At 39.3% G+C, this 144,179-nt stretch overlaps 1 protein-coding gene across 3 annotated transcripts; it reads left to right on the top strand.

The window, feature by feature from the left end:
- Window positions 1–39,690: 39,690 nt before the first annotated feature.
- PTPN2 (protein tyrosine phosphatase non-receptor type 2) lies at window positions 39,691–143,901 on the top strand. 3 transcript variants are annotated; one of them, XM_037805569.1, is made up of 11 exons: window positions 39,692–39,853; window positions 72,881–72,971; window positions 95,986–96,086; window positions 98,647–98,745; window positions 102,063–102,200; window positions 109,796–110,005; window positions 111,714–111,866; window positions 126,840–127,021; window positions 136,533–136,634; window positions 137,449–137,529; window positions 143,528–143,901. In XM_037805569.1, the coding sequence occupies exons 1-10, from the start codon at window positions 39,785–39,787 to the stop codon at window positions 137,486–137,488; spliced, it is 1,185 nt and encodes a 394-aa protein (XP_037661497.1). In that variant the 5' UTR covers window positions 39,692–39,784; the 3' UTR covers window positions 137,489–137,529; window positions 143,528–143,901. The 3 variants fall into 3 exon arrangements, with proteins under 3 accessions (XP_037661496.1, XP_037661497.1, XP_037661498.1); XM_037805570.1 differs by lacking the exon at window positions 137,449–137,529 and having other exon boundaries at window positions 39,696–39,853; window positions 143,528–143,872; XM_037805568.1 differs by lacking the exons at window positions 137,449–137,529; window positions 143,528–143,901 and having other exon boundaries at window positions 39,691–39,853; window positions 136,533–137,418.
- The last annotated feature ends 278 nt before the right edge of the window (window positions 143,902–144,179 follow it).

The raw sequence follows: 144,179 nt of genomic DNA, 5'->3' as shown, positions 1-144,179 counted from the left end.
TTTTATTCCCAGTATAACTAGTTTTTTAAGATCTTTCATGTGTGTTTTATTCTGCTGATCATTATTATCCCAACTGGGGTATACATTGGGGAACTTTTTTTTAAATTTAGTTTTCTTGAGATACATTCACACACCATGCAATCATCCATGGTGCACAATCAACTGTTCACAGCACCATCACACAGTTGTGCATTCATCACCACAATACATTCCTGAACATTTTCCTTACACCAGAAAGAATCAGAATGAGAATAAAAAACAAAAATAAAAAAAGAACATCCAAATCATCCCCCCATCCCACCCTACCCTTCATCCAGTTTCTGTCCCCATTTTTCCATTCATCTATCCATACACTGGCAAAGGGAGTGTGATCCACAAGGTTTTCACAATCACACTGTTACCCCCTGTAATCTACATTGCCATTCAATTGTCTCTAAGAGTCAAGGCCACTGGGTTGGAGCTACATTGGGGAACATTTGCTCTGCTGCCATTACCCCTTGTCTGGGCAGGTGCTGCCTCTCCCATTCTCTCATAGCTGCCCTCCTTACCCATAAAGAGGATATTCAGTAAGGACATAAGTTCAGACCAGGTGTATAAACTGGGGCTTAAGAATTGATCTAATTGTTTGGCTAGCCCCCCCTGAGTCCTCCATTAATGATTTCATTTCCCTTTTGAAATTTCTTACTTCTGTACTTGTTAATGGGACATTTACATAACCAATTTTTCCTGGTCCAATAGATACTTCTCTGAGGGGTTACAAAAACTCTGTGGGTTTATATACTCTCACCCTTCTTTCCTTAGGAGCCTTCAGAAATGGAAACTTCTGGATTTTTTTTACACTGTTCCAATACTTTTCTTAACTGTTGGTGGGTTGTATCCAGTGGAGCAGTTGGTTCCGACTGGCTTTCTGGTTGCCCAGAGGGTGTGGACTGGTTCCATTGAACTTTTAGTGTTCAACAGTTCATGCCACAGTGGGGGAGGGGAATCATAAGGTGGGGGAATACTTAACAAAGGATCCCAGGTTTTAGTTTCTAAAGATTCAGTCTCTAGGTCTGGGGTTTTAACTTTTATGGGATAAAAACTGATCTTCTTTCCCTGTAGCCAGCACATTGCATAGTCAGATTCCTCCCTGGAAAAAGGTTTATTTTTATTAATATAACACATGAGGTTGGCACAGAGCCAATCCTCATCTGCCCTGTATTTTGGCCAGAATACATTGGGTGGCAAAATGCTTTCTCTTGTCCAAACATAACAATGTTTGTTTGTTTGTTTATCCTTTCCCTTGGTCCAATCACTTTCAGCCTAATGTTTCAACATCCTCCTCAATGGACTATTCAGAGGAATGTTCCCAGGGGACCCAATAGGTACCCCCTTCTCTTTTTCCCAGGCTGGCCAACTGCTTCTGTTCCTCATTCTGAGTCTTGTTTGGGCATCTTTCCCCCAAGATCAGCCTCAGACTCATCAGAATGTCCCAACCACCAAGGCAATACTTAATACTCCTTTTTATTTTTTTCTTACCTTGGTCTATGCACGGAGTTACCGGGTCACTGTGAGGCGTGTTTTTTCCTTCCCTTTTCTTGTCCACAATTGGCAGACCTAAGCATCTGATCATGGGTGTCACCAGCAGTCAGAGGCAGGTCCCCAACAATGGAGTCTGAGACTTTTCAAATGGTGGGGCTCACCTTCCCTTTTTCCATCCCAGGGGTCCTCCTCAATGTTTTGGATCCCAGACAAGCCCCCATGTTGTTGGAAAGAACGCTATATCTAAAACAGAATAAACATTCACATGATTGTGGAGGAGAAAAGAATTTATTCATGATCTTGCAAGAATGGGCACACAACCAAAAATGTGGCAGGTGCACCAAACAATGGAACACAGCAATATTTATGCCCTAAGCCTAACATGCAGGTCCCTCCCCTGTTTCTCCATTGTCTGGGTACTCCAGAGGTTGCAGCCTATTCAAGAGAGCTAACTAGCCTGCCATTGGGATTTTAAATTGTACAGCCTATCCTAGAGAGCTAACTATTTAAATTTTCCACCAAGAGTTTCTGCCTTTGATTTTACCTCACATTTCTTTACATTCCAGTGACCCCAGTTAGTGCTTGTTTTCACCTATAGAAGGAGCTGGCACCAACTCTAGGCTTGTGTCAGGGGCCCTTTCCTTCCCTGTAACCATGGAGCCAGTTTGAGCCAGTCTTGTTTGGTTTCCATTTTCCCCATTCCAGGTTGCCTTTATATGAAAGCTAAACTTAACCCTTTCTTACATATTGAAGTTAATTTGGTATCAAATCAAATATTGTCATTATAGATATAGTATATTAATTTTAGCCCCATGGTAACCATCAAGACAATATATGAAAAATATAAACAGAAATAAATGAGATGGGACTCTAAATGTTACAATACAAAAATCAAATAAATGTGACAGAAGGCATTAACAGAAGAATTGGGGGACAAAAAGGATATAATACTTACAAAGACCAAATATCAAAATTACAGAAGAAAGCCATGCATTATCAGTAATTACTTTAAATGTAAATGGATTAAATTCTTTAGTCCAAAAGCAAAGGTTGGCAGAAATGGTTTAAAAAGCATGAGTCAACTATATGATGTTTACAGGAGACTTGCCTTAAATTCAAAGACACAAATATGTTGAAAGTGAAAGGATGGAAAAACTATACCTTGCAAATAGTAACCAAAAGAGAACTGGGGTAGCTATACCTATAATAGATAAAATAGAATTTAAGTAAATAAAAATGCTATAAGGAACAAGGAAGGTCACTATATCCTGATAAAGGGGTCAATTTAACAAGAAGACAAAATAACTATAAATTTATATGCACCTAATGGCAGAGCCCCAAACTCTATGAAGCAAATATTGACTGGTTTGAAGGAAGAAATAGTGGGTCTATGTTAATAGTAGGAGACTTTAAAACACCACTTTCAATAATGGATAGATCATCCAGACAGATCAAAAATGAAATAGAAGATTTGAACAATACTCTAAACCAGATAGACCTAACAGATATATCTAGAACATTTCACCCAACAGCAACAGAATATGTATTCTTCCCTAGTGCACATGGATTATTCTCCAGAATAGACCATAGGTAACAAAACAAGTCTCAATAAATTGGAAAATATTGAATTCTATTTTCTCTGACATAATGGAATGAAGCTGAAAATCAATAAGAGAGAAAACTGGAAAATTAACATATATTTGGAAAGTAAGTAACACTCTCTTAAAGAACCAATGGGACACATAAAGAATCACAAGGGAAATTAGAAAATATCCTAAGGCAAATGAAAATTAAAATACAACACACCAAACTTAAGGGATGCAGTAAAGGCAGTGCTGAGAGGGAAAATTATAGTTCTAACTGCTTGCATTAAAAAAGAGCAAAGATCTCAAATAAGAGACCTAATGTGAAAACTGGAGGGTCTAGCAAACTAAATTTAACATGAGCAGAAGGAAAGAAATAACAAAGATTGGAGCACAATTTAATGAAATAGAGAATTAAAAAAACAGTAGAAAGAATCAACAAAACCAAAAGTTGCTTCTTTGAAAATATCAATAAAATTGGCAAACTTTTAGCTAGACTGACAAAGTAAAAAGGAGAGAAGATGCAAATAACTAAAAATCATAAATGAAAGGGGGACATTACTACTGGCCTTACAGAAATAATAAGGATTATAGCAGGGTACTATGAACAACTGTATGCCGACAAATTAGATAACTTAAATGAAACAGTCAAATTTCTAGAAACATACAAACTACCTACACCAACTCAAGAATAACATCCTACTTGAAGGTGAAAGACTGAGAGCTTTCCCTCTAAGATCAGGAACAAGAAAAGGATGCCTGCTGTCACCATTGCTACCTAACATTGTACTGGAAGTTCTTGCCAGAGCACTTAGACAAGAAAAAGAAATGGAAGACATACAAATGGGAAAAGAAGTAAAACTTTCCCTATTTTTAGATGACATGCTTCTATATACAGAAAATCCTGAAAAACCCACAATGCAGCTCCTAGAAATGAATTCATCAAAGTGGTGTGGTATAAGATCAACATGCAAAAAACCAGTAGTGTTTCTATACACTACTAATGAACAATCAGAAGAAGAAATCAAGAAAAAAAATCATTTACAATGGCAACTAAAAGAATCAAATATCTAGGAATAAATCTAACCAAGGATGTAAAGAATTTGTACACAGAAAGTACAAAATATTGCTGGAAAAACTCAAAGTAGACCTAAATAAATGGAAGGACATTTTAGTTCATGGATTGGAAGGCTAAATATTTGTTAAGATGTCAATTCCACCCAGAGCTATTTACAGATTCAATAAAATCCCAATAAAAATGCCAACAAACTTTTTGCAGAAATGGAAAAGCCAATCATCAAATTTATATGGAGGGGCAAGGGGCCCCAAACAGCCAAAGCCATCTTGAAAAAGAAGAATGAAGTTGGAGCACTCATATTTCCTGATCTTAAAACTTATTACAAAGCCACGGTAATCAAAATAGCATGGTACTGGCACAAGGAGAGACATAAAGACCAATGGAATTGACTTGAGAGCTCAGAAATGGACCCTTACACTTATGGTCAACTGATTTTTTACAATGGGACAAAGACCACTCAATTTGGAAAGAATACTCTCTTCATCAAATGGTGCTGGGAAACCTGGATCTCCATTTGCAAAGGAACAAAGGTGGACCCCTACTTTGCACCATATACAAAAATTAACTCAAAATAGATCAAAGACCTAACTATTAGAACCAGGACTATAAAGCTGCTAGAAGAATACATAGGGAAGCATCTTCAGCATCTTGTGTCAGGCAGTGGTTTCTTAGCCTTTACACCCAAAGCACAAGCAACAAATGAAAAAATAGGTAAACTGGACCTCATCAAAATTTAAAAGTTTGCATCTCCAAGAACTTTATCATGAAAGTAAAATGACATTCTACAAAAAAGAGAAAATATTTGGAAGCCACCTATCCAAATATTCAGTATAAAAAGTATTCAGAATAAAAAGAAAACCTGCAAATAAACAACAAAAAAGACAAACAACCCAATTTAAAAATGAGCAAAATACTTGAATAGGCATTTCTCCAAAGAAGAATACAAATGGCCAAAAAGAACATGAAAAGATGTTAAAAAATCATTAACCATTAGGGAAATGCAAATCAAAACCACAATGGGATATCATTTCACACCCACTAGAATGACTACTATTAAAAAAATGAAAAATAATACATATTGGAGAGGGTGTGGAGAAATAGGAACACTTGCTCATTTTTGTTGTGTTGTAAAATGGTGCAGCCACTGTTGAAAACAGTTTTACAATGCCTCAGAAAGTTAAATATATAATTACCCTATAACCATATCCTGGCAATCCCACTTTCAAAGAATTGGATGCAGAGATTTGAGCAGATATTTATGTTCACACTGATTTTCATTGTGGTATTATTCACAATTTCCGAAAGTTGGGAGCAACTTAGGTGTGCATCAACAGATGAATGGATCAGCAAAATGTGATATACGTGGTATATAATACAGTGGAATATTACTGAGTCATGAAAAGTAATGGAGTTCTGCTACATACAACAACATGGATGAACCTTGATGACATCAAGTTGAGTGAAATAAGGCAGACACAAAATGACAAATATTGTATGATCTCACTGATATCAAATAACCAGAATAAGCAAACTCATAGAGTCAGAAACTAGAATACAGGTTGCTGGGCACCAGGGTGGGCATAGGGAGTAGGAGTTAATTCTTACTTGGTACAGAATTTCTTTTAGGGTGATGGAAAAGTTTTGGTAATGGATGATGGTGCTGCCAACACAACATAATGCATGAAATTAAAACCACTCAATTATATATTTGAATGTGGTTAAAAGGAGAAATTTTAGGTTGCATATATGGTACTAGAATAAACATTTAAAAAAACTGCAAAGGACTACACAATACAAAAAGTGAATCCTAATGTAAATCATGGACTATAGATAACAATACAATTATAATATTGTTCCATCAATTTTAATAAAGCTTACACTAATGCAAAGTGTTAATAATAGATACTCCATTTACTCATAGAATATGGATACTCTATGTTTTCTGCATGATTTTTCTGTAAACCTACAACTTCTCTAATAAAAAAATGAAATAAAAAAAAATAGAGTGATCCTAGGGGTGTAAATCTCCCTGGCAACATAGGATATGACTCCCGGGGATGAATCTGGACCCGGCATCGTGGGATTGAGAACATCTTCTTGACCAAAAGGTGGCTGTGAAATGAGACAAAATAAAGCTTCAGTGGAGTCGAGAGGTCACACTTTTTTTGCTTTTAACGTGTTGGAATAGCTAGAAGTGAATACCTGAAACTACCAAACTCCAAACCAGTAGCCTTGACTCTTGAAGATGACTGTGTAACAGTGTAGCTTACAAGGGGTGACAGTGTGATTGTGAAAACCTTGTGGATCGCACTCCCTTTATCCAGTGTATGAATGGATGAGTAGAAAAATGGGGACAAAAACTCAATGAAAAATAGGGTGGAATGGGGGGGGTGATTTGGGTGTTCTTGTATTTTATTTTTTATTCTTATTCTGATTCTTTCTGGTATGAGGAAAATGTTCAAAAATAAATTGGGGTGATAAATGCACAGCTCTATGATGGTACGGTGAACAGGTGATTGTACACCATGGATGATTGTATGGATGATATGTGAATATATCTCGATACAGCTGAATTTTAAAAAATAGAGTCATGTTGATGGTCTGTCCTTCAATATGATGTACTTTGTGATGTACTTCACCTCCGTGGTCTTCCTCTCCAAAACCCATAACCCCAGGCTAATCATGAGACAAACCATCACAAAATCCCAATAGAGGGCCCGTCCACAAAATACCCGACCGTACTCCTCAAAACTGTCATCAAAAACAAGGAAAGTCTGAGAACATGCCACAGCCAAGAGGAGCCTAAAGGGACACGGTGACTGAACGTAATGCTGTGTCCACAATGGGATCCTGGGACAGAAAAAAAGGACATTAGGTAAAAACTAAGGAAATCTGAACAAAATGTGACAATGGACTTCATGATATCAATGTATCAATACTGGGTCTTTGGTTGTGATGAATACACCATACAAATGTAAGATGTTAATCATAGGGGAAACTGGGCATGAGGTTTACAGGAGTTTTCTGTACTATCCTTTTTTTTGCAAATCTGAAACTATTCTAAAACAGTAAATTTATTTTTTAAAATTCCTTTTACCTTAGTATGGAGAGCATTTCACTACTTCTTTGTTTCACTGTCTCCTGAAGACTATGCACTTGCTGCCCACTTTTCCTACCCAAAAGAGTTTTGGTGCTGGCTGTTCAGATAGATTTCCCCCCCTTCACTCCATCTGCTTAGGTGTCTGTATGAGTTTCAGTTCTGACTCAGTTACTTGTTTGCCTTTTCTGGGTCACAGCTGCATCTGCTGGAGAATGAAGTAAGTGGACACATATTCCATCATTCTAAAGATTCATGATTTTCTTGAATTTGTGTTCTATCATTTTTCTGTTGCTACATTAATTGGTAGTTTCTTCTCATTTCTTGTGCATTTGATTTTCATGTCATTAATGACTTAAGGGATAGAGATAGCTTTTCATTTCTCTCAGAAACCACAAAGCATGATAGAATGCTGCCAATAAGCAGTCTATCAATAACAATATAGTCATGCATATGTAAATATGATGGTATTGATCCATTGCTGCACAGTTAGATTTATTTGTGCCACTTCTCTGCAAGTGCCTAGGGATTTGCTCTGTTCCAGACATAGTCTTGCCCCTTCTCTCACTTTTGATAGGGAACTGTAACTAAGGACGTGAGCTGTGGACAACTGGCCTTTTGGAATATTAAACCAAAAAAATTTGATTGAGCAAGGTGTTTGATCAACCATTCATACCCAAATGCTTGATGGATATTAAACCAAACACATGGACGTTATTAATTATGATTTAAAATAGCCTTCCTGTTTTCTGGGCTTTGTGATATTTCTCCAGGTGCCTCACTTGGGGTCTCAATTACTTTTTGAGCTACTTTCACTAAGACAATAAAGTTTACATTTCCTGGATACCATGTAAGAATTTTTTTTTAAAATTCACTTCTAGAGATGTAAATAGCTTATTAATGCTATTTTCCATTTTGCTGAACTTCATTCCTTTGAATGATGCATTGACTTCTGAAAACAGGTCATTAAAAGAAAATATATATTGCTCATGGTTGTGTCCATATTAAATTTCTTTTTCTTGGCTGTTAAAATGTAGAATTTCATTTGCTTGTTTAGCTACTATTTTGATTCTAAAGGTTTCTTCTTAAATGGCAATTGATGGTGCAAATGCACCCTTTTTCTCCTTTCCTAATCAATGCTATCTTCTTGGAAAATAAACTCATTATGCATCAAGTACCTTTCAAGTGTGATTGGGGCAAAATTGCTTGAGCAGTTTCTTGGGGTGAGCTTCCTTGACAATACTGAGACCACAGAAGCCAACAGGGAGAGTTTTTCTGCCAAATGTAGAGTGGAAAGTCAACAAAAAACCACCCACATTTATGTGCACACTCTCTCCTTTATCAGCATCCTCTGTTGTACTAGATACAGAGAACTGAAATGATGTGGCTTAGTCCCTGGGATGGCAATTCATAGAGCCCAAACAACCCCTCTCTCATAGTGGCCCCTGAGTATGATGCTGCTGAGACCACAGAAGGGAAAGTGTACTTCTTTTTATGGCCTGTGGTTCACTTTTGCTTTACAGGGCCCTAATTTGTTCGTTTTGTTTGACTTTTCATTTCTTTGCTGTTTTGCACTTTCAGAGCACAGCCTGTGTTTTGGCAGTGAAACTTTTCTTTATGATTCTTGTTAACATTTAGTTTGGCACAAGGCTTACAAATGTGCATGGAGGACCCAACACCTCTTACATTGTGAGGGAGTTTCAGCGATCTCAAGAGCTTTTACTAAAAGCCACTGAATTTATAAAATGATGATCATTTAATTTAACATTTCACAAAATCATAGTTCTTATACCTTTCTCTACATTTGTAACGTGTGTTTGAATTTCCAAAACCAAAGAGTTATTTCAAATTTATCTAAATCTAATAAAAATTTTTATGAGCAATATACCAAACCAAAGGCTATTAATTAATTCTCAACAGAGTTGTATTGGAAACACCATTGGTTAGGTTCAGGCCGTCTATCCACGCACAAAATGACATGTTGAAATCAGTAAAATCAACCTTTCCTGTAGTTTATATGATGCCTAATAGTGGTTGTGACTGGTGGACTCCATTTCTTAAGTGCAACTTTGAGTTCTGGCTATCAGAGAGATAATACAAATCATAAAAATAGTCGTGTGATAGAGTTTTCTTAAACAAAGAGAGGTTATAATTTCTGAGCAGAAGTGAAAAAACACCTTTTTGTTATTGTTACACACTTGGCATGCTATGAAAAACAGGAGTTGAGAACTCCATTATAAGCAAGAAAGAAATGATAAAATTTCTGAAAGTATTGGACTAGGAAAGAGAAAGAAACAGAGGATTTTTGCATCAGAAATGACCTCACAACATTGTCACAATTTCTGGCAGGTTCAAAAGAGTGGAAGAAGGAAACTGTGACATTGCTAATGGGTTTAGTGTATTAGTCTATGTGGAGCTATCAAAATAAAAATTAAAAGAGGAAGGTAAAGTTTATGGTATAGCTTATGCAGCTTTAAAACATGACGGAAAATATTTTTGGGGCTGGGGGTGAGCCATATGATTTTCTTGTGTAATTTTTTTTCTCATCACAGTGAGAAATGAAAGCTTTTCGACAATCAAATAAAACATTCCTTAGTTCATGTCACCTTCAGACAACATCACACCTCCCTGTCTCAAACTTCAGTGAAATTACTCTAAAAGGTGTGACTCTTACTCCAAAATAAAAGTTTTAAAAGTTAGGCACTGTAACTTCCTTTATCCAGGGTATGGATGGATGAGTAGAAAAATGGGGACAAAAACTAATTGAAAAATGGTGTGGGATGGGGGGGGGGGATTGATATGATTTGGATTTTTCTTTTTTTACTTTTTAAAATTCTTATTTGTATTCTTTTTGGAGTAATTAAAATGTTCAAAAATTGTGGTGATGAATTCACATCTATATGATTGTACTGTGAACAATTGATTGTATACCATGGATGACTGTATGGTATGTGAATATATCTCAATAAAACTGAATTAAAAAAAAAAGTTAGGCACCATAGAAATTCATTTCCATTTTTAGCCTTTCTTTCTTCTTTTTATCTTAGACTATCAAAGTCTAATCATAGTCTTATATAATTAACAATTTATTTTTTTTAATGAGAACATTTGGTATATGTTTATAAATTATAGTTAAAGTAGTAGAGTAGAAATGTGTGACCTTGGAGAAATTACTTATCCTCTCTGAGCTTCAGTTTTTTTCACCTGTCAATTTAGTATAATTCCCACAACAGTGTGTTGTGGCAAGGATTCAATAAAATCACATATGTTAAGTGTTAAGGATAGTGCTTGTCACACAGCAAAGACTTCTTAAATGCTACTTATTTTTTACTGTAAACAATTATTAATGACAAATATTCACATAAAGTTCACCTAAAAGTGTATTTGGGTATATATGTACATAACTATATATTATTTACCAGAGAATAACATTCCTGAGTGATTGTTGAATTGGTAATTTCTTTCACTAATTTTTTTTCTTTAACTCATTAAAAAAATAAATAATAGACATCCACCAGTAAGAAAATCAATACTTTCCCTATCAACATTGGCCAGTTAAAAAATATAATGGAAGTCTTCCTATTCACATAGCAACAAAAATATAAATTATTTAAGAATAATGTTAATAGACATATCTATCTTAAATGTTGTGTGGATCAAATTATGATGGTTTATCTGCAATGCTTAAAACAGTGCCCGATAAAGTAAGAGTTCAATAAAGATTAGGTGTCAATATTAAGAGCTCTAAAACTTTACTGCAGTGTTGTACTGTACATAATAATTTGAATAAATGGAAGGGAGCACCAAATTTCCCTATGGAAAGCTTTAGTGTTGTTCTGGTGGTTTGGAGCTGCATGTACCTCAGAAAAACATGCTCTTAAACTCAGTGATCTGGAAGATTGATGCTGGTAACTTGGTAGAATTATTGGAGATGGAGAGAAGTTTTGTTGATGATGGAGTCAGGATTTATATTGTAGACATATCTGCTAGGACTTGCAGATGTAAGGAGTGAAGAAAAGAAAAGAATCAAAGAACTTTAAGACATTCCGAAGTCTGATTTCAGTTGGATGTCAATGGACATGAAAATCCTGATGGTAAAAACAAGAAAAATCTGGACAAAAATAATAATCATACTTTTCTAACAGGCAAGTGAACAGTGGTGGAAGTAAGCCTTAAGGACTGGAATTTAGAGAGAAATGAGCCTTGCATAGGTGATAAGAGAGTTGCACCAGCTTTTGTCTCTAGTGTCAGGCACCTAGTGGGAATATAGACAGAGAAACAAGCTGGCCATAGACGGAGGACTTGAAGAGAGAAGTTGGCTAAGCCTTTGATGACAGCATGTGCTGGCACAATTGATTTCAATCTGGAAGAGCCCCAAAAACACAAATATAAAATGCTTGGCTTAATAATCCCCACCCTGTCTCCCAAATTTTCAAATAAAGGATAGTGGATGAGGGGCCGCCAAGCAGAAAGTAATCATATAGTCTAAGGCATTGCTCAAGTCACTTGGATTCTGGGACCCTATTGGAAGTGAATCCAGAGGTGAACCAGAATACCTGAAATTGTAGTCCAGACTGTGACAGGATCAAAAATGTGGCTGCTGCATAGGAAAATAGGGGTAGGCTAATAGCATATGAATCAGTCCACATGAAGTTGTGGCCCAATACTCCCTCAACCCAACTATATGAGAATTATGAATAATCAGCCCTCCACCCTAAACGTCAGACAAAGGGAAGGACTTACATTCTTTGGGAAATAAACAAAACACACACACATACACACACATTTCACATGAGTCTCTACTGTTATTTTATGCACTGTGTAAAGAATGTAGTAAAAATTTGATACATGTGTGCCAGTTTGGATGTATTATGTTCCCCGAAACTCCATAATCTTTGATACAATCTTGTGTGGGCAAATGTATTAGTATTGATTAAGTTGGAACCCTTGGATTAGGTTGTTTCCATGGAGATGTGACCCACCCAACTGTAGGTGATAACTCTGATTAGATCATTTCCATGGAGGTGTGGCCCCATGCATTCAGCATGGGTATTGATTAGCTTACTAGAGCTCTATATAAGAGCTCAGACAGAAGGAGCTTGAGGCTTCAGCCAAGAGAGAGCAACTGAGAGACATTTTGAAGAGGAGCTGCAGCTAAGAGAGGGCAAAACTCCCCAAGAGCAACATTTTGGAGAATGCCATTTTGAAACACAACCTGGGAGCAAGGAGATGCCAGCCATGTGCCTTCTCAGCTAACAGAGGTTTCCCAGATGCCAATGGCATTTCTCTGGTGAAGGTAACCTATTATTGATGCTTTACCTTGGACACTTAATGGCCTTAAGACTGTAACTTTCTAACCAAATAAACCGCCTTTTATAAAAGCCAATCCATTTCTGGTACTTTGCTTAATGGCAGCATTAGCAAACCAGAACAATATGTGAGAAAGAATGGAAATGTGACCGACAATCCATAAAAAACAGTCAATTGAAGCAGATCCACAGAGCTAGTTAATGTAATTAGTAACAAGAACTTCTTAAAAACTATTATAAATATGTTAAAGGATTCACAGAAAAAATATATACATATGAAAAGATGAATGTTTCAGAAGAGAAAAGGAAACTTTGTAAAAAACATGGAAATTCTGGAACTGAAAGATATAATGTAGAGAGAAGGATTGTGGAAAGACGGTGGAATAGGAAGTTCTGAGAATCAGTCCCTCCACCATCACAACCATTGAACTGGTAGGAACTGTCTGAATTAACTGTGTTTTAACTCTGAAGTCTGGTGGGACACTTGCAGCATACAGGAAAGAGCTGAGTGAAGATGCAGGTATATTTCAGTAAATATCAGTGAATTTCACCTTCCAGGTAGCAACTACCATGCTGTACCCCCCAACTATAGGGAGGCCCATGGGGGACACAGCCCAAGTTCCCAGTGGAACTCATGGGTGAGGACTTTGGTCTTCCAAAAAACAGACAAACAAACAAACAAACAAACAAACAAAACAGAGATGTGTAGTCTGACTACTGTTGGGTCACTGCTTTTAATCTGTTTTTTTATCACAGTGGGGGGCAGAAATTTTTCCAACCCCATAGGCAGAATGGCAGAGAAGGAAAAAAAAAAGTATCATTTCCTCCTCTCTTTCCTTTCCTCCTTGTGGAAGCAAAAATAGCTTGAAATTGTCACAAATTGACAGCTCAAGTCTTCAACAAGTAAAACCACCAATCCCAGAGGAGTAGGAGAGCTCGATTTCCAGAGTTACAACAACTTAATACTCAAAATGTCCAGATCTCAACAAAAATTGCAAAATACACAAAGAAACAGGAAAATATGGTCCATTCTCAGAAAAAAAAAAGAGAATTTGACAGAGACCATCCCTGCAGAAGCTTATGCATTGGAACTAGTAGTCAAACAGTTAAGTCAACTGTCTTAAATGTAGTCAATGAGCTAAAAAAAAAGAAAGCCATGGACAAAGAACTAAAGGAAATCAGGAAATCATTGAACAAAATAAAGAGTGTTCTAATTTTCTAATGCTGCTGGATTGCAAAACACTAGAAATGGATTGGCTTTTATACAGGGGCTTATTTGGTTACACAGTTACAGTCTCTTTTTTTAATTTTTTTAATTGAGATTGTTCAGATACCATACAACTATCCAAAGATCCAAAGTGTACAATCAATTGCCCATGGTACCACCATATAGCTGTGCACCCATCAACAATTATTTTTTTTTCAATTTTTAGAACATTTTCACTACTCCAGAGAAGAAATAACGACAAAAAAAGGAAACTCAGATCCTCCCTTACCCCAACCACCCCCCCTCCATTATTGATTCATAGTTTCAGTATAGTACATTTGTTACTGTTGATGAAAGAATGTTAAAATACTACTAACTGTAGTATATAGTTTGCAATAGGTATATATTTTTTTCCTATATGCCTCTCTATTATTAATTTCTAGTTATAGTGACATACATCTGTTCTAGTTTATGAGAGAGATTTCTGATATTTGTATAGTTAATCACGGACATTGTCCACCACAAGATTCACTGTTTTATACATTCCCATCTTTTAACCTTCAACTTTCCTTCTGGTGACACGTGTGACTCTGAGCTTACACTTTCCACCACCCTCACACACTTTTCAGCACTGTTAGTTATTCTCATAACATGCTACCATCACCCCTGTCCATTTCCAAACATTTAAGTTCACCCTAGTTGAACATTCTGCTCATAAAGCAACCGCTCCACATTCTTTAGCCTCATTTCTATATCCTGGTAACTTATATTTCATGCCTATGAGTTTGCATATTATAATTAGTTCATATCAGTGAGACCCTGCACTATTTGCCTTTATATGTCTGTCTTATTTCACTCAATATAGTGCCCTCAAATTTTCTTCATCAACCCATTTCTTTTAAGATGGTTTTGTTCACACACCATACATTCTGTCCTAAGTAACAATCATTGGTTCCCCATATAGTCACGTATTTATGTATTGAGCACCATTGCCACTCTCTATATAAGGACATCTCCATTTCTTCCACAAAGATGGAGAAAGAGTCAAAGAAGGCAGAGAGGCAAAAGAAAAAGAAAAGAGAGAGAAAAACAAACAAATTAAAAAAAAAACACAAAACTTGATAGCTAGAAAGTGACAAAAGGAAAGATAGCATTAACCTAAAGTAGAATAAAGAGTCAGACAACATCACTAATGCCAGGAGTCCCATACCCTTCCCCTATTCCCCACCCCTCCATATGCATTTAGCTTTGGTATATTGCCGTTGTTACATTAAAGGAAGTGTAATACAATGTTTCTGTTAATTCTGGCCTCTAGTTTGCCTTGATTGTATTTTCTCCCCAATCCCACCCTATTTTTAACACCTTGCAATGTTGACATTCATTTGTTCTACCTCATGCAAAAACATATTTTTACCTTTTATTACAATCATTGAGCACCTAGGTTTCCCTGATTTACACAGCCTCCGTCTTTATCATTTGTCTTTTGTTCTGGTGTCCCACATGATCCCAGCCTTCCTCTTTCAACCATATTCACAGTCATCTTTGTTCAGTGCACTTACATTGGTGTGCTACTATCTCCCAAAATTGTTTTCCAAACCTCTCACTCCTGTCTTTTCCTTGCTGTTGGTAGTGCTTCCTTTAGTGTTTCCTGTAGAGCAGGGATCTTGTTCACAAACTCTGTCATTGTCTGTTGTCAGAGAATGTTTTAAGCTCTCCCTCATATCTGAAGGATAGTTTTGCTGGATATAGGATTCTTGGTTGGTGCTTTTGCTCTTTCAGTGCCTTAAATATATCACCCACTTCCTTCTTGCCTCCATGGTTTCTATTGAGAAATCCACACATAGTCTTATCAAGCTTCCTTTGTATGTGATAAATCGCTTTTCTCTTGCTGCATTCAGGATTCTCTCTTTATCTTTGACATTTGTTAATCTGATTATTAAGTGCCTTGGTGTAGACCTATTCAGATCTATTCTGTTTGGGGCATGCTGTGCTTCTTGGATCCGTAATTTTATGTCTTTCATAAGAGATGGGAAATTTTCATTGATTATTTCCTCTATTATTGCTTCTGCCCCTTTTCCCTTCTCTTCTTCTTCTGGGACACCAGTGACATGTAAATTCTTGCTTTTCATTTTGTCCTTAAGTTCCCAGAGACATTGCACGTATTTTTCCATTCTTTTCTCTATCTGTTCTTTTGTGTGTAGGCTTTCAGGTGCCTTGTTCTCCAGTTGCTGAGTGTTTTCTTCTGCCTCTTGAGATCTGCTGTTGTATATTCCATTGTGTCTTTCATCTCTTGTGTTATGCCTTTCATTTCCATAGATTCTGCCAGTTAGTTTTTCAAACTTTCAATTTCTACCTTATGTACATCCTGTGTTTTCATTGGACAGTTCAGCTCTTTCACCATATCTTTCCTAAACTTTTTGAATTGACTTATTATTAGTTGTTTAAGTTCCTGTATCTCAGTTGAAGTGTAAGTTTGTTCCTTTGACTGGGCCATAACTTCATTTTTCTTGGTGTAGTTGTAGCTTTCTTTTGTCTAGGCATGGTTTCCTTGGTTACCCTAATCAAGTTTTCCCAGACCAAAATGGGCTCAGGTCCCAGAAGGAAGAAATATTCAGTATCCGGTTTCCCTGAGGGAGTGTCTTAGAAAATTGGTATACCCTGTGATGCCTCAGGTCACTGTGCTTTTCTGTCCAGCAGGTGGCACCTGTTAGCCTGTAATTCTTGACTGGTGTAAGGAGGTGTGTCTGTTTTCCCCCAGGCTCTGCGGTCTGATTCTGAATGGAAGATGGATAGTAGAGCTGGGCCCCACCCCTTTCCTCTTAGAGAAGATAAACCCCCTAGGGGCAGGTCATTAGCATTTCAGTGGTCTCTCTCTGCCTGTGTTATCTCCACCCTTGTCTGGGTTGGAGCACTGGGAACTGAAAATGGCTGAGGCTTTCTCCACTGAGCCAAAAAAGGAACAGAAATTCCCCTTCAGAGCTAGTCCATGGCGACTCTCTGGCTCTCCAAGGTCAGTCATCACCTAAAGCCTCTGTCTGCTTGTTGGGGATTTGTAGCTTGTAGTGAGCAGTTCACACTCGCTAATTAAACCCCATTTGGGAGCTCAGTTGAGGTATATTCACTTGCTGGGAGAGATTTTCTCTCTGGCACCATGAGGCTTTGCAGCTTGGGCTGTGGAGGAAGGGGTCTTCCAACTTGGATCTGCAGTTTTTACTTACAGATTTTATGCTATGTTCTTGGGCATTCCTCCCAATTCAGGTTGGTATATGATGAGCGGACAGTCACATTTGCCCCCTCACAGTTATTCTGGATTATTTACTAGCTGTTCCTGGTTATTTTTAGTTGTTCCAGGGGGACTACTTAGCTTCCACTCCTCTCTATGCTGCCATCTTAGATCCACAGTTACAGTCTTAAGGCCATAAAATGCCCAAGGTAACACATCAACAATTGGGTACCTTCACTGGAGGATGGCCAATGGTGTCCGGAAACCCTCTGTTAGCTGGGAAGGCATGTGGCTGGCATTTGCTCCAAATTCTTGTTTCAAAATTGCTTTCTCCCAGGATGTTCCTCTCTAGGCTGCAGCTCCTCTTCAAAATGTCACTCTCACTTACTCTTGGGGTGTTTATCCTCTCAGCTTCTCCAGAGCAAGAGTCTGGCCATCTTCAAACTGTCTTTCATCTTTACCTCCTCTCTCAGCTCCTGGGAGTTCTTCAGAGTGTCCCTCTTGGCTATAGCAAGCTTGCTTCTTCTGTCTGAGCTTATATAGAGCTCCAGTAAACGAATCAAGGCCCATGCTGAATGGGTGGGGCCACACCTCCATGGAAATTATCCAATGAAAGCTCTTGCCCACAGTTGAGTGATCACATCTCCACAGAAACATCCTATCAAAAGTCTCCAACCCAATCGACACCAATACATTTCCTACCCACACAAGACTGCATCAAAGATAATGGCATTGTGGGGGACATAACACATCCAAACCAGCACAAAAAGATAGAAATTATAAACCAAAATTATGGGCCTAAAAAGTACAATAATTGAAATGAAAACTCACCAGAGGGTTTCTTTGGCAGATTTGCACAGGTGGAAGAAAGGATAAGTGAATTTCAAAATAAGACTATTGAAATTATCCAGTATGAGGAGCACAAAGAATAAAGGATGAAGAAAATTGAACAGAGCCTGAGGGACATGTAGGACACCATCAAGCATACCAACAGAAGGACAAGAGAGAGAAAGAGGCAGAGAGAATATTAGAAGAAATAGTGGTCAAAAATTCCAAAATCTGATGAAAGACATGAATACATTCAATGGAACTAATCACACTCACAATACTGTGGTACTCCTTACCACCTTCCATTACTCAAACTTTCCCATATCCCCAAACAGAAACCCTAAGCCCATTATGCATTAACTCCCCATTCTGCCTGTCCCACCTACCCCTGGTAACCAGTATTCTAATTTCTGTCTCTATGAGCTTGCATAATCTCTTATATTTTCTTTTTAGTTATCATGGGGCTTAAATTTAACATCCTTAATCTATAAGTATCTTGTTTGCTTTTATACCAACTTAAATTCTAGTATATACAAACTATGTACCTATACTCCTCCATCCCCCCACCTTTATGTAGTTCTTATACAAATAGCATGTTTATACATTATGAGTCCCAAGCCATTGATTTATCATTACATTTTATGCATTTGCCTTTTACATCCTGCATGAAGTAAAAAGTTGAGTTACAAACCAAAAATACAATAGTACATGCATTTATATTTACCCATGTTGTTACCTTAGGAGCTCTTTATTACTTCATGTGGCCCTGATCTATTATCTAGTGTCCCTACTTTTCAACCTGCAGAACTCCCTTTAGCATTTTTTGTAGGGCAGATATAGTGGTGATGAATTCCCTCAGCTTTTGTTTACATGAGAATGTCTTAATATCATCTTCATTTTTGAAAGACAGTTTTGCTAGATAACAGGTTCTTGGTTGGCAGTGTTTTGCTTTAAGCCCTTTAAATATGCCATCCCACTTCTTTCTTGCCTCCATGGTTTCCCAGGGAAATCAGCACTTAATCTTATTGAGACTCCCTTGTATATGACATGTTGCTTCTCTCTTGTAGCTTTCTGAATGCTCTCTTCATCTCTGGCATTCAGCAATTGATTACAATATGTAGCGGTGTGATTTATTTGGGTTTATCTTGCTTGGGGGTCATTGAGTATCCTAGATGTGAATATACATGGTTCTCATTATATTTGGGAGTTCTCAGCCATTATTTCCTTGAATATTCTCTCTGCCCCTTTCTTCTCCTTCTGTACTTTCAAAATGCATATATTGGTATGTTTGATGGTGTCCCTCAGATTCCTCAGGCACTGTTCACTTTTCCTCATTCTTTCTTCCTCTGACCCTAAAAGACTGGATGATTTCAATAGTCTTGTCTTCAAGTTCACTGTTTCTTTCTTCTGCCAGATCCAATCTGCTATTGAATCCCTCTAGGGAATTTTTAGTTTCTGTGATCGTGCTCTTCAGCTTTGGGTCCTTGTCATAATTTCCACCTCTCTACTGATACTTTTGTTGTGTTCATCAATCATTTCCTTCATTTTCTTTAATTCCATGCCTTTCTTTAGCTTTTTAAAAACATATTTATGACAATTTTTAAAAAAGTCTTTTTCTGGTGTTTTGCAGGTCTGGTCCTCATCATTGATGGTTTCTAAGGCTTTAATCTTCTTTGCCTGGCCCATTGCTTCCTGTTTCCTTATATATTTTGTTACCTTTTGTTGAAACCTAGACATTTTGATATGTTAATGTATTGTTGCCAGAATATAGACTCTGAGATGTCAGTTTCTTAAGCTTGTATCCAGATAGCATTATGACAGAGCTTTCCTTGATTGCTAAGGGCTAACAAAGAAGAGGAGGAGGAGGAGGAGGAGGAGGAAGAAGAAGAAGAGTGATGATGAAGAAGAGGGGGAGGAAATAAAGAAGACGGGAAAAAAACACCTTTCCTAGTCTTTGCAGATTGACCTGTGCAAATGCTCTCCTTCAGGGATTATCTATGCAATGAGTATAGAGAATAACTCCAGGCCTAAGTGTGGGGGCTTCCCTGATCCTTTCTGTGCATACGTCTTTTCTTGAGAATATGTGTGTAACCTTAGGAATTTTCCCATTTACATAGTCCTGAATGTCCCCTCTTCCTTAGGAACCCATTTTCTCATGGTCCTGGGAACTGCACTATATGTCCTACAACCAGCAATTCCCTGCCCCAGGAACCATGACTTGAATTCTTTCCCATAGCATTCTGTAGGAGAGTTCTGTGAGCCACCTTCTAAATGCAGGGTAAGTTCTTGATGGCTGGTCCTTCATGCCACCACCAGAACAGATTGGGTCAGACAACATTAACTCAGTCTGTCTGCTCCCTCTGGGACTAGAATCAGGGATCTGCACAGGGAACATGGGCCAATGAAGGGTGGGGAAGGGGCCAGCCAGGGTGTCATGAGATCCAACTGTTCTTGATTGAGAACACCCCCTATTACTGAAGTCCTTTGTTTTCTAAGCTTCTGTGGAGGGGGGGAGGGGGGGCGCAATGGAGCCCTGAAACATCTCATTCCAATATCTTGAAAGGTATAGTGCATCAGTTTCTCTTTTTAATGTATGTAATTTAGTATGAGTAATACATATTCCTATTTTAAAAAATCAATAGCAAAAAAGTGTGCATAATAGAAAAAAAGTCTCTGTTTCAGTTTGCTAATGCTGCCATTATGCAAAACATCAGAAATGGATTTGCTTTTATAAAGGGGATTTATTTGGTTACAAAGCTACAGTCTGAAGGCCATGAAAATGTCCAAACTGAGGTATCAACACAAGTGTACCTTCACCAAAGGAAGACCAATGGCATCCGGAAATCCTCTGTTAGCTGGGAAGGCACATGGCTGGCATCTGCTGATCCCGGGTTATATTCAGCTTCTCTCTTAGCTCCTGTTCATTCTTCAAAATGTTGCTCTTGGGGCATTTTGTCCTCTCTTAGTTTCTCCGGAGCAACCTCTGGACTAGCTAAGTCTGCTTTCAATGGCCGTCTCCAAAATGTCTCTTTCAGTTGCTCTCCAAAATGTCAGTCACAGCTGCTCTGAGGTCCCTTTGTTTGTGAGCTCTTTTATAGGACTCCAGTGATTAAAGCAAGACCCACCTAAATGGGCAGGGTCCATATCTCCTTGGAATTATCCAATCAAACATTTCACTCACAGTTGACTGAGTCACATCTCCTTGGAAACACTCAATCAAAGGATTCCAACCTATGTCTGTTCCCACAAGATTGCATTAAAGAACATGGCATTTTGGGGAACATAATACATCCAAACCAGCACATATTTCAAAATACTCAGATGTAACTGACTTCTAGGTTGGTTAATGTCAGCAATGGCTTTGGTTCTTTTTTTCTCCAGCCGCCAGCCTCAGAAGACAAGCACATGTGTTCCAATTTGCACTCCTTGGAGTCCCAAGATGGCCTTAGCATGTCTAGGTATTAAATCCAGGCATGACAATGCCCATGGAAGAAGGGAGCATCTCTTCAGGACACCTTCGTATGAGTGAAGAATGCTTTTCCAGGAGCCCTCCCGGCAGGCCCCCCTTCATTTCTCCACTGGACAAAATAGGGTCCTATGCCCTACTGGAAAGTGGGTGGGATTACTATGATCGGTTTGGATAAATAGAATTTAACTTTGGGCAGAAGGTATATAATTTAAATAAAATCAAGCTTCTGTTATGATGAAAGAAAGGGGAGATGAGTATTGGACTGGAAACCAATACACTTTGCTACAAAAGATAGACGCACTTTCAATTTTTGTGAATACTGCCAATTGCCAAGGAAGGCCTTTCTAATCATGACATCATAGGCACAAAGAAAGAAATGGATATACTGGGTTTATTCAATTTTAAAACATCAGTGCAACATAAGCCAACATTTAATTTATCTAATATTAAATATCAGCTTGTAAGAATATATTTGCAACATATGTACACATAATGTATGAATAATCAAATATATTCAAACTAAAACATCTAGATACTATTTTCAGCCAGCAGAATAATGCCAAGTAAAAAGGTTGATAACATCTATTTCAGGGAAATAGACACTTCGTTTCACTGTTGATGAAGAAAGTATAATTTGGAATTGTTTTTAAAAGGACAGTTTGGTGGTAATGTCAAAATTTCAAATGTACACATCGATCCAGAAATTCCTTCTGGGGACCAACTCTGCAGAAATACTTGCACAAAAATGCAAAGGTATTTGTACAGTTATGATGTTGCTGTGTTATTTGTAATATTAAAACAATCTAAATGTTTATCACTGGGAAAGTGCTTTATATGATATATCTGTATTATGTATATATATTTTAAAAAACAAAGTAGGTGTATATTTACTGACATGGAAAGATATCTATGTTATATACTAGGATAAAAAAATAAGTTCTAGAACAATACGTATGAATTTTTTTTGATTTAAAAAATCCTAGTGTCTATGTTTGCATATGCCTAGAAAATGGTGAGAAGACATACCTCAGGGACAGACAACATTAGCTCATCTCTGTGACATGGGACTGGGTGGAAGAGAGTGAATGGGGGGGCTTCACATTTTTACTTTTTATACTTTTTTTAGTGTTTTAGGTTTTAAATGATCAGGTATTATTTCCCCAATTTTAATAAGAATAAGGGAATAAATTGTGAAACTTATGTGTGTCAAAAAACAAAATTTAAGTCAGACACAAACCAGGAAGATATTTAAACCATGAAGATAGACAATGGGTTAATTTGAAAATCTCTTACAAATCAATTAAAAAAAAAAGTTGACCACAGCAATTGAAAATGAGTAAAGGTCATAAACACAAAAGACATACACACACACACAAACACTTATAAGAGTGTCTATAAACATTTGGGATAATGTTCAATCAATGAAATAAAATTAACAGTGAGGTATTTTTCAACCTAACTATTGGCATGGACAAATCAGAATTACAGCAGTTAGAGGGTAGACTGATGGGGGCATTGTCATACATTGCTGTCGCAAGTATAAATTGGTTGCACCTTTCTGAAGGCAATATGCAACATACATGAAAATGTCCATTTAGTCCAGCAACTCCACTTCTTAGAATTCATCTCTAGAAAAATTCGTGAATGTACTCAGAGATTTAGCTACAAGGATGTTTATTCATGGTCACTACACTTCAAGTTCTTGAGAAAGAGTTATCTGACTGGGTCTAGCTGAGCCTGTGGGTTGCTCTCCCTGGGGTGAGGTGTCAGCCTTGCCCTCAGCAGCCAGGCCAAGGGATAGGGTTATGTGGGACTTCTTCTTTGGCTCCACCTCTCACTGGGCTTCCTGCTGCTACTAGTTCCCAGGGGACCTCATTATCCCTTTGCATCCCCTTATACCTGCCCAAAGCTCTGTATTTAGTCCCTGCTCAAGTTCTCTTCAAAACCCCAGCCCAGGGTGCCTTCTGTTTCATGCTGGGGTGCCAAATGATAGAGGCTGACTAGCTGGAAATGAATGGGTACTTCAACCCAACCATAGTAGAGCATCTTCTATGCTTGGCAACCATCCAATCCTTTGGTTATTATAATGTAATATGAACAAGAATGTTACTATCAGTGAAGGTCTCTCTTGGCCACTAAACTCTTTTCTTTGCCCAAGCATAAATTCTTCTCTCCTTTGGCTAAGCAGTGTGTTCCTAGAAATGACAGAGCTAGAAAGGAACTTAGAGGTCATCTAGAAAAAGTCTATTTTATATGCCACAGATGTTGCAAGTGAGGATCACAGATATAAAGGGATTAGTCAAAAGTTTCCCAATTTGTTAGTCTCTTGACAAATCTTGACTTCTAGCTTAGATATCTTTTATAGATGTCTTTCTGTGGGCAGGGAATCTGCATTCCCACAAAATGCCAATATTCTTCATTCTTCCTTATTGCATGGGACAAAACCCACAACTTCCTGTATTTTCATATTCCTGACCATACTTCATGTAGGTCTAAGGAGACAATCAAGCTCAATCACTTGAACTGTATTCGAATTTAAAATTTTTTGTTAAAATTTCAAATCTCTATGACCAAATAAAGTATGTCTAAATGTGTATACCTCAAATCAATCAAATGTTGATTAGGCAAAAGAATAATTTATTATTCGAAATTAATATTAGTGAACAGTGGCATTCCTGGCTGGCAAGCCGTCTCTTTAAGTGCAACGTGACTTTGCAGTTCTCCTGGCGGGAGGCCGGTGACGTCACAGCAGTGTTTAACTGGGGAATTAAGCAGCTCAGCAGTGCGGGAATCACTTCCGTGATATCATCTGTGTTCTGCTGCCAGTAAATGCTCTGAAAATACTCTGCTCCGGAAAAGCTGTGTCTGAATGAGAAAAGTCAGTTTTCCAAACTAATTCTCACCAACTCCTGCCCCCAACAACGTGGCCATGTGAGCCAGAGGGCAACACAACAAGCAGTCTTTGTTGGCAAGGGGCATCCTGAGGATGAAGGGTAAAAGGACGGTCTGTTTGTAATGCTCTTCAAACACAGAAATAAAATGGATATGATTAATATGCAGTCCCAAACCGTATGAATCTGGATATTTCTGGTTTCTTTCTCTCTCTTTCTTAGTTCTTTCTTTCCTGCGTCCCTCCCTCCCTTCTTTCTGCTTTTCTGTCTTTCTTGGAAGAAAATCAGAAGGGCAGAATTGCTTACATAAAGTTTTCATTTTAGAACCGATACTAATGCCTAAAGAACACAGGATGGTTAAGACTTAAAATGTCACCAAGCTTAAAAGCTGTATAAGAAGAAACAAGTATCATTCACTCTCAGAAATGTAAGGAAAATTTCTTACCAGCCTGTAAAAGATCAAAAATCAGTTTTTAAAAATTCCAATGACCCCACAAACAATCCTTTAAACCACATATTTTAATCTTATAATTAAACCATTACTTTTGCTTTGAAAGATTCTAGCTAAGCCCTGACACTAACATTTGTTACAGTGTTGATGCAAGAAAATCTAATGTTTTCACCGGGCCTGCCAAAACAGATAGTAATGACTTTTTTTTGCCCAACAGTTCCAGGAAATATGTAATGACATTTTCAAGCAAAGAATTCAGAATCCGAGTTTGTGAAAAATGCTATATTGATGCTCCCTATAACATTTTTGTTATTGAGTATAGGGTAAAGAATCTAATAGTCCATTAAGGAAATTATAACTTAAAGAGCATTATTAAAAAATAAGCATTAAAAGTTATTTTTAGTTGTGAGACCTGTATGTATGATCACATACTTCCCCCTCTTTACTTTATAAGCTATTACTGTACAATTGCCAACAATCTGACTGAACAGAGCACTGGGGTTCCCCCATGTCTGGGAGTGGCTGCAAGGCAGAAGGCTTTCCACATTGTTGCCTACTGGTTTTGAACACACCACCAAAAGTGATAATAAAAACAACCCCTCACGCTTCATACTACACTACAAAAGTCATCATTCAATTATTGCTTTGAATAGTAGTCACGCCTCTACCTTTAGACCCAGGCTGTGCCTTAGGAGTCTGCTTTGGAGTCCTTCCTCAAAATTTTCTAGGGCCCTCACTGGGACCATGCCATCTGGGTGAGCATCCTAGGCTCAGACCTGTCCCTTAATGGACCTCGGTACCCATTTCTCTCCTTCAGGGCACACTCCACTTTCCACCCCAAGTATGGAGTTTACCAGATGTTCCAAAGAGCCGGCAGTGTTTCTAGGGTCTGATGGCCGATTCCTGAGGACAGCATGGGAGCAGCATGCATCCCTTACAACTCAAAGCGGTAACCCTAACTCCTCTGCAGGCACCATGCTACATGTCCTGGGGCCTGCAGTAGAGTGCCCATCCTTCTCTGATGGCTTTTGTGACTTTTGCTCTGCAACGACAACAGACCCCCCCCAACTGATGTCCTCTTGTCCTCCGATTGACTGAGGATGTCTGGCTTTACCTGATCAATCTGAAGTATGTAAGGATGAGCTTCTTGCTCAGTCCTTGGGTTCCTTGCCTACTTCCTGCCTTGCCCCACAGGCAGGGGTGGGGTCAACATTGAAAGAGATCACATTCTGAGAGTGCAATGGTTATGCCCTAAAGAGCTTAAGAAAAGACATGATTGGAAGACATGTTGCTCTACCTTTATGCTACAAAATTCCAAGTGGTGAATTTACTATGACCACTATTTTCATTTTCCTTCATTCTCTGGGTAGTAGTGTCATTGGTGGTCCACATCAGTGAAGCACAGCAACAACCTGGAGAGAATCCTTGGAAACCAGCATTGACTCTTCACAGGCAGTGATGGATGATGCAGCCTCGTGACTAAGGATGTAACTGGCACCACTGACATGGCCCTAGGGAACTGCAGGGGCAAGAAGTATTACATTGTTTCAATACAAACAGGTTCCCAAGAGCCTTGGCAGTATGAGTAATAATAGTTGCTGCCTTTTCCTCATGGTGAATGGTTCATTCAACAATAAAGAACACAAAGAGATGGTGCCTGAGCACTGCAAAGAATCTTCACAAACCCTGACTGGATGATAAACAAATACATACATGTCTCTTCTCTATCCATTATTCTAAATCTTTATTGACAAACCAATATACCACACACGGGCTATGAATTTTGTAATACATTCTTAAACAAATTGTGTATATAGATCATTCATTTTAAAATAAGGGGTCGCTCTGGTTATCCACACAAGGAGTGGAGTGTATTGGGCATCTCCAGTGCAACACTTCAATGTCTTCTTATCTCTTACTACAGCAACCGAAGGCCTTGAACATATTTGCACTGGAGCAATTAGCAATGTTTTATCTCAAGCCTGCACTGTGTACTTCTTGCTTCCTTTCCTGCAAACCTCTTGCTTCCTGCCCTGGGGATTCTGTGCTATGACCATGGGGACCAACTCTTCCTTCACCAATGGGCAACCAAGAAGTATTGGGTAATTGACACCCATGGATCCACCATTGACCAGGGAAGGTTGGAAACTGATTGATAAATGCTTTCTCCTTTCATCTTCTGGGCAGACAACTCTAGGACGCATTTCATTAGGCTTCTCAGATAATCCTACTCACATTGAGCACTAGTTGCCTGTGGTAGTGCCAAATTGATAATGCACCACTCTACTGGCCTTCCCTTTCTGTTTCTCATTCCCCTTTTCCTGCCCTCTTGCTCTTTCAGATCACTTTCCAAATAAGCTGCCTGTTTACAAGCCTTTCTCTCAGGATCTTTTATCAGGTGAAGCCAGGCTAAGGTAATTTCCAACTACATTTTTAAGTTTTATAAACTTTGCTTTTACATTTAAGTCTCTGATCCATTTAAAATTAATTGTTGTATACAGTATGAAGCAGGTTCATTTTTTTCCGTGTGTGTGTGTATGTGTATGTGTGTGTATACACACACACATACACACACACACACACACATATATATATATATATATATATATATCCAGTTGTTCCCACACCATTTGTTAAAAAGACTATCATTTCCCCCACTGAGTAATGTTAGAGCTTTTGTTGAAAAACAATTGAACATAACGAGTACATCTGTTTCTGGACTCTGTGTTCCCAAGGTCTATATATCATTCTTGGGGTTTCTCAGCCTTGGCACTATTGACATTTTGGGCTGGATGATTCTTTGTGTGGGCTTTCCAATGCATTGCAAGATGTTTAGCAGCATCCCTGGATGCCAGTAGCAACCCTAAGATGTGACAATCGAAATGTCTTCAGTCATTGCCAAAGGACTTCTGGGCTAAATCACTCCTAATTGAGAACCAGTAATCCATCTTTACTTCCTACCACCCTGCTTGACTATTGTGTGGCAAAAGACATGGGCTCCACCGGTGTTGCCCTATGCCTTATCCCTCCAAAGCAGCTGGCCTGGGAAAACAGAGGAATGTCCTGGGAAGAGCTCAGTAAAGCTGCCCCTCCTAGGTAAGTCCTTCAAGTTTGTTCTTGGTTTTCAATATTGTCTTGGTTATTCTAGATCTTTTGAATTTGGTGTCTGTTTTTTAAAAAGCCCTCTGGAATATTGATTGGGACTGCATTGAATCTATATGTCAAATTGGAGTCATACCAATCCCCTCAAAGACTCTGATTTGACTGTCTGGAAGGACCCACTTCTCCCTAAATCAGTTCTGGGGACTCTCCTGTGCTGTGTACCAATCACCGGTGGCAGAGTAGGAGGGCTCTCCTGATTGCCAGGTGTGCAGAGCCACAAGGAGAAGGGGAGGCAGTTCCCACAAAGAAGGCAAGCAGGGCAGACAAGACAAAACCCATGGCAACTATGCACCTTACTAAACTCACTACCCATTTAGGGCATCAAAGAAGGAAAGTGACAACTTTCGTGGCTTGCATTGTCATTGAAATCTTAAAATGTACAGTCTTAAAAGTCACTACTGACTCAATGCTGTATTTGCTTTCACAAAACTCAAAGAAATGAACTTTCTTAGCAGTTTTAAGTGGTGGTGTAAAATGGTGGTAGAAAGTAGTCTGTGCAAAATCTTTAAAGCAAGAAACCAACTTTTGGGGTGGCAAATACAGATTTGGTTTTAAAGACAAAATTACAAGCATGGTCCATTATATTGCACAAAGAAAAAATATTTATTTACTTATATATGAGAAACTTTTTGTTCTGACAATGTTTTTTCTAAAGAATTTGGGTGAAATGCACTGCAATTTTTTCTCTATCTATATATTTCTAAAAATAGCTTTATATCTGCTTGTACCCAACAGAATTTTAGCCAAGAATAGTTTTCTACCCTATATGCGAGTATAGTCATACAAGTGTCATATGCCTTATACATGTGTGTTTGTACCTTGCTCCTAACTACACAATTGTTCAATTATTACATACACTGTCAGCTTTATTTAAATCACTTTAAATTCGTGACCTATTCTTTGCTGAACATAGTGATGCCAATAGAAAATGTATTTTGTGGCAGCAGTTATTTATTAAGGCACCAGTTATAAATGCTCTTTCCTAAATATTTTAAACTTTGTTCTCTCTCTCTCTCTTTTTTTTTTTTTCCATTGGGATAATACTTTCATGGCTGGGATGTTAAAACACTTCAAAGTGGGGCTTTACCACGTTTATTGCTGACACATTTGAAGACACATGGCCGAGATGCACCTCATCCCAGAAGCTATGGGGTCAGAACATCCCCAGTCGTGGCCCCTGGACAGCTGCCAGACCCTGCTCTCATGAGGGCTTGGCCAGCACTGTCCTCGCCCGCATGTGCCCTCCAAGAAATCACGTCCTGGCTCAGAAACAAAACACTTCTACAACTTGGTGGGTTGTAGTTACAAGCGAATGTAAACAAAGAGTCTGATTCGCACAATTAAGAAACTAGTACAGGCAAACAGGCAAACCTGTAAGCAAATGTGCTAGCTGATTGAGTGCAATTTCCTCAGCTCTTCAACATAGTAATAAAAACTTAGAATGACAGTGCACCTTTGCCATATTCATTCATTCATCCATCTGATCATTATCCATCACTGTTTACTGAGACCCTGTGCACAGGCACATTCTGGTTACAGATCTGTGAGCCCTGGGGAATGGGAGGGGCCGAGAGGAGGCAGGGATTCCTAAGGCAGGCCTGGTGGGGCAGGCTGAGTAGGGTGCAGAAGACAACCCTGATGCAATTAGGGGTCAAAGAGAAGGGGTACCAGTACTTACCAGAGGGAAGATGAAATGGCTTTAACAGAATGTTAAAGACAAAGTTTACCAGCTCACAATTTTCCCTGGGATTAGTTCTGTGCATGCCCTCTATTTCACAATAGTGACAATTGTTTTAGTCTATAAAGTTATGATTTCTTTCTCAATGATGCAAGCAACTAATTTTTAAAAAACAAATAATAGAATGGGCTAATAAAAAATAACAGCCCCCTTTCCTAGCCCTAGTTCTTCTTCCCAGAGAAAGGGTGTATTTTAGTGTCTTCTGGTATTTACTTATATAGTAACTAATGCACTTGTATTGCTATTTATTGATTTATAACTTTTATGCATTATTTATGATTTCTACTCTGGTGGCCAGGGATTTATTCTCTTAAAACGCAATCTCCCTGGTTTCCCAGTTTTTGGTTACATCAATTATCAATGTTAGTATTATAATGATGACATGTAAGTATCATCCCTTGTTGAGCCCTGTGGTGTACAATGATTACACTTCCTTTCTTTGACTACATTAATTTTTCTGTAGTTAATAATTATATCATTTAAAACCTATATGCATATGACACATATATGTGCATATATGTGATTTAGCATGCCTAAAAATCTATTTATCTTCTTTACACTTGATTGATAGTTCGACATCCTCTGCTTACCTCTGTATGTTTGTGTTTTCTCTGCATCCCTGGTCTCATGATGTGCTATGGACAAATTCTCACACCATGCTCTTGCTGGGGCAGAATGATAGGCTCGATTCCAGCTTCCTGGGAGATTCTGATGGGATCAGTTTGGGGCCCGGCACCCACCTCTGGTCCAGGCAGCTACAGAGGGAGGGTGAGGCCATAAGTCCAGCCACTGTGGGGAGGGGAATATACAAGTTCCTAGGGAAGGGAGAGTTTTTGAAAAATTTTCAGACAGCCTGAAAGATTCGACTTCTCTCTCTCTGCCCTTCTGTGAGTGGGACTGATGGCCTGATCTGTTCTCTAGGTGCCTGATACACCTAGATACGCTGCTCTGTTTTTGAGCCTGGGCCCTTTCCAATCCAATTTGCCACCGTTCATTTAACTACCTTATAATTCAAGTATCCACTCAGAAAATCATTTTTTTGTGTGTGTCATGGGGGCAAATGGTTTAAAGCAATATGTCTTTAATTGCAGGTGTCTGCCATGGGTCAATTTGTTAGGTATAACTTTTAAACTAGCAAAAGAACACTACAAACATTAATATTGTGCTATTAAGGAGCATATAGTATGATAATGGATAGCAAAACATTTGCATGTTTGTCATTTTAGGTGGTAGCCATTTTACACAAAAAGCAGAATTAATCTGAACTGGAAATCAGCTTAAGTATAGACTAACAATTTCCCAGTAATTTGATTTTTTTCCTTCACTGTAAGGAAATGGAATTTTATCCTAAGCTTAGTTTGAGGTGGCTTAAATATAGTATTTGCACCAGGAAAGGTGGGCATTCACAATTATAGCTTACAAAATGGGGGAGTGGTGCAATCAAGGCAGAGATGGAAGATCATGTAAAAAATATGATGCAACAGAAAACTCACCCCAGAGAGTAGTAAGAAGCCTTGGGGAAGACATTTGGAACTGAGAAACTTAAAAACCCTTAATAATCTCATCAGTAGAAGAAAAACTGGTTCTGGCTTATCCTGACACCAGAAAAAATCTGGAATAAAGATTTTCACTCATTTATTCATTGAGAGTTTGCTATTTCCCAGATACTGTTCGAGTTACTTCAGATACAACAGTAAATAAATCACACAAAGTCCCTGCCCTTGGGGAGGTTACAAAGACATTGCCCAATATAGGCTGTCTTTGTTGAAATAAATATTTGTATTGTAAAAGAAGGGATCTGTTTCTAGATGTGGCCCACCACAATCAATGTTTCCAGTCAGATTTACAGGACTTTTTGTTCAGTAAATATACAAATACGAAATCTCTGAACTAGATCATTCAAATTCCTTTTTGGTTTGCTCTGTGTATTTATAGTTTTCCCAGAAAACTTCAGTTGTTGTTGTTGGTGATGATTTTGCTAGGCATTAATTTAAAAACAATTCTAGGAAAATGCTTTATTAACTGACGTATGTATGTAAGCAAGAACTTCAAGAATTTTTTTTAAAGATGCAGCAGAAATTTAGCTAACCAATTAACTGAAATTATAAAGTACTTTCATATTAAAATTCTATTCCTTTGTTTATCATTTAAAACTTCTATAACTTGAAGAATACCATATTTTAATCTTTGTTCTGGAAATTTTGCAATTGCATTTGACACCCATAAATTTACTTTTACAATTGATTACCACAAGTTGGAACTTTCACACTTTAGATCTACCTGTGAGAAGGAAGCCCCACATTTCATTCAATCAGGAAGGCAACAGGACAGAGGGAGAGGCTCTGTCTCCGAGTCAGGCCTGAATTACTAGACCCCAGAAAAATTATACAATTTATTGGAGCCTCAGTTTCTTTACCTATTGTTGAGAATAATAATATCCATTTCCTCAATGAGTTATTCTGAGGATTAAATGAGATAATTTGCAAAGCATCTAACAAGTACCCAGCACAGAGTTATTGGTGGATGAATGTTGAAATTAATATTGTCTTAAATTAAGACAAAGACCCCAAGGTAGGTGTGGCTAGGCATATGAAACAATTAAGAAAAAATACTGAACAGAAAATCTTGCTCAAGAGAAGACGTAAGAGCAAATCATTCAAACTAAAAATTCCGATATCTTTTTGAGAAATAGATGCAGTATAAATGATAATAATTTATACCAAAAAGTTACTGTTTATTATTCCAGAAACATCTGCTGGTGTTTAAGCTGTTAGATTTGCTAGTCCTAATCTATGACATTGAATTGTTCCTACTGATTAATATTAAGATCTTTAAAAATGTTTTGCAATTTTGTAAGTATGCATATAGGTACGTGCATAGAAAAATTTTGGCCGGTATTACATCAAAATACTAACATTGGATACCTCTGAGCTGCTGGGTTATGTTGATTTCTACTCCTCACCTTTTTATGCTTTCCTATGTATTCCAAACTTTCTACAATGCATATGTTTTACTTTCTTAATGAGAACATAGAAATTAGTTTTAAAATCCCATTTTTATACTGTATTTCAGTCTAGTAATTAAGAATCTCATGTAAATTGTTAAGCAAGATCTGCCATAAAATAAAGCTAAGTTTGTTGAAACAAAACTCCTGACATGTTTTAGTTCTGTTGTTATGTATAAAATCTTTAAATGACCCTGTGCTAGATGTTCTCCACCTGCATGTCCGTATGCCTTCTCTGCCCTGTGCTCCCAAGGCTGACCTCCACCGACTCCATCCATGGTTCTCTTGCCTTACAGGTTCCTATTTCTCAGCCAGGAGGAGGAGAGAGAAGTGAGATGGTCTGAAAAAGCCCCCAAAGGTGTTCCCATTCTCCTCCCTAGAACCTGCAATTATGTCACCTTACGTGGCAAACAGGACTTTGCAGATGTGGTTAAATTAAAGATTAAATTCAAGATGGGGAGATGATTCTGGATTCTCTAGGTGGGCCCACTGTGATCACAAGGTTGGAAGAGGGGCAGAGTCAGGGTGAAAAAGGAGATGTGACAATGGAAGCAGAGGTTGGAGTGATGGCCATTGACGGAGAGGCCACAAGCCAAGGAGTGCAGGAAGCCTCTAGAAGCTGGAGAGGCAAGGAGTGGAGTCCCCTAGAGCCTGCAGAAGGAATGTGGCCCTGCTGACACCTTGATTTCATCCTCTTGTAATCCATTTTTGGACTTCTGACCTGCAGAACTATAAGAGAATAAATTTATGTTGTTGCAAGCCACCAAGTGTGTGAAATTTGTTACAGCAGCGAGAGAAAACCAAGATGGTGCGCACTCCTGCCAAAGCCATGGGATTTCAAGAGGCTGTGTCCTCCAAGCAAAGCCACAGCTCAAATCTGGCGCCCACCTCTCCCCTCTCTCTGGATTTGGTAACTGCCCCTTCAGATCTATGGATGGAGGAGTTCCCTGCTGTGGCCACCCCAGGGTGTTTCACCCTCCCTTATTGATTTCTTTTATTCTTGTCTACAACTCTGTAAATGGTCCTCTCCTAAAGCTCTCTTGAATCACCCCTTTTGATTGTGCCTACTATTTCCTGCTGGGACTCTGATGGATACCCGTGTAAAATTATCCAAATAAATAGACAGTCCTAGAATTCAAGAATTAAGGAGATTTGAGAATCCTCTGGCAAAGAAACATGGTTGTAATAAAGTCTTCAAAAACCCTACATATTAGAATCCTGCTCACAGTTACCTAGCTTTGGTTTTCCATTTGCCCATTATTTATTCTTCCTTCCAAGACTGCTCACAGCAAAACTGTGATGCGTATCTTAACAAAATGGCAAATTACCTATTTGTTCCTCTCAGGCAACTTCTTTTCCAAATAGCTTTCATGCCACTCTTTGTCCTGTGCTTGACTTACTAGGGCCTTGCTTCCCTTGACCAAAATACACTCATCCAAAAGGGGGTGAGAACTGCATTTGCTCCACATTCTTGCCATTCTGGTAGGGGTGAAGTGTGAGCGCATCGTGGTTTTAATCTGTGTTCCTTAAGGACTAACAAGGTTGAGTGCTTTTTTACATGTTTATTGGTCTTTTGGGTATCCTCTTTTTTGCCTGTTCAGATCTTTTGCCCATTTTCTTATCTGGTTGTCTGTCTTACACACTGATTTGTAGCAGTTCTTTGTATATTCTCCATCTGAGTCCTTTATTGGATATATCCACTGCAAAAGCTGCTCTCACTCTGTCTTGCCATTTCCCTTTTTTAATGCTTTCCCTTTCGATGAACAGAAGTTCCCAATTTTGAAGTAGTCCAATTTATAATTTATTCCCTCTGTTTCCATTAGGAAGGGTTTTAAAGATATTTTCATATGATTTTTTCTAGAAGCTTTATTATTTTACTTTTCATCTTAGATTTCGAATCCATCAGAATTGTTTGTCATGAATGGTCTGAGGCAGGGAGTCAAGATTCTTTTTTTCCATATACCTATCAATGGAGTCAGCACCATTTATTTGATGACCCACTCCCCTTTTAATAGGGTTATTTAGTAGAGTAGGGGGTGTATAAGGCAGGGTAAGGCCATAGATATGTATATCATTCCTTCCACCAGTCAGTAGTCCAATATTTATATCAAAATACCAAGAAGAAAGTGTGGACTTTTCTTCATGCTTGAAGTTTTAATTTAAAAGTGTCTTCTTCCTTCCTTCCTTCCTCCCTCCCTCCATCCCTCCCTTCCTTCCTTCCTTCCTTCCCTTATTTCTCAGTGTATCAATCTGGGTCTAAACAAAAGAGAGAAATCACACAATTATTTGAACAAAGTTGAATATGAAGAATTACTAACCATAGAGAGCTATAATTAAGAATTGGAGTAATGAAGGATTTACCAGTAGAAAGTAGAGAACCCTAGAGAACACAGGAATAGTACACATAAGGAGCAGCCCTTACCTGTATAACAGAGAGAGAGTTACAAGGAAAAGTAACCCTGCACCCCACCCCCGTCATCCCCCACCCCCCAGCAGGGATGGGACCTGCACCTGGCTAGAGGGGTCACAGCAACCCTTGTGGTGCACGGTGCTGGGATGTGCTGGACACCTGCCTACAGTCATCTTCTGTAGCTCCGTAACAAATCACCACAAACTTGGTGGCTCAAAGCAACAGAAATTTATTCTGTCATACTCAGGAGGCCAGAATTCCGAAGTCGAGGCGCCTGCGGGTCACCCTCCCTCCAGAGTTCCGGCGGAGAACCTTCCTCAGCCCTTCCATCAACCCAACCTCTGCCGCCCACCTCTCCCTCTGTCCGTTTCCTATAGGCACACTGGTCACCGGATGTAGAGCCCACGCAGATAATCCAGAATGATCTCATCTCAAGATTCTTAATTACGTCTGCGAAGACCCCTTTCCAAACACAGTCACGCCCACAGGTTCCGGGTGGACATATTTTTAGAGAGGGCAACATTGTCCTCTGGGGCTTGCTGGAAACCAGCTCTCTGGGTACAGGGAAGAAGCGTTCGCGGGAGACGTCTCGCCAGAAGTGTTCTGCTGCAAGACCGCCCAAGGACTGGGGGCTGGGGGCTGCTGGCGCAGGAGCTTGGTGCTGGAGAAGCGTGCTCAGCAAGCTTGTGGGAACCAGGAAGCAACACCCTTTCTCTCGAATGTCAGTCTGCTGCCCTCTACTGACAACGCTGAACACCGGGTTAGCTGGCAGAGGTAAAGACTTAGAGGGCCCAGATCCATTTTCATTGGGAAGACCAAAAGGGGCTGTGGAGCTTAAGGCCATACATTGATCCCGTAATACTCAGATACCATGATGGTTCATTTGAGTCTACAGCATATGCTTCATGGTTGACTTAGGTAGTTACTTTTGAAAGTTCTTTTTAAATCATAAATTATTTGACTTTCACTAAAGCCATTTTCAGAGGCTGTGCATGAAGTTGACTAATTATTACCATTTTTATTAGAGGCATTAATTGCATTTAGTACAAACCTAGGCAGTTGGTAAAATTTATGGCTCAAAATACGAAATGAGTGAACCTCCATCTTAATCCTGTAAGGTTTATATCTATATTTTGTAGTTGCTGGCAATATGAGAATCCAGGTGAATTTTGTCTTTGGAAGCTATACAGTTTTTTGCTGTATTTGCTAGATGTTAACTTATTAAATACCATGTGAGATGCAGCTGTGTGTGGCTTCCATTTCTACATGAAACAGCTCCATACATTTTATGTAAATTTAAAATTTTTTATTGAGGTTATCATATATATAAAGTAAAAAAGTCTTAAATGTATAGCTCAATGAATTTATATATATATATATATACACACACACAAATAATGTATATTATATACAACTGTGCACCTATTACCCACATCAAGATATACAATATTTCCTCATGTTCCTTCCCAGCCAACATCCCTACCTCATCTCCACTGCCCCAGAGAAAATCACTCTTCTGTTGCCTGTCCTTGAACTTCATGTAATCTTCATTTAAACTTCTTCTGCCTATTTTTGAACTTCATATAAATGGAATCATACAGTATGTACTCTTTTGGACCAAGCACCATTTATTGAGGAAGCCATCATTTCCCCATCATACTACAGTGTCAGCCTTTGTGGAACACACACATACCAGATGACCAGTTACATGCAAGCCCATTTCTGGACTTCCTATCTGGTTCCATTGGCCAGCTTGTCTATCCTTGCACCAACACCACACCACCTTTACAACAAATCTTGATATCCAGCAGTGGTAAGTCCTCCAGATCTGTTCCCTTGACTATTCTTGGCCCTTAAGTCCCCGTCTGGTCTCTATTCTGTTTTGTTTGTTTATTTGTCTATCTTTGCATTGATAACACACCTTTAATTACTGTAGCCTGAGAATAAGTTTTAATACCTGGTAGAATAACACCTCCAATTTTCTTTTCCTCAAGATTATTTTGGCTATTTGCATATTTGCCTTTGCATTTTTATATAAATATTAGATTCAGCGTGTCGATTTCCACATTAAAAAAAATCTTGTGGGCTACTGATTGAGCTTACATCAAACCCATAGATTACTTGAAGTACTGTTAACTTTACCATCCTAAAGTTTTCAGTCCGTGAACATCATCTATCCTTCCATTTACTTAGTTCTTTCGTTTTCCACAGTTATAGTTTGTGGTTTTCAGTCTAGACAACTTGCAAATCTTATGTTTAATATTTTCCTTAATAATTCATATTACATTTTTATTTTCCAATTCTTTGTTGTATTACTTAGAAATACAATTGATTCTTTAAATGTTGACTTTGTATTCAGTGACTTTGCTAAATTCACCTATTAATCTAATAGTTTGCCTGTAGATTAGTTTGGACTTTCTTTGTATACAACATATTGGCTGTAATAGTATTAATTTTGCCTCACCCTTTCCTATCATTATACCATTTCTTAATCTTTCTCACTTATTGCTATGACTACACAAGATTGAATAATGATGGGCATCACTGACCTGTGTCCAATGTCAGGGGGGTTCAACTACTTAGAAAATTGTCCAGTACTATATAGTAAAGGTGGGCACACACACACCATGCCCCAGCAATCCTGCTCCTAGATAAATGCACAAGAGAGATGACAGCACACGTCCACCAGAAGACAAGCACAAAAATGTTCGCAACAGTGCTCTTCACAAAAACCCCAGAAACAGCCAAATTTAGAACAAATAAAGTGTGATGCAGTCAATTGATTACTATTTAGCAGCAAGAATAAATGAACTATTTCTACATGTAAGGATGAATTTCATAAACATGCTGGCCAAAAGAAGTCAGGCACAAAAAGAGTGCATACTGTATGATTAAATGAAGTTCAAAAAAAGGCAAAGTTAATCCATGGTGTTACAGGGCAGGGTGATGGTTACCCAGGGTGAGGCAGGCGTCTAGGATGGAGTTTGAGGGGGATTTTAGGTGTACACCTAGCATTCTTTTTCTTGACCTGAGTATTGCCATACAGCTGTGTTCACTGTGTAAAAACTCATTCAGTTACACACTTGTGATTTGGTACATTTATGTATTATATTTCAATAAATGGCTTATTTTTTAAAAATATATTTATCTGAAGTTCCACTTTCACTGGAATCTAAGCTACATAAAAAATATCTACCCAGCTCTGTAAATGTACAGACTTTAGGCCACTGGGTTGTATTTTGATATATTTTGTCCCTCTGAAGTTCTAGGTATAGGGGCTATGGGTAGTAAGGAGTTTTTCCTGAAAGGGGTATAATTATCTGGGGAAGAGGTGTTTCTTAGGTAGGAAATGAATTCAGAAGGCAGGTCTTATTCAAGTGGAAGAGACTCCAAACTCTTGTTATGCCTCATTTCCTTTGGTCTAGTAGACTAGTGGTCCAGTTGCTCCTAGCCTGTGGGCTGCAGAAGCTGAAGTCATTGCTATGAATCCAAACTGTTGCTTTGAGATCAAGATACCTCTCCATTCAGGGAAATACCCCCACATTGCCAACCTTCCAAGGTCTCAGTTGATTTTAGGTGGGCCATCTGGTTGCCTTTTCTCGGTAGAACACTACATATTTTCAGGTTGGAAAGCAATCCCTTGAGCTGATCTCTTTGTAAGACTCCAATGATGCCAACAACCACAGGGTATTCAGGGAGATAGTGTGCCTTTATTGTAAATAATCAGTGTCAATGTCAGGATGTAGGACCCAGGACAATCAGATTTAGAAGACAGCCTAGGAAGAAAAGGCTGGTTGCCGGTTTAATTTTCTGTATCTGGTACAGCATTGTTAGTCACTACCTTTTCTTTTAGCTACCACAGCCTACTGCTTTAATGAGGGTTTTCATTATTTTACTGACTTAAGGACACTTTTTCTGCCCCAAGTATTTTAATCCTAGGGCTCCCTGTCGGATAGATGTTTCTGCCACGATCCAAGTGTTGTAAATGTGGCTCCACCAGCCACATGTGGCTAGGGAGCCCCGGAAATGGGATAGTAAACTGAGGAACTGAATTTTTAATTTCATTCCATTTTAATTGATTAAAATTTAAACTTCAACACTGGACAGCTCAGCTAAATATCTTCTACCCTTTGCATTGGTTACGAAGGTGACCCCATGAGCCCACAAGTTCGCTAACAATAAACTATCTTCACGTGAGGCAAGGTGATTTTCATAATGAGCACATTTGTTTGACATTAGAGGATCTATTCGTTTTAGAGGTCGTAAAATGCTTCCTTGACAAGACGCCTTCTCCGAACTCCTGGAGAGGTTGCCCCTCCTTTTGCCACCGTGGTTTGGCACAAAGCCCGCCGGCTGAGGGCAGCTGGCCTCTGGGCTGAGACATTTGCTCCAAAGTTGGGCACGAGAGGCCACACTGACCTAGACGGTGTTTAAACTAAAGTTCCAAGGCCGCAAGAAAGAAATCAGCCCCAAGGACAAGAGCGAGGAACGGGACCGCAAGCAGGCGCGCCCAGGTGACCCGGCCTCAGCACCAACAGCCCGCGGCGCCGGGAGCGGGGCCTCGGGGGCGGGGCCTCGGGGGACAGGCCCCGCCCCCACCTGCGTGCGCTCCGCACCGCTGCCCTCCCCGCGCGCCCGCTCCCCGCCCTACTCCTCCTCCCCGCGCCGAGTCGGCGCGCTGACGTCCGACGCTCCAGGTGCTTCCCTCCGCCGCCGGCACGGTCGGCGCATGCGCTCAACGGCGCCCAGCGTTCCCGGCCCGCGCGGGGCGTGAGCCGCTCTGCCCGCCAAAGCTGCCCTCGCGCCTGCCGCCATGTCCGTCACCGTCGAGCTAGAGTTCGAAGAGCTGGACGCCCAGAGTCGCTGGCAGCAGCTGTACTTGGTGAGTCGCGGGTCAACTCGGTAGCCACGCTTGCTCCCCGCGCGCTCGGCTCAAGCCGGCCTGGCTCCCCTTGCCCCCTTGGGCGGAAGTGGTCGGGCTGCTCACGGGGGCGCTAGGGCGCCTGCGCCGCGCTGTTTCCCCCTCCCTCCACACAGAGGCCGAAGGAGGTTCGCCTCGCGCGCGTGTGAGCCGAGTGTGCTCGGGCGGTCCGCGCCACAGCGGCCCCTTGCGGCGGCAGGGGTGCTTCGGCTTTGACTCTGGCCAGGGGTTCGCGCTGGGGGATTCGGGCTGGGTGGGGGCTTGGACCCGGGACGTGTTAGGGTGGGCTCGGGCTGGGCTCGGGCTGGGGGCTTCCGGGCCGGGGTTGGAGGTCTGTGGGGGGTTCCGGGGGCTTCAGGCCTAAGAGGCTCAGACCCGGGGGCGTCCCGGAGTCTCGGACCCTGGGGCGGAGGACGGCGCAGGTTGCGGGTCTGGGAAGGCGGAGCGCGTGTGCTGGCTCCGTTTGTGGGGTGCTGCTCGCCTCCGGTCGTGGTGGTGCGGGTGGGAGTTCCTGGGGTTCCTAAGAGCGTCTTTTGCGCGGGTGGGGGTGAGCATCTCCGCAAAGAGGCTTCCCGGAACAAAAATAGGACTGGGTTGTCTTAGTTAAAAGAAATGATGAGAGTTCGTTCGCTTGTTGATTCTCCCTGTTGAACTCTGCATATAATAAAGCGCACAGGTATTATGTGTACAGCTCAGCGAGTGTCACAAACGTACTCATCCGTGCAAGCCCTCTCAGGTCGAGCTCCAGAAGGCTTGTCGTGCCCCTTCCTGGTCGAGCCTCTGGGGAGTGATGTCTGTCACCGCAGAATAATCTTGTCTGGTCTCGAACTCATGTACAGTACTCATGGTGTGAATTCTTTTGTGTCTAGTTTCTTTAGAGCAACCAGAGTATCCTTTAATTCGAACAAAACTTTAGTTTTTGTTTCTTTAAAAATACTTTAATTGCTTAGCCCCTACTCTTGATTCATGAGCCCGTTATTCCCGGGATTGAATTGAGTGGTTGGTGAGCAAGTGCTGCTCCTGTTGTTCTATTCATGCTGTACAGCAAAAGGAAAAAAAAAAGGAACCTTCCTGTAAATCTGGACGGTTCTGGTCATTTCCCCATTCCGTTTAATTCGATGACATTAAAAAAATATCCCCTTTCTCCTGTGTTCATAATGTAACGTTTTCTTCTGGAACACATTAGCAGGCAATATAATAAATACTCTGTTTCGTATTGCATAGAGAGTGTGTTAGAAGAGGGTACTAACTTTTAAAGAATGCTGGTAAGGATTCCTCCAATTATGGAAAATTTAGGAGAAATCTTTCTGTGGTAGCCTGCCAGCTCTGTCTTCTCCAGTTACATTTGGTTTAGCAGAGGCTACAGACTCCAAGGTTCAGGTGGTATATTAGACTTCAGATTTGAGACGAGACCAGTGAATGCTACAGCTTAATTTAGCTTAACCTTCTGGTTAAGCAGTTTGATATGTATTTTTGTATCATCCATGGAAACTATAATCCCTCTCACCAGAAGAACATACCTGCCTACATTCACTGGAAATTTCACATCCATTTTCAGACAGTTCAGTTAATCCTTCCCTGGACTTGTGGTTGGAATCTTTCAGTTTACAGGACTGTTCAGTGCTCTTATTGTTATTTTTACCTGATGGAAGAATGAGAACATTCCTTGGTTGGTAGAAACCATGCCATGCATGCTGGCATTACAGGAAAAATAGGTTGCAAACCAAGGAAGTTAGTAATGGAAAGCAAGTCTAGAAAGAGCTTGGGCTCAGTATTTCCACATGCTTTCCTGGGACCCTAGAGTATTCACATACCATTCTACAGACAAGTACTGAATGCCTAAGTGTGCCAGCCCCGCTCCAAGCCTCGGTGTCCAGAAGGACTGTGACTGACCAGGCTTCTGCTCACACTGGGGGCTGATGCTCTAGGACTCACTCTCTGAGGGCCTCATTGCAATTCCGTGCTTTCATTCTTCAAACACCTGTTATCTGCCAGTGCTAGGCACTGAGGATACTTGTCTAAAGACCAAGGAGACAGCCCGGTGATAAATGCAAACCTGTTAAGCCATGCTGTGGGAATACCTGGGAATCCTGTGTATCCCAAAAAGGGGGTATGGCAAGGTCTTCTGGAGAAGGGATTACTTTACCTAATCCTGAAGGACAGGTTGGCCAGGTGAAAAGAGTGGGAAGGAGAATTAGTGTTCCTAGGAAGGAAGAAATGTCTCCACAGTATGCCAGAACTACCAACAATTTAGCATGGTGCAGTCTGGTATGGAGTTGAAGTATGGGAGAGAAGCTGGAGAGTAAGGAAGGGGGCTGTAAGGCTCTGGCAGATCAGACTCAGGAACTTGAACTAGGTAATAGGGACTCACCAAGGGCTTTTAAGCATTATGGAACCCTGATCATATTTACTTGTTAGCAGTGGATTGGATGGGGATAACTGTAGGCAGGTAGCCCAGGTCAGTCTGCCGAAGTAAACCTGAAGAGAAGTGGTAATATATGGGAACTCTGTATTTTATGCATTATTTTTCTGTAAACCTACACCTGTTCTAGTAAGAAAAAATTTAAAAAGAGAGGGAGAAGTGGTGAGCTTCTGAATCCAGGCTGTGGCGGGAGGGATGGAGGGAGTCAGATTTGAAATGATAAGGAGGTAGATGTGTTTGGTTTTGAAGCTGTTCGGTTTGGCATACGCATAAGACAGTGAAGTGGAAATAGTTTAGTATATAAGTTTGGAGAGAGGTCTGAGCTGTAGATATAATTTTGGGTGATGAAATGACCTAGGGAAGGTAGAGAGGGTTTGAGAATGCCTCAGGCCAGGGGCAGAATCATGACAGACACAGCGTTTGAGGGAGTGGTTAGAGAAAGAAGACCTTGCGGGAAAAGACAGGAGAGGATGAGCAATAAAATGGGGAGAGCATCAGTGAATCAGTGGTGGGATGGCGTTATGGTCAGCAGGGTCTCATCCTGAAGATAGGACAAATCAGGTCAGGGCTGAAGATTCACAGATGCCTAGAAGAGAGCAGTTTCCACGGAGCGTGGAAGTCAGGTTGCCTGGAGTTGAGAGGAGCATGTGGGAGGAAGTACAGGCAGATGAGTGTGGACTGCTCTTTGAAGAAGTCCCGTCTTGAAGGGAAGAAGTGGAGGGATGTGGCTAGCCTTTCATGGCTTCCCACTGCTCATGCGCTAAAATCCAAGCCATGCTTTGCTTCCCTAGCTTCATTTTCCACCTCACCCTCCTCCCCCTTTCTCATGGTTTCTGTTCCTTGTGTGCCGGGGCTCACTCTCACCTTGAGGCTTTGGCTGCCTTGGCACACGCACACCCTCTTGCCCTTTTCCTAACTGCCTCCTCCTCAACCCTCAGTCTCACTGCCTCAGAGGGTTTTCCAACCCACGCTTGGTGTGATTCTCTGTTGGGCGCTTCTGTGGTATCTGACTTCCGCTTTCCTAGCAGTGAATTGGATGTAACGGCAGATTATTTAGGGAACACAGTTTGCATTAGGCAAACCACTGCCGAAACGAATGCTGCTTGTATAGGAGGAGAGTGTTCGTTGGCTTTCTGCTTTGTTTATCACAATAATGTTATACCTGATAATGTTTGAGAAGAGTTGTGCTTTTTTTTTTGGCAAGGCTAAGAGTGCTAGGAAGAGAAAGGGTTTACTCTTGAGCAAAAACTAGATATAACTAAAAGGTGGACTTGCTTAGTGATAACGAGTATTTTTAATTTACACACCTTTTTATTGAAGTTCTTGCAGGAAAAATGAATTTATTACTTCGAGTCAAACTCTGGCCCCTTCCTCCTTTTACCCCTCTTGAAGAGTTGCTCTTCTAACATGACCGCTACCAGGAGGTTTCTTAGGACGGCATTACTGGGTTGGCGCAGAATTGAGTCTCTCAGTCTGAGTTACCTTCGTCACTGCCTCATAGAGCTTCATGAGGCCCCAGGCACTTGGTAAACACTTATAAATGTTTGTTGAATGAATGCTTTCTTACGTGAGAAGGGAGACTTGACATGTTCATTTGATTGGAGGTGGTGGTGGTGAGGAGGGGGTGAGCCTAAACAGGGAGTCAGAGGTAGAAGAAATAAAAAGATGATTTGTTGGGGCCAGAAACCTGAGAAAGCAGAAAGTGGGATCCCAAACACACAGATGGAGAATTGGCCTTGAAAGGTTGCAGTTGGGCAGACGAGAGATTACCGGAAAATAATTTAGTCTGATTGGCACATACTAATAACATTAATATAGTCTGAAGTTAATTCTGGCTTTTTGAGAAATGTTCATGATCACTTTTTTCTGCCTTTCCTTTAGTCCTTGGTGATTGCTGTCTGAGTTAGACTGGGGCATGAGAAGGGCAGAGAAAAGGGATGGAGTTCTGTCTGCCTGTCAGGGAAGAGACCAGAAGGCTCCGTCAGGGAATAATGTTTCTAGTAAGTGGTGGCTCAGAAAGAATTTGGTTGATTAATCATGGTTTATGAACCGTGGAATTCTTAACTGACTGGTCATTTTTCTTTATTAGAAATTTGTAGTTCAAATGAGGGTAGTTTTTACCTTTTGTGAGTTGGCTACATTTTAAAGTAGGATATAAGGTGACCTCTGTTCTAATACCTTACACTGGGGACAGACAGGATAAATCAGGCTGCTTACTCTGTAATACCTCCCTTTCAGTGTCTGCTGATGACACATTCTCCTACCTGTTGTCTACCCTTATTGCTCAGTTTTCTTAAATGGTAGTATCGGCTGTTTCTTTATCCAGCTCCTTATCCAGCTGCCTTCTCACACCTTGGTGTCTTTGCATATGTGGGATATACCCTGTGCCTACCTTGTCTGTCTAGGAAACATGCTCAAGACTAGACTCTAGTCCACTTAGAGTCCGCTAGGGAGGCCCCTTCCTGGAGTGTGGATCACATTGTTGGAGAACTGCTTGCTTGTCTGGTGAACTCCTTGAGGGCTGCCTCATGGGTCTTTGTTTCACCAGCACCTGCCCATAGGGCCTGAGACATGTCAGATGATCATTAAATGTTCATTGAACCAAGAAATACTGCTCCCCTTTTAAAATGTGGAAACCTCTGTTTATCTGACTTACTTACGATTGTAATATCCATGATTGATAACAGCCAGGACGCAAATCCAGTCCTTCTGATTCCCCTTTCAGCATCGTCTTACTTCACCAGGGTGAGTGCCTCAGTTGTTTTCTTCTTCTGAACTGCTTGAGATTAATGGCAGGGAGGGAATCATTTTCATTTTTGATGGATTGTATGGAATGGAATATATTGTAATAGGTGGGGTCATTTTGGGACTTGAGGCCTTTAAAAAGGTGTCTCAGTTTCCTGGCTGCTGTGACATACCACACAGTGGGTTAAACAACAGGAATTTATTGTCTCACAGTTTTGGAGGCCAGAAGGCTTGTTTCCTCCCGGTGTCAATAGTGTTTCGGTGGGCTGGCAGTATTTGGGGTTCCTTGGCTTTTCCATCCTGTGGTGATGCCCTCTCCTTTCTCTTCCAGGTTCCAGCTGACTTCCTGCCTCCTTTCCTCCCCATGACTTTCTTTCTGTGGCCTCCATTAATAGGACTAAGACCCACAATGAAGGAAATACCTGAAACTGTCGAACTGCAACCCAGTAGCCTTGGTTCTTGAAGGCGATTGCATAACTACATAGCTTACATGGTGTGACTGTGTGATTGTGAAAACCTTGTGGCTCCTACTCCCTTTATCCCGTGTATGGACAGATGAGTAGAAAAATAGGGACAAAAAGTAAATGAATAATAGGGTGGAATGGGGGAGATGGAATGTTTTAGGTATTCTTTTTTACTTTTATTTTTTTCAGAGTAAGGAAAATGTTCAAAAATTGATTCTGGCGATGAATGCACAGCTATTTGTTCAGTGAATAATTGATTGTACACTGTGGGTGACTGTAGGGTATGTGAATATATCTCAATAAAACTGTATAAAAAAAAGACCCACCCTGATTCAGTTGGCCACAGCTTCACTAAGGTCCTATCTAAAGTGGGTTCACACCCACTGGAATGGGTGAAGGTTAAGGACATATTTTTCTGGGGTACCACCTACCACAAACAGTATCTGGGAACCATGGATCAGACATGAAAAGGATTTCCAAAACCCCCTGAAACTGTGCTAAATTGTGTGTTTGCATGTGTGCGCACCCAGGTAGTTTTTTGGATGATTCCTTAGCTTTTATCAGGTTCTTAAATGGATCTGTCTGTGACTCCTTCAGAAGCAAGGACCACTGCTTTAGAGGAAAGCAGCCTTGGGAAGGGTGCCCTGTAGAGAACATAGACTAAAATTCACATTGTGCTTTGCCTTTGGCACATGTCCTATGGATTATCTGGCTAGGTGGTACTAATTACCCCTTGCCTAAATAGCTTGCCTCCTGTTTGATTTCTTGGTTTTAACCAGAATCTCCAGTAGCTGTTTTTGGATTCTCCCAGATTGTTATAATCTGTAGAATTCCTTATTTTCTCCTCCTGTTTGGGTCCCCTGCCTGCTGTCTTTGTTCACTTACTCTGCTCACTCTCTTCCCTTTTCTGTCTTCCTTTGGGCCCTGAAAACTGGTAAGACAGAGACAGGGACAGTTATGGTCCAGGTAAGCAAAATTTATGTTAACATATGCATGTGCTTCACTTTCTCTAATAAACATATGTATTTTTCCCCTTGGAAATTCTTATTTAGATCCTCTTACCTCTGTTTCTTATCTCTGTGGTAGAGCCACTTAAAGCTCCACTACACTCATTATTTCTTGTTGGTAAGCAGTTAGGTGCAGATATTATTTAAGCCAACCAGTAAATTAAAACTGATAATCTCCCATTATTTTGGATAGCAGTGATCATCGTCCATATACTAAATCCTAAATCAGTTTAGCATTTAAAGTTTAATACACAGCAGGCTTCCTCACAACTGAGGAAGAGATGCAGCTCAGTAGGCTAATTTTTTTTTCTTTTCAATTCAGTTTTTTTTTTTAATAATAAATTTTATTTTGAAATAAGTTCAATCTTACAGGAACAGTTGCAAAAACAGTACAAACCCCATACATAGAACTCCATCATACCCCGAACCCCCTCCCCTGATACCCCGATCCATCACCTTTAAGATCCTGTTACACCACTGTTTCTTTCTTTCCCTCCCTCTCTCCCTCGCTCCCTCCCTCCCTAACACCCATCATCTATTGCTCTGTCCTCTGAACATATGAGAGCAAACTGCGCATATCTTTGAACAAACAATATAATTCACATATACCTTTCCCATGGACAAGAACATTATTTTATGCAATCTCATTAAACGCAGATAAGAAGTTCAAGAAATTCAACATTGATATAAAGCTTACATTCTGTATTTCCTTTTTTTTTTCTTGTGTCCCATCCGTGTCCCTTTGAGCCTCCTCTCCTCCCAACTCAGATCCCATCCAGGATCATCCTTGGCATTTAATTGTCATCTATTTAGACTGTCTTTTTTTTCTTTTTTTTAATTTTTCAATTGTGGAAAGATATATATAGCCTAAATCTTCCTATTCCACCCCTCCCTAGCATTCCATTAGTGGGATTAATCACATTTAGAATGTTGCAATGCTATCACCTTCTGACCATCCATTTCTAGAAGTTTCCCTTCACCCCAAACAAAAACCCTACTCTCATTTCTTAACTCCCCATTGCTCCTTCCCCCACTTCTTGTAACCCATACTCTACTTTTCATCTCTTTGGTCATATTCTCTGATACTTTCTTTGTGTTTACCATGGGGCTTAAATTTAACATCTTAAATCTATACAATCTTGTTTTTCTTTGATACCAACTTAACTTCAATAGGACACATAAACTGTGTTCCTATACTCCTCCATTCCCCCACCTTTATGTAGTTCTTGTCAAAAATTATTTTACATTGAGTCCAAAACCACCGATTTGTCATTACTGTTTATGTATTTTAGATCCTGTAGGAAGTAAATAGTGGAGTTATAAATCAACAATACAGTAGTATTGCTCTTTATATTTACCATGTGATCTTTACTGGAAATCTTTATTTCTTCATGTGGTTTCAGTCAATTGTTCAGTGTCCTTTCCTTTCAGCCTGCTTAGGACTGATCTACTGGTGATGAAGTCCCTCAGCTTTTGATTTTCTGGGAATGTTTTCATCTACCCCTCATTTTTATCCTTCATGTGTTTGTGAATTCTCCAAGTCTCTGATGCTTATTGACTTCTATTTGTATTCCATTGTGGTCAGAGAATGTGCTTTGAACAAATTCATTTTTTTATTTTTTATTTTATTGAGGCTTGTTTTTATGTCCCCTCATACAGTCCATTCTGGAGAAAGATCCATAATCACTAGTGAAGAACGTGTGTCCCAGTGACCTGGGATGTAATATTCTGTATATGTCTGTTAAAAGTCTCTATAACTCTCTCTTATTTCTGTTTCTCTGTCGGTAGGGCTCACTTTAGTATCTGAAGTAGGGCAGGTCTTTCATTAGCAAATTCTCTCAGCATTTGTTTGTCCGTGAAAAATTTAAGCTCTCCCTCAAATTTGAAGGAGAGTTTTGCTGGATAAAGTATTCTTGGTTGGAAATTTTTCTCTCTGAGAATTGTAAATATGTGATGCAACTGCCTTCTTGCCTCCATGGTGGCCGCTGAGTAGTCACTACTTAGTCTTATGTTGTTTCCTTTGTATGTGGTGAATTGCTTTTCTCTTGCTGCTTTCAGAACTTGCTCTTTCTCTTCAGTATTTGACAGTCTGATCAGAATATGTCTTGGAGTGGGTTTATTTGTATTTATTCTATTTGGGGTTTGCTGGGCATTTATGCTTTGTGTATTTATATTGTGTAGAAGGTTTGGGAAGTTTTCCCCAACAATTTCTTTGAATACTCTTTCTAGACCTTTACCCTTCTCTTCCCCTTCTGGGACACCAGTGAGTCTTAAATTTGGACTTTTATTTTATCTATCATATCCCTGAGATCCATTTCAATTTTTTCAATTTTCCCCCATTCTTTCTTTTGTTCTTTCATTTTCTGTTCTGTACTCCTCGAGGAGGCTGAGTTGTTTAGCTTCCTCTAATCTTGTATTACGAGTATCCAGAGTCTTTTTAATTTGGCCTACAGTTTCTTTAATTTCCATAAGATCTTCTATTTTTTTATTTACTCTTGCAGTATCTTCTTTATGCTCTTCTAGGGTCTTCTTTATGTCTTTTATATTCTGTGCCATGCTCTTCTTCAAGTCTTTTATATCCCATGCCATGCTCTCATTGCCTGTCTGGAGTTCTTTGATTAATTCTGCCAGGAACTGCGTGTCTTCAAATCTTTTGATTTGAGTGTTTGGGTTTGGGTTCTCCATGTCGTCTGGTTTTATCATATGCTTTAAGATTTTCTGTTGTTTTTGGCCTCTTGGCATTTGCTTTATTTGATCTTTAATTTGTTAGAATTACAGCTTGGTGACATACACTTTCTCTAACTAACCAGCAGATGGCATCCATAAGTCACTTATTCCCCTCAAGTCAGTTCTCCCCAACTTTGTGGTGTGTGGGGATCTGATTCTTTTGGGGTCCAATTGGTGCACTTAATTTGGGTGTGTTGTCAGTGCTGTCTGCCCTCAATGAGGGGTGTGTGCCTGAGCGGTTAGGGAGGAAGGGCAGGTTTAGTAATCAAACCTCCCAGGTGTTCCCAGAGATTTAAGACTGTTCTCTGCCGCTGACACAAAAGTCCTTGGTATTGGCGTAGGTTCCCCCCTCCCTGCTGTGCTTTTCCAGGACCTCTGCTGAGGCGGGAGGGCCGTGCCACGTCACAAGTGAGCGCCGGCCTCCAGGGAAGCCCTGGGCCGCTGGGCTGTGTAGGGGCGTTTCCAGCCCGCTTCAAAGATGGTTGAATGGGATGCATTAACTTCCCTCTTTCCGCACAGCTCCGCCCTCGCAGCTCTGGGACAATCAGCCATGGGTGTATTCAAGGCCACTGTCCATGGCTGATATTGTGTCCTGTGAATGGTGCTGCGGGAAAGACTCCCTGTCGGGCTGGATTTCTTGGCTCGGCTCTGTGCTGCGTGTTCTGCCGGGGCAGTAGTAGCCCCGCCCGCTGGGGAGATGGCTGCAAGTCGTGCATCTCCCCTTTGATCCCCTGGACCTGAGACAATCAGCAGTGGGTGTGGGAAGGGGTATCCTCCACCCCAGACACCAAGGCGTTAGTCCAGACCACTCCCGTCTTATCTGCAGCTGTTCCCGGGCTTCTTTTTTTTTTTTTTTTTTTCAAAAGACACCAACCCACCGTTTCCCCACACCGCAGCGTGGCCTAGGGACTCAGCCGACTCACTCACTCGTTTCAGAACGCAGACTCCTGGTTTCACCAAACGCATGTTCCCTGTGGCTTTAGCAGAACTTGTCTGGCTGGTGCTACTCTGGAAGTGGTGTTCTGGGTCACTTTGGTTTTTTATCTAGTGTTTTCCATGGAGGTGTTTTTTCTGTCTCACCTAGCCGCCACCTTAGGTTCCTCCGCCCAATTCAGTTTTATTGAGATACATTCACATAGCCTACAATCATCCACAGTGTTACAATCAGTTGTTCACAGTACCATTGTATAGTTGTGTATTCATCACCAAAATCAATTTTTGAGCATTTTAATTACTCTGAAAAGAAAAATAAATAAATAAAAGCAAGAATAAAAATACAAGTAAAGAAGAATACCCAACACATCCCACCCCCAGCCCCCTCTTCCCTTCTATTATTCATTAATTTTTGTTTCCATTTTTTCTATCTATCTGTCCATACACTGGATAAAGGGAGTGTGAGCCACAGGGTTTTCATAATCACACACACAGTGTAAGCTATGTAATTATGCAATCATCTTCAAAAATCAAGGCTACTGGGTTGCAGTTCAGCAGTTTCAGGTATTTCCTTCTAGCGATTCCAATACATTAGAAACTAAAAAGGGATATTTACATAGTGCATTAGAGTGCCCTCCAGAGTGACCTCTCGACTGCATTTGAAATCTCTCAGCCACTGAAGCTTTGTTTCGTTTTGTTGCCCTTTTGGTTAAGAAGATTTTCTCAATCCCATGATGCCGGGTCCGGTCTCATCCCTAGGAGAGTCATGTCCCACATTGCCAGGGAGATTTACACCCTTGGGAGTCATGTCCCACATAGCGGGGAGGGCAGTAAGTTTACCTGCTGAGTGGGCTTAGAGAGAGAGAAGGGCCACATCTGAGCAACAAAAAAGGTCTCTGCAAGAGACTCTTAGGCACAATTATAAGTAGGCTTAGCCTCTCCTTTGCAGTAAGAAGCTTCATAAGGCAAGCCCGAAGATCGAGGGCCCAGCCTTCTAAATTGTTAGTTCTCAATGCTTGTAAGAATATCAGCAATTCCCCAGATGGGGAAGTTGAATATTTCCACATTTTCCCCCAGTCCCTCAGGGGGGCTTTGCAAATACATTTTTATTCTCTGCCCAGATTTCTTTGGGATGTATCGGGGTTTCACACTAACCTGTACAAACCAACCAGATCTCACTCCCTATTCAGAGTTCCATGTAATTATGTATGGTGTTTGAATAAACTGACTGTACAAGTTAAATTATTTAGTGTGCTACAGAAAATATAGATTTTGCATCAAATAAACATCTCTTCCTTTGGTCTCACACAGAAGTTGAAGTTCTAAAGCACAGTCAGTATTGTCCTTTACCCTTTAGTCTGGTTTGCCGTGGTCCTAACCAGATGCTTCATTCGTATCTTTAACCAAAGTCTGAACTCTTTTTCAGCTTTTTTAACAGTTGCAGTATGAGGTAATACTGACATTCATAGCTGCTGAACTCTAGCTCTGAGTCTCTGTTGTCACACAGATACTCGAAGTTCCAGGGGCCGACCAGTTATACATAAAATGCTCAGTGTCTCAGAATTTAGAGATAACCATTACAACTCAGGAATAGATGTGACTGCTGTAAGAGCCTACAATCTAGGGACCTTTGCAATAAGCCTTCCCCTGATAACCTGTGCTCTAGGATTCAATTCTCAGAGTTTTCACATTATATTTAGTCCATATTTGTGAGGCCTTGTAATGTTTGTCTTTTCGTTTCTGGCTTATTTCACTTGAAATGCTGTCCTCCAGATCTGTTCACCTAGTTGCATGCCTTACAACTTCTTCCTTCTTGCTGCCTCAGCAGGCTAATTTTAAAGGCTATAAATCTGACTCTACTATTTGCAATAGAATTCTAAACAATTTGTTAAATTCTTAATTGGGATGAAGTTCTACCTTGCAGGTTATTGTCTGAAATAGTTGTTAAAAATGAATGTAATGCTGTTTTAAATGTATTAAATATAGTGCTATTTTGAACTTCTGTATATGATACAGCAGCAGTTGTTTAGGAAGTTGTTTTGACTTAGTGAAATTCTTGCTTTTAAAGATCATGGACACCTTTAGACAGACTTTTCAGATGACACCTGTGAATGAGAGAAAGGCCCACATACATAAAATTCCCCCAAATTTTGCATGTGATTTCAGGGATTTCTGTAGACTGTTGAGGTTGATGACCCCAGGGTAAGAAGCCCCAGTCAAGGAACTGATTTAAGACTAGATTATTTTATTTATGGACTTCTGATATCTTTTTCAGTGTGGTAGTTTCATGTTTTGTTTTTTTAACATGTGCTCTTCTGATTCCTTTAAAAACTCAGTCTGTGGGATTTAATATGCTTTTTGTTCTGTCGGTTTCATTTAGTTCATATCACTTTATTTCTCTTAACTTCTTTCATTCCTCTGAAGGAAAAAAGGATCTCATACTGAATCACTTTGTTTCTTCTCTAGTTTTGTTGAACAGTCATACTCTGAAAGCAGTCAAATCCTTTTCACAGTTTGTTTTATAATCCTTCCAGAAATTTTTGAGGTGGGTTCGGGTAAGACTTGAAGGGCTCCTGCTCCTAGTGGGGTAACAGAAAACCGCATTTACTTCCAGCGAGAACTGCTGCTGCTGCTCTGGTTTTATATTTTAAGCAAAACATAGGTTAACATTTAGAATCTTGAAGTTTCTGTTTTTTAAATCTCTGTTACTATAACTAATTTTACTTATTGTTAGGGTGAAATAGTTATCTTACCACTATAATCAAATAATATTTTAGTACTTGGTACATAGCTTTGGTCTCTATTCAGGACTGAAAACTTTACATTCTTATACTGTAGAATTTTCTCCCTTGAACTGTTAATATGGAGCAGCGTATATAAATTTATGAAATCCAAAAAGAATAATCTTCTCTTAATTTTATAAGAAAAAAGGTAGGACCTTAAGATAATCCCAAATTAGTTATGAATTTATAATTATGAGAGAGCATACCTAAATTTCTTTCTTTATCCTTCAGGTTCCTAAATAAAATCCTAAATTTATGGTAAGTGTTCACTTTATTTTACTAGTGAAATGTTTGTGAATATACTCTCTCTATAAAGATACTGTGGAAGGATGCAATGAAGCCTGAAACTAAATATCTTGCATAATTTAAGAAACCATTATTTTAGAGTATGAACACTTGGTTATGGCCATTACATGCCTATCACTGGTTGGAGAGACATGATTCCTGGTGGAATAGGTTCTATTTTGCATCACACAGGGAAGGAGAGTAGCATCAGGGAAGGAAGTGCTGTGAAAATGTGACCCAAGAAGAATGAATAGAAATTGATGACAGATGAGTTCTTTTCCTTATTTCTTATATCAAAAAGTGAATTGATTTTGAGTCTGGATAATCAGCAAGTGAAGATGCCATTGACAGAAGAGTGGAAGTCTGGAGGGAGTTCCCTCGTTGGGGTTAGGGGATGAACTTGGTTTTATATGTGTTGAGTTGGTGGAGCCAGAACTTTCAAGAGGGAGCTTTGTAGAGAGGTTAAAACAGGGGATGCTGTTTGGGGATCTCCTCCAAAGGAATGGTCAGACCCATGTCTTTGAGGAAGAATTTAATAAGAATAGAATAGCTAACCTTGACTAAGCTCTTATTACTATGTATCAGGGCTGTGCTGTGTATTTTCTGTGCATTATCTAAGGGGTGACTACAAATGAGAAAACAGGCTCAACTTTTCAAAGTTTATACCGCTGTTAAGTAGCAGAGGCAGATAGGAATCCAGGACTTCACTTTAGAGCCTGCATTTTAATAAGTAAATGAATAATCAATTTGGTTAGGATTTTAGGAACATGGCAAAAATTTAAAACAGCAAGGAAGGGTTGATAGTGAACAGTAATCACTCTTTCTTCCTAGTTCTTTTTCTGTAGGCAACCACTGTAACCAGTTTCTTATGTATATTCCCAGAAATACTCTATCCATAAGTAAGTATTTATCTGTCTGTTCTACTGCCTTTCAAAAGATGTTAGCATGTTGTTTTGCACCTTATTTTTTTCACTTAATATGTATTGGAAATCTTCCAAATAAGTAGATACCTATAGAAGTCCTTCCAAATAGATCTCATGAGTTCTTTTTAAGTTGCATAGTACTCATTATTTAACCAGTCATCATTATGATGGACATATAGGTTGTTTATAGACTTGAGCTACAATGTGGCAGTGAAGTTGTATCACTTCTCTTCCAGAGAAGTTGTATCAGTCAGTGTACACTCACATCAGTAGTGTGGGAGAATGTTGGTTCCCCACACCTTCACCAGTTTAGTTACCAGACTTCTTGATCTTTGTCTGATAAGGTGAAAATGGTCTTATTATAGTTATAATTTGCAGTTCTCTTATGAATGAGAATGAGCAACTTTTCTTATTTTGAAAGTCATTTGTATTTCCTTTCGCTTTTTGATATGTTGCAGTGCTTTTCATATTAAGGAAGTCCTTTGTCATTTTGCAGATATATATATTTTAATTCATCAATTATCTTTTGACCTTGTTTTGTGGTACTTTTTCAAGTAGAAAAATTTAATTTTTATGAAATCACATTTATCTGCCTTTACTTTTGTGGTTTCTAGGTTTTTGTGACATAGTTTAGATAAGCCTTCATTCTATGATTAAAATAATTTTTCTCCTTTTTTTAATACCATTTTATGGTTTCATGTTTAAATGACTGATCAACCATGACTTTATTTTGAAATGAATGAGGTAGACATCCAATTACTATTTTTCAAAATCGCTACCTGGTTATGTAAGCCAGCCCCTTCCCCCTCTGATTTAAAATACTATTTTTATAATTTACAGAATTTCTAATATATATAATTTACAGAATTTCTAATATGGAGCATCAGCAAATGCCTGCCTAATCTGATCCCTGTCACCTGTTCGTCCTCATCTCTTGCATTTCCTTCCCTTGTGCGCCACAAGTCTTGTGCTGCATGTGGTTCTTACAGTATACCAGTTATTCATTCTTCTGTCTGTCTGTTTTTTATGTTCTTCCACATCCCTGCCTCTGCACATGCTGGGTTGTCTGCTCGCAGATGTCTTTCCCTCCTTGTTTGCATGGCAAACCCTGCTCATTCTTCAGGTCTGTTCATGCACCTTCCTCTCACTCCCTCGGGTGGAAATAAATCCTCCTCCTGTGTTTTCTGTAAATGTGGACACACTTCTGTTACAGCAGTTATTAGAGTGGCCCCTTGACATTCTCAAGGAAAATTCTAAGGTCTGATTTTAAAAAAAGGAAAAGTAAAGTTGTTAGAGGCAATTGTATACATAGCAACAAAAATTGATTCAAGAATAGAGATAGAAAACTCTGGGTCCTTAGTAGTGCTGTAATTCCCCACACTAGAGTCTTTTTTTGTTGCCCTAATTTGTCCCTGAAATGACTAAAACACAGTGGTAAGAAAGAGTCTGTACTTCTCTAGGTCCCACCCACATATTTGAGATTTTAGGGGATTTTGACAATAAACAGTACACCCAGGCTTGGATAAAAAGCTCATGCATGCACTTCCCTTCTGTACAGATGAACAAACGTGTTCTCAGACATATGCATAATTCAGCAGCTCAAGAGAATGGGGCCACTTGGATCGTTTGGAGTATGTGAAATACTTAGTATTAAGAAATAGAGAAAACTAGTTCAGAGGATGAAAGAGTTCTTAAAGTTGTAAAATACGATTGTTGAAATAAAAAATTCTGGACATACCAGCAGAGCAGGTAGTGTAGAATACCAAATTAGCTTGAGAAAATCTATCAGAACTCAGGAAAAAGATAAAGAAAAGGAATATTATGAGAGAACATTTAAAATGCATGAGGAAGACCCCAAATCTGTGTGAGAGAGGAGAGAACAGAGAAGACTGAGGAGAAGCAGTTATCAAAGAAACAGGGAAGAATATCTCAGAGTTGAAGAGAATCTTAAATCTTAAGATACAAAGGGACCACAAAGTCTACATGAATGTATTTAAAAAAAAAAAAAAAAGCATAAAAATCTGGATGCATCTTGATGAATTTTTAAAGTATTCAGGATAAAGAAATAACCCAGTAAGATAGAAAAAAGGTTACCTACAGGAAGAACAAATCAGATTGACATCAGATTTACCCTCTCTGGCATTGAATGCTTAAAGCAATGGTGACATGTCAACCAGGTGCTGAGAGAAATGGAACAGGTATAGAAAGCAGGTTTTGGTGACAAAGCCAAGTAAAATCTAGACTTTAATTATGAATTATTGTGAACCTTAATGGAAATGTTAAATATTTTTTAGATAATTGAAGAATGTAAAGAAAATCATGGATCCAAAATTCTGGATTATTTCAAGAAAATATGGGGCTTTGGGCTATAGGAAGAGGGAAATAAAACGATGTAATTGTACCTATGATAGAGATTTATTAATGGATGCTTTACATTATTAGAAAATAATGGAGGCTCTTTTAAAGATGTTACATACAGCTCTGCTAATTTGAAATTCTTAATGAAATGCACTTGCTTTTTTATGTATATTCTTTATTTGGATTTTTAATTCAAATAAACTGGATATTTAAGGATATTAAGGAATTGGGGGGTATTTTTAGGTGTATTAATGGATCTTTTTTTAAAAAAGATACCCTTTTTTTGTTGTTTTGTTTTGTTTTTTAATTTTCTGAAATAAATTCAGAGTTACAGGAACAGTTGCAAAAACAATACAAACCCCATACACAGCATACCCTGACTCCCCTTCCCCAATACCCCGATCCATCAACTTTAACATGCTGTCACACCACCATTTCTTTCTTTCCCTCCCTCCCTCCCTATCTATCATCCATCACCTATTGCTCTGTCTTCTGAACATATGACAGCAAGCTGCACACATCCTTGAACAAACACTATAATTCACGTATACAATTCCCATGAACAAGAACATTCTTTTATGCAACCCCATTAAGCACAGCTAAGAAGTTCAAGAAATTCAACATTGATACAGAGCTTACATTCTATATTTCCTTTTTATTTTTCCTTATGTCCCAACTGTGTCCCTTTGAGCCTCCTGTCCTCCATCCTCAGATCCCATCCAGGATCGTCCTTGGCATTCAATTGTCATCTATTTAGACTGTCTTTTTTTTTTTTTTTTTTTTTCTATTGTGGAAACATGTATACAGCCTAAATCTTCCCATTCCACCCCCTCCCTAGCATTCCATTAGTGGGATTAATCACATTTAGAATGTTGTAATGCTATCACCTTCCCACCATCCAGTACTAGAAATTTCCCTTCACCTCAGACAGCAACCCTACACTCATTTCTTAACTCCCCATTGCCCCTTCCCCCACTTCCCATAACCCATACTCTACTTTTCATCTCTATGGTCATATTCTCTGATAATTTCTTTGTGTTTACTGTGGGGCTTAAATTTAACCTCTTAAATCCATAACAGTCTTGGTTTTCTTTGATACCAGCTTAACTTCAATAGGACCCGTAAACTATGTTCCTATATTCCTCCCTTCCCCCGCCTTTATATAGTTCTTGTCAAAAATTACATATTTTACATTGAGTCCAAAACCACTGATTTGTCATTAGAGTTTATGTATTTTATATCCTGTAGGAAGTAAATAGTGGAGTTACAAATAAAAAATTATTGACTTCTATTTGTATTGCATTGTGGTCATAGAATGTGCTTTGATTATATTCAGTTGTTTTTTGTTTTCTTTTTTTAATTTATTGAGGCTTGTTTTATGTCCCAGCATATGATCTATTCTGGAGAAAGATCCATGATCACTAGAGAAAAATGTGTGTCCTGGTGATTTGGGATGTAAGGTTCTATGTGTGTCTGTTAAAATTCTCTTTATCTCTCTCTCCTTTCTTTGTTTCTCTATTGGTAGGGCTCCTTTTAGTATCTGAAGTAGGGCAGGCCTTTTATTGGCAAAATCTCTCAGCATTTGTTTGTCTGTGAAAAATTTAAGCTCTCCCTCAAATTTGAAGGAGAGTTTTGCTGGATAAAGTATTCTTGGGTGGAAATTTTTCTTTCTGAGAATTTTAAATATGTGATGCCACTGCCTTCTCGCCTCCATGGTGGCCGCTGAGTAGTCATTACTTAGTCTTATGTTGTTTCCTTTGTATGTATGTGGTGAATTGCTTTTCTCTTGCTGCTTTCAGAACTTGCTCCTTCTCTTCAGTTTTTGACAGTTTGATCAGAATATGTCTTGGAGTGGGTTTATTTGGATTTATTCTATTTGGAGTTTGCTGGGCATTTATGCTTTGTGTATTTATATTGTGTAGAAGACTTGGGAAGTTTTCCCCAACAATTTCTTTGAATACTCTTTCTAGACCTTTACCCTTCTCTTCCCCTTCTGGGACACCAGTGAGTCTTAAATTTGGACGTTTTATTTTATCTGTCATATCCCTGAGATCCATTTCAATTTTTTCAGTTTTTTTCTCCATTCTTTCTTTTGTTCTTTCATTTTCTGTTCTCTTGTCCTCTAGAACACTGAGTCGTTGTTCAGCTTCCTCTAATCTTGTATTATGAGTATCCAGAGTCTTTTTAATTTGGTCAACAGTTTCTTTTATTTCCATAAGATCTTCTATTTTTTTATTTACTCATGCAATGTCTTCTTTATGCTCTTCTAGGGTCTTTATGTCCTTTATATCCTGTGCCATGCTCTGATTCTTTGACTGTAGTCCTTTGATTAATTGTGCCAAGTACTGTGTCTTTTCTGATCGTTTGATTTGGGTGTTTTGGATTGGGTTCTCCATATCATCTGGTTTTATCAAATGCTTTAAGATTTTCTGTTGTTTTTGGCCTCTTGGCATTTGCTTTGCGTGATAGCTGTGATCTTCCAGGACCTCTGCTGAGGCAAGGCTGTGCTACGTCACAAATGTGCACCTTCCCTCAAGGGAAGCCCCAGGCTGCCGGGCCGTGCAGGGGTGCTCCCAGCCTGTTGCAAAAATGGCTGAATGGGGCAGCTCAACCTCCCCTCCCTTTTCAGACAGCTCTGCCTTCCCAGCTCTGGGACAACTAGCTGTGGATGCACCCAAGGCCACCGTCCACGGCTGATATTGTGGCGTGTGCGCCGTGCCGTGGGATACACTCCCCATCAGACTGGGTTTCCTAGCGTGCTCTAGGCTGTGGGTCCGGCCCCGGGCAGGAGTGTCGCCAGCACGCCGGGAAGCCGGCTGCAAGGGGCGCAGTTTCTTTCTCCTTTTGGCTCTCCCCTCTGGCCCTGGGACAATCAGCAGTGGGTGTGGGGAGGGCTATCCTCCACGCCAGACACCGAGGCATTGGCTACAGCCTGCTCCTGCAGTGCTTCACTGCGCGGTTCTCACTGCTGTATCTGCAGCCGCTCCCGGGTTTTTTTTTTTAAAAAGAACTAGTCCGTCTCCAAACGCCAACCCGCAGTTTCCCCACACTGCAGCACGGCCACGGGACTTTCAGTTGGCTTACTCACTCGGTTCAGAATGCAGACTCCCGGTTTCACCAAGTTCATGGTCCCTGTGGTTTTAGCAGACCTTATCCAGCTGGTGCATTGTTGGAAGTGGGGTTCTGGGTCGCTTTCTGGTTTTTATCTAGTATTTTTCACGGAGGTGTTTTTTTTTGCCCTGTCTCACCTAGCCGCCATCTTAGGTTCTCCCCGCACTTGCTTTTTAAAGGAAAATAACCTGATTTGGAAATAGATTAATCATTATGGACTAACTTGGAAAAATTACGAAAGAACTACCTTCTGAAAATGGAACAGATAGTTTTTTCAGTTACCTCAAACTGTAAATTAAGATACAAATAATATAAAACTATTTAAGCTGGTCTCAAACATGGAAAAGAATAGATCACTTCCCAGTCCATTTTGAGAGGTAACACAAGCATCTCTGCAACCTATCTAAGATAGAATCAAAAAAGAAAACCAATTTGACTTGTAGTTATAGGTCACACATTTTAATGTTTATCAACAGGTATAATCTAGAAATATAGTACAAAACATGAGTTTATTCTGGGAATATACAGATGGTCAATATATGGGAATGTATTACTCTCATTTACCACATGAAAAAACATGTAATCATATAATCATATTGATAGCAGGTAAAATAGCAATAAGAACATTTAAAAACTGAAAAATAAGCTTAAGAAATGTGTTGATTTTATTTTTTATGAAAACAAAAGCAAAACTTGTTAAGTGATAAGGAAGACTTAAATCTATGGAGACATATACCTGGCTTCTGGATTGAAGAATAGGTATTATAAAGATGTTCATTCTCCCTAAATTGATGTAATTTAAAAAAAAAAAAAAAAAACCCAAAACCTGCCAGCTTAAAGCAGGTTTAAAGTTGATGTCCATCTGAAAGGGTAAACAGTCCAGAAAAATCAAGACAACTTGTGAGGGGGAAGAAAAGGACAGTACTTTAGTACTAATATTTTTAAGGGTGAGGTGATACCTATATATTCATGCTTAGCCTTTCTTGAGAAATACTGGCAAAATAATGATCTTGATTCAGGGGTTCCATTTTTAGAGGGCTGTCAAGAAATACTTTGAAAAGTGTGCAGAAAATGTATTTAAAGATATTCATTACCTTGTTTTTAATAATTGTGAAGTTTGGGAAATATCCTAATTCCAGTAGTCATAGGGGATGGGTCTAAATAAATTATGGTGTGTCCTATAACAAGACACTCTACCTTTTGTAGTCATTAAAAGTGTTGAAGGGGACGTATTGACAGGAAAAGATATTCATGATATTCTAAGAGATTAAAACCAGTTATAAAACCATGTGCCTCTTAATCTGCCATTTTTTTTATAGTGCCATTTTAATACAAAAAAAATGTTAAAGTATGTATCTACTCAGCAATAAAGTAAAATGTCCAGAAAATCTAGTTTTCTCTGAACTGTATGATTGTGTACTCTATTAATTTTTCTTTTTGCTGATCTATAGAATCCTAAACTGTGACAGTGGATATATATTACTTTATTAAAAGGTAAACATGTTTTTTTTCTGTCCAAGAAAATCACATATGAAAACTCATGGTTAAGTACTCTCTGGCCACTTATTATGGGGACAGAAAGCTGTATTTGCTAGGATAACCCCCTGAACCTGTAATTTTGTTACAGCACAGTAAATTAATGTGCATGTGACTCATGAAAAGGTTAAAGGATGTTCAGTATATTCTTGCTTTAGAAGACAGAGTATTGCTTGCATTTTAGAAATATTTTCTTTAAAATTTAAAATAAATTTTGTACTTGTAAAAATAAGTATCAGTAATCTGGAAATTTTACTTTTAAAAGAATATCTGATGAGGTTAGATAAATGAAGGCTTAGTTTAGTAGGGTTAACAAGATTGAAGAAATTTTCAGTCACTTAAGAAACTAAGGTTTTTATTGGCATATCCATTTAAAACTAAAAATTTAATTTTTAAGATAGGTAACAAACTATTCATAAAGATAATTTAGCAGAAAATGTTTACTTACTTCAGTGCCGATAAGTGTGTGCACTGCAATGAAATTTATTTTTCAAAGACTTTGTAGTACAGAGTGAACTTGACTTACTTCAAATTAGTGGGGTTAATTATAAGAACTGTCACCAGAAGAAATAAATAGGTTTAACACTGTTTGGCTTTACTGTTTGGGATTTCTTATTCCCTTATTCTAAATCTTACAAAATGCTGATCCAAAGATGCCTAGGTTTTAAAACCACTTTTTCCATTTTGTTTACCATTTTATATCCAGGAAAATGAACTTTCTTTTGGGTCAGTTGGTTTCACATGGGGCTTATAAAAACTTCTCTCTTAAGCTGCTGTCAGAATATGAGTCATAGTTTGTTGTTCATTGCTGTGAACCGCACACCCAGGATCCATTAAGGATAGGGAAGCTGTACCAGCTATTAACTCACTATGGAAAATTCATGACATTTAAGGACATGTTAAGGTATTTTAAAGTTTGTACCTCTTGTATCACATGAAGAAGCAAAGTGAATCTGGTTATGTAGGTGTGATGGGAGTTTTAGATGGTAGCCTTATTTTGTAGCCAGTTGAATGGCAACCTTTTTTTTGTCCTTGAACATTATCTTAATATTTTTATTGAACCATAGTCTGGAAAGTCCCCGGAAGCAAAGAAACTGGATGCTTTGCATTTCAGCCCCTTAATTTTTTTTACAGCTTTATTGAGATATATTTCACAGATAATAAAATTCACCCATTTAAAGTGAGTTTTTAGTGTGTTTACAGTTTTGCAACTAAATCTAATGTTAGTACGTTTTCAGCACTCTGTAAAGAGAGCCTGTACATGCTTAAATACCAGCGTTCAGTCAGGGTTGCTGCCTGTGAAATGAAGAGTAACTGGGTGGCTAACAAGAAAGTATCTTATTCTTGCATTTCAGCCTAGCATTATTTGAGCTATAACAAAATTGTTTTTATAGTAAAATCAGTCTAGCTTCTTATTTCAAGCCAGGTTTCCAAATAAATTTCAAGAGGACTTAAGTGGTAGGTATATTAAATTGTTAAAAGATGAAATAGTAGAAGAAAGTTGGTACATTCAGAATTTAAAATTTGAATCTTTGCTGGAGATAAGCTATAAGGCCATTGGTTAAAGTGGATTGTTCATGATGTTTCAGAAATTAAGCTTGTTTGGAAAAGGAGGTGATGGACAATCTTAGTAGGCAATCCGCATATGTATGTAAATTTCAAATACAACTAAGGTGCTGAGTGGATTTTTCTCCCAAAGAGCAGAGTGGCTCATTTCCATTTATTGATTTGTTATTCCTTTGTTTCTAGCTATACTGTCCTGCCAAGAAACTCTATGAGTTTATACTATTTTTAACAAAACATGAATTCTTGTCTTTTAGATAGCTGCATAATACTGGTTTTAATTAAAGGTAAGGTTTAGTATTGGATTAGAATGGTGGTTCTTAGTTTGAAGGCAGGGTGGATTTTGCTGCCTGGGGACATCTGGCAATGTCTAGAGATACTTCTAGTCATCACCACTGGGGGTTTGTTTCCTGCCTCTGTGGGTAGTGGCCAGGGGTGCTGCAGACACCTTGCAATGCCCAGGATGGCCACGACAGCAAGAATTATCCAACACCAAGTCTCAACAATGAAGAGCCCAAAAAACCTTGGATTAGCAGGTTTTACTGCTGACAGGAACCATTCTTGATGTAGTATTTAGGGGCTCTGTTTATGGGTTCTCATGGCTATGGGAGTTTTAGAATCAGCACATGAGCAGAGCTGATTTTGCCATGTATGATGGACCTAGTGAATAGCTCAGCTCCATGCCTTCCCAGCCCCATTTTGAGAAGTCCCACTTATTAGTCCTTATACAAAGTATTTATAAAATGATTTATTTTTGTGTGTTGGATATCACTGAAAATACCTTGTGTCAGATCTAGTTATTGTTGAGATTTGGCTATGCCATGTGTATTAGTCAGGGAGCTGCATTTTGCTGCATGTGAAATGAAATCAAGTGCTAGTTGACTTAGCAAGGAGGGGGTTGCTTTTCTTATTTGAGAGTCCCAAAGAGAGGTGGCTCCATGGGGACCAGTGACCTGGCTTTCTTTATTTCTGCTTGGTCTTCCTTAGCATGTGCCACAGGAAGCTCCTGGCTTTTCCCACCCCCCTCCCCCGGACAGCAAACCCTGAGCCAACCCTTCTCATAAACGCTTCCTACTGACCCAATGATGTCTGCTTATTCCCATTAGCCAGAACTGTGTGGACTATGCTGAGCTGCAAGGAAGGCTGGGAATAGAGCTTTTTAGTCAGGCTCATTATAAATCAGAAAACAAAATCAGAAACCTGTAGTAAGAAAAGGAAAGAATGGCTAGTGGAATTTAAAGTATTGGGGATTCTTGACTTCCTAAATGGAGTGAAATTAAAGAAAAGTAAAGAACAAATAACACCGTTGGAGATTTGAGAGAACTGACTCTCTGCAGAAGTTTTTTAAAAAAAATTTATTAGTTGAGAAGTAAAGTATTTATGTTATGAATGTATTTCTTACCACAAGAATTTGGCCGTTTTATTGTGTTTTGTAAATTTTAAATTCTTTACCCCTATACTTGGGAGCCTGCCCTCTTATTTGTTTGCGATATCAGTAACAATTTGTTACAGTATACACAAGTAAGTGTTCTTTCTGCCAAGAATAGGAATCAGTGACTGTCAGAACTTAACTAAGGAAAAGAAGTGTATGTGGGTAACACAGGTGCTAGGTACTGGAGAAGGGCTGGACTTAACCGAGGAGGAGAGGCGTATGTGCATAACACAGGTGGTAGGTTCTGAAGAAGGGCTAGCGTAGTGGAAGGCATCCTGCCCTATGGGCATTGGCATGAGATGACTTCTTTGGTTGGTTAGTAAATCCCCTATTGCAGTTAATGGTTGAGGAAAAGAGATTATGTTCCTGAAAATTTGTAAACCGGAGCCATGACCAATTCATACATCATGGTTTTACCCTGTGGGAGAACAGCTGCTTTTTTTTCTTTTAACAGACTTTATTTTTTATAGCAGTTTTAGGTTTATGGAAAAACTGTGCAGAAAATACAGTGAGGTCTTATATATATATTTCCCCTTTCCCCCGCCTCATGCACACAGTTTCCTATTACTAACATTTTGCATCAAGGTGGTATATCTATTACACTCAATCATCCCACATTGATACCTGCTATTAATTAAAGTCCGTAGTTTATAGTCAGGTGCACTCTTTGTGATGCACAGTTCTGTGAGTTTTGACCAGTACATCCTGTCGGGGGTCCACCATGGATCCATGGAGTAGTTTCACTGCCCTGAAAGTGCCCTGTGCTCCAGGTCTTCATCCTTCCTCCTCCTCTTTAACCCCTGGAAACCAATGATCTTTTTACAGTCTCCATAGATTTGCCTTTTCCAGATTGTTTTATAGTTGAAATCATGCAGTTTATAGGCTTTTCAGACTGGCTTCTTTTACATGCCAGTGTGCACTTAAGGTTCCTCTGTGTTTTTCTGTGGGACATCTTTTTGATGTGATTTTACAGCTAAATATTTGTTAATATTAGGACTGTATTATACCAGCATTTATAAGTATTCATAGTCTCACTAGTTGATTATTTTTTTAAAAAAACTTAATTTTGAAATAATTTCAGACTTACAGGAAAGTTGCAAAAATAACACACCAACAGTGCATAGAACTCCAACATACCCCCCAACCCAGACACTCAGATATACCACCACTAGTTTATTTTAAAGTTATTTTTGAACGTGGTTTAAAATTCAAATGGTACAGAAGGTCTCCAATAAAAAGCAGTCGTACTTCAGGACAGAGGATTACTTTGGAAACAAAGGAGAGGGCGGCAAGATCAGGAGAAGGCTTAGCAGTATCTGGAATATTTTATTTCTTTTTTTTTTTAAAGAGAGACTTGTAGCAAATATGGCAAAAATTGTAATAAGTGTTTAATCTTACTGGTGGGAACATGGCTGTCATCTTGTTGTCTGTATTTTTCTGTTTGAAATACCCCTCTCCAGATGCCCAGTCCTGCAGTCTTCTATAATTATTTAATGTATTCTCAAGTATATTTGTCTTAGTAGAGTCACCTCACCGCCTTCCAAATAGGAGCATGCCACACATACTCCCCTGTGCACATGGGAGCGTGCCATAAGCGCTCTCCTGCACACATGGGAGTGTGCCATACATACTCCCCTGCGCACACAGGAGCACGCCACACGTGCTCTCCTGCGCACACGGGAGCATGCCACATGTGCTCTCCTGCGCACACGGGAGCATGCCACATGCTCTGCTGCACACCTGGGAGCACACCACACATACTCCCCTGCACACACGGGAGTGCTGCACACATTCTCCTGCACACACGTGAGTACACTACACGCTCTCCTGCATGCACAGGAGCATGCCATACATGCTTTCCTGCACTTTTACTAGAGCCTGTCTTTGAGATTGTTCCATGTTGACATCTGTAGTGCTTGCTGTCCGCACTATAACTTACCCTACCAGTGTGATAGTAAAGGCGTGTCATTGGAAGGACATTCAGGTCAGTGCCATATTTTCACTGTTTTCTACAGTGAGCATCCTTGTGTGTATATCTCTGCACACACGTATGTGAGGAAGGAAGTGAAATTGCTGAGTCAGAGATCTTGTCATAGTGTTCTCAAAAAAATTGTATTAGGTGTAATATAATATAAGAGGACCTTTCCTTTGCACTCGCTCACCAACATGGTGTTATTGGATTTTTTTATCCTTGTCCTGCTCTGTACTTCATACAGAAGAGCTAGCAAGAGAAAGATGTATAATTTAGTATATTTTAAGTAATTTTCTTTCTTCTTATTAACTTGCAATATAAAGCTGTTTATACTTTGTAGTGTTTCAGTGTTCCATATAATGTTTGAGGTTATACAAATAAATATAAACCTAGATCTGAGTGTGTTTAAAGTTAATTTTACATATAAAATGTAATTATTTGACATTTTTATTTTTATAACTGATTTGTACACAAGGTTGAAGCTATTTTTCTTGTTTCAGCTAGCCACAATATTTGCCATGATATGCTTTTTAAAATGTATATAAACTGTTTATTTTGAAATAATTGCAAACTAACAGGACAGTTACAAAAATATACAAAACCCTTACAGAGAACTCCAACCTACCACCCCTCCCCGGATATACAAATCTACCAACTTTTAAAACATTTTGCCACATTTGCTGTGTTTCTCTTCCCCTCCCTCCCTCCCTTTTTCCTTTTCTTTCTTTCTGTTCTCCTATCTATATCTGTTTTCTAAATACATGACAGTAGATTTTATGCATTTTATAATATGCTTTTATGGAAAAGTATTTAAAACTGAAAGGTACTATTTCTATGTAACTCATATGAGGCTGGTATACTTGGATACCATGCCAAATGAATCTTATGAGAAAAGAAAATTAGAGTTCAGTTCAACTTAAAAATATAGAAGCAGAAATCTTAAAATACTGGCAGGTCAAATCTAGGAGAGGCGATGCACACACACATACACATATATTTTAATCTGGACTAAGTAGAATTTTTCCCAGGAATATGCAAGGGTGGACATTGCAGTATTTGGAAGTTTATTACTGTAATTCAACACATTGCAGGATTGAAGGAGAAAAACTATTTGGTCATCTCCATAAATGCAGGAAAAACATTGACTAAAATTCCACATTCATTTACAATGGAAACATTTAGCACACTAGGAATTGAAGGGAGCCTTCTTAACCTCAAAAGGGTTAAGATCAGAAACCTGAAGCAACATTACACTTAGTGGGGAAACCTTAGAAGCAGTTCATTTAAAATCAGGGTAAAATCATTTCTGTTTGTCCTACACATGCAGTTAGACAAGCAAAAGAAATGAGGTATATGAACTATAAGGCAGAGACAAAATTATCACTGCTTGTTGATGGTGATCTTCTACGAGGGAAATTCAGAACAAGCTACAAAGTATTAGAGCTAATGAGAGCCCAGCAAGATTGCTGGGTTTGTAGGTAGCATTAAAAAGTTGATAGTGACAGTTAAATCAGTATGGGTGTGCATGTGCACATCTGTGTGGCCGTACCTACCCACACTCAGGTCGTGCAGCCCACAAGCTGTTTGTAAGGTGACTGTTCCCCCCACTGAGATGCAGGGTCCCTACCCCTGCATCCAGGAAGGGGCTTGGGACTCCAGCCAACCCAGTACAGTGGATGTGATTCTATTTGACTTCCAAGGCTAGATCATAGAAAAGGATACAGCTGCTGCACGGGGGAGGTGCGTGCTCCCTCCCTGTCTACTTCTCTGTCTCTTTCCCTCTTCTTCTCTCCCTCTCCCTCTCTGTATCCTTCTCCATCCCTCTCTCCCCCTTCCTCTCTCCCTCCCTCTTTCCCCCTCCCTCCCTCCCTTCCTCTCCCTTCCCCTCTCTCTCCCTCCCTGCCATTCTTCGCTCTCAATCCCTTTCCCTCCCTCTCTTTCCCTCTCCCTCACCCTTTCTTCCTCTCCCTCATTCCCTCCCCTCATTCCCTTTCCCTCTCTCCCAGCCTATGAGCCACCCCAGTTAATGCTCACTGGAGCACAGATGAACTATCCCAAATTGCAATTCATGAGCAAAATAAATGTTGCCTTTGTTTGAAGCCCCCCTCCCCTACAAAAGGCAGTAGCTTTCCTATAGGATAGAAATGACCAATAGATTAAAAAAAACAAAACAAAACAAAACAAAAAAACACAAAACAACCACAGTAGCCACAACAACTGTAAGGCTTCTGAGAATACTTAGTGTACCTTTATGAAGAAATTTACAAAATGCATTAAAAAATCATGAAATAAGCATTAATGGAGAAAATAAGTAGAGGCAACTTGCCTTCCCAGACATGTAGACATTACCAAGCTATGGTATCTGTAGTTTCGATAGTGTCTGAAAGGTCGGCTCATGGCTCCTTGAAACAGAATGAGAATCTGGGAACAGACCCTTGCATGGAAGGGTACTTGATTTATGCTTCATCAGGTGTTAAGAGTTAAATGCAAAAGTCAGTAAATGATACTAAGTTAACTTTCCACTTGGAGAAAATAAAATAAAGTTCATATTGCATACTGCAGACTAATACCAGTGGTTTATACCTTCTTACCATTTCGTTCACCTCCAGGTTAGAAATGTGTACCCTGTTTCATCAGTAAAAATTTTAAGTACTCAATTTGTGTGTCTAAAGTTTATGGCATCATTATAGTTTATGGGAATTATATTTACATGCAGCAGTTAGTATGAAGTCTTTATTTATTGCTTCCCTCCTTAAGAAAAAAAACTTATTAGGAACTAATAATTGAGTTTACAAGTCCTAGAAATTAGGTGAACTTTTAACATTAGGCCCAAAGAGTAAAGATGTGAAGTAGAAATTAGGAATTGAGGGTTCCATTCACTGCCTCCTGACCCTCCTCTCCGCACCGCCTTCTTTATCCTGGGTGACTTTGGGGTCTCTGTGAAAGAACTGTGTAACGCAGGCCTTATAGCTCAACTCTGACTTTGACCTTCAGTAAGCCTCACTCTGAAATCTTTTTTTAAAAATTTATTTGTTTATTTTTAATTGTGGTAAAATATACATAACCCAAAAATCATTTTAAATATTTTACATGGACTATTCTTTGACATTGTTGACAATTCACGACTATTTCCAGACTGTTTTCATCATCCCCAGTAAACACTCGCATTCATTTAGCAGCAACTCCCCATTGCCCCTTCCCTCTCCCCTGGAAACCACTATTCTGCTTTCTGTCTCTATGAATTTGCTTATTTTAAGTTTTTCATATAAATCATGCAGTATTTGTCCTTTTGTGTCTGGCTTATTTCACTCAACATGATGTCTTCAAGGTTCATCCATATGGTAGCGTGTGCCAGCACTTTGCTTCCTTTTACAGCTGAAAGATACTCCATTGTTTGGATGGACCCCATTTTGTTTATCCATTGTCTGTGATGGACACTTGGATTACTTCCACCTCTGGGCTGTTGTGATTAATCTGGTGTTCAAATATCAGTCTGATTCTCTGCTTTCAGTTCTTTTTGGTATGTGCCTAGCAGTGAAATTCCTGGGTCATATGATAATTCTATGTTTACTTTTCTGAAGAACCACCAAACTGTTTTCCACATATCTCCACCATTTTACATTCCCATCAGCAATGTATGAGGTTTCTGTTTTTCTGCATCTTTGCCAACACTTGTGTTTTTCAGTTTTTTTTAGTAATAGCCATCCTAGTGGTGTGGAGGGGTATCTCGTGGTTTTGCTTTGCATTTCGCTAATGATGTTGAGAGTCTTTTCATATACTTATTGGTCATTCAAATATCTCCTTTGAAGAAATGTCTATTCAAATCCTTGGGTTGTTTGTCTTTTTGTTGTTGAGTTGTAGGTGATCTTTAAATATTCTGCATATTAATTGCTTACAGATATATGGTTTCCAAATATTTTCTCCCATTCTGTGCATTGTCTTTTCATTTTCTTGCTAACGTTCTTTGAAGCATGAAAGTTTTAAATTTTGATGAAGTGTTTTTATCTATTTTTTCTTTTGTTGTTTGTGGTTTGGGTTTGAAATCTAAAAATCCATTGTCTACTACAACATCCTGAAGATATTTTCCTGTTTTCTTGTAAAAATTTTGTAGTATTAGTTCTTATATTTAGTTGTTGATCCATTTTGAATTAATTTTTGTATATGGTGAGAGGTAGAGTCCACATTAATTCTTTTGCATGTGGATACCCAGTTGTTCCAGCACCATTTGTTGAAGAGACAATTCCCTTGTCAAAAATCAACTGGCCATAGAAGTGTCAGTTGGACTCTCAGTTCTATTCCATTGGCCGCTGTGGTCCATCCTTATGCCAGTACCACAGTGTTTTAATTATTGTAGCTTTGTAGTAGGTTTTGAAATAAGGAAGTGTGCGTCCTCCAGCTTTGTTTTTCTTTTTCAAGGTTGTTTTGGCTATTCAGGGTTCCTTGCAATTCCATATGAATTTGTGGATAAGCTTGTCCAGTTCTGCAAAAAAAGGCTGCTGGCATTTTAATAAGGTTGCATTGAACTTGTAGATAACTTTAGGCAGTATTGATACCTTAACAATATTAAGCCTTCCAATCTGTGAACACCAGCTGCCTTTCCATATATTTGGGTCTTTTTTAATTTATTTCAGCAATGTTTTGTAGTTTTCAGTGTACCAGTCTTTCACCTTCTTGGTTAAATTTATTGTGAGGTATTTTATTCCAGGCTGCTCTTAACTCTCCATTGGTACCTGGTGGATCCTGTCCTCTTCCTGGTCTTTCAGGTTTCCCTGAAATGCTCCTTGCATTTCAGTCTGCTTTTTTGATTTAACTTGTCAAATTTCACAGCATTTTCTTTTTGACTCTCCGAAGTTTGGGATTACACTGATGTGTTACTCAGTTTCAGGAGAACTGACATCTTTACATTGAGTCTCTCAATCCATGAACATGACAAGTGTCTTCATGTATATTTTAGTTTTTCATAAATTTTATAGTTTTTCCCGTAGTTTTGTTTCAAGTTTTTAAAACTACTTTATCCTTTGTAAAGTTGACTTTATTCCAAATGCCACCTGGTATCCTAAATTGGATCACCTGGTGAGCTGGGCTGTCCATCTGCTGCCTCTGTCTGCCCTGCCTCTGTCTGTCCTTCCGCTGTCTCCGCACAGCCATGGCTGCCCGTACAACTCCCTCCGCCTGCGCTGTCATGTCCTCTTTGTCGTCCTGCCTCTCTGGCCTCTCATTCTCTTGCCCTTCTCTTCCTCTCTTCTCCACTCACTCCTCGGGGAGACTTTGCTTCTTAAGAGTGCTGAGGCCCTGTTCTCTTCCCATCAGGTGCGTGGGGTGGGCCGAGAAAGCCAGAGCCAGGGCCCCCAGGCCCGCGAACTGCGCATTTGGACATGTGTGTGCAGGGAAGAAACAGCACACCACTGCACCGCACCTGTCCCGACAACACTCTGAAATCTTAACTCGCCTACTCTGATAGCTACTTTCTGTCCTGCCACCTGTCCCAGGGCCATGACAGGCCAGGAGGGTACGGGAACCCTCACTAAGGGCATTTATCAAGAAATGAATAATTTATGCATAATTTACAAGACTATCTAATGCCTTTAAAAATTTTTTTTTGTCGTATGTGGTGGCATGAACAAAGCCAAACCTAATTTTTGCTGTTAGAGCAAAAAAAAAAAATTTTTTTAAAAATCTGTTTCTGAATTCTTAGGCCAGCAATCCATTTGGGGGATAAAGCCTGACCATGCTTGGTCCCCAGGTAGCTCAGAGCTGGTGCAACGGTCCCTGCCTTGGTTTGCGGGCCTGCTAAGACAAGTAACATACAACGGATTGCTTGGCTTAAACTAGGGGAATGATTGTCTCATGGTTCCGCGGCTAGGAGGCTGGCTTCCTTCGGGAATAGCTGCATCCTGGTGCTGGCTGGCTGCAGTCCTTGGGCCTCCTCAGCTGTTCCATCACATGGCAATGTCCTCCCCTCTCTTGTTCCTGTAACTTCCATGTCCTCTTTCCCCACTAATGGGATTCAGACCCAGTCGACTTCAGGTGGCCACACCTGATCTAAAAATAACATCTGCAAGAGGCCCTGTTACAATGGCTTACAGCCAAGGGAATGTGGGTTAAGATTAAGAACGTGTTTTCTGTCATGTGTAACTCAATCTACCACCCCCTGACCCCTGGGACTACATTACAAATTAGCTTTAATTATGAAGTGGGAAGGTACACTACAGAGATCACTTAGGGTACTCAAATGAGCCTCAGGCCTCAGGGTTGTCACTAGGAATTTATGGCTTTAGAAATAAGTTTTTGGATATTTTGGTCAAATAAGTAACAGGATGCATGAAGATGAAGAAATGGAAATTTTACAACAGAAACTCCAAATGTAGGTGCTGCTTATATGCATGTGTTAGAAATTTGAGTGTGAGGCTGCTGACCCTAATTCTAATCACACGAAGTGGCTGTGTCGGCTCGCTGGTGGGGGTACCTGCGGGACTGGCTCAGCCCTGGGGTGGGCTGCACGGGGCTTTGAGACCTTGGGCTGACTGTGTGACCTTTCAAAGCCAATAATCCCACATACGTAAATGGGGAGGCTCCTTGTTCATGGAGCTATACAAAGGGCTTTACATGGGGACTTGGCAGAGCATAAGGCCTCAACAGGTTTTTTTCAAAATACTGGCTGGGAAAGTATCTGTTTTGCTATATAAAATTTATGAGGGATATTAAAATACATTTTTGTTATTTTAAGGAAATTCGAAATGAGTCCCATGATTATCCTCATAGAGTGGCCAAGTTTCCAGAAAACAGAAACCGAAACCGGTACAGAGATGTGAGCCCATGTAAGTACCTGTGGGTTTGTGTGCGGGGCGGAGGTGGGGTGAGGTGGCAGGATATGATGAAAGGGATGGGTGGGGCCACGGTTGAGAAGGCTGGTAGTTTTCTTCATCTTAAAATAGCACATTATTTAAAAGTATTTCTTCAAGGCATGGATTAGTTATTTGGGTGTTTTTCCTACCAACTTTATTTTCTTATGCATAATTTTCCCTTAAAATAATTATAATCATATTAGTATGTGTTTGTGTATTCAAATGTACATACATGCATATATATATTTCCTTTTCATATGGTTTGGTCCCCCTGCCGCCCCAAATTAGAAAGTATTACAAACTCACTTCAGAAAACTTATAAAGCACAGTAGAGTATTAGGTAAAAAGCCTGTAATTTAAAAACAAAAATGGTGGGATTTATATCCTTTTTGTATTTTTTCCTCTATAAACATAAATTTGTTGGTTTTTTATTAAAATTTTGAATTCTCCACATAACTCATTTCGCTCTTTTCCTATTTAGCAATAGAGGTAAACTGTTTCCTATTGTAAACACAGTTTTTTAGTGGCTTTTTAATAGTCCATTGAATGCTGTGCCTGTCTTCTACTTAGCACTTCCTCTGTGGTTGGATGTTTAACTTGTGGTGGATTTGTATATGTAATTTGGCAAACAATTCTAATACTAGGGTTTTAAAAATCTGTTCATCATGAAGTGATTTTATTTTTCAAAAGAGCTATGTGGTGTGTTTTTGTTGTAATCGATACAACTCATTCAGATATCATATTGAGCTGCCTTCCTAATCCACAGTGTTTCCCCATGTCTCATTTTAGTAGGCTAAACATAGGTTTTCTCTTTAGGTCTACTTGTTGGTAGAGACTTTGAAATAATGTGTTGTCTCTCTCCCATCTTGATTTCTGCATGGTTGTGGTTCTTTCCCACGTCGACTGGGATTTGGTGCTGGTGGGCCAAGGCCTGCTCGCTCTGTCCTAGGCACAGGCTCTCTGCCTCTGCCTGCTGCCTTACACTACATCCTTGACTGTGGGTGAGCTACTTAGGAGGGTATGGACACAGCACTGGAAATCCATGTTACTGAAAACAAACCCACACTTTCAGTCTTAGAAGAGCAGAATGTGTTTCTTCATTTTTACCAAGTATGTTTTCATGAAGAGTGTGTTGGCTGATTTTAGGCAAATCAAATGAGAAGAAATGTCTTAAAATATTTTGCGTTTATTTTAAATTACTTCTTAAATGTTATGTTTCTCTTACATGAATTTTTCCTTACCAGTTAGACGTGTTTGTAAAGATAGGTAGTTGAAGAGGGGTCTTCTGCTTTTCTTCATTTGCCGCACACTTGAAGATGGTGCCACGCCATGAGTGTGTGGGCATGCTAACACGTACGTGCTCCTTCACCCTCTGCCAGGCTCTGGTTGGTAATCACTGAGCTTAGAGGACTAATCCCTCATGTATCCTATGAATTTTGAAGACAGTATTTTCCAGTTGTACATCTTGCTTTGCTGCCTTGAGTTTGGGGGAAAATGATTTTGATCATTGTAGCTTTGTCTGCAGTCAGTTGTAAGATAATACAGAAATACAGGCTGCCCCTTGCCTGGTTTTCCTCAGTGGTACAGTCCACCTAGATTTCACCAGATTTATCTGTGCTCATTTGCGTCTGTTTAGATCTGTACAGTTTTATCACATGTATAGCTTCCCATGGTCAGCACCAGTTCAGGAGCAGTTCCATCCCAGGGACCTTGGGCTGCCCTACTGTGGCCACAGCCACCCCTCTTCCTTCTTCCCCAACCCTGTGTGGCCTTTAATCCTTATGTATTTGTTGTAACTGCACTTATTGGATGTTTTAAGACACATCTGAATCCCCTCATTATTTTTATCAAATTGATCTAAGTAGAGGAATTAAGAAAAAGTTGGGAGCTGAGATACTTTTTTAAGAAGTAAGACATTTGCAACTTACATTGCTCTCTGGTGTGACTTCCCTGCTGAGCTTTAGCTTATATACCCAGCTACCCGTTGGGCATCTCCAGCTGGCTACTCCCGGGCTCCAGGGCACCTCACTGCACCTCCACTGCCATTGATACCAGTCTCTGGTGAAGAAAGCACTGAACCTTTTTCAGAGACGAGGCCCTTCTTCCTCTGAGCCCCCTTCTCACAAGCTGGTCCTCATAGCTGCCTTTCTTGCCGGCACTGTCCGGTGTCCTCTGCAACTGTACTCTGTTGTAAGCAAATTCCTTTTCCCTTAACCCTCAGTGAATGTTTTCCCCACTTCTTTACCCTACTAGAAGCCTGGCTTTCCCCTCAGCAAACCACCTTCTCTTTCTCTCTCTCAGGTGGGGGCCTCAGAAATGTGGGCCTCCTAGTCCCAGCCGCACATCCAGGCTCCTGCTGCCTAGACAGGCCACCCACTCCCTTCTTGAGTCCATCCACTCTACCCTGAGGACCTGAGGACGCTATCGCTGCCCCCTGACCCTCCTTTCCCTACTGCCGCCTTTATCCTGGGCGACTTCAGGGTCTCTGTGAAAGGACTGTGTGACATGGGCCTTATGGTTCAACTCTGACCTTGACCTTCAGTGAGCCTCACTCTGAAATCTTGCCTACTCAGATTGCTCCTTTGTGTTGTACCACCTTTTTGCTCTGTACTCCCAGTGTACCTGTTCTTTTCTGCATCACGCTCCTTAATTCTTTGACTTTTTCATTTATTACAATATATTGCTTTCTTCCCTACCCTGCCTAAAACTCAGTAACTTTCTTGGTATTCTTCAATCTCACCTGCCTTGTGAAACCCCAACCTTGAAATAATCACTCAGCATCTCTAACCTTTGGGGCCACTAAGGTAAACAGGCTCCGGGATGAAGTGGGCCCCAGTCAGTGCCGCTCCCATTCCTCAGCTGCTCCCCTGAGTGAACCCCTCTTCTGCCCTCTCACTCGGTGATCTTGCTCTCTATTTTATAAAAAAAAAATTTAAATATCAGGAAATGACTGTCTTCATTTTGATTTTCTACCATCAGGAAACATATTTCCCTTGGTACTCATCCTTTCTTGATTCCCAGGGGAAGGCCTCCCCTCCTCCTCTCCTAGGCTGATCCTTTGCGTCCTGATTCTTTGTGCCTCTTCAAGGACCGTGCTGCCATCACCACTCTTCTTTGTGCCTTTATTCTCTCTCTCTAGTGACTCAAGCCGCTCCTGCCTCAATCCTTACATCTCACCCCACCCTCACATACCTGTGCCTTTATGGCGTGTACACACATATGTAAACACACATGCGCACACACATACATACCCCCCTCACACACACAGAGTCTTCAAAAGGTATATTGTGCTATTGACGCTCCATCTGTATCACTTTGCATTCTTTAGCTGATGCTTCTGTTCCAGCCTCTCCACTGAAACTTTTCTTCTGAAGTACCGTTAATGTCCTAGTTTCCAAATGCAATGAGGGACTTCCCAGTGGGCTCTTATCTTGCCCCTCTGTGACTTTTGACATGTTGACTAAGTTTTCCTGTTTGAAACTTCCCCTCCTTTAACTTCCCTAGCACCACTTTTTTTTTCCGATTTTCCTCTTGCCTCTCTGGCTGCTGCCCCATTCTGGGGGCTTCTCTTCTCAGTTGGCCCCTTTTGTGTCTTTCTCTGGGGCTCTGTCTCTGCCTTTCCTTCCTTTGCACTCTCAACACTTGAATGAGTAATCTCATCTTCTGTGGGTTCAGTTAACCACTTCTCTGCTTAGGTCCTCACATCTCATCTGCAGGCTAGCCTTCTCTTCTTAGCTACGGATACTTTTATGCACGTTACCCATCTCTGTCTGCAAGTCCTGTAGCCACCTAGACTCAGAATGACCAGACACTGAGCTAGCCTTCCTCCTCCACCTCGTCTCAGACAATCCACTGGTCCTGAGATGATGCTGATACACCTTTCTCAACTATTGTCTTTCCTCCAAAGAGAGGAAGATCCTATGTCATTATGCTGTCTAAAAATGTTTCTGTACATAGTAGATACAATTTTGGTTTGGTTCAGAAAGCATTCACTGAAAGTTAGCTACATTTTTTGACACTATGCACAGAGAATACAAGGATGAATGTATGGCCCTGTCCTCCAGTAATTTACTGAGCAGTGGGGGGGGGGGGGTAGATGCAAATCATGTGCTGCATGCTGTGATATAAATGTGGTGAAGCCTGACAGTGGATTGGTGGAGCACAGAGAAAGAGGCACTCAGCTCTGCCGGAGCCAGAGATGGCTTTTAAGAGAATGAATGGTAGCTAGGTAGACAAAGGGGAAATGGAAAAGAAAGTCTTTAAAATTCAGAGTTCCAAATATTTCTTTTCCAGATTTGGATTCACACAGGTCTGGATTCAGCAAGTCTGGAAATCTGTATTTCTAAACAATCTCTTTACATGATTCTTATATACCCAACTTGGCACCAGTTCTTTGGAAGTATGAAAATGAGAGACATAAATGAAAGAGGGATATTTTGAAATAGAAAAAATTTGAAAAGTCTACAACCTTCCTAAAATTGCCATGGTCAAGAGATACTGCAACTGTCTCAGTTAATTAGGAGACAGATGTTGAAGAGGTGGACAAATAATTGGTTGAGAGGAATGGTGTGCCGGTTTGGATGTATTATGTCCCCCAAAACGCAATGTTCTTTAATGCAGTCTTTTTTTTTTTTTTTAAATCTTCATTTTATTGAGATATATTCACATACCACGCAGTCATACAAAACAAATCTTACATTCGATTGTTCACAGTACCATTTCATAGTTGTACATTCATCACCTAAATCAATCCCTGACACCTTCATTAGCACACACACAAAAATAACAAGAATAATAATTAAAGTGAAAAAGAGCAATTAAAGTAAAAAAGAATACTGGGTACCTTTGTCTGTTTGTTTGTTTGTTTCCTTCCCCTATTTTTCTACTCATCCATCCATAAACTAGACACAGGGAAGTGTGGTCCTTATGGCTTTCTCAATCCCATTGTCACCCCTCATAAGCTACATTTTTATACAATTGTCTTCAAGTTTCATGGGTTCTGAGTTGTAGTTTGATAGTTTCAGGTATCTACCACCAGCTACCCCAATTCTTTAGAACCTAAAAAGGGTTGTCTAAATTGTGTGGAAGAGTGCCCACCAGAGTGGCTCCTTTTGGAGCCTCTCTGCCACCGAAGCTTATTTCATTTCCTTTCACATCCCCCTTTTGGTCAAGAAGATGTTCTCCATCCCACGATGCCGGGTCTACATTCCTCCCCAGGTGTCTGATCCCACGTAGGGGGGAGGGCAGTGATTTCACCTTTCAGGTTGGCTTAGGTAGAGAGAGAGAGGGCCACATCTGAGCAACAAAGAGGCATTCGGGAGGAGGCTCTTAGGCACAATTATAGGGAGGCCTAGCCTCTCCTTTGCAGCAACAGTCTTCCCAAGGGTAAATCCTGTGGTAGAGGGCTCAACCCATCAAACCACCAGTCCCCTATGTCTGTGGTCAGGTTAGCAACCATCGAGGTGGGGTAGGCCAATACCCCTGCAATTAATGCAGTCTTGTGGGGGCAGATGTATTAGTGTTGATTAGGTTGGAATCCTTTGATTAGTGTTTCCATGGAGATGTGACTCAGTCAACTGTGGGTGAACCATTTGATTGAAATATTTCCATGGAGATATGGACCCCGCTCATTCAGGGTGGGTCTTGATTGAATCACTGGAGTACTCTAGAAGAGTTCACAAACAGAAGACCTCAGAGCAGCTGAGAGTGACATTTTGGAGACTGCCACTGAAAGCAGACTTTTGCTGACCTTTTGAGGATGCTAGCCCAGTGTTTGCTCTGGAGAAGCTAAGAGGAAAAAACACCCAAGAGCAACATTTTGAAGAAAGCACAGGAGCTGAGAGAGAAGCTGAAACACAACCCAGGATCAGCAGACACCAGCCACATGCCTTCCCAGCTAACAGGCTTTTCAGATGCCATTGGCCTTCCTCCAGTAAAGGTACCCTATTGTTGATGCCTTAGCTTGGACACTTTATGGCCTTAAGACTGTAACTTTGTAACCAAATAAACCTTTATAAAAGCCAATCTATTTCTTGTATTTTGCATAATGGCAGCATGAGCAAACCGGAACAAGTAGATTGAGCATTATCTCTCTACTATTCAAGATTGCTGCCAGATTTTGAAATCTGCATTGCTATTTGCTACACAGGTAGAAATCCTAGGTTACTATTTGATCTAAAAGGAAATGCTGGTGGTTTTTTGGTAAAGTGTCATCTGTTTTCCCTGGCTATGAAAGAGTCAGTTTTTAAAGAAAAGTAACACAGAGACTTCTGATTCTGGTAGTATGGCACATTAGATATTCCTTAGTCCCTTGCTGCTACAAAATAAGATCCTCAATGAGACATACTTTTTAAATGAGTTGTTGGGTGAGCAGGAAGTAGGGAAAATTTCCAGGTCCCTAGTTTTCCTCACCTTCCTAAAAAAATGATCTCAGCAAATGGCATAGCTATTCTGAATGCAAATGCAAGTATCAGCCCGAGATTTGTATGTGCCTAGTGAAATAGCCCCAAGATGCATAAAGCAAATATGGATAGAATTACAGGGAGAAATTGACAAGTCCATGGTCATGCACTTACTGATAAGACAAAAAATCCATAAAGAGACAATTTGAACAGTTTTAAGCTTAATTTAATAAGAAAAATATAGAACCCTATACCAAACAGTTAGAAAATGTATATTTTTTAGGACTTACATGAAATATTTACTAAAGTTTGACCGTCTACTAGGCTTTAAAGTAACTCTCAACAGTTTAAGAATTGCTGGCTTACAGAGCATGCTGTCTGACCACAATGCAATAAAAATACAAGTTACTAATGAAAAGATAAAAATTTCTCATAAATTTGGAAATTAAACATTACTAGGTAATGGTCAAGAAGAAATCATACTGGGAAAATATATTCATGATATTATTCATCAAATCTTGAATAAAACACTTTAAAACAGTACTTCAAAGGCAATATATTATCTTAAATATTTATATTAAAAAGAAAGTTCAAAATTAATGTGCTAAGTATATAACCTAATGTAGAGTAAAAATAAGAGAAAAAGCCCCCCAAAAGCAGACAAGAGATAATAAAAAGAGCAGAAAAATAGAAATCAAAGACACAATATAAAGGATCAGCAAAGCCAACAATTGGTTCTTGATATCTGGTGATTTTGAGCAAGAAAAATAAAAGAGAGAGAGAGAGAGAGAGAGGAAAGGAGCATATAAACAGTGTTGACAGGGAAAGAGGGGGAACCTAAATACAGATGTAAGAGAAATTAGAAAGATAATAGCATACTGTATATAATTTTATGTGATAACTTAAAAGAAGTGAAATAAATTCCTCAAAGATAAACTTACCAAAACTGACTCAAGAAGAAGTAGAAAATCTGAATGTCCTATGACAAAGAAATTAAAGTAATGAATAAAAATCTTTATACAAAGAAAACGCCAGTCCCACTTGGTTTTATCAGGCATGTTTTACAGACGAGTGTAGGAAAATTATAATTTTCCTACATTATAATAACACAATAGAAATACAAAGAATACTCCCCAATTCATTTTATGAGGCCATGATATAACTTTGATATCCAAAGCAGACAGGTTTGATAAGAGGAATATAAATTACTGGCCTGTCTCCTTCATGAATATAGATGTAAAAATCCTAACAAAAGATTTGCAACTGTACAAAAATTAACTCAAAATGGATCAGAGACCTAAATATAAAAGCCAGACCATAAAAATCCTAGAAGAAAATGTAGGGAAGCATTTTCAAAGATCTTGTGGTAGGTGGTGGTTTCTTAGACTTTACATCCAAAGCACAGGTAATGAAAGAATAGATAAACGTGACCTCCTCAAAATTAAATACATTTGTGCTTCAGAGGATTTTGTCACGAACGTGACAGTATTTGGAAACCGTGTATCTGATAGGGATTTGATATCCAGAATGTATAAAGAAATCCTACAACTCAACAACAAAAAGACTGAAAACCCAATTAAAAAATGGGGAAAAGACAAGAATAGACATTTCTTCAAAGAAGAAATACAAATGGCAAAAAGGCATGTGAAAAGATGTTCATCTTCTTTAGCTATTAGGGAAATGCAAATGAAAATCACAATGAGATAACATTTCACAACCTACTAGAATGGCCACTGTTTGACAAACAGAAAACTACAAATGTTGGAGAGGACGTGAAGAAATAAAAACCCTCATTCACTGCTGGTGGGAATGTAAAATGGTGCAGCTGTTGTGGAGGATGGCTTGATGGTTCCTCAGGAAGCTAAGTATAGAATTACCATATGACCTGGCAATCCCACTACTCTGTATATACCCAGGAGAATTGAAACCAGGGACTTGAACAGATATTTGCACACCAGTGTTCATAGAGGCATTACTCACAATTGCCCAAAGATGGAAGCAACCCCAGGTGTCCATCAACTGATAAATGGATAAACAAAATGTGGTATAAACATACAATGGACTTTTATTCAGCTGTAAGAAGGAATGAAGACCCGAAGCATACAACAATGTGGATGAGCCTTGAGGACATTATGTTGAGTGAAATAAGCCGGACACCAAAGGACGAATATGGTATGATCTCAATAATATGAACTAAATATAATGAGCAAACTCATGGATTTAATATCTAGAAGACAAGTTACCAGAAGATAGAATGAGAGTAGAGTATACGGTTGCTTAATTTGTGCAGAATTTTTAAATAAGGTTAATTGTAAAGGTTTGGAAATGGATAGAGGAGATGGTAGCACATTATTATGTGTATAAAGAACAGTGCTGAATTGTATGTGTGATCATGGTTGAACAGGGAAGTTTAGGGTCGTGTATGTCATTCGAATGAAAGCTAGAGGATGAAACATGGGACTGTAAAACATGGTGAACTCTGTTGTGGATGTTGAAGGTGGTTAATTGTACAAATACAAGAATGTTCTTCCATGAATTAGAACAAATGTATATCACAACTACAAGATTTTAATAGTAGGGTGGTTTATGGGAAAAAATACACCTAATGTAAAGTATGGACTATAATTAATGGTAAAGTCTTAATGTTCTTCCATCCGTTTTAACAAGGGTGCAACAGCAATGCTGAGTGTTGCTAATGGGGAGTTTGGGGGTGTGGAGTTTTTCTTTATGCAGCTATGAAAATGTTCTAAAATTGATTGTGGTGATGAAAGCACAACTCTGATTATACCAAGAGCCATTGATTATACACTTTGGATGGACTGAATGGTGAGTGAATAAAACTGTTTAAAAAAAAATGAAGTCATAGGAGAAGGCATACCAAATAGTTGTCCGTTGAGCATCAATTTTTAAATTGTGATTAGAATTATGGATCAGAACTGATGTAAGATTTGCAGATTCTAGTCATTGAAAAAGTTTCCAAGATTGGGAATAAATAGTGCAAAAAGTGTTAATTGGGCTAATTAATCAAGCTAATTAATTCTCTTGCCTAAGATACTTAACCAAAGGTAGCTAGCTATAGGGAACCAAAAAGTTTAGAGAAGATTGGCAGAATATATAATCAAGAGGATTTTTCAGTGTCTGAAAATACATTATTTTATATTGATAAGCATAATAGAAGTTAAAATTGAAAGTGAGAGAGATATGGGGTGCTTGGAGGATCTTGGTAATTAAGTGGTTATAATAATATCTAGTTTTATCTTAAATGCTAGTTTTGTGATCCTTGTCTATAAATTCTAATAGATAGGGTATATGTGTAAAATAGGCTTAAAATTGGAGTTGAAAAAAATTCCCATTTTCTGTACTTCGCTTTTAGGTAGACCTTATTTGTGCTGCCTGTGAACTCAGTGTATATTGTAAAGTTAAATCTACATTGTACAAAAATTATTTAATTAAATCTATGCTTCTGTGTACTTAGAGATGTAATGACATGAAAAAGGATAATTGTCAGTCTTATTTTTGAGTTTGAAAGTCTCTAATTATGAAGAAATTTACCTTAAAAACAAAGATTTTGGCGTAAGTGATTTCTGGACTATGAAAAGACTCTTCAGGCTGATCCTATAGATAATTGTACATGGTATATCTTTGTTCATAATGCTTTTATCATCAAATGCCTGCATGTAAAGCTAATAAGAAAAAGGCTAACAGAATTCCAAGCATATATTTTATTAACAAACAGAGATTTTATGTGAATAACGAATGTCTTTCTCAATTATGTGAGTATGGTTTGTAAAATGCCCACCAGAAGGAAATTGTAAGGTAGTGGTCTTCATCTTTTCCCCACCCTTTCTTCTATTGCCTGCCAGGTTCATTTTTTAAAAAGTTAATACAAAGTATTTTCTCTTGAATTTTCATGCAGAATTCTAAAATAGGAATGGTTTGAGAGTAACTATGTAAAAATTTGATTAATTATAAGTAAGGTTAATTTTATATCTTTATCATGAAATCTTTTAATATGTAAGTAGAAATATGTAATTTGGAAATTAAACACAAATAAAAGGTGACTAATTTTATTTAAGTGGGAAGAAATTATTTTGGCAAGAAAAAGGTTTACAAATTGAATACGGCAATGTATTATGAACTATCATGTCCTTATGGAGTTCTTTTTAGGGTATGAGGGTAGTTTAATATTAGAAAATCTTATAAATGATGTAACAAAGTAAAGGAGAAAAGCCATATTCTTGTCTCAGATGCATAAAAATTACTTAAAATCAATTCCTGCTCATAATTGAAAACAAAATAAAACATATAACGAAGTAGAAATGTAAGGGAACTTCTGTAATCTAACATAAGGTCTCTAAGAGAAACCTGCAACATTATCCCTTTAATGATGACATGTGTAATGGCTTAGGTAAGTTGACGTCCTAACCCCTGGTTCTGTAGATGGTGACCCCCCTTGGAAATACGGTCTTTGCAGATGAAATTAGTTTAGTTAAGATGAGTTCCTACTGGAGTGGGGCCCTTTATGAAAACCATTGCACCTCGTGTCCTTTTAAGAAGAGAAGAGCACCAGCCTGCGAGGGCAGAAGGCATGTGATAGAGGCAGAGAAGGAAGTGCCACAGCTGCAAGCCCAGGACTGCTGGCAGCCTCCGGACACTGGGGAGGGAGAGCAAGGACCGATTCTGTCCTCCGTATTTCAGAGGGAGCATGGCCCTGCCGACACTTTGATTTGTACCGCTAACCTCCAAACCTGCGAGACAATAAATTGTTGTTTTAAGCTGCCCAGTTTTTTTTAAAATTCTGTTTTATTGAGATATATTCACGTACCATACAGTCATTCACAGTGTACAATTAACTGTTCACAGTACCATCATATACTTGTGCATTCATCACCACAATCAATTTTTTTTACTGTTGTGTACTTTTTTTAAATTTTTTTTATTTTTTTATCTTCATTTTATTGAGATATAGTCACATACCACGCAGTCATACAAAACAAATCGTACATTCAATTGTTCACAGTGCCATTACATAGTTATACATTCATCACCTAAATCAATCCCTGACACCTTCATTAGCACACACACAAAAATAACAAGAATAATAATTGAAGTGAAAAAGAGCAATTGAAGTAAAAAAGAACACTGGGTACCTTTGTCTGTTTGTTTCCTTCTCCTATTTTTCTACTCATCCATCCATAAACTAGACAAAGTGGAGTGTGGTCCTTATGGCTTTCCCAATCCCATTGTCACCCCTCATAAGCTACATTTTTGTACAATTGTCTTCGAGACCCACAATCAATTTTTGAACGTTTTCCTTACTCCAAAAAAAAAAAAAAAAAAAAAGAATAAAAATACAAGTAAAAAAGAACACCCAAAGCATTCCATCCCCCTCATCCCACCCTATTTTTCATTTAGTTTTTGTCCCCATTTTTCTACTCATCTGTCCATACACTGGATAAAGGGAGTGTAAGCCACAAGGTTGTCACAATCACACGGTCACATAGTGTAAGCTACAAGTTATACAGTTGTCTTCAAAATCAAGGCTACTGGTTGCAGTTAACAGTTTCAAGTATTTCCTTCTAGCTATTCCATTACACTAAAAATTAATAAGGGGTATCTATGTAACATATAAAAATAACCTCCAGAATGACCTCTAAACTCCATTTGTAATCTCAGCCACTGAACTTTATTTTGTTTCATTTCTCTTCCCTCTTTTGATCAAGAAGATTTTCTCAATTCCACAATGCCAGGTCTGGGCTCATCCTTGGGAGTCATGCCCTGTGTTGCCAGGGAGGTATCCACCCCTGAGAATCATTTCCCAGGCAGGGAGAGGGTAGTGAGTTCACCTGCCAAATGGTCACCTAGTTTTTGATACTTTTTTTTTTTTTTGAAGTTTTATCAGAATACAATTTTATTCATCTTGTCATTCATTTCTTCATTTTTTCACTAAATATTTCCTATATAAATATGACATGTTAGACACTGTGTAAGGCATTAGAGACAGAGTAGTAAATAAGACATAGCTATTCCTTTGTGGTGCCTACAATTTAGTTGAAGACACAAGCAACTAAATAAATGATTGCATAATTACATTGGTAATGGATTATATGAAGGAAAATATAAGGTCTTATTAGAACATAAAAAGAGATGTTAACTAAGCTTATTTATAATTCTAAATTATTCATCTGGAAGTTGACATGGGATGCTAGCTAAAGAAATTTGAAATTGACACTGAAGTCCAATGCTGGGACACATGCATAGTGTTTACTAAAAATGGTTCCAAGAAGGTAAGAAATAGAATAAGAAGATGTAGAGGGTAATTGAAACAGAGAAATAAACACCAATAAAAGAGTAAACTCTTTGGCACTGCTTATAGAAATATTACTTTTGGATACAATTAACTATAACTTCTGATGACTACGAGGGAACTTAGGTAGTTTTATTGTTTGCAATCCTGTAGCTAGTTTTTATACAGTAACCCAAATGTTGAGTTTAATTGGATCTCAATTGTCTTACAATTTTTTTTATTAAATTCAGTTTTATTGAAATACATTCACACACCATACAATCACCCATGATATACAATCCACCGTCCACAGCATGACAACATAGTTATGCGTTCATCACCACAATCTATGAACATTTTCCTTACATCAGAAAGAACCAGAACAAGAATAAAAAATAAAAGTGAAAAAAGAACACCCAAATCATCCCCCATCCCACCCCATTTGTCCTTTAGTTTTTATCCCCATTTTTCTACTCACCCATACACTAGATAAAGGGGGTGTGATCCACAAGGTCTTCACAATCACACTGTCACCCCTTGTAACCTACATTATTATATAATTGTCTTCAGGAGTCCAGACTGCTGGGTTGGAGTTTGGTAGTTTCAGGTATTTACTTCTAGCTATTCCAATACATTAAAGCCTAAGAGATGTTATCTATATAGTGCATAAGAATGTCCACCAGAGTGACCTCTCGACTCCATTTGGAATCTCTCAGCCACTGAAACTATTTCGTCTCATTTTGCATCCCCCTTTTGGTCAAGAAGATACTCTCAGTCCCATGATGCCGGGTCCACATTCATCCCCGGGAATCATACTCTGCGTTGCCAGGGAGATTTACACCCCTGGGAGTCGGGTCCCACGTAGGGGGGAGGGCAGCGAGTTCACCTGTCGAGATGGCATAGTTAGAGAGGGGGGGGGGGGGCACATCTGAGCAACAAAGAGGTACTCAGGGGGAGACTCTTAGGCACCATTACATACAACTTTAGACTCTCCTTTGTGGTAATGAGCTTCATAAGGGCAAGTCCCATGCTCGAGGGCTCAGCACATCAAACCACCAGTCCCAATGTTTGTGACAACATCAACACCAGTCCAGGTGAGGATGTCCAACACATCCGCACCTTCCCCCAGATCCTTGGGGCTGGGAAGGGGGAGGCTGTAAATATATTTTTTATTATCTGCCCAAATTACTCTAGGATGTGTCACTATTTCACTCCAGCCTATACTACCCTACCGTATCTCACTTCCTGTTCAAAGTTCCATGCAATTGTGGTGTTTGAACAAATCGACTGTAGAGTTGTACCGTTTAGAAAATTTAGATCCTGTACCAAATAGATATCTATTCCCTTGGGCTCATATGAAAGTTGAAGTTTTAAAACACAGTCAGTTTCAATCTTTATCCTTTGGCCTGGCTTGCCCTGGTCTTAACCAGACCTGCTTCATTCATATCACTAATTGAAGTCTGGGCTCTTTTTCAGCTTTTTTTTTTTTTTTTTGACAGTGGCTGTATGCACTAATATTGACATTCATATCTGCCGAGCTCTAGCTCTGAGTTTCAGGTGTCTCAGAGATATGCATTGTTCCAGAGACCAATCAGGTTAGTTTTTGATACTTTGTTACAGCAGCCCTGGGAAACTAAAGTGGGTTAGAAGCATTCCTTTTAAAATCAAGAACAAGACATGACCTCCTCATGGTACCACTTCTATTTAACATCGTACTCTAGGTACCTAGGCGGGGCAGGGAGAGAATATGAAATAAAGGCATAAGCATTGGGAAGGAAGAAACAAAGCTGTCATTTCATCTGTTAACCATTCAGCAAACTACCCCCAAACAGTGCTTAAAACAGTAACAGTCGCTTATTACGTTCACAGTGGGGGTTGACCGGTTTCAGACATATGGTTCTCCGCGCCCCCCACACACACACAGTAGACAAGTTGTGGGTCTACAGAACAATCATGCATAAAATAAGGATTCTCATACCCCCCCCCCCCCCGACAGGTGGTTCTTGATCAGGGTCTAGCCTGCATTTGCGGTTTGGCTGGTGGCTAGGGCTGGAATCCCCTCGCAGGCAACCTCACAGTTGTCATCTGGAACACCTATAGGTGGCGTGGCAGGTGGCCCAGACTTCCCCACAGGATGGCGGCCAGGTTCCAGGAGCGAGGGAGAGAGCCAGGCAGAAGCTGAATTACCTTTATGACCTGGCTCTAGAAGTCACACATCATCAGTAAACCACCATCATTCAAAGGGAGGGGAAATAGACCTCACCATTTGATGGAAAGAGTAGCAGAGAATTTGTGGACATTAAAACCACCACAATTATAGAAGATATGCTGGTCTTTAGAGACAGCCCAAAACTGTGTACAGACAAATCAAAGATTTATTCTCAGAATTGTAAATCAACGGTTCTTTGAATTATTAAAACAAAACTTAAGCTTTGTTTATTACAAAAAAGTGCTTGTACTCTTTCTTAGCAAATTTAGAGCTCCAAATATCTAACAGTAATCAGAAAAAGAATAGATTTAACTTAAATTTTTTGGTAACTGTTATGTAAATATTTGCTGTCATTCTTCCTTATCCCATTTAAAGTACAGAAATAAAAGTCCACGTGTTTAGTGCTTTACATTTTCAAAGTCCATTGTGTTGGCAGCTTTCCTTTTTTTACTTTATTTTATTATTGTGGTAAACAACTTCTTAAAGGGTTTCTCATTAACTGTCAAGTTAATTAACTTTCAAGTTAACTTTCAATTAACTTGACAGTTGTCATTAACTTTGGTTTTATCTTCAGTTTTGTTTTTTGTTTGTTTTTAATCTTCAGTTTTAATCAGGCTGAATTGGGCTATTTTTGGCTTTTTATCATTTATTTGTATGGGTCATTGAAGCACTGGAGTGAATCCAAGGAATAAGAATCAGAACTCTTAGAAGTTAGACTTGCTATTAGATAGGGAAAGAGAAAACTTCAATGGACTTCAGATACCAGAAGGACTTTCATATGGAAAAATGAATTCCTTAATTCTAGATAAGCCCAAAACATAGAACCAGGATTTGTGAAGCATGATATAGTTGGTTCATTTCTGGGCAGTGAAAGTGGGCTATTTGTCCGACTTAGGAGCTGTTTACCTATGAACCATGTGAAGCATAGGGTACATTTCTCATTATCAGAGAGATTTTAGAGAACATCTGTCATGAGTTGACTTTGCCTACGTCTTGTCTTTCTTGTCCCTCTTTCTCACCTTCTTCCCCCACTCACCTCTCTTTTCCTCTTACACTGAATGTCTGTTGGTTCCTTAACATGTGCACACGGTTTTTAATTTCTTTTTGACAGGACTGCCTGTCCCATTGAAGTCCTGCCCAGTCTATAAGCTGCAGTGAGGACCTCTGAGAGTCCTTCCTGCGTGTGTGCTTCCAGCAGTGGCTAGTTTGCTCCCCAAGTTCCTTATTTATTTCTCTATTCTGGCACTAATCTTGCTGCCTTCTAATTTTATTTACTTGTGTTTACTCTCTGGACAGGTGATTTTCAACAGGGGTGTTTACCCTCCATTAGAGGACATTTTGGAAATTTGTGGGCGCTTTTTTCTTCTGAACTATTTGGTCTATTAAAAGGTATTTTATTATAAATTACATTTGTTTTTCTTTGATACTGCAGTTAGGGCTTTTTTTTTTTTTAACGTGTGTGTAGTTTCTGTTAGGCAAGGTTTTAAAATATCATTAAGACTTCCTCTGTCTCTTCCTGAATAATTCAATCTGAAAGCCCTGGGGTTTGCCAGCCAACAAGTAGAAGGCATGTGAGGAAGGATGGTGATATCCCAGAAGTGAGTTGGGGCTTGTGTGAAGGGTGGGAGTAAGCAAGAGTGAACTCTGGTGTTGGGTTAGAATTAGTGTATCGGTGTGTGAACTCCTGGTTTTCAGGGGATATGGAAATAAATAGGGGTGTGTGTATGCATACATTTCCTAGCCCTGTCCACTGTGGTCTCAGGACAGTGACACCCTGATAACATTGGTAGCACTGAGATTTTGGTACCCAAGTTTCATTATCCACTGAGGAGAAAAAGGACTCCTTGGAGAAATGACTGATTCCAGGGCTGGGCAAGGAAGGTATAAGATGATCCTGGAATATCTTGTAATGCCAGAAAGTAAAGATATGCTAAAAAAAATGATGGAGACATGTCAGAAAGATACAGAAGCCAGCTCAAAGCCCACTGGCCAAATCTGGGATAATTTGAGCATCAAAATAAGTACTGATAATAATGAATCATAACCTCTTGAATAAAATAGGAATCCATGAGCCTATAGTGATACAAAGAAATAAATGAATAAATTAATGGAGAGACAAGGGAAGTTCTCCCTGGGTGTTGGATGTCAACTAATATGTGTTGAAATTGATGCTAAATTTGGTGAGTGTAAATTTGATGAGGAAAAAGATATTTACATAGTCTTTAAAGTGTCTTTCTACAAAAGATTTATTAAATACAAGGAAGGGGGGAATAGTAACTGTGGAGTGGAGAGGCCTGGCAAATAACCACTTTGAACAAGCTATCGCTTCCCCATGATAAACCTGCTAAAAATGTGTAAGCTGAATTTACTCATGGGGAAAATATCAAACAATCCAAATTGAGAGACATTTTGTAAAACAACTGACTTATAATCTTCAAAAGGTTATAAAAGACCAGAAAAGACTGAAGCATGGTTCCAGGTGAAGGAGACTAAAGAAACGTGACATAAATGCACCTTGCAGCCCTGTTATGATCTTTTTATTTAAAGGACGTTATTGGGACAGTTGGTGAAACTTGAATGGGGTCCGGAGTAGTAAAGTATTACTGCACTTTGAAGGTTGTATGTGGTTAAGGAGGATTGTGTTCTTATTTACAGAAGCTCAATCTTCATTATGCCGATTTGAAACTGTCATGGACCCCAGAAGGGCCATGATCTTTTAACTCAGGCTTGTTGGGTGTAACTTTTGATTGTTTCCATGGAGATGTGACCCACTCAACTGTGGGTGAGAACTCTGATTAAAGTATTTCCATGTAGGTGTGGACCCTGCCCATTCAGGGTGGGTCTTGATTAGTTCACTGGAGTATTTAAGAGAGCCAGGAGCCAACACAGTCACTGATGCTGACACTTAGAGATGCTTGGAGATGCTAAGCTAAGAGATGAAGCCCAGAGTTTACCCCAGAGAAGCTTAGAGAGAAATGCCCTGGGAGAGAGAAGCAAGGACTCACGGAAGCTGAGAGAGAGGAGCCAAAACAACCTGGGAGCAAAGGACCAGCAGACACCAGCCACGTGCCTTGCCAGATGACAGAAGTGTTCTGGATGCCATCAGCCATTCTTCAGTGAAGATATCTCTTGTTGATGCCTTAATTTGGACACTTTTATGGCCTTAGGATTGTAAATTTGTAACCAAAATAAACCTCCTTTATAAAAGCCAATCCATTTCTGGTATTTTGCGTAACAGCAGCTTTAGCAAACTGGAACACTCACTTTTTAGGCTCTACCTTTCCTATAAGGAGAGATTCTGAGTTTGAAGGAAAGGATGAAATGCTTGATATTTCCCAAGTGCTCTGTTTATTGCGGAGACTCTGGGGGGGATAGGTTAAAGAGGCCCTTTTTTTTTTTTTTTTTTTAATTAAATTCAGTTTTATTGAAATACATTCACACACCATACAATCATCCATGATATACAATCCACTGTCCACAGTATGATAACATAGTTATGTGTTCATCACCACAATTAAAGAGGCCCTTTTTAATTTAGTAATGTGTGGGAATCAGAAATTAATCAATAACATTGTCCTGACATGTTTAAGAACTTTAAATTATGAATTCAAAGAGACTGAAGTTCTTAAGGGCATTCAAACTGTTGTTTGGTAAAGATTGAACCTACTGGGCGATTCCCAAAGAACATCTATTTTATTAGCAAATCCGTGATGGTGTGCACCTCGGAAATACTTCATTAGTCACTTCCAAGTCCCACTGCCACTGCTTGCTTCAGTACTCATCCCCTCTTGATTAAACTGTTACTGCCTGGGTATATGAAGGTGTTTTCCTCCTTGCTCTGATTCGCTCCCTCTACTACTGTAAGTTACTTTCTTGAAAGGTACATGGTTGTGAGCCCTTTAAAGCACTTCACAGGGGTCTGGTAGCCTGTGTCTGTTGCTTCGCAGGCGGGGCCCTCCAGAGCCTGGCTTCCCTCTCATCTAGCCAGCTCTTGAGTCTGTCTGAGTTAGCCATTCTCTTTTATTCCTCTTTCTGTGTGCTTCTGCTGAAATGCTTCCCTTTCTCCTGCCCTACACAGCAAAGCCTCTCGTCCCACTAGGCCTGTTCCCACAGGAACAGCTGGTGATGCTTCCTTCCCACAGCACTTAATGCAGTAGGGCACAGTCCTGGGGTTTATTACTCTATTGCTTTGTTTCCCTTTTAAAAAGCTTGAAGGAGACAAAGTAGTTCATCTTTATGTCCCTCTTGCCTGGCCCTAAAACATGCTAAAAATGTTTGTTGATTGAAGCAAAGGTGTTAAATGTAAAGGGCAGGCCCCAGGGGTGTCATCAGGGAGGCTGTTCAGAGAGGATAAGGCCTAGGCTGGGTCTCAAGGAAGCAAAGTTGGCACCAGAGGCCAGGACAGACGTCCTACCTGAGGAGAAGAACTGTGTGAAGGGCAATGCCAGGAAGTATTTCAGGTGTAGAGGGGATGGTAAAATATTCCGGGAGATGTATTGGAGAGGGGCCATGTAGTGTGGAAAATGTGTGGTGGTCTCTTCATTTGCACAGACCTAGGCTCGAATCTGCTACTCTGTTGTGTTCTCATAGACTAAGGGCTTGACTTCTCTGAGAGACAGTAACTGGACCTGGTAGCATCACTCTCTGAGGGGTGTAAGGATTAAGAGAGGTGACTCAGGTCACATGTCACAGGCACTCCATAATTCTGGAGTAATTGAGGTTTAGGTGCTCAACCAGGAACCATCTGTCAAGTAGAATTTTCTTTGCAAACCAAATACTTGAAAACTTAATGTTCTTTGCATACCAACAGTTGTGTTTCTTTTCGTAGTGCTAATGGTGACTTGGGTTCCAGTTCTAGTTTTTCTTTGGGATCGTTGCTTGATTTATGAAAGATTAATAACATTTGTTCTTTATCTACTTTACCTTGAGAGCTGAAGAGGGTTGACCTATTTATAAAATGCTTTGAGTTCTTGGCAGGAAAGCACCAAATAAGTATGGACATCACTATTTGACTTGTTCAGAATAGGAGAATCATGGGAAAAAGTTGACTGTAAACAGTAAATTTACAGTCTCCTTGCCCAATTTGTAAATTATTTATTCTTGATCTTTGCCTCAGTGTCATCTGTTGAGGGTAGCTATGATGAACATAAATACTTGTTCCTATTTGACCTGAAAGTTTCCAAAATGTTGTCTTTATGATGATCAACCAGGTGAAACTAGTGAATTTTTAAAATATTAAAAAAAAAAAAAAAGCTTATGACTGTACTGAAAGAGGAAGCTAATCTGTATTGTCAGCTTGGGCCAGGAGTAGGGCTCATCATTTCTTGACAGATGAAACCATTTCTCGGAAAACATACGGTTTGAGGGTGGGAGGTAGAGGGAATCCGCATGAGAGGTTTGCTTTATTTTTATCCAATTTATAAACCGCAATTCTGTGTGAAGGGTAGTGTTGCATGTCTTCATTTATTTGGTGACAAGAATTAAGAACAGATGGTGTTCTAGAGAAAAAAGTATATATGTTCTTGATAGATCTGCTACTGGTGGTGTTAGATGTTGAGAACTAAGATTTCCTGTTGGAAGTGTGGTTTGGTTGCTTTTGTGGTATGTCATGCAATATAGTTTGAACTGTCTTCATGTTTTTCTCCCTTTGCTGGATCCTTTGAAAGATAGTAAAGAGGAAAATAATCATAACTCAGAATGATGATAAAGTATTGTGGGCTTTGGGGCTTACTGATAGTCCGAAGATTACTAATATTATTTTAGAAGTTCCTGGGCAAAATAAACTAAAAAAGAGGGCAAAGCTCTCAGCTTTCAGTCTTTTCTAATTCAGATGTTAGAAGTTTGTTTTGAGATTGTTTGTTTTAGACAAACTGATGGTAATGAAAGGAAACCCTTGGCCTCCAGGTCTCAAGGGAGCATGCTCTCGGACGTGTCTGCTCAGGTGAGGCTTAAGATGCTCTGGCCTCTGTTTGTGGTGGGTGGCTCTGGGCTGGGGAGGAGGCAGGCCCCCATTTGTTATCTTTGCTAGAGGATGTAAATCATAAAGTCACGGTTTCTCATAAAAAGGCTCCGATACTTTCACTTCCTGAAGTGTGTCTACTTCCTATGTTTATAGATAGCTATTTTAAGGTGATGTGTTTTAGCTAACACCGAAACTGTGTTTTTTCTCTACATTCTTCTGAATTGACAGTTATGTACACTTTTAATTTTTATCAATCTTTTTAATAAAACAGAATGATTAAAATAAAAATCTTATGTATGTGTATGAGAGGTTTGGATTTAATCACTCCTGAGAAGAAAATACAGGTTGAGCAACATTTGATGTGGCCAGATAACTATGATTTTCCCAAAGATTACCTTCCTTTTTTTAGTGTTATTTTCTAGCAAAATTACCAAAAAAAAAAGATATTTTTACCTGAGAAAATTTCCAGTGTAGTATGTGCTTTGCTTCGCTGTGATTCTATAGGAATAAATGCTAGAAGGAAAGCAGGGCCCCTGCCGGATCCTGGGCACTGCAGAAAGGAAGCCCTGGGGTCACCGCCTGGAATCCCACAGCACCCACCTGGTCACTATGGAGTGGTGGGGACACATGGTGCCGATTTTAGAGCAAGAGGGGAAAATAGCAATGAGTTCTAGTTCGAAGTCCCGAGGACGGGGTGTCAGCTACTTCCTAAAACCCCAGGCTTCTTTCTTCCCTGGCTCTGGGAGGGCCTCTAATGGTCTTTTGCATGGTAACCCAATTCCCAGCAGGCTAGGAGAGAACCTTCCCGTTTCCTGCGGATGTTTGTGCTGTCTTCAGTTGTGCAATGAGGTTTGTGTTCTTTCTGAGATTGCAACATGAGGAAATACATTGCTTTTCATACTATATTTTAGTGAGACTTGAATTTTAGAGATTGTTCAGCATTCTAAAAGCATGCCTTATTCTCTTGGTACATGTTATCTAGGAGTTATGTGGTCTTTATTTTGTTAATAAGGTAGCTAATTTTCTTACAGTCTCATAGTTAAAGGGTAATTAAACTGTTAAAAAAAAAGTGACTTAAAAAGTGCTTGCTGACATCATCGTTCCGAGAACACTAATATATGTGATTTACTATAACAAGATCTTAGTATTTCCTGTTGGCCAATGACATGTAATATTTACAGAGGTCTTGGGTTCAGTCCAGCAGAAACATCTCAGATAAATTGGTATGTGAAAGTAAAGCCATTTAACATTTTCTTTCGTATAGAGATAATGTAGAAACGTTTTTTAGTTTAAAAATGGGGGATAGTGGCTATTTAGTATAGATTTTTCTGAAGGGGAGCAGCTTATATAGCAGAATGTATTCGCCAGAGTTCAACTTCAAACACTGTGTTTTTACTTCGTAATTTTGTAATATGCTTCTGACAGTTTTATGTTCAGGAGTCTTAAGTTAATGTTAATTTTGTTGTTGTGCATGTGCTTTCTCTCTCTGTGTTGGGCATATCTTCCTTTTCCACCTAAATGCTTTAAAGTAGATTTCTGTACTCCACATGTTTAAATGAGCATAAATTATAAATGCATGAGATTTTTACTTTTACACACTGGAAATATATCTGAAGTGTTTTACTCTAAAGAAGCATCTTCAGTTGTCTGTTTTAAGAATTGGAATACCCCAACTATATTTAATTTAGTACTTAATCTACACATAAAGTGCTAAAACTATTTAAATATGGTTGAATGCAGATCTCTTGAGGAATGAAGAGCATGAGATGTAGTTTCCCTATACATCTCATCTCAGCCCTTTAAGGCTAGTTGTCTTTTTATAAGGAGGCCTGTCAGAGTGATCCTTTTACCTCTAGGAAGCTGTGTGGTCCATTTGTTTTACTGTGTTCTGCTATTACAACAACTAATGAACTACAGACAGAAGCGCTTCCCTTCCAATACCAGCATAACAAACGAGGATTATGTTTTTGTATGTCCTAAAAAAATGGGGAATAATTTAGGATTTGGCTCACTACTCTTTTTCTTCATTTTCTTTTTCTCATTTTATAAATACTTGAACATTAATATTAAAATTAAAAAGAAATGACCCATTTGAAGTGTCAGTTGGGGTTTATCGTCTTCTGTTTCAGATGATCACAGCCGTGTGAAGCTGCAGAATGCTGAAAATGATTATATCAACGCCAGCTTGGTCAACATTGAGGAGGCGCAGAGGAGCTACGTCCTAACCCAGGCAAGTGGCAGGGCGAGAGGCCAGTGCTCGGAGAGGGAGGGCTGCATTTGTCCTGCTTCAAGACCTAGCTCGCAGTATATCTTGAGTTCTTTTGGAAATGAAATGCTGAAATGCTATTTCAGGTTTTTTTTCTGGTTATATAATGAATTATAGACATAATGTTTTTTTTTTTAATATTCATTTTATTGAGATATATTCACGTACCATGCAGTAAAACAAAACAAATCGTACATTCAGTTGTTCACAGTACCATTACATAGTTGTACATTCATTACCAAAATCAATCCCCGGCACCCTCATTACCACGCACACAAAAATAACCAGAATAATAATTGAAGTGAAAAAGAGCAACTAAAGTAAAAAAGAGCACTGGGCGCCCTTGTCTGTCTGTTTGTTTGTTTGTTTCCTTCCCCCACCTTTCTACTCATCCATCCACAAACTAGACAAAGGGGAGTGTAATCCCCATGGCCCCCCCAATCCCACTGTCCCCCCTCATAAGCCACATTTTTATACAATTGTCTTCAAGATTCATGGGTTCTGGTTTGTAGTTTGATAGATTCAGGTATCCACCACCAGCTACCCCAATTCATTAGAACCTAAAAAGGGTTGTCTATATTGTGCATAAGAGTGCCCACCAGAGTGACCTCTCGGCTCCTTTTGGAATCTCTCTGCCACTGAAGCTTATTTGATTTCCTTTCACATCCCCCTTTTGGTCAAGAAGGTGTTCTCCATCCCACGATGCCGGATCTGCATTCCTCCCTGGGAGTCATATTCCACGTTGCCAGGGAGATTCACTCCCCTGGGTGTCTGATCCCACATAGTGGGGAGGGCAGTGATTTCACCTTTCAAGTTGGCTTAGCTAGAGAGAGAGGGCCACATCTGAGCAACAAAGAGGCATTTGGGAGGAGGCTCTTAGGCACAGTTATAGGGAGGCCTAGCCTCTCCTTTGCAGCAACAGTCTTCCCAAGGGCAGATTCTGTGGTAGAGGGCTCAACCCATCAAACCACCAGTCCCCTATAGACATAATGTTTTAAAGCTTCGAATGTGTAAGATAAAAATAAAGTTATTTTTATAATGTCACACATTCTGGGAAGGAAAATTTTTATGAAATGGCTTAGCCTGTTTTTTCTTCAGGCAGATTATCTTCATTGTTTTATGTTTGACACACGCCTTCTCTATACTTAATGCTTTGGTATTGTTGCCCATTTCTTGTCGCAGCCCGTATCGTAACGGAGTCCCCTTGGACACTTTTCCCTCTCACCTTGTGTCGTGCATTTAGGAGAGTGCGGTGGTGGTGCCCATGGATGGTGTAGGGCCTGTCCTCACACGGAAGGACACAGATGGCTTTATGGCCACCTGAACTCACTTCACTGATGAATTGCTACATCCATTTTTTAGGGGTTTTTCTCTTTGCTCTTTTTACCTTTCAACTGGTTTGTGTTGGAAGTAGACCAAGCAATAGAAACATACATTGAGAGGGGAAAATAGTATCCTCAAACAGCACATTGCAGTTTTCCCAGGAGTCTCAAAAAATTTCTGACATTTTACAACTTAGAAATTTGGAGTTTATTTAGTCAGATGATATTTATTGAGCATCTGCTGTATACCTGGGAGTACCAGCTGCCATCACAATGCTTTGAACTCCCTTGTGTGCATGTGGAGCCAGAGCTCTGGGCACACCTGGCCCGGCCTCCAGGTTCTGCCCACGACTCAGCTACACTGAGTGCTCTTCTAAGGTCCTCTACATGCAGTAAAACACACTCATTCTAACTTTCCCATCTTTAAAATTACTTATAATTTGGGCCTATCCTTTTTATCTTACTTGCCCATCTGCCCAGTGCTATCATTAGGTGAAACCTGAAAGTAATTGGAGGAACATACTATGTTTTGACTTTTTCCCTGTGGCAATTATGTGGACCATTGTCCCTTTAACTCTGCGAGCACTTTGCTACTCAGGCCACACACAGGGTGCTTTCGTAGATGAACAGTTTCACAGTGCTTGGGTACTTTCACAGTGTTGACTTTTTCTGGAAAATCTTCTTGTCATTGACTTGGGCTGCTGGGTTGCCCAGTGATGCACTGACTTCCTATTTTTGCAGGCTGGCCAGGAGCTGTGGGAGGCAGGGCCCCTCTTCTTGGGGTGGAAGCAGAGGGGTCAGACGTCCCCTCCGCCGACTCCGAGTACCCTAGAACACAACCCATCAGATGCTCCTGCCCGTCAGTTGCCTCTGGTTTGCATGGAGGTCATGCCTGGCTCCTGCAGGACCTTAAGCATGGCAGGGCCGGCAGAAGCAAGGAGTCGGTCGTGGCCCTGGCTGCAGTCGAGGCCAGGTAGAAGCATCCTGCTCAAGCTCTGTTCTCCTGCCCACAACTCTGACAGCCTCCTGAGTCAGTTTTGATCATTTATAACCAGAAATCTAACTAGTACAGAGATGTTTTTTAATTCAAGTTGATTTAAAGTCAAGTGTATTTACTTATTTTCAAACCAGAGGTTTTGTGTTGAGCCTTACTTTATCCCATCCGCTTTCCCTTACCGACTTTTTCTTCATTGTTCTTACAGGGTCCACTTCCTAATACATGTTGTCATTTCTGGCTTATGGTTTGGCAGCAAAAGACCAAAGCGGTTGTCATGCTGAACCGAGTTGTGGAGAAAGAATCGGTGAGTGATATTTAATATTTACAACTTAGTGTACTGCATGTCAGCTTGTAATGTGTTCACAGTTCTTTTGAGATATCCATTCGGTAGTTGGGCCTTAATTGCTCAAGGCTCGTGGTCAGGATGTTTCTGACGGGAAGAACTAGTGTATCCTTTTTCTTTCTTACCTTCAATATTTAAATAACAATTGTAGGCCACTAGCCTCCAAGCTATAAATATAATGGAATAAATACTGACTGGAAGCGATACATAGATCTTTGGAATCCTTAGGCTTTATTAGAAGCTTTACAATTTGTTATCAGAATCTTGGAATTTTAAAAAAAATTAAAATGACAGATTTTTTCCCATCTTTATAAATTATTATTGGTTTTTATGGGGAAATATTAATATGGGAAAGTATAAATTTGTTGAAATTTTAAATGAAAATCTAAACAGTGCCAGTTAATGTGTGACTTTCATTAAGTCTTTTACTTCTGTAGCTTTAGATTCCTTTTTCTGTCAAAAAGCAAATAGGAAAATATTATCAATAAGAACTCTTCTAGCTTTAAAATCTTGGATTGTTCTCATTCAGATTCCTGATTCTTTTTTCCAAATTCATATTTGCTGGCCTGTCAATGACTAAGAAAAGGCCTAAGAGCCTTTTCTAATCTCTTTAATCTAGAGGTGGCACTGCCATATTAGAATGTCCAGCAGGATCCGGATGGTCATTTATAGTCATTTTTCAACATCTTCAATATGATTTAAAAATTAAGCAATGATGACATTGTCAGTTTGAACAGTTTGAGCAACATTGCAAATTGTGATTTTTAAGTTTTATCTCTCATTTTTTTCAACTGCCGTGAAACAGAAGAAATTATATTATGGTGGTTGGATCTAGATATTCAATAAGGTACAGATTTAATTATTTTGGGAAGAGGACTTCACGGGTGTTGATGGGATATTGGTTCCCTCGTGTCTTCAGCAGGTGACTAATTAGTTTTTTGGTGGACAAAAACGTATTTGATAACTCCATTGCAGTTATTATCCTTATTGGTGGCTAAATTGTTTCATCTTTGACTAGCAGGAGTCTCTTCAAGTTTGGCCCTGAGTCCTTTTAACCTAAATCTAAAAGTCTTTAGTAGCTTTCTTGCTGCTTGGAATGATTGCATATTGCAGGCTTATTCTATACTCTCTCTGCCCCAAACCTGGAGCCAGCTATTTCTTCAAGAAACCTTTTAATGGGCAATGGTGTTTAAAGATCACAATAAAGTTAGGGGTGGCTATTGCTCCTGTGGTAGTCACTGTGTTCAGGGCTTTTCAGTGGTCAGAGCTAAGGAGAAATATGTGTGTTTCAAGATAATATTCAGCAAGCGTTCCTGCTGATATTTCCAGTGCAAATTTAGGGCTGTAAGGGTTGGCTTAACACCTTCTATCTGATATTTTATTAAGAATCCTGGTTTTCAGAGACACCAGGGTTGTGGGCTATTTTACGAATCATTTACTTTGTCCCATATTCCACATATATACTCATGATAATAGTATCATCTCTACCATCAAAATAATTATTGAAGAGAGTTTTAAAATGTTCTGTATGTTCTTCTGTCTAGTTCTAGTTCTCTCTCTTTTTTTTTTTTTTTTTGTTTGTGTTTTGTCTACATTATCAAAATATACTACATTATCAAAATATAGGTCTCTGCCTCGTATCTCTTATTTAATCTTAGTTCTTCATGTAAATGTATATTTAATGCTCACCCCCAGTCTTCGTCGGTGTCTCTCCAGTCGTTCTGATGGTCTAAGTTCATGCTCTAGTGGATTCCTAAGGAAGGGCTCAGGGCATTTTAACAGTCCCTGATTCTTACATGTTGATGACAGTCTGTCTGCTGTCTTAATACTTAAAAGTCAGTTTGGCAAGATATAAAATCCTTGACTCTGTTTCCTTCTGGCATTAAAAATTACTGTGAAAGTCAGTTGGATATCTTAGATTATTTCCTTTATGCTACTTGTTACCTGGTTGCCGAAATAATTTTTTTTTCTTTTTCTTCCAAGCCCATTAATTTTGCCAAAACATGTCTTGGAGTTGGTCATTCTGGGTCATTTTTTTCAGGTGCACGATATTCCGTTTCATGTGTGGTTCCAAATCTTTTTTTTCTCTTTTTAAAGAAAGTTTTCTTGAATTATAGTTGTTAGTATTTGTTCTGTTCCCTTGCTTGCTTTGGTTTTCTTCTTTGGTTCCTGCTTTTACACATAAGTTGGATTTTCTTTACCTGCCTTCTGTATTTATTCTCTCTCATCGTATCTCTCTTAACGCACATGCCCTCTCGCACTCTCTCTGCATTTCCTGCTTAATTTAAAATTTTCCTCCTCCTTCTTCTTTTTTCTAGTAAGGTGTTTCCTGTTATTTATTCACTTTCCTGTTCCTTATAGTTTAATCTTCATTTCTGAAATTATGTGTTCTATTATTTGTAATTCTTTTCTACCTTCCATCATTTCATTTCCGAGTTCTAATTCTCATTTATGCTCTTTTATTTCCTGTATCCTTTTTTAATATCTTTTAGCACCTTTTGAAATATTAGGTATGGTGTTCATTTGATTAGAGGCATTTTTATTGTTTCTTTTTTGTAGCCATTTATGTTTTGGAAAAGGAGAAAAGACCATTTTTAAAAAGGATGTTTTATAGGTTTGTTTGTTGTTGTTTTTTTTTTTCCCCTAATCAAATGACTCTTTAGCTCACCTTGCCTCAGTCTGCTGGCTTCATATTTTGGCTTTTGGGAAGATACTTTCATTGTCACAAATTTAAATTCCGTATCAGTAGTTCTGCCAAAATGTAACAACTCTAGATCAAGGGAGCATATCTTCTGATTTTCTCTCCTGATTTAATTCTAGTAAGTAAACATATAATTATTTCTAGGGTATGTAGTATTTAGTATCAAATTCATTGGTATTTATGGAAAACATTTATAAAATAAAGGCTCTTCCGTACTGTTTGAGATAAGATTCTTACAAGAATTTGATACTCACAGGAACATAAAGCAAATGCCGCTATGTTGTTAAAATATAAGCTATCATGCTTTAGAAGTGACGTTCATTTTTAATTTTAACAACATGATATCTGTTAATGGCATTTTTAGTTTATAATTCGCAAGAGCATTTTACAAATTTATAAGATATCAATCTTATTAAAGTATATTAAACGTCTAATATAGTGGTGACTATTCTGAGGTTTGGATACTTGAGAAAAATACAGCATGTTTGTGTGTGGTTTGTTTTCCTTTTTCAACCTTTTATTGCTTCATAATATCTGTAAACTTAAAAAAAAATCACATACATGTCTTTTAATTTAGGTTAAATGTGCACAGTACTGGCCGACAAAAGATGACCGAGAGATGGTGTTTAAAGAAACAGGATTCATTGTGAAGCTCTTGTCAGAAGATGTGAAATCCTATTATACAGTACATCTACTACAATTAGAAAATATCAATGTAAGACTCTTTTCATGCCTCAAAGTTTGGACTTTGTATGATGATTTTATGAATTATTCTTTGATATTAGATTTGAAGTTTGGTGTGGCACAAACATTTGGGTAATATCTGTAATAGTATCTAATCATAACCTTTTGTTTTTAGAGTGCGTTTCTGTGTGCAACAGCTTTCTGAGGCTACCAAGAAACCCTAGGACCTGTAGATTTCAAAGTTCAGTTGGTATCTGGGAATTGAAAATTTATTAAAAATACTTAGGAATTAATAGAAAAATGGCTTTAGAATCAAACAAACCTGATTTCAGCCCCAGCTTTGCTGCGTAGAATGACAGTTTGGGCTGTCCTTGCTCTCTGAGCCTCCGTCTGTGAAGCTGGGGTAGTAGAGGTCACACGACACCACATGGGCAGAGCTCTTGCTTTGTAGAAGCATCCAGGAGGTGGCTTCTGGCACTTCCTGCTGTGGAGAGTAGCAGCCATTCCTGAGAATAATGCCCTGGAAGGTGGTTAACCTAAGTGAGTCACCACGCAGAAATTCATGATGGTTGAATTGGAAGAAATGGTGAAGTAAACATGGCATCTGGATTCAAGAATGTTTACTTGGATTTCTTTTCCTGAAATATGTGAAATTCTTTCTTGGTACTTGGTTGAGATGCATACAGATGATGGATTGTGAACCTGCTGTTGTCGAGCTGGGTTTTCCTCCTCTTCCCATTTACTTTGCCTTCTTTGTGCTGTTATTAGAATAAGCTAGAAAATATGAGTGTGAATCTGAGGTGCTTGTTAGAAACAATAGGAAAATTTCGTTTTTCCAAAAATGATGTCAGGAATGTATCTAGTCCATATAATGAGATATTGTTTTAGTTAATTGTTAATTGAATAAAGTGATAAATGGGTGCGCATTAACCACCCCTGACCTTGCCCTCATCCCCCCAAAAAAAGCTTTATAGAAAAGAGAGGAGATACACATGTAAGTACATTTTAGGTGTATGGAAAGACTTTTTATGGTTGCTCTCTTGAGATAGCTCTCAGTTTTTTCTGCATGCAGCAGGCACAGGTCTGTGCCCCCGGCTTAAGGTCAGGTTCTGGTTTTCCTTTTGTCCAGCTTTCCTGGCTCCCATCCCTAAGCTTGTTGCAATCTCCTGGGCCTTCTTAAGAATTTAGCTCAGGGTTGGGAATTCTAAGGCTTAGACTGACTTCTAAATTTCCATGACTGTATTTGTTTTGCACCAGCCATTTCCTGTACGTATGTTTTAAACTGCATTTAGATACTCCAGTAACTATTTGATACTGGATTGTACAGTGCTCATTCCCAGAAATAGAACTGCATTTCCACAAGCTTCTCACAAGTTCTGTGAATCATCTTCTCTTGGTATTTATCCCAGGTACCTTTTCTGCTTATGGCTTTAAAATTGATTTAGATAGAGAAGGTCGTAGATGTGTTTTCCCTGTTTCTGAAACAGTCCTAATTGAGTGTTGAGAATACCTCAAATAACAATAAGGTAGAATGGCTTTTGTATTTTTGTTTATCTGGTGGCAGAGCCCTTTCCCATATACCTCAGTATTTCCTGTATTTCCCAGCATTTTCCTGAATTGTGGATAGTGTAAATATTCTTATTATCCCAGTATTTTATATTGGGTGGGAATGAAACAACATTAACCAAAAACTAAAACCCATTAAGTTATAGATTTTTTTCCATAGATTACTCAGCTAATAAGTGACAGGCCAGAACCCAAATCCAGGTCTCCTGCCTTCTAATGACATGGGAATAAGTCTTTTGGAAAAGATGCTAATTGTAGTAAAGGAAAATTGGTTTCAAAGCATCTTTCTGAAGGTGAGACCACCATATGAGTTGGCCAACCACTATGGTTTAGCTGCCAGCAGCAGTGTGGAATGATGAAATGATGGCTGGCTTTCTTACTGGCCTGGTGCAGAGTCCACCATAATAAAATAACAACTATCTGTTTAAGTTATACTTTACAGTTTTTAGTAGAATGTTAGAAGAATAAAGCAGCATTTCCGTATAGGAGGTGGGGTTGCATTTGGTTCAGAATGCAGTCTCTGGAACCAGATTGCCTGGGTATAAGTCCTGACTCTGCCGTGTCTGACTTTGTGACCAAGGTCCCATCCCTTCACCCTGTGCTCTGTTTTCTCATCCCCGTTTCATAAAATGAGGACAGCAAGGCACTTACTTCATGGAGTCATTAGGGAAGCCAGCAGGGGTGGGGGTGGGGGTAGGGGTTAATGCCCTCGCAGTGCCATAGTGCAGGCCCACACTCGATAGCTTTTGATATTGTTATGTTTCCTTTGTAGCATGGTTGAATTGGGAAGAACTGCAGGAGCAAGGGGCAATTGAAAAGAACAGATGGAGGGAGAAAGAGATAACAAGGGAGTGAGAGAAGGCAAGAAAGAAGTAGGAGGTGATAGCCATCAGCAAGTCAGATACTTGTGACCAGATGCCTGGGCTGCAGAGAACCAGTTTGCTTCTAAGCCAGAACTGTATCTATTAGCAGGGCTGGGCCAAAGCTGTCTTCTGAGCAGACTCTGCTCTTTAGGAGTTCTCTAGCCAATGGAGCAGTAAAGCTACATTCCAGAAACCCTTTACAGAGTCTTGCTTAGGGCCCAGAGTTTGAACTTTAGCCCCTGGATGAACAGGAATTTATTCCATCCCTGCTTTCCTAGTGGTCCCTGGGCTCAAGCTGTGGAGATACTTTTGAGAGGCTTTTAAAATACCAGGCCATCCTAGCATTTGTCTTTCGGATTTTCCTTTTTTTTCCCCCTTCACTATTTTCCCTAAATACTCTTGGCACACTCTATGCTTATTGAGTTCCAGGAATACTGTTGTGGTGCTGTCTTCTATTTCCCTGTCCCTCGAGAATTACCCAAAATGGGGTGTGTGCCTAGTTATTACAATGCCGAGCTGGGATGTGTCCACAGTTGTTTAAGTAATTTGTCCTCTCCTGGCTCTCCTCTCCTCCCAATCTGCTGAATTCTATTTATCTTTCAAAGTGAGTTTCAGCAGCTAAATATTTAACACCGCCAGAACCATGATCCTGGCAGAAGTTTATGAGGCACTGACCTAAGGCAGGGACGTTGAGGGTACAGATTTGAAATATATTTAAGAGAGCAGGTTGACAAACTTAGTGATGCTGTCGGTGTAGAGGGAATATTAAGCGAAGAGGTTGAAAATGCAAAGAAGCGTACATTTGACTAGAGAATTTTAGGGGCTCCTAAAGGCAATTCGTGATTCTGTTTCAGAAATAGCCACTATTATTAAGCATTAATCATGTCTCAGGCATATGTCAGTCACTTTACATTCATCAGTTCATTTATTTCTCCCAGCAGCCTTGTATGGTGAGGATTATCAAGCCCATTTTATAGATGAGGAAACCAAGGCTTAGTGCAGGCATTCCATTTTAGAAGCATAACCTTGCGACCTTCTAGATACATAAAGTGTAAAAATAATTGGACCTGGGCCAGAGAACTGCATGTATTTTTAAATTACTATTAGAAATAGTATAAATAAATTCTTGTAATATGTAGTTTATAATATTTATAATTATTATTATTAACTTGAACGGGCATGGCTTTAGACAGGGCGTACACTTGGCTTCCCCACATTGCCTTATGTCTGCTCAACGAACAGATGACCTGCCTAGACTTCATATATAATGAGTTCAATATTCTTATTCAAAGACGAAGTTTAGAATTCTCTTTCAAAAATTTAAATGGGATTTTGCCTTGAAAAGAAAGGCAAACCATTGCAATTTTGTGCAGGGTGATGAAGAAAACTCGGCAGGCCTTGTGAGCTGGCTGGAGACTGAGGCCACCACTTTGGGGCTGCAGCCCTGGTGCGTGTGAGTGAGGGCGGCCCGGCAGCTGGGACAGAGGCAGCCGTGGGCCTTGATGGCAGAGGGGAAGGATGCTTCCGAAGCCCTGACATGAGGAGTATGCCAGAAATTGTAAAGTCCAAATATAGAGCTTTTAGGGATAAAAGATGGATTTTGATTTAGCTCTGTATCCTTTGGCAACCCCTTTTTTCTCTTCCATTTTTTTTCCTTCATGAAAAAAAGGGATCCACATTCCTTTTTTACCAGTGTAGTAAACGTTTGGCTCTTATTACTCCATGTGGTCCTCAGTAGCTCTGAGTTATATGATTTTGAGAGCTGTGCTTTAGGAGTTTAGTTTCAATATGGGTAAATTAATCAAAATTAACCTCTTGGAAAGTCCTTTATTCTGGCCCTGTAGGGGAAGAAAATACTGATTTTCAAAAATCTATTAGCGGGGAAGACCATATGATACAAACAGTCATTAGCATTTCTGGGAACTGGCTTTGAGTATCCAAGACGGCATGACCTGAATTTGGGAAAAAAAGACCACTAGTCTTGAGCCAAAATTATACAGGCACAGAAAAGCTGTTCAGCACAGCACAGAGATGGGGCAGGGCACAGCAGGGCAGTTGCCAGAAAAAACCAGGGCTGAAAACACTCACTGGAATTCTAGACCAAAGAGAAAAAGAAAATGTGACTGAGTTAATCATATCCGAGGCTACTCAAAACACCAGCCTTTTTCGCCCATTCCCATATGGGTGTTGAGTTGTTAGCCCTTTACTTAGGCTCTGTAAAAGGAAACTACAGTTTAGCCTTCTTAATTTGGAATTTTTTTAATTCCCTTTTTTAATACAGTCAATTTTCTTCACTTTTTTGCATATAGTAAAATTTACTCTTGGTGGTTGTGCCAGTTTTGAGTGTACTGTGTCCCCCCAAATGCCATTAACTTTAATGCAGTCTTGTGGGGGCAGGCTTATTGGTGTTGATTAAATCAGAATTCTTTGATTGAGTGTTTCCATGAAGGTATGACCCACCCAACTGTGGGTGATGACTTTGATTGGATAATCCCATGGAGGTGTTACCCCACCCATTCAGGATGGGTCTGAATTCAATCACTGGAGCCGTATAAATGAACTGACAGAAGGATCTGAAAGCAGCTGTGAGTGACATTTTGGAGAGCAACTGAGAATCACATTTGGAAGAGGAGCTGCAGCCTAGAGAGGAACATCCTGGGAGAAAGCCATTTTGAAACCAGAGCTTGGAGCAGACACCAGCCACGTGCCTTCCCAGCTAATAGAGGTTTTCCGGACACCACTGGCCATGCTCCAGTGGAGGTACCCAAATGTTAATGCATTATCTTGGATGTTTTATGGCCTTAAGACTGTGTAACCAAATAAACCCCCCTTATAAAAGCCAATCCACTTCTGGTATTTTGCATTCTGGCAGCAATAGCAAACTGGAACAGTGGTGTACAGTTCTGAGTTTGACAGCTATGTTCAGTTGTGTCACTACCCCCAAAAGCAGAATGCAGGGCAGTTCCATCCCTCCCAGATTCCTTGGACCATCTGTTTACAGTCCACCCTTCCCTGCCCCTAGCCCCTGGCCACCACTGATCTGTTTCCTTTCCTATAATTTTGCCTATAATTTTTTATAAATGGAATCATACAATGTGTAGCCTTTTGAGTCTACCTTTGTCACTGTTCGGTTTGCTAAGGCTGCCGGAACGCAATATACCATAAATGGGTTGACTTTTTCAATGGAGATTTATTAAGTTACAAACTACAGTTCTAAGGCTGTGAAAATGTCCAAATTAAGGCATCAAGAGGTAGATACCTTCTCTGAGGAAAGGCCGATGGCATCCAGGGTTTCTCTGTCACGTGGTAAGGCACATGGTGACATCTGCTGGTCCTTCTTCCCCTGGGTTCTGGTTTCAAAATGGCTTTCTCCAAAATGTCTATGGGCTTCTGTCTCTCTTAGCTTCTCTGAGCTCTCTCCTAAATGTTTCTTCCTTTTATCTTCTCATGGAGGTCTCCAGCAAGGGTGTTAAGACCCACCTTGAATGGGCAGGGTCACATCTCCATGGAAACAGCTTAATTGAAGACCCAAGAATAGGTCTGCCCCCACAGGAATGGATTAAGAGAACATGGCCTTGTATGGGTTGCATAACAACTTCAAACCAGCATGGTCACTTTAATTTGGATTTTAATTCAGAATTTAAAAGGAAATATTTTGACATCTAGATATGGAGAATCCATGGATCACAGTATATATAATTATTAAAGCTGGGTGTTAAGAAAAATTCGTTACTAAAAAGATACAGTTAAAAAAAACAGTTTGCTGGTTTCTCAGAAAGTTAAATATGGAATTATTCTATGATGTGGCAATTCTACCTCTAGGTGTATGCCCAAAGAATTGAAAGCAGGGACTTGGACAGACGCTTGCACACCGGTGTTCCTAGCAGCATTAGTCACAGTTGCCAGCAGATGAGCAGAGAAACACAGTGTGGTGTATCCATACAAGGGAGTATTACCCCCTGTAAAAAGGAGTGAAGTGCTGACACATGTACAACTTGGATGACCTTGAAAACTTTATGCTAAGGGAAGGAAGCCAGACAAAAGGACAAGTAAATATTAGATGATTCCACTTATAGGAAATATTTAGAGTAAGCAAATTCATAGGGACAGAAAGTAGATTAGAGGTTACCAGAGACTAGGGGAGGGGATGGAGTAGTAGTGCTTAATGGGTGCAGTTTATGTTTTGGGTGATGAAAAAGTTTTGGTAGTGGATGATGGTGATGATAGCACAACAGAGTAAATGTAATTAATGCTACTGCATTGTACACTTAAAAAAAATTACTGCTTCATTTACATAAAAGAAGCATATAAGGCTGAGAAGTGCTCCTTGAGGCAAAAGGTAAACTGGGAAAACATTTTCATAATGGGCTAGTTAGAAATAAAGATCATCAGGAATATCCAGGAAGTGATAACGAATGCCAGGCAGGCTTTATGAGACAAGAAGCATTTCAAATGTTGGTAAACCAGTTTAGCACATCAGCAAGGGGTGGAAATTATTACCACGGGGAAAGGCAGCAATTAGAAGAGCAACTTGAATTAAAAACATAAAGTTTTTTTTTTCAGCCAATTCTTGAGTTGTTCCTTTGTGCCTGTATAGCTGGATCTCAAAGATAAATGAGATAATGATGAGATTATGTTCTTTAAAAATCCAACAACTTTAGAATCCTTACAGTGGAAAACATTAAAGAATGTAAAATTGCACTGGTAGACATTCTTTTTAAAACAGTGAAAAAGGATCTCCTCATCATGGCCTAAGAGTTAAAGGAAACCTGCGTGCAGGTACGTTGCAGGGTGGTGGGTAAGGACCCAGACTCCACGCCAGGCTGCTGCTTCACCTCCTGGCTCTGCCATTTGTTTCTAGCTGTGTGATCGTGGGCAGATTACTCAGCCTTCCTTTGCCTCGGTTTTCTCATCTGGAAAATGGGTTTTAATAGGATTGTTGTGTCGATTGAGTTAACATATAAAGAGCTTAGAATATGTCTGCAAAATAATAAGCTATTGTCAGTATATTCCTGGTACCCCTAAAGAAGATCATCCCCAGCTCATGTAGTGGTTACCAGCAACCAAATGGAAAATTTACCATACAAAACAATCCGTTAGGATTAAAAGCATTATGCAAAACAAAATATTTCTGAAATAGTTTTTTAAAAGAAAGAAATTGGAACTAACTTTTTCCCCTTAATTTTTCACTTTTTAGAGTGGTGAAAGCAGAACAATATTTCACTTTCATTATACTACCTGGCCAGATTTTGGAGTCCCTGAATCACCAGCTTCGTTTCTCAATTTCTTATTTAAAGTGAGGGAGTCTGGCTCTTTGAACCCTGAGCACGGGCCTGCAGTGGTCCATTGTAGTGCAGGAATTGGGCGGTCTGGCACCTTTTCCTTGGTTGACACGTGTCTGGTTTTGGTAAGTGCTTATGATCCGATTTCTTGCTTATTTTTATTGTTTCCACCAGCAGATGTAAGCTCTTATGTCCATTTTCCAGAACTCTCCTCTTCACAGTTAAGCTTCTGCCTTCTTTTGGATAAACTGAAAAATGTCATTTCCACCTTTCGACTGCATGTTTTTTGTGCAGGATGTGTTTAAGATTGTTTGAAAGGTAATTGTAGTTTTCTGCAAGTTGATTTTTTTTCCGTGATAGCTTTGTATTACAAAAGTAATAGTAACCCCTCCCCTCCTTTTTTTCAAATATAAACTGTTGTATGATATTGAATTTCTTCCTCCTTGATCAAGTATTTCCCCTCTCCTGCCTTAATTTCCTTATTTATAAACTAGAGTAATGCTGCACTTTGTTTATCAGCCTGTTCCCCGCTCCATTGTAGATACAGACTGGACCTTTCTTTCCCTTGGACGGACACTCGCTTCTCCTTACCTGGAGCAGAGAGCTTCTGTTGAATGATGCCCCCACTAACCTGTGTCTTTTCCTCCGTTATCATGGGCTCACACCCAGCCACAATACCTCTGCCTTGATCTCCCCAACTTCTGTTCCCCAATCTCCTTTCTAGCATAATGTCTACATCCCTGAGCTTGTTTTAAGATTGTTAATCACTGGCAGTTCAGTAGACTGATTAACTGAACCTTGACCTCACGGCCTTGTGTTATCTGTCCTTCCCGTATAGTCTCTGTCCTTGAAAAATTACCCATGCTTCATTGCGTTTTCTTGACCATTCTCACGCTTTTTCAACATGACAGCTAGAACACAGTAGATTCTCAGATGAGTTAATTGAATATTATTCCTGGTAAACACACATATTTTAACAGAAGTATTGTTGAAACAGGAATTTTTATCAATCCTCTTGGTCGAATATTTCAGATATTGTATGTCTAATGAAAGGTAGGAATTAGGAACACTTGCATCTTGCCACATCTACTGAATTGCTTTACCACTCTACCTGTATATGTAGTATATTTCAATAAAGATTATTAAAGTGAACTTTGACATGTTTAAAAATTGGTGTTTATTGTATTAATGATGACTATTAAAAGTGGATTGTGTGTCTGTTAGGAACGCATTCAGGCAAATAACAAATACTCTGCCAACCCTAACTTCAACAAAAAAATTTGTTTTGCTTTTGTTTTGGTGGGATGCATGTATTATAATATCAGATATGTAGTCCAGAGGTGGTGCGGTGGCTTGACAGAGTCGTCACAGATGCAGACTCTTCTGACTCCATCCCCACCATCTGTAGGTGGCTGCTCCAGTCCAGACATGAAGAGGGGAAGGGCAGTGGGCAGGGACCCTCACTCCTGCCAAAACTTTTGTTCTTTTACTTAAGAGAAGAGAACCAATCCAAGCTGATTTACCCTTAAACTAGTCAGAAACGGTCAGTAAATCCTTCCTTGGAGCAGTTACTGGCCACAGTGAATGAGATTATCGTGACTGGTTTGGAATCCAGTTGTATTAGCCAAAGGATTAAAAGACCTCTGTTTACCACCTGATCCGGTTCAAGGTTGGGGAGGTGGGAGGGCCGACGGGGTGGCTGTACTCACAGTGGCCACTGCTGCCAGCGAACCTGTCCTTGTCACAGGAGTCTTGGCAGTGATCCTGTGTGACTTATGTTTGATGGACTCTGTAACACCAAAAGGCTTAACATTATTTTCACTTCTCTTGCAGATGGAACAAGGAGATGATATTAATATTAAACAAGTATTACTGAATATGAGAAAATATCGAATGGGACTTATTCAGACACCAGATCAACTCAGATTCTCATATATGGCTATACTAGAAGGAGGAAAGTTTATAAAGGGAGATTCAAATATACAGGTAAGTTATTTTTAGGGGAAAAATACCTATGCTCAGTATAAGCATTTGTCTTCTCTTTCCTTCAAAAAGTCTTATTTATATTAATGTAAATACAACTTGTCATCTTAAAATTATAAAATTTAGGCTCACTTCCTCATATGTACCTCAAACTCAAGTTAAATCCTGCATTTCTCTTAAAAACCCTTGTGGAAGCAAGATTTCATTTTTAACAAACTGGAATTTTCATGTATGGAGGGTTTAAGCATTTGATCATTAAAATAAAGCAGAAAATGTAGGTATTTTTGCCCCATAAAAAACCTGAAATGGAATTACAGAATATTTAGCTTATATATAATAGATATTTCACTTCATAACAAAAAGTAACTTGAGTTCTTATGGCGAATATAATGAAATTCCAGTAAAATGTTCTATTTTCTCGGGTTGGTAGCTTTGTTCTCATGAAGATATTTTCATTCCAGTTTGTACAAGCTAAATTCAGAGGCTTGTGGTCAGAAATCTATATTATGCTCCAATGTAAAATATAAAATAAATAACAACAGATCCCCATTACTTGTCTACTCTAACCACCTTGGGCATAGGTAGTTGATGCCTCCTTGGGAGTTTCTTTCAGTATAGTTCTCGTGTGAGCAGGTTCATTGGTTCTGTTACTTCTGGGATTACTGGCCAATATGGGAAAATTGTGCACAAGCCTTCTTTTATAACTCAAATTTGATCATCCATAATAATGCAGTAGGTATAAATAAATGTTGTATGGATTTCAAAGACAGTGAAATTTTCAGTTCTTAAACGTTGTTAGTAGCCAACATTTTTATTCTCATCATTGGTGCTATTATAGTTTTTCAAGTCAAGCTTCATTAAATTTTATCAATAATATTTTTAAAGCCTTTTTTCAATCTTTAGCATCAAAGAAAAATTTTAATAAAGAGAAGCATTGGGTTACTCAGTTATATTAGTCAGTAAAAATACTTTGTTTAACAAATTGAGCCTGCCGAATGCTAGACCTCACTTCAAAAAGCTTCAGGAAAATTGTGTTTTGCTGAGATTATTTGGTGATAAAAGTAATTTAGGAGAACTGAAAGTTGTCTCACTTTTTTTTTTTAAATTCAATTTTATTGAGATATATACAGTCATCCAAAGTGTAAGGCAGTTATTCACAGCACCATCATATAGTTGAGCATTCATTACCCCAGTCTGTTTTTTGAACAGATTCCTTGTACCAGAAAAAGTCTCCCATGTTTAAAGATTAGGAAAAGTTCTCATTTTTCTCTCTGAGTGCTTGCTAGTCAGCCCGAGCTTCCCCACCCCTCATGTGCTTACTGGCCTTCCCTGACTGATGTTCAGTTGTCCTTACAGAGTGAGTGAGTGTGGAAACATTTGCTATTCTTGAGATGGCATCCCTTTCCCCACTTTTTTTTTTTTTTTGAGTTTTGAGTTTTGTTTCTCTAGTGTTAGAATACTTGCTTGTTTACTTTGAGAATCTTTTTCATTATGGAGGTGGGTTTTAGTAAATGGTGGTGCAGTTTGTGGGTAGGAGGAATTTTTTTCTGTTCAGTTTATCCAGTGTGCTGTCACCGTCAGACTCTGTTTTAGCATTGGTGGTACTCTGTCCTGTTCCAGTAGGACGCTAGAAGGGTCTCTTTATCTTTCAGGGGCTCTGGATCACAAAAATGTTTAATTTCTCGCAGATATTCTTTGCAAGGCTCTAGTGATTTATTTGGTGCTGTGATTTTTTTATTATAAAAGTAATTAGAGTGTACATTGGCTATAAAAATCTCAAACTACGTGGATGTACGTAGCACACAAAGTAAAAGTCCTCTTTAGCTCACCCCAGATTTGCAACTGCTTTGGCATGTGTGTATCTTGGAGCGTGTGTTTATATACTCGGATTTGTTTGTTTTACATAAATGCGGTATTTTTTCTCCATTCGCTATGCTAGGTTGCACATTCTTTGGAAAGTCTTTCCTCTTTTTCTCTTCCTAGAACTACACTGTCCAGTACTATAGTTACTAATCACACATGATTTTGAGCACTTGAAATGTGGTTTGTCTGAATAGGGATGTGCTGTAAATGTGAATACACACCAGATTTGAAGATGTAATACCAAAAAAAATGTGTAAAATGTCTGAGTAGTTTTTAACATATTGATAAGTTCAAGTCATATTTTTGATACATTGTTAAATATATTATTAAAATTAATTTCACCTTTTTTTGGCTACTGGAAAATTGTAAATTATATATGTGTTTCACATATTTCACTGGTCAGAACCTTAGCCTAGAATAGAAATCTAAGAGAAGCAAAGTACCTAAAATCTTAAATCATAAAATACCAAACATCCACATCATCTTCTTTGCCACCTGTTTTTTGAAAAGCTAATAGTTGTAAGAAGAAGGAAGGAAGCTTCTTTCCAGTGTGGGCTTGATGGCAGTGTGGGGGAAACTTCCAGAACCACTGTATCTCCAGAGCACTGTCTTCCACTCCGCAGCACCTTGCCATATAAGTCTTCCTCTTTGGTCTGTTTTCCTAAAGGTGATATCTGCATTCACCCTCAATGTTATTTTAGATTTATAGGATGTATATGGTATCTTCATTATTGTTTATAGTTTGTTGTTGTGTTTTTGTGTGTTTGTGGGGTTTTTTTTGGTATGTTTTTAGCAGTTTTATTCAGTCACCATTCAATCCATCCAGAGTGTACAGTCAGTAGCTCTCAGTATAATCGGTGCTATCATCACCACGGTCCATTTTAGAACATTCTCATTGCTCCAAAAAGAAAAACCCCGTACCCTATCTACCCCCCTGTTATTGACACTTAACCTTGATGTGGTATCTTTGCTACAACTGAGGAAAGAACATTGTAGTATTACTGTTCCTGTAGTTCATAGCTTACATTACTTGTATTTTTCCTCATCTACCCCCCTATTATTAACACCTTGTAATAGTGATGTACGTTTGTTCTAGTTCATGTAAGAACTTTTTTTTATTTGTACAGTTAACCACCTTCATCATCCACAGCAGGGTTCACTGTTTTAAAGTCTCGTGTTTCATCCTCTAGCTTTACTTCTAATGTCATACATGACCCTAAACTTGTCCTTTCAACCACAGTCACACATGATTCAGAGCTATTAATTGTGCTCACAATAATATGCTACCATCACCCCCATCCATTTCCAAACCTGTACAAATCAACCTTATTAAAAATTCTGCACAAATTAAGCATCAGCTCCCCACTCTCTACCTTCATTCTGTCTCTTAGTAACCTGTAATCCAAGAGTTTGCTCATTATAATTATATCATATTAGTGAGAGCATACAATATTTGCCCCTTTGTGTCTGGCTTATTTCAATCAACATAACATCCTTAAGGTGCATCCATGTTGTCCCATGCATCAGGACTTCATTCCTTTTTACAGCTGAATATTCCATCATATGTATATACCACATTTTATTTCTCCATTCATCAGTTGATGAATACATGGGTTGTTTACATCTTTTGGCAATTGTGATAATGCCGCTATGAATATTGGTCTGCAAATATAAGTTTGAGTCCCTGCTTTGAATTTGTTTGGATATATACCTAGTAGCAGGATTGCCAGGTCATATGACAGTTCTATAATTAGCTTTCTGGATAACCATCAAACTGTCTTCCACAGTGGTGGCACCACTTGACATTCCCACCAGCAGTGAATAAGTGTCCCGTTTTTCCACATCCTCTCCAGCACTTGTAGCTTTCTGTTTGTCTAATGGTGGCCATTCTAGTAGGTGTGAAATGATATCTCATTGTGGGTTTCATTTGCATTTCCCTAATAGCTAGTGATGTTGAGCATCTTTTCATGTGCTTTTTAGCCATTTGTATTTCCTCTTTGGAAAAGTATCTAATCATGTCTTTGCCCATTTTTCATTGGGTTGTTTGTCTTTTTATTTTTGAGTTGTAGGAGTTCTTAATATATTCTTGGTATTAAACCCTTATCAGATATGTGGTTTCCAAATATTTTCTCCCGTTGAGTCGGCTGCCTTTTCACATTCTTGACAGAGTTCTCTGAAGCACAAAAGTATTTAATTTTGAGGAGGTCCCATTTATCTATTTCATTGCTTATGCTTTGGATATAAAATCTAAGAAACCACCTCCTACCACAAGATCTTGAAGATGCTTCCCTACATTTTCTTCTAGGAGTTTTCATTTTTGCATATAGTTTTATATTAGATTTTCTGTGAACAGTAATGCGATATGTGGTTAGAAAGCAGTTATAAAGTGATTTTAGGACCATAGAGACAAAGGTGAGCTCTTATTATACATCCAAAGTGACATGTATCTATGATCAGTAAATATATGTACATGATGATAATCACAGAGCGTGTATCCATTTCCAGAAAACCTCCAGTGACCTTAATGTTCCCAGGTAAATGCAGATGATTTCTAGCTGTCTCTCTAGTCATGGAGTCATTCACCTGATCCCTTTCTTGGCACACAGTTATCTTGCTTGGTGGTTGAGAAGTGATGTTGTGAGATCCTTAACTGGTAATTTGATTCTACTAATAAAGTATTAAATGTAAATGATGTACTTTTTAAAAATCATGGTGGTTCCAGGTCAGTTCCCTCAGTTTTATTGCTCTTTGACCTGTTTTCCTCTGTGGCGGAGAAAGGAGGGTAATAGGCAGTGTGGAGGGAATTGCTAGAAGCAGAGCACCCTGAATGCAGGACGGGCAGAAAGATTACAGATCCGCCACCTAGGCCCTACGGAGAATGCAAGGATGAGTGGGTTTTGCCGCTTGGAGACATGGCAAAATGATGTCGTTTTTTAAAAAACTCTCTAGTGTTCTCTCTCTGTATCTTCCCCCTCCCCCACTTAATATTTTCCCCTTAGTTCTTTTCTTGTTGACAGATTCTGAATTTGTCACATATTGTGGGGGTAGTGTCCAGTCAGACTTGATTTTGGGTTTCGTGTCTTTTATTGACATTGTTGAGTTTTGTCCAAGTGTAAAGCCAAGTTGCTATAATGATGAAGAATAAAAACTTCCAAAATTGACCATAAACTCTAGAGACAATTTACCATTTTCACTGGATACTTTCTTAAGCTCTCCAGTGTCTGAACTTGAGTTGTTCGGAGGATGCAGGTGATTACCAGGGGTTATGGCGTGGTCAGCCCAGACCTTCTGGGTTACAGTTCTGGCCCGAAGATTTATTAGCTGCAAAGCTGGGACAAGTCACTTAAACTCTGTGACCCCGTTCTCCCACAAGTGGGTCTAGTAATAGCAACAACAGCACCGTCTCCTGAGGCATCTCAGGGCTGAGAGCTAGCACATCTGGAGCCGCAGAGCGCAGCCTGCCGGGAAGTGCTTAGTCTGTGCCTTGCTTACACCAGGCCACCACCAGGGTCTTCTTCACCATCAAACTTGCTATTTAGACTGAATAACAAAAATGTAAACAGAAGAAAGAAAATTGATGCAGCCATCTTTTTTTTTTTTTTTTTTTTTTTTTTTAATCATCATTTTATTGAGATATATTCACATACCACGCAGTCATACAAAACAAATTGTACTTTCGATTGTTTACAGTACCATCACATAGTTGTACATTCATCACCCAAATCAATCCCTGACACCTTCATTAGCACACACACAAAAATAACAAGAATAATAATTAGAGTGAAAAAGAGCAATTGAAGTAAAAAAGAACACTGGGTACCTTTGTCTGTTTGTTTCCTTCCCCTACTTTTCTACACATCCATCCATAAACTAGACAAAGTGGTGTTTGGTCCTTATGGCTTTCCCAATCCCATTGTCACCCCTCATAAGCTACATTTTTATACAACTGTCTTCGAGATTCATGGGTTCTGGGTTGTAGTTTGATAGTTTCAGGTATCCACCACCAGCTACCCCAATTCTTTAGAACCTAAAAAGGGTTGTCTAAAGTGTGCATAAGAGTGCCCACCAGAGTGACCTCTCGGCTCCTTTTGGAATCTCTCTGCCACTGAAGCTTATTTCATTTCCTTTCACATCCCCCTTTTGGTCAAGAAGATGTTCTCCGTCCCACGGTGCCAGGTCTACATTCCTCCCTGGGAGTCATATTCCACGTTGCCAGGGAGATTCACTTCCCTGGGTGTCTGATCCCACGTAGGGGGGAGGGCAGTGATTTCACCTTTCAAGTTGGCTTAGCCAGAGAGAGAGGGCCACATCTGAGCAACAAAGAGGCATTCAGGAGGAGACTCTTAGGCACAAATACAGGGAGGCCTAGCCTCTCCTTTGCAGCAACCGTCTTCCCAAGGGTAAAACTTATGGTAGAGGGCTCAACCCATCAAACCACCAGTCCCCTATGTCTGTGGTCATGTTAGCAACCATGGAGGTGGGGTAGGCGAATACCCCTGCATTCTCCACAGGCTCCTCAAGGGGGCACTACATCTTTTTTTTTTTTTTTTTTTTTTCCCTTTTTTGTATTTTTTCTTTTTTTTTTTTTTTTTTTTTTTTAACTTCCCTTCTTTTTTCAAATCACCTGTATGAAAAAAAAAGTTAAAAAGAAAACAAACATACAATAAAAGAGCATTTCAAAGAGACCATAGCAAGGGAGTAAGAAAAAGACAACTAACCTAAGATAACTGCTTAACTTCCAACATGTTCCTACTTTACCCCAAGAAAGTTACATAATATAGCAGCATTTCAGTGAACTTGTTCCTACTACAACCATCAGAAATTAACAGACCATAGTCATTTCTGGGCATCCCCAGAACGTTAAATAGCTTATCTGTTCTTCCTGGATTATTGTTCCCCCTTCCTTAATTGCTCTCTACTGCTAGTTCCCCTACATTCTACATTATAAACCATTTGTTTTACATTTTTCAAAGTTCACATTAGTGGTAGCATATAATATTTCTCTTTTTGTGCCTGGCTTATTTCGCTCAGCATTATGTCTTCAAGGTTCATCCATGTTGTCATATGTTTCACCAGATCGTTCCTTCTTACTGCCGCGTAGTATTCCATCGTGTGTATATACCACATTTTATTTATCCACTCATCTGTTGAAGGACATTTGGGTTGTTTCCATCTCTTGGCAATTGTGAATAATGCTGCTATGAACATTGGCGTGCAGATATCTGTTCGTGTCACTGCTTTCCGATCTTCCGGGTATATACCGAGGAGTGCAATCGCTGGATCGAATGGTAGCTCTATATCTAGTTTTCTAAGGAACTGCCAGACTGACTTCCAGAGTGGCTGAACCATTATACAGTCCCACCAACAATGAATAAGAGTTCCAATTTCTCCACATCCCCTCCAGCATTTGTAGTTTCCTGTTTGTTTAATGGCAGCCATTCTAACCGGTGTTAGATGGTATCTCATTGTGGTCTTAATTTGCATCTCTCTAATAGCTAGTGAAGCTGAACATTTTTTCATGTGTTTCTTGGTCATTTGTATTTCCTCTTCAGAGAACTGTCTTTTCATATCTTTTGCCCATTTTATAATTGGGCTGTCTGTACTATTGTCATTGAGTTGTAGGATTTCTTTGTATATGCAAGATATCAGTCTTTTGTCAGATACATGGTTTCCAAAAATTTTTTCCCATTGAGTTGGCTGCCTCTTTACCTTTTTGAGAAATTCCTTTGAGGTGCAGAAACTTCTAAGCTTGAGGAGTTCCCATTTATCTATTTTCTCTTTTGTTGCTTGTGCTTTGGGTGTAAAGTCTAGGAAGTGGCCTCCTAATACAAGGTCTTGAAGATGTTTTCCTACATTATCTTCTAGGAGTTTTATGGTACTTTCTTTTATATTGAGATCTTTGGTCCATTTTGAGTTAATTTTTGTGTAGGGGGTGAGGTAGGGGTCCTCTTTCATTCTTTTGGATATGGATATCCAACTCTCCCAGCCCCATTTGTTGAAAAGACCATTATGGCTCAGTTCGGTGACTTTGGGGGCCTTATCAAAGATCAGTCGGCCATAGATCTGAGGGTCTATCTCTGAATTCTCAATTCGATTCCATTGATCTATATGTCTATCTTTGTGCCAGTACCATGCTGTCTTGGCAACTGTGGCTTTATAATAAGCTTCAAAGTCAGGGAGTGTAAGTCCTCCCACTTCGTTTTTCTTTTTTAGAGTGTCTTTAGCAATTCGAGGCATCTTCCCTTTCCAAATAAATTTGATAACTAGCTTTTCCAAGTCTGCAAAGTAGGTTGTTGGAATTTTGATTGGGATTGCATTGAATCTGTAGATGAGTTTGGGTAGAATTGACATCTTAATGACATTTAGCCTTCCTATCCATGAACATGGAATATTTTTCCATCTTTTAAGGTCCCCTTCTATTTCTTTTAGTAGAGTTATGTAGTTTTCTTTGTATAGGTCTTTTACATCTTTGGTTAAGTTGATTCCTAGGTACTTGATTTTTTTAGTTGCTATTGAAAATGGTATCTTTTTCTTGAGTGTCTCTTCAGTTTGTTCATTTCTAGCATATAGAAACATTACTGACTTATGTGCATTAATCTTGTATCCCGCTACTTTGCTAAATTTGTTTATTAGCTCTAGTAGGTGTATCGTTGATTTCTCAGGGTTTTCTAGATATAAGATCATATCATCTGCAAACAATGACAGTTTTACTTCTTCTTTTCCAATTTGGATGCCTTTTATTTCTTTGTCTTGCCGGATTGCCCTGGCTAGCACTTCCAGCACAATGTTGAATAACAGTGGTGACAGCGGGCATCCTTGTCTTGTTCCTGATCTTAGAGGGAAGGCTTTCAGTCTCTCACCATTGAGTACTATGCTGGCTGTGGGTTTTTCATATATGCTCTTTATCATGTTGAGGAAGTTTCCTTCAATTCCTACCTTTTGAAGTGTTTTTATCAAAAAGGGATGTTGGATTTTGTCAAATGCTTTTTCAGCATCTATTGAGATGATCAATTGATTTTTCCCTTTCGAGTTTTTAATGTGTTGTAATACATTGATTGTTTTTCTGATGTTGAACCATCCTTGCATGCCTGGAATGAACCCCACTTGGTCATGGTGTATGATTTTTTTAATGTGTCTTTGGATTCGATTTGCAAGTATTTTGTTGAGGATTTTTGCATCTATATTCATTAGGGAGATTGGCCGGTAGTTTTCCTTTTTTGTAGCATCTTTGCCTGGTTTTGGTATTAGATTGATGTTAGCTTCATAAAATGAGTTAGGTAGTGTTCCATTTTTTTCAATGTTTTGAAAGAGTTTGAGGAAGATTGGTGTCAGTTCTTTCTGGAAAGTTTGGTAGAATTCCCCTGTGAAGCCATCTGGCCCTGGGCATTTATTTGTGGGAAGATTTTTGATGACTGATTGGATCTCTTTGCTTGTGATGGGTTGGTTGAGGTCTTCTATTTCTTCTCTGGTCAGTCTAGGTTGTTCATATGTTTCCAGGAAATTGTCCATTTCTTCTACATTATCCAGTTTGTTGCCATACAGTTGTTCATAATATCCTCTTATAATTTTTTTAATTTCTTCAGGATCTGCAGTTATGTCACCTTTTTCATTCATTATTTTGTTTATATGGGTCTTCTCTCTTTTTGATTTTGTCAGTCTAGCTAGGGGCTTGTCAATCTTGTTGATCTTCTCAAAGAACCAACTTTTGGTGATATTTATCCTTTCTATTGTTTTTTTGTTCTCTATGTCATTTATTTCTGCTTTAATCCTTGTTATTTCTTTTCTTCTACTTGGTTTGGGATTGGTTTGCTGTTCATTTTCTAGCTTCTTCAGTTGATCCATTAGTTCTTTGATTTTGGCTCTTTCTTCCTTTTTAATATATGCGTTTAGTGCTATAAATTTCCCCCTTAGCACTGCTTTTGCTGCATCCCATAGGTTTTGGTATGTTGTGTTCTCATTTTCATTCGTCTCTATATATTTAGCAATTTCTCTTGCTATTTCTTCTTTAACCCACTGATTGTTTAGGAGTGTGTTGTTTAACCTCCAGGTATTTGTGAATTTTCTAAGTCTCTGATGGTTATTGACTTCTAATTGTATTCCATTGTGGTCAGAGAATGTGCTTTGAATAATTTCAATCTTTTTAAATTTATTGAGGCTTGTTTTATGTCCCAGCATATGATCTATTCTGGAGAAAGTTCCGTGAGCACTAGAAAAGTATGTGTATCCTGGTGATTTGGGATGTAATGTCCTGTAGATGTCTGTTAAATCTAATTCATTTATCAGATTGTTTAGGTTTTCAGTTTCCTTATTGGTCTTCTGTCTGGTTGATCTATCTATAGGAGAGAGTGATGTGTTGAAGTCTCCCACAATTATTGTGGAAACATCAATTGCTTCCTTTAGTTTTGCCAATGTTTCTCTCATGTATTTTGTGGCACCTTGATTGGGTGCATAGACATTTACGATTGTTATTTCTTCTTGCTGAATTGCCCCTTTTATTAGTATATAGTGGCCTTCTTTGTCTCTCAAAACATCCCTGCATTTGAAGTCTATTTTATCTGAGATTAATATTGCTACACCTGCTTTCTTTTGGCTGTAGCTTGCATGAAATATTTTTTTCCATCCTTTCACTTTCAATTTCTTTGTGTCCCTGTGTCTAAGATGAGTCTCTTGTATGCAACATATTGATGGTTCATTTTTTTTGATCCATTCTGCGAATCTATATCTTTTAATTGGGGAGTTTAATCCATTTACATTCAACGTTAAAACCGTGAAGGCATTTCTTGAATCGGCCATCTTATCCTTTGGATTATGTTTGCCATATTTTTCCCTCTCTCTATTAATATCCTTTATTGTACCCATACCGAATCTCTTTAGTACTGAACCTTTCTCCAAGTCTCTCTGTCCTGTCTTTGTTTCTCTGTCTGTAGGGCTCCCTTTAGTATCTCCAGTAGGGCAGGTCTCTTGTTAGCAAATTCTCTCAGCATTTCTTTGTCTGTGAAAAATTTAAGCTCTCCCTCAAATTTGAAGGAGAGCTTTGCTGGATAAAGTATTCTTGGCTGGAAATTCCTCTCTCTCAGAATTTTAAATATATCGTGCCACTGCCTTCTCGCCTCCATGGTGGCTGCTGAGTAGTCACTACTTAGTCTTATGCTGTTTCCTTTGTATGTGGTGAATTGCTTTTCTCTTGCTGCTTTCAGAACTTGCTCCTTCTCTTCTATGTTTGACAGTGTGATCAGTATATGTCTCGGAGTGGGTTTTTTTGGATTTATTCTATTTGGAGTTCGCTGAGCATTTATGATTTGTGTATTTATGTTGTTTAGAAGATTTGGGAAGTTTTCCCCAACAATTTCTTTGAATACTCTTCCTAGACCTTTAGCCTTTTCTTCCCCTTCTGGGACACCAATGAGTCTTATATTCGGACGTTTCATATTATCTATCATATCCCTGAGGTCCATTTCGAGTTTTTCAATTTTTTTCCCCATTCTTTCTTTTATGCTTTCATTTTCCATTCTGTCATCTTCCAGGTCACTGATTCGTTGTTCAACTTCCTCTAGTCTTGTACTATGAGTGTCCAAAATCTTTTTAATTTGGTCAACAGTTTCTTTAATTTCCATAAGATCATCCATTTTTTTATTTAGTCTTGCAATGTCTTCTTTATGCTCTTCTAGGGTCTTCTTGATTTCCTTCATATCCCGTACTAGGGTCTCATTGTTCATCTTTAGTTCTTTGAGTAGCTGCTCTAGGTGTGTCTCTTCTGGTCTTTTGATTTGGGTGCTTGGGCTTGGGTTATCCATATCGTCTGGTTTTTTCATATGGTTTATAATTTTCTGTTGTTTTTGGCCTCGTGGCATTTGCTGTCCTTGATAGGGTTCTTTTAGGGTTTGTAGACCAGTTGAAGTCCTTATCTCTAATTTATCAGATCTACAGCTTCATGGAGTACACTTTCTCTAACTAACCAGCAGGTGGCGTCCACGAGCCACCTGTTCTCCACAAGCCAGATCTCCCCTGCTTAGCCTTTTTGGTGAGTGGGGGAGTGAGTCTTGTGGGGCCCAATTGGTGTCCCAAGCTTGCGTGTGTAGTTGGTGTTGCCTGCCCTGTATGTGGGGCGTGTTTCTGGGCAGTCGGGGAGGGGGGGTGGCCCTAACAATCAAATCTCCCTGATGATCCTAGAGTTTTAAAGCTACTGCAATAGTCTAATCCTTCAGTTCAGTCCTGCCACAGTTTGTCTCTGCCCCTGACCCACAAGTCTTTGGTATTGGCGTATGGCTCCTGAGACTTGCAAGTGGGCCCCTCTTCCAGGCTGTGCACCCCGGGTCCTCTGTTGAGGGATGACTGTGCTATGTCACAGGTGAGTGCCGTCCCCCCAGGGCAGTTCTGGGCTGCTGGGCTGTGTTGGGAGGCTCCCAGTCTGCTCAAATGATGGCTGAATGGGGCTCTGTTAATTCACACTGCTCCCCCTTCCCAGCTCTGGGACATTCAGCTGAGGTTGCAGGGAAGGCTAATGTCCACGCCCAGTTTTGTGGTGTGTGCCTGTTATTTGAAGCACTTCCGTCACACTGGGTTGTCTGGGGCAGCTCTGGGCTATGGGGCTGGCGATGGGCAGGAGTGTTTCCTGTCCACCAGGATGGTGGCTGTGAGCGGACACCCCCCTTTTCTTGGGAAGTTGTGTTGTTTAGTGAATTTTCTCAGCCACTGGATTATTGCCTTTTGTCTCAGAGCTCTCTTAGTTCTGCTCTTGACTTGACGTGCCCAAATTTCAATTCTTTGAAGCTTTCTGTATTGAGCTTCTTAGAGTAATTGTTTTAGAAAAAGCAAAAAGGATTTAAAAAAAAAAAAAAAAAAAAAAACGGCCCTCCTCAGAGATCTAATGGGTTATTGAAATGCTAATAGACAAAGCAACCAGGGCCATTAAGGAAAGGTGCCCTGGGCAGAGAGATCAGCCTTGCTTCGGGATTTGCATATGCGCCTCAAGGCCTGATCTCCGCCCTTCCCCTTTCTGTGTTCACCAGAACTCCAAAAATCCTCTGCTTTTACTTTGGAGCTTCTCGTGTTGTTTTCCTTCTATGCCCGTCTCCTCTCTGCTGGGCTGGCTGCTCTCAGAGTCTCTGGTGTCTGGCCTCAGTCTATCTATGGTTGGAGTTTGAATCAGTAGAATGAGTTTCCGATGAGAGCAGCCACTGCAATTCTCCCTTCTCCTTCCTGGAGCTGACAGCCCCTCCTCCCCCGGGACTGAGCCTGGCAGGGAGGGGCGCGGGTCCCCTGGCCGCAAAAACTTACAGATTTCGCTGATCTCAGCAGTTCCACGTTTTCATGAGTGTTGTATGAAGTATGCCCAAAGACAGATTGCTCTGTGGTGTCCAGTCCACGCAGTTCCTGGCTTTTTACCTACTTTCCTGGAGGAGTAACTAAAACATACAGCTCACCAGTCTGCCATCTTGCCCCGCCTCTCCGATGCAGCCATCTTAAGTGAAAATATCTCACTTCTTGTATTCCATTGTAGTTGTTTCCTAACTATTGGCAAAATATTCTTCCTGGACATGGCTAGAGCCATTTTAAGGCCCTTGCTTCGGACCATCATCCAGTTCTTTCCGCGGCTCCTCAGTTAAGCTCAGAGAAGTCTGCCTCCTTTCCAGCCTTCTCTCTTGGGGGCTGTATCTTCCAGCCAAATTGTACCATCCCCCAGATCTAACAAATTATAGACTTTCACGTGCTGTACGTCTTTCATAAATCAGCTATTAAAACCAAACAGATGCATTAATTGTACAACTTAATAAAGTAGCCATATCTGGGAAAAATGGAACGTGGTAAAATGCCTTTTTCTTTTTAATTCCTCTTCCATGATACTGAGACACATGAGAAACTAGTTAATCCACTGAATGAATGGTTTTTCCAGAGTTTTTGGTTTTTTTTTTTTTTCGTTTTTAATCTAAATACACATGCATTGCTTTTAGCAGTGCTATTTTGCACAAAAGTAACTCCAGGGATCATGTGTTCTATAAATGCCAGAAAAGTGTAAGTTATGAATCTGTTCAAAATCATTAAAATCCTCAGGCAGTGCATTGAGGGTCCCTAATTCATTCCGTCTGAGACTTCTTGCTTCCATAATGGGATCCGGACCGCCTCAGGGGGCCTAGTCCTGTCCATACCGTGGCTGTGAGCCAGGGTCAGAGTCACAGGTCATCAGAACCACTGGCTCTGGCTGCCACCACCGTGGCCATGGCCTTTCTGGGTAGAGATGGATAGTGGTGTCCACATGACCGCTGGGAGGGACCTGGGGAAACAGTGTCCCCAGCCTCCTCAGCCTGCACAGGGGTCCCTGCTTTCGTATCCCAGGGTCCCAGGTGCACTTGATACCTCTTCTTCCCCACCTCTCTGCCCAGGAATGGTAGCAGTGAGGACAGAGGGAAGTAGCAATTGTCAGATGTGGTATAGGCACTTCCTCATGCACTTGGCATGGAGCAGCCCAGCAGCCACCCAAGGTAGATCGTGGCATCGCATTTTCAGAGAGGAGAAACTTGGAATCCCTGTATCCTGCCTGTCTTTTCCTCTATTCTGAGGCCCAGGCATGCTGGAAGGGGTGGGCAGCTACCCTGATCTGGTGGGCAAAGCCAGCCAGCAGTCCTTTGGGATCGTCAGGACCCACCTAGGGCTCTCACAGGTGCTTTCCACTAGGCTGCATGGGGCAAGGAGCAAGAAGGACCAGGTCCCATCTACATGTTGCACACCTGCGGTTTTACAGTGGGTTAGGAGTGTCCCGCAAAATCTGGCTTGGGCTACAATCTTCTTACTATGACTCATGTTATAGTGGGACTCGAGTATAATTTGTCTCAAATAGGTAAAATCCCACTAGATTTTATTAAGATTATTGTATTCAGCTATATACTGCATTCATAAATATTGAACTCTTTATTAGTTTTTAATTTCTGAACTTAAAATAGGCATATCTAGAAGAGCTGTGGTGTGATACAGGGCTTTTTTATTTTTCATTCATCTGTGGAAATGACTGGGTTTTCTTAAGTTAACTATGAAATTTCAATTCATAAATCCTTTTTATTTAAGGATAACCACATTTTTACTGTTTGCCTTTGTTTTTCATGTCTCTTCCCTACCTAGAAACGGTGGAAAGAACTTTCTAAGGAAGATTTATCTCCTGCTTTTGATCTGTCACCAACCAAAATAATGACTGAAAAATACAATGGGAACAGAATAGTCTTAGAAGAAGAAAAACTGGCAGGTGACAGATGTACAGGATTGTCCTCTAAAACGCAAGATACTGTGGAGGAAAACAGTGAGAGGTGAGCTGGCTGCAGGGATATGCTTGAAAAGAGGAGACCCCACCCCACCCCTTTATTTTTTTTATCTTTTTCCAATAAATTCAGTGGATGTGAAGTAATGTAGACCTAATCATTTACTTACTAGCTAAAGGTATGTAAGTAGTATATGATGACATCATTATTCCCAGAAGTTTTCAGTCTTGTTAAGCCAATACTTACAGACATAAACCAGTTGAAAAGTGGTTTCAAACAATAATAACTGAATGCAAAGGTTGATATAATTAGGTGGTAAAATGTATGATATGGTACAGAAAATAGATGGTATGAATACTTTAACCTGCCATTTGTGCAGTTGTATAATGGTTGTGCTGTAGTTATGTAATAATATGCCTTTAATAACATTGTAAAATATTTGTGATATTTATTTAAACTTATTTCCATTATAGGAGAAATAAAAAAGTCTCCTTAAAAAAATCACCTAAAATTCCCTTTTATGCTTTCTGATTTTTGAATCCATGTGAATGTATTAACTATTCAGAATTTTAAATTGGAAAAATTAAATTTCTAAGGCTTAAATTATGTCACACACACTAGGAAGCTGTTATCCTGAGGAGCAAATCTCTAACCAGAGTGAATGAGCTGTTTTACTTCCTCACTTCTTTCTGTATCTCTGTAATTTTCCTTTTCTTTTTGTCAAGTATGCTTTTTATGTGGGAAATTTTATGTTGTCATATTTGTTACATGGAGATCTTGGAGTTACAGTGAAAATAGTCAGTCTCCTATACTCTAGCTTCACTTCTATTTTTTCCCAATATGGAAGTTACAAACTTGAAGTTTTATAAAAGTGAACATATTGTGATATCTAGTATATGTGTCAGTATATACTATATTGGAAGAGTTTGTTGTGGCTTGGCAGTGTTACTCCATATTCATAGTTTTAGTGGTTTTAGAGTATTTATTTCTTCTCTTTTCACCTTAAATAGTACTTTTAAATCAAGAAATAACGTTTTAAATTACTTATCTTTTTCAATATAAGATTTTCATATCCTTAACATTTTTTTAAATTCAATTTTATTGAGATTGTTCACATACCATACAATCATCCAAAGATCCAAAGTGTACAATCAGTTGCCTATGGTACCATCATACAGCTGTGCATCCATCACCACAATTAATTTTTTTTTTTCAATATTTAGGACATTTTCATTACTCCAGAAAAGAAAGAAAGACAAAAAAGAAAACTCAAATCCGCCCATACCCCTAACCACGCCCCCTCGATTATTGATGCATAGTATTGGTATAGTACATTTGTTACTGTTGATGAAAGAATGTTAAAATACTACTAACTGTAGTACATAGTTTGCAATAGGTATAGTATTCCCCTCTATACCCCTCTATTATTAACTTCTAGTTATAGTGTCATACATTTGTTTTAGCCCATGAAAGAGATTTCTAATATTTTACAGTTAATCATGGACATAGTCCACCACATGATTCACTGTTTTATACATTCCCATATTTTAACCTCCAGCTTTCCTTCTGGTGACATACGTGACTTTAAGCTTTCCCTTTCTACTATCTTCACACACCATTCAGCACTGTGAGTTACTCGCACAACAACATGCTACCATCCCCTCTGTCCATTTCCAAATGCTTAAGTTCAGCCTAGTTGAACATTCTGATCTTAATAAGCAACTGCTCCCAATTCTTTAGCCTTATTCTATATCCTGGTAACTTATATTTCATGTCTATGTGTTTACGTATTATAATTAGTTCATGTCAGTGAGACCACACAATATTTGTCCTCCTATGTCTGACCCATTTCAATATAATGCCCTCAAGGTTTCTTCATCAATTCATTCTCTTTTTTTCTTTTAAGATGGTTTTGTTCACACATAATACATTCATCATAAGTAAACAATCGATGGTTCCCTGTATAATCACGTATTTATGCATTCACCACCATCACCACTATCTATATAAGGGCATCTCCATTTCTTCCATAAAGAAGGAGGAAGAGTCAAAGAAGGTAGAGAGAGACAAAAGAAAGAGAAAAAGAAAGGAAAAAAATTACAGCTAAAAAGCAATAGGAAAGATAGAGCTAAAATAAAGTAGAATAAAAGAGACAGCATCACCAATGCCAAGAGTCCCATACCCCTCTGTTATGTCCCTCTCTTATAGGCATTTAGCTTTGGTATATTGCCTTTGATACATTAAAGGAAGCATAATAAAATGTTTCTGTTAACTATAGTCTCTAGTTTGCATTGGTTGTATTTTTTTCACCAATACCACCCCATTTTTAACATGTTGCAAGGTTGACATTCATTTGTTCTCCCTCATGTAAAAACATATTTGTACATTTTATCGCAATTGTTGCACATTCTAGGTTTCACTGAGTTATATAGTCCCAGTCTTTATCTTTCCTCTTTCTTTCTGGTGTCCCACATGCTCCTAACCTTCGTCTTTCAACCATACTCAAAGTCATCTTCCTTCAGTGAACTTACATTGTTGTGCTATCGTCACCCAAAATTGTGTTCCAAACCTCTCACTCCTGTCTTTTCCTATCTGTCTGTAGTGCTCCCTTTAGTACTTCCTGTAGTGCAGGTATCTGGTTCACAAATTCTGTCATTGTCTGTTTGTCAGAGAATATTTTAAACTCTTCCTCATATTTGAAGGACAGTTTTGCCAGATATAGGATTCTTGGTTGGTGGTTTTTCTCTTTCAGTATCTTAAATATATCACCCCACTTCCTTCTTGCCTCCTTGGTTTCTACTGAGAAATCCACACATAGTCTTATCAAGCTTCCTTTGTATGTGATGGATTGCTTTTCTCTTGCTGCTTTCAGGATTCTCTCTTGGTCTTTGACGTTTGGTAATCTGATTATTAAGTGTCTTGGCGTAGGTCTATTCAGATCTATTCCGTTTGGGGTATGCTGTGTTTCTTGGATCTGTAATTTTATGTCTTTCATAAGTGATGGGAAATTTCCATTGATTAGTTCCTCTATTATTGCCTCTGCCCCTTCTCCCTTCTCTTCTCCTTCTGGGACACCCGTGACACATACATTCGTGTGCTTCATGTTGTCATTCAGTTTCCTGAGACATTGCTCCCATTTTTCCATTCTTTTCCCTATCTGTTCTTTTGTGCGTAGGATTGTTCTGCAGTTCTTGAGTGTTTTCTTCTGCCTCTTGAGATCTGCTATTGTTATGTTTCCATTGGGTCTTTCATCTCTTGTGTTGAGCCTTTCATTTCCATAGATTCTGCCAGTTGTTTTCTCAAGCTTTGTTTCTACCTTATGTTCACCTAGTGTTTTCTTTATATCCTTCATCTCTTTTGCCATATCTTCCCTAAATTTGTTGACCTTGTTTTTGAATTGATCTAGTATATTTCTTTGAAAATCTTTGATTGTTTCATTAAAGTGAAACAATATCTCAACTGTATCTTGAGATGTAAGTTTGTTCCTTTGTGCCATATCTTCATTTTTCCTAGTGTAATTTGTACTTTTCTGTTTTCTAGGTATCTAGTTCCTTGATTGCCTCAATCAGATTTTCCCAGACCAGAATAGGTTCAGATCTCAGAATGGGGTTATATTCAGTTTCAGGTTTCCCTGTGGTTGTATCTTAGAAGATTGTCAGACCTTCCTGGTAGGCCTCTAGCAGGTCTCCTTTTCCTAACCTGCCCAGCGGGTGGCTCCTGTCAGCCTGTCGCTCCCCACTGGTGTAAAGTGGTGTGGCCCCTTTACTTCTCAGTTTAAGTTGTTTCTGTTTTGACTGTTTTCCCCCAGGCCCTGGGGTCTGGGTTCTGAAAGGAAGGCTGGTACTAGAGATGGGCCCCACCTCCTTCCTCTCAGGGAAGATACACCCCCTAGAGAGTTATAGTCTCCATTTGAATAGCTCCTTTGTCTCTTTGACTCTGTTATCTCCACCCCTGTCTGGGTCAGAGCTCTGAGAACTGAAAATGTCTGAGGCTCTCTCCACTGAGCCACTCAGTTTGACAGAGAGAAAAAGAGAAAGAAAGCCTCTTTTCAGAGCCAGCCCATGGCCCTCCAGTTTCACCCTTCAGTCAGAGAGAGTATCTGGTCTTGTGGACTCCCTTTCCTGGGGCACAGGCGTTTTCTGGCTCTTTAAGGTCTGTTGTCTCTAAAAGCCTCTATATTTTTCCTTCTTTTTTTTAATTAGTTTTTTTTTTTTCTATCAGCCCCACCTCCTCTCCACTGGGAACGACCTCAGGGTACTTTGCTGCTTGTTAGGGTTTGTCTATGTTTGTAGCTTGTATTCAGCAGTCCACATTTGTTAATTAAAACCCCAGTTGGAGGTGGGCTGAGCTATATTCGCTTGCTCCAGGACTGCTGCTTTCTCCTCAGTGAGGTCTTACAGCTCAGCCTGCCATGGGGGTGCGGGGGCTCCCGGCAGTTTTTACTTAAAGATTTTATGCTGCGATCTCCCCCATTCCACCCAATCCAGGTTCATGTACGATGTGTGGGCAGTCACAGTTGTTCCCCAGCAGTTGTTCCAGATTATTTACTAGTTGTTCCTGGTTGTTGATTAGTTGCTCCAGAGGACTAACTGAGTTCCATACCTCTCTATGCTTCCATCTTGCCCCGCCTCCACCACATCCTTAATGTTTCACAGGTTTTTTTGTTTGTTTGCTAGTGCTATTTGTGGAATTAAAAACAGACTTAATGGACTTGATGACTGAAATGGTGTCCTCAGTACTTTAGAAGCATTGAGTTTTCATCTTTAAAAACACAGTTGTCATTAAAACATAGCCCCAAATTGCGAAAGAATGAGGACCCACAAATAGAGAAAAGTTGGATTTGGTGATAAGTTAGTCATTGGTGACATTAAAGAAAATTCTTTGGGAGGAAAAGGGTAACGAGTACTTGAAGGCAGGTTAAACTGCTCATCCAGGGTTGGCAGCACAGAGACCAACAGACTAGCTGAGAGCTGAAGAGTGAAGGCAGAAGGTTGTTCTGTGGGGAGTGTGTGAGTGTATGCGCATGTTGTTTTCTTTTTTCTTTTCTCCTAGATAGATGAGACTGGTGCATGTTTGATTGCAGGGGGTAGGGGTAAGGGAGGGGAACCCAACAGAAAAGTAAAGATTCTGAGCAGAGAGAACTAATTGATGGGGCAAAGTTATAGAAAAGTAAAGGAGGAGCTCGGATTGGCACATAAAATAAAGCTTACCCTTTAAAAAGTTATTGCTCAGCCCCAATAAAAATACCAATAATAAACGGGTATTTTTGCATTAAAGATCCTAATAAAATAATATCAAAATCTTACCAAAAGAATTTAAGATATTCAAAGGAATAGATCACAATACTTACTGTCTTAATTTTCATTATTCATTATCCTCCAAAGCAGTGTTTTTCAAATGAAGTGTGCAATCCCGTAATCATGAAATTAATTTAGTAGGTTATAAAAAGCATTTTTTGAGAAGTAAATAGAACAGAAATATCAGAGTATCAAAAATAGTAACTATAAGTATTTTCAACCTATTTTTTTGTATGTACATTTATGTATAAAATCTGTGTTTTTACACATTTACTGTGTATGGTTGCTCTGTTGTGATGGGAAGGTATTTCTTACTATACGGTGCCGTCAAAGTTGGAAAGCCAATGTTCTCAATTATAAGGCATCCCACTAAGAATGGAGAACACTTGTATCTTTGAAAAGTTAGAATATTTCTTGACTTTCTCAAAGCCTTCTTCTGTGTATTCATGTTGTGCACAGCTTGCCTGCCAAGCCCTGAATTGGCAGTGCAGGCTGTGTGTGTGAGCGTGAGGAATTTCACATGCTCTGCTCTGCCATGGGTCAGGTTCCACGGGAGGCAACCCCCGCAGCATGTGGCCTAAATCATATCCAGGTACAGGAAAACCTGACCAGGTTCCATGTGGCAGGTTATTACATGGGCATAATTTCCTTAGGGCCAGCCAGACAAAGGAAGATTGTATTGTATCAAAAATTGGAAATAGGCGTTACTTCTCTGGAATCCCTTGGTGTTTGCATCAGTCCACCCCTGAGAATATGTTGAATTAGTGCACTTTTGAAAACAAGAGCCCATATTTCATTCTTTTAAATGGGAAGAGTTATAATGTGATCTAATTCCAGCCAAAACCATAACCAGTTTCCCCAAATACCAAAAAAAAAAAAAAAAAAAAAAAACTGAAAACTCCTATATAACAAAGTATTTAAAACAATAATTATATAACCATGTAACACTCAGGGAATATAATTGCCTTCTACACTGCAGTGAAAATAAAAAATGAATTATTAAGTTAAAGATTCTATCTAAATTGGATCCCAGCTGATGGTGCCCCAGGCTCCTGGCAGAGGTGTTCCATATACTTCTATATATCACTACAGGCGTGTCTATATTTGTCCTAGTGAGTCCCCAATCTAGATAGTGAATTTTAGATACTAATTTTTGTAAGTTTCTATAGCAGATGCCCAGAGTGTAGATAGCCAGGGATACCCATACATATGATAAGTAAAAGTGAAAAAGACATGATAAAGCTCCGTAGGATAAACAGATCCGCAAGGGATAGTCCCCAAGTTACTCGTATATTGGACAAAATGAGTATTCAGATTAGCAACGTAAGTTATATACTCTAAATTAAATGCCATATGATTAGAAAAATAGAAGGACTATAGGAAGTGAGAAAAGAGATGATATGAGCATAGAATTGAAATGAGAGGACCAATGAGAAGGAAAATTTTCCCACTTAGCAGGGAACAAATTTGGAGAAAACAGAAAGCTATTGGAGCAAATACATAGCAGGAGAAGATTGGAAAGTCAGGTTAGAACCCTGTGGAAGGCTTCAAATGCCAAGCAACCCCTGATCTGCTTTCTCTTTCTATAGATTTACCTCTTCTGTATATTTTATATAAATGAAATCAATATGTGGTCTTTGTAACTGACTTTTTTTACTTAGCATGATCATTTCAAGCCTCATCCATTTGTAACAATATCAGTACTTCATTCCTTTTTATTGCCTAATAATATTCCATTGTATGGATATACCACATTTTATTTATCTGTTAGTTAGTTGATGGACATTTGGTTTGTTTCCAGTTTTGGACAATTTGGGAATAATGCTAAAGGAATAATGGTGGTAACTATGTTTAACATTTTAAGGAACTGCCAAACTGTTTCCAAAGCACTGCACCATTTTACATTCCCATCCGCAATATATGGGAGTCCCAGTATACCCAAGAAATTTAGCATCAATAAAGTGAAATTAACTAATATATAGTCAGTATTCAAATTTCTACAGTTGTCTTTAAAATTCCCGTTTATACCTTTTTAAAAAGTAGCATTATTGAGATATGTTATATATCATAAAGTTCACCCTTTTAAAGTATACATTTCAACTGTTTTTTTTTTGAAAAGAGAGTTGTGTAACCATTGCCATATCTAACTTTAGAATATTTTTCTGATCCCATCCTTTATAGCTTTAAAAAAAACCAAACCCAGATTTGTTTGCAGACCACACATTGTATGTGGCTGACAGAACCCATTGGTTCCTTTAATATCCAGATTAAGGACTCCAGACTCTTTTAGAATGACCCACAATCTGGATCTCCCTATTGTTTCTCCATGATTGGATTCAGGTTAAACATTTTTGGTCAGAAAAAAAAAAAAGTTGGCTCTTAATTTAGTAGGCACGGAAAAGGAATTCTAGATTTTAAAAAAATAAATCAAGGCACATGATTAAAGCTATACTTTAGAAAAATAACTTTGGCAATAATGTTTTTAAAGTAATTCAGAGTCAGAGAAAACAGGTTTTTGCCGTAACATAGGCAATGACAAATGAAAGGAGGAGAAAGATTTTGCTATTTTCTTAAAGGAAAAAACTAGTGACTTGTGTTGCCATCAGCCATGCTTCTTTATGTAGTCTTAGGACCATGTATCTCGAGAGTCAAAGAGCTGCCATTGAAACAAAAATTCTGTATTGAATTGGAAAATGGAACTGGAGATAGGTCAGGCCAAACAGAGCACTAGGAGCTACCATGGAGAAGTCATGAAACTGCTTACGATACACCAGCTGTCAGAGGCCTTGGTGAAGCCAGGTGCACACCTGCAAGGGGCCAGGTGCTTGTTTCCCCACTCCTGCTTCTGATGGCTGGTGAAGACAGCTCACAAGTGCAACAAACAGCGCACCTTGCTTCTTTCCAGGCCCTGTTAAAAAGTATTAATGTAAAATTGTACCAGAAATTGCTGCTGAGTTACCAGAGTATATCTCTAGACCATTTAGAATATTGAGGCTTCTCCCCCCCTTTTTTTAAATTCAATTTTATTGAGATATATTCACATACCCTACAATCATCACAGTGTACAATCAGTTGTTCACAGTACCATTATATAGTTGTACATTCATCACCACAATCAACCTTTGAACATTTTCATTACTCCAAAAATAAATAAATAAAAACATGAGTAAAAAACACCCAAAACATCCCATCCCCCCTATTATCCATTTAATTTTTGTTCCTATTTTTCTACTCATCTGTCCGTACACTGGACATAGGGAATATGAGCCATGAGGTTTTCACAATCACACAGTCACACAGTGTAATGTAAGCTACATAGTTATACAGTTGTCTTCAAGAATAAAGGCTACTGGTTGCAGTTCAATGGTTTCAGGTATTTCCTTCTAGCTATTCCAGTACTCTGAAAACTAAAAAGGGATGTCTATACAATGCATAAGAACAACCTCCAGAATGACCTCTCAACTCGATTTGAAATCACTCAGCCACTGAAACTTAATCTTGTTTCATTTTTATTCCCACTTTTGGTCAAGACTTTCTCAGTCCCACGAGGTCACGTCCAGGTTCATCCCCAGGAGTCATGTCCCACATTGCCAGGATTATTTACACCCCTGGGTGTCATGTCCCACATAGCTGGGAGGACAGTGAGTTTACCTCCAGAGTTGGCTTAGAGAGAGAGGCCACATCTGAGCAACAAAAGAGGTTCTCTGGGGGTGATTCCTAGGCACAATTGTAAGTAGGCTTAGCCTCTCCTAAGTTTGTACACTGACTGGTACAAACCAACAAGATCTCATTCCCTATTCAAAGTTCCATGTAATTAAGATGTTTAAATAAACTGACCATACAACTTATATTATTTGGTGTTCTGCAGATTTTGCACCAAATAAACATTTCTTCCCTTTGATCTCACAGAGAATTTGAAGTTTTTAAAACACAATCAGTATCATCCTTTACCCTTTAGTCTGACTTGCCTTAGTCCTAACCAGATGTGCGTCATTCAATCTCTGACTGAATTCTGAGCTCTTTTTCAGCGTGTCTAACAGTTGCTGCATGGGATAATACTGACATTCGTAGCTGCCAAACTCTAGCTCTGGGTCTCAGGTGTCACACAGATAGTCTAAATGCTTTTTGCATTTTTGTTCTGTTATTTGAATGACATGAAAGTGATGTGGGTGGCTGTGGTTTCATTTGAGCATATGTGCCCTGTATTAGAGGAGCAAAATCCTGCTGTGCACTCGTTTTTATTTCTTTTTGTTTATTCCTAGTGTTCTTCGGAAACGTATTCGAGAGGACAGAAGAGCTAACACAGCTCAGAAGGTGCAGCAGATGAAGCAGAGGCTAAATGAGACTGAACGGAAAAGAAAAAGGTGGTTATATTGGCAACCTATTCTCACTAAGATGGGGTTTGTGTTGGTCATTTTGGTTGGCGCTTTTGTTGGCTGGACACTCTTTTCTCAGCAGAATGCCCTATAAATAACCATTAATTTTGCACAGCAAGCTTCTGCAGCAGGAGCTGACAGTGCTCGTTAATCACAAGGGTTTGTCTGTTAGCAGGAAACTCCTCCTGTCCCGGAAATGGTGCAGTAGAGTAGCCATCGCCCCGATAAGCGATATTGCCAGGCTCGGGCCCAGCATCTCAGGACTATTGACTGCAGGTTCCTCTGAAACGCAGACTGTAAATAGCTTCATAAAATAAAGACATTGATGTTTGTTAAAAACCTGGTACATTTTGCACCTGTATTCACACATGTTAAATGTAGTATTTTACCTGACCAGATTGGGAAATCCTTTATCACAAGGATCTGTTTTGGGAGGCTATCTGGATTTTAACATGCACTTGATATAAGCAATAAATAATTTGGTTTTTTCTATGTTATTAATGGAAAGAAAATTACCTTTAAATAATGCGTGTAATGTATAATGTACCATTGACATGGGCAGCAACGTTTTATATTCTGACGCATTTCAGGATAAATACATTTTATAAGTACCTATTTAATCTTAACTTTTGTAGCTAAATGTACTTTTGAAAAATCTGTTACTATAAAATAACAAATTGTATGTTGTTTCAATTGTACTGGATACATTTTCCATTTTCCTAAAGACAAGTTTGATACAAGTAGTTAGAACTCTGAAGAGGCAATTTTTACTATATATATTTGCATTTCTTTTGTTTTACAGTTTTCCCAATAAAAAACAAACAAACAAATATTTCCCCTGAAAATATCTTTGAAGGAAAATTCTCCTTACTGGGATAGTCAGGTAACAGTTTATCAAGACTTTGTAAAGAAATTGGTTTCTGTAAAACCCATTAATAATATTGTTTATTTTCCTGAAAATTTCACTGTAATTACCCTAATTTATAATTGGGGTAAAACATGATTTAGGAAATAAAAGTAAGAAGCAGCCTTTTATTATCCATGATTTCAGTTTATTGGACTGAAGTTTTGAAGTAAAGTTTTTTTTTTCAAGTTTTTTTCTACTTCAATAAATAGTATCATGTGCAAACTTTACATTGTCCCTTTAACTTCTTAATGAGTTTTTTCAAAACATATTGTTTAATGAATTTACTCTTTTGGGTGCTTGCTTTCTTCAGATACCAACATTTCAATATTCAGTGTTGACTTGTTTGACTCGTTTGACTTATTAACTTATTTAACTCATTTTACTTAAACTTTAAATAGTTATAAATTTAATTGCCAGAAGAGAGAGAGTACATATTATTTCAGTGGTTTTCAAACCGTACTCTCTGGATTTCAAGGGAGAGGGGACCACCAGGAGGTGACAGGAAGAATCCCAAGTTGCCAACCTTTACTTTTAACAGAGCACCTCTGCTTTATTTACTTTGTATACCACTTAGGATGTCTGCATAAGGCTTAGTTATTTTTAAGGTAGCATTCCTGAATGTGTCAGATTATGCTGAAAGTATTGAAAACAGGATGGAGGTGGTACTACCTATTAAATAAGGTTTCTCTAACTGTGCCTGTGTCCTAATTCAGTATCACTGAGTCCTGTAACCTTGCAATGGAGAGGAGGTTAAGAAGGAGGTTTCCTTTTGTCTGTCTGCATTAGGCATGTGTCCAGGCATCAAGACCCTTACATTTTAGGTCACTTTCTGTTTAAAAATATTTCCCTCTAAGTTGTCTTGGTTTCTTTGCTAAAATACTGTACATTACTCTTCGAGTCAAATATGGTTAGAGCGTATTGATTTCCAGTTGACATCTCAAACAAAACGGTAAAGACTTCGTAGTGGATCCGTGCCAACAGGGGGCACCTGCCACCTCCCTGCAAGGAGAGCCGCCTTGCTGCAAGGAGAGCCACTTCCCAGGATTCGGCTCATGTGGTTCCAGCTTTGCTTTTCCTCCGCCTTTTGTCCTCCTTGGCGGTCAGTGGTGGTGGCAATGCACTTTTTAAATAACATTCAGTGTAGTGAACACTTACTGACAACCTTCCACAAGGGTCAGTCATTTTTCCTCCTCCGAGATCCCTGGGGCTACCGTTGAACAGCAGGTTTTACCAGTAAAACTATTTTTGGTAGGCACTATTTACTAATTAATAAAAATATATGCTGGTGTGTTTCGGTGCCCATCATCGTCGTCATCATCCCAGCTCTGTATCACGTGATATCTGCCAGTCAAAGAGAGAACATGAAAGTGTAGTTTGACTATTGATGAGATAGTATTGCTTTTTGAATTGGTTAAGGAAGGAAAAAAGCTAAAAAACAGAGGCTTTATCATTTTCAGAGAATGAATGTTTACTTAGCTAATTACTTTCCATTCTGGCAGTTATCGATCCCTCCTAGTAAGCCCAGAGCAACCTTTGGTTTAATTCCTTCTTTTCTGGCTACACAACTGGTTACATGTTCCTTTCCGAATTTGGACAAGTATTGTTTTATGCTAACCTACTACCAATCCTTATATATGCTTGCATACATATACTATGTAAAATTATAACTCAGGTTATATGCAGAAGTACACAGAGAACTTAAGAACAACTGTAAAGACAGTTTGCTCATGTTAAGAGGAGATTTTATTTGCCAAGTTTTCTACCTCTTTGTTCTTTTCCTGTTCTAGGTTTTGATCTGTATTAATATTTCTACCAAGGAATAAACAAGAGAAAGGAAGTTAAAAAAAAAACAAAAAAAAAACCCAACTTGTATTCATCTTCTTTATAAATAGCTCTGCTAAGCAGGTGTGTCAGAGGAAGGAGTTGTATCTCTTTAAGTTATTTCTCTGCTCCTGTGCTTGACCCCTGTGTCTTAAATAAACTAGACTTGATGGTAAGAATCAAAAGAAAAAAAATATATACACACACAAACACACACACACACACACACACACACAATATTCTGGCTTAAAATGTAGTTAGCTTATGGCCTGGGTTAGGGGCCAGTGTTGACATTGATGTAGAGGGACGGTGGCTTCCCTCCGCTGTACCACGCTCTGTACAGACCTTTTAACCCCCACCACAAGCCTGGTGCTGAAAGCTGTTGTTGAAAAGCTTCATGTGTGTAAATGTTAGTATATTTAAGAATTAGAATTAGGTAAGTCTGAAAGATACATATTTGCAACATACACCTCCTTAGAAAAACACTGTTCAGACTAGATTATGTATGAACAGACACAGATCAGAACTGGGTGGTATTACGAATGTTTTTCTTGGTCATTGTATTCTTTATTTGAGTGAGTACCTACATCTCCAAAGTGCCTGTTTATTGTACAGATTTTTTTAAAAATCTAGTCTGCCTTGATTTTTAAGTGAACTCTCAAAATACACGTCTTATGGAGTCCCATTTCTTCCTACGTTCAGGCAAGAGTTGAGGCCTCAGGCCTCCCGTACCTGTTGGTTTATCTTCCCTTCCAGCAGGCTCACACGTGGGTTTGCAGTGGGAGAGGGTGTAGGGGGGGCACCCAGCCCCACCGGTGGCAGGGACCCCAGTTTGGAAGGAAGGGTGTAGCAGAAATGCCCATTCACATTCTCAGTTGTACATCAACATCTAATAAAGACTTGGCTTTAAGAAGCACTTTTTATAAGTATGTGGTTTGACTTATTTGGATGATGGGAGCACAGAATCTTAGAAGTAAAATTTTGAGAAATAGAGACTTAACATTTTTTCATGGAATAAAATTATCTTTTCATGACTTGAGATACAGGTCTTGGTCACTCCCTGTACTATCTTCTCTGGAGTTAAAACCATTTCGCTCTTTTCCTCTGGTTTATCTGTTCGGATTTGATTCCATTTGTCCTCAGGCCTGTCTCCAAAGCAGTGTTCATGGGCCAGCAACCCCACAGCCTCTCACACCACAAACGCCCTGGAACGTCCTGGAAGCATGGCCCCTCTTGTTCCAGTGACGTGTCTGAGGGATAAGAGATTCAAATTGTGTAAACTCCCATCAGTCCTGCTTTACCAAGGAATCCCAAGTCTAGATCCAAACACGTGTTTGCTGTGTTCTGTGCTGAGCCCTGAAAATAGCCGTTTTGATATTCATCCAGATTTGGGAATTGAAGCTGTTTTACTCCTCTTTGGTCAGTGTTCTAAGCTAAAAACTTACAGGAAAATGGTGTGTGGTGGCCATCTGCTGTCCCCTTGGCAGCGGGCCGTTTCTGAATGTCTCCCCACTGCCCCAGGGCAGCACGGAGCCTCCTGCCTGTGGGTCCCTGCGACGCCCCCGAGTTGGTTGTCCCCCTCTGCCCCTCGGGTTCTGGCAGACACACTCCCCTCTGCGCCACTGCTGACCCTGCCTCATGTCAGGTGCTGTCCGTCCCCTGCCCGGGCACTTCTGAGCGTGAGCAGTGAGTCCTGGGAGGGCTTCCTTGGCTGTGAGGCTTTGCCTTCACCACGGGCCATCTCCGGGCAGTGCATCAGGGACGAGTGGAAATTCTGTCTGTGGAGCTTTTTGTAGTTTGATTTTATAATTTCTAGTGGAATGTGGGAATTATAGAATTTAGGAGTAGGATATTACTGACAGAGCCTACTTTAATACTGTTTGTTTATATGTTCCATAAATATGTTTGAGGAAGCTATTGGAATTTTTTTTTCTTTATAGAAACTATTTTTTAAGAAAAGCTTCAAATTCTTTATTGTTGCTCTAATATGTTGTAGATTTTTCAGGCATGTTGCTGTTGATATTTCATTGAAATTCAGGAGAGAGAACCTAGGGAAGCTGATTGTGTCCTTATGGCAGTGTTTCGCTTATCTTAGAGAAGTTTGTGATTACCCTTGATTCATTTCAGTGAAATCTAATGTGGACATCCAGTGACAGAAGGTACTTTTGATGAAGGTTGATTTTCTGTTACTTTGGGTATGGAGCCGGCTTGGCAAGCAAGTGCCATCCCAGCACCAGCCCTGTCGGACAGCGCCTTACCCAGTAAAGCACCAAGCACGACCAGTTTCATTTGATTTGTTTGCTCTCATTTTATTTTTGCCTTGAGTAAAGGAGCAAAAATTGTTTCAAGCGAACATGTTAGGATTTTCCAGAGACAAAGAGGGAAAAAACTACTCATTTGTCTTTTTAGTCTTGCAGTTAAGTAAGCATTTTAAAGCAGTTACCATTCCTAATTTTATCTAATTTTCTTACCCCCCACTACAATATTTACAGAGAAAAAAATAAGTGAATTTCTTTTAAATACTGTCTCTTAGTTATAAAAGATAGTTGATCGTTGGTACTTGTATCTTTAATACACTGCGTGGGAAGTACATCAGTGTACATGAACACCTAGAATTCTGCCAGTTTAAGTACATAATCTAACTTGACTCTGCATCCCACCTCTTCTAGATCTATAATGTTGCCCCTATCTTCAGATAAGAAAACTTAAGTCACAGAATAAGTAACGCACCCAAGCTTGCACAGCCAGTACATGACAGCTGAGTCAAACGCTAGACTGTGGGACTCCGGTACCTCCAAAGTTCATGCTTTCTGTTTTTATGGGATATTTAAACCAAGCATTTAAATGCGAAAATATTACACAACCACTCTTACCTGTTGAAAGCGAAAGTAATCTTTATTTTTGAAGTACAGCAAATGAAAGTTATTCCCTAAAAACTTCATGAAACAGTCTGAATGACTACTGAGCCAGAGAACTACTGGTACATCAGAATATTCTCTAAAACCATTCTTTCATTCATTTTGACTAAGTTTCTTTGTTTTAAAGAGCAAACTTTTCTGAATGCAGGGAAATCAGCATTTATTGCAGTCAGAGCAAATAGGAGATACCTTTCCTCACATCAACCCCTGTGGTTCAGGGTTCTGGAGGTCTCCATAACGGGTAGTTTTGTGACCCACATGTATCTGATGGTAATGTTTTCTCGAGGCCTTGACTCTTCATTGGTTTTGGGCATCTGAGTAAAGGGCTGTTAAGACAGCAGGGTGCTTGGTACAGTTATACTTTCCTTTCGGGGAAGCAGGCAGGGAGAAGGCTTATTCCCAGGATTTTTATGTTTATGTCCTATCTATTGATGTGGCGATACAATAATGACAAGAATTTGAATTTGGTGTTTCTCTGTGTGTGTGTGTTAGAGTGAGGGAAGTTGGCAGACGAATGGAAATGCAGATACCCTCTCCAAAAGGTTCAGTGAGTCACACATACCAAAATAACATCAAAAACTCAGCTGCTTTACAGTAGTCATTTCATCTGTCTAAGGCTTTTTAAAACTCATTAATTTTTATTTGTGGACATTAAATTCTATTTTATGTCTGTTTTCTTTTCTAGTGATAGTAAATTAAATGCCATGTCACTTAAGTTCTATATTGCTATAATCATTAGTATTATCCTTCAGAATAAAAAGTATGCTGCTAACAATCTGTGACTTTTAAAAATGTAGACCAACTTTATTTTCAAACACTACATTGATAACATACAGTGGAGGTCCAAATTGGATTAGACTTTTGCATTCAATTCCAAAGTATGGGTAAGTCTAGCACACACCATGTAATCTTGAGAAATGGTTGTGTGTCCATTTTTAAAAACCTGTCTGCCAGTTTCTCACATGGGGCTCATTTCTTGATGTTAAGAGGAATAAGGGACATAGTAATTCTCAAAGAAGTCTACCTCACCATCAGTTCCTCTGGGACTCTGAGTGCTTACACCATTTCGCCGCAATCAACATTGCGGCACTTAGTGGTTGGATGCGATGCTTTGGAAGGATTTTTAGTTGCCTTTTCAGTTCATTGTTAGTCCTTGTGTGTTTGTGTGTACCTTTGTATGTCTGTGTGTTTGGTCAAAATGCATTGAATAGATGACTTCTTATTTTATGTTTTAGGCCAAGATTGACAGACACCTAAAATTCATGACTTGAGAATATTCTGCAGCTATAAATTTTGAACCATTGATGTGCAAAAGCAAGATCCGAAGCCCACTCCGGAAACCAAAGTGAGGCCTGATAAGCCTGTAGCTTGCCTCACAGTTGTCTGTTTACAAAGTAAACCTTACACCAGGGAACGAAGAGTACCACCAGCAGAAGACTGTGCAGACCCTTTGATTGGATGTATTGTCAAGCGTTTTCTAATGCGTGTATGAAATGTAGAAAGATGTAAAAAAAAAAAAAAAAATTAGGAAAGACTACTTTGTATTGTACTGCCATTCCTACTGTATTTTTATACTTTTTGGCAGCATTAAATATTTTTATTAAATAGACTATGTTGGTTTGTGTGCATTATCTTAGGACAGCTCTTCTTCAATTATTTTTCTATGGGTTTACTCAAGTCTTTTTAATTAGCAATTGGCATTGAAATTGGAATTGGTTGAAACATTGCTCACTTGCTTTTAAAGTTACCTCTCAATAGTTTTTCTATCCTAATAATACAGGTTAGGTGAAAGCAACAAAGGGAAGTTACAATATTCCTTTTGTTAATTGGGAAAATAGTATGGATAATGGTATTACATTAAGGTCAAAATTAATTTCAATAAGTACA

The sequence above is a fragment of the Choloepus didactylus genome, chromosome 16, assembly GCF_015220235.1.
Source record: "Choloepus didactylus isolate mChoDid1 chromosome 16, mChoDid1.pri, whole genome shotgun sequence".
Lineage (NCBI taxonomy): Eukaryota > Metazoa > Chordata > Mammalia > Pilosa > Megalonychidae > Choloepus > Choloepus didactylus.
This window is presented reverse-complemented; position numbering and strand designations above follow the sequence as displayed.

What these genes read in the sequence shown, in the direction of transcription:
- PTPN2 (XM_037805568.1), top strand. Translation starts at nt 39,785, where the DNA reads ATGTCCGTCACCGTCGAGCTAGAGTTCGAAGAGCTGGACGCCCAGAGT. An exon ending in GGAGCTACGTCCTAACCCAG is followed by an intron (nt 96,087 to 98,646) that starts GCAAGTGGCAGG and finishes TTGTTCTTACAG; the next exon opens with GGTCCACTTCCTAATACATG. An exon ending in GTGGAGGAAAACAGTGAGAG is followed by an intron (nt 127,022 to 136,532) that starts GTGAGCTGGCTG and finishes GTTTATTCCTAG; the next exon opens with TGTTCTTCGGAAACGTATTC.